At 44.1% G+C, this 132,500-nt stretch overlaps 1 protein-coding gene across 6 annotated transcripts; it reads right to left on the bottom strand.

The window, feature by feature from the left end:
- Positions 1–55,157: 55,157 nt before the first annotated feature.
- eya1 (EYA transcriptional coactivator and phosphatase 1) lies at positions 55,158–111,941 on the bottom strand (the record flags this gene model as incomplete). Of its 6 annotated transcripts, none has more annotated exons than XM_080751549.1 (17): positions 55,158–55,249; positions 60,218–60,318; positions 62,756–62,877; positions 64,264–64,378; positions 64,732–64,892; positions 65,055–65,113; positions 83,521–83,610; positions 90,210–90,293; positions 91,286–91,428; positions 95,301–95,496; positions 97,092–97,174; positions 104,173–104,310; positions 106,367–106,512; positions 106,866–106,932; positions 109,245–109,322; positions 110,913–110,978; positions 111,814–111,941. In XM_080751549.1, the coding sequence occupies 17 exons, from the start codon at positions 111,935–111,937 to the stop codon at positions 55,169–55,171; spliced, it is 1,854 nt and encodes a 617-aa protein (XP_080607675.1). In that variant the 3' UTR covers positions 55,158–55,168. The 6 variants fall into 6 exon arrangements, with proteins under 6 accessions (XP_080607675.1, XP_080607676.1, XP_080607677.1 ...); XM_080751550.1 differs by having other exon boundaries at positions 104,173–104,295; positions 111,814–111,937; XM_080751551.1 differs by lacking the exon at positions 110,913–110,978 and having other exon boundaries at positions 111,814–111,937.
- Between the last annotated feature and the right edge of the window lie 20,559 nt (positions 111,942–132,500).

The following is a 132,500-nucleotide window of genomic DNA, read 5'->3' as shown; positions in this document are numbered from 1 at the left end:
ACACACACACACACACACACACACACACACACACACACACACACACACACACACACACACACACACACACACACACACACACACACACACACACACACACACACACACACACACGTCTATGCAACCGCATTATGACAAATTGTTATTTGTTATGATTATATTATGACCTTAATGCATCCTAAATACCAGGTATTTGTGGATTTGACTAAATAAAAGAAGATAGGATATGATAAACCAAAACCACAAGGCTATCTGACTGCAATCTGGCTAGCCATTGTCAAAGAAAAGGGAATGCCCACTCGGTTTGTCCCTCTTCCTGCTATCTCGAGAGAATGATCTGACTGAAACTCTTCTCTTAAAGGAGCTATAATCAACTTTTTCTTGAAAAACGGACGCTAAAATAAAAATAATGTTTTGAAAATATTTTATAAAAAATGGCTAGTCACATGACATTTTTGGCTAATGAGACTTTCAGACAGACTGACCATGTGCAGCATAGCCTGTTCTCATTTCAAGTGAAATCCAAAAATCATGAAATTTGCAGATAGGAGGTTTTGCGCTTTGGCCATCCGTGTAAAAGAATAGAAGAGGGATATAAACAAAGTCAGCCTGACAATGGCCAAAATGATATTTGATCATTATTTTACGCTTTTTGTGGTCATTTTTTAATTAAAACACATATTAAGCTTAATCTTTTTCATAAAATATTTGACAATTTTTATTTTAGCGTCCGTCTTTCAAGAAGAAATTGACTAAAGCTCCTTTAAAGCAAGCAACTAAAGAGAAGAGCGAGAACTAGAAGAGCACAACTTTGTTCAAGGGCACCATCTATTTATCCCCAGTAGAATCTTAAGCACAGGATGAGACTGTCCTTCCTTAAGTTCAGGCTCGACTATGAAATGTCTGTCTTATAGTGTAATCATTTCAGCTGGGGTCAAGTACTGATGGGTTTTGGGAAGAGCTCTCTTAATGCAACCCTAAGTCCTCTGGCTCTTCCACTACATTTGTCTGGCAGACGGACGTAAATGACAGCCTGTGGAGGAAATGCTTTATAGGATGACGTGGGGATGTCGTTCGGGCACTCTCATGCAGGGGGCCCCAAAGTGGGTGACACACGCCATGATTGCCAGGGGACATTTGCCTAGCCTGGGCCTGGACCTGCTATACATTATTCTGGGTTCATATACAGTTTATCAGAATGTTTTGGGCACCGGTGCATTCCACTTTGGCTCGCCTGCCTTTTTGGCTCTGCACATCCGGCGGTTTTTAAGCTCGCTGATTTTCAGGAAAAAGAAGAGAAAAAAGAAACTATTTACTAACCAGTAAGACTCCCTAATCGGGAGATAAGCGACCGTAGGTCGCTTATCTCCACAAATAGGGCAAAAATGTGTTTTTCCAAAATCTTCCTGATCCATGTTGATGACATGAGTGTACACATGCTGTGTAGTGATTTTCGTGATTTTAGGGCAAAATCTGTAGGAGCAGTGTCCAAAAATGTGTTTTTAAAAATCGGCCTGAAGGTGGCGCTATATGGGACAGATTCATGTTGATGGGATGAGTGTAGACATACTGTGTAGCGATTTGCGTGATTTTAGGGCAAAAACTGTAGGAGCAGTGTCCATAAATGTGTTTTAAAAATCGGCCTGAAGGTGGCGCCATGTGAGAAATGAGGGGTGGGGTCTCCGCGTTGCCTTGGCGGACGAATAGGTACCGGCCCCGGCTCTCCCGGACGCTCCTAGCCCGAGTTACGGCATTTTATGTGAGCTGCAGTGGAGGGGGTCCTCCACTGGGGGCGCCACCACTTTTGCATCCGTTCTGGAGCACCAGGAGTGGGTGGTCCCCAGGAATTCCCCGTGAGCAGCCCCGTTGGGGTGGTCATTTGGTCATTTTTGCACATTTGGTCATTTTTTACACCTGGGGGTCCCCCAGGGACCTGGGGGTCCCTGAAGCTCCGGGGGTCCTTGGAGGTTGTAGTTTGGCAGGTAAGGAGTGTGTGTGCAAAATCTGGCATGGATGGGGGCAACGGTTGTGGAGATATGAGCAGGGCAAAAGTGTGACGTGTGACGTGTGACGGAGAGACAGACAGACAGACAGACAGACAGCCGGTGGAGGTTTTGGTAGTAAATGCGACCTACGGTCGCAATTATTAAGAAAAGTGTTATTTTCCAGTGTTCAATAATGGTTTGAAGAGGAATTTTCTGCAATAAGAATTAATCCATGTAGCTGTCTCTAAAAACGACTGGGCACCGGTGGCAGTGTTGGGGGGCGAAAACAGCCGATCTACAAGCTCACAAAGTGTTGCACTTGCGATGCGTTGTGAGCTTGTAGGTCTGCTGTTTTCAGCCATATTGTGTGACGTCATTCGCAAGTGCCGGAAGTGCGCCGAAAAAGCACCCCGAGTGGAAAAGGTACTGACACCGTCGCAATCAGCTCCCCTCTATGTGTCATCCATTGTTATAATTTTTTTAAAGATTTGCTTTTGTGCTTTTTTGCCTTAACAGCAGACCGACAGGAAACGGGGGGAGAGACAGGGAGTGACACGCGTCAAATGTTGTCCGGGTCGGGAATCGAACCGGCAACGCCACCAGGCATCCATGCCTATGTTGCAATGCCTAACTGGTATGCGCCTGAACCAGTAGGCCAGCGGGCGCCCGTATGTGTCATCCATTCTAAGAGGTAAAGGTGTGTATAATGTGACTGAGTGGCTGAGAACGAGGTGCGTGCAATAAGGACAAATACAACATTTGAATAAGTGAGTCAGTGATAATTAGCAAGAGAGCCCAAAACAGGAAAAGAGCATGACAAGGGCCGGGGGAAGGAGAGCAGGGAATTAAATCAGGAGGAGAAAAAAATGACCTTGCAAGTTGGAACTGACTTGGTCTGAGAGACCCGTATTGTGCGGGTGTTGTTTACGCCACGCAGGAGTTGATGCTAGCAGTACCATCAGCTAGCAGAATGCTGCTACCTAATGCTGGGTGGCAGCTCTGTGAGGCCTGCCCCCCCCTGGCCGGCCCAGCTGTCATCTTTCTAATGATTTCTTTATTTTGCAGGAAGAGCTTGTCGCCAGGGGAAACGCGCCACTTCCGGCTCTGGGAAACCTGACGCTGGGTCAGACTGACGCTGGAACCCGCTACGTCTGCAGCCACATCGCTAGGGACCCGCGCGCCCTTTCATCCTGCCTGTGTTTCTTTGCTTTCTTTCTCCCTCTATCCACACAGTCATCAGTATCACACTCCCTTTTTAGAGCTCCTATACTCGTCCTCAGGGGGGGCAGACTTTTCCTCTCAATAGAAAAAGATTTTCTTTTAACGTTTAAATGATTATTTATTCAATTCTTTTAGTAGCACATGTTCGTGACGGCACGCGGAAAAGGCCCTTTGATGCGGAAGAGATTATAGAAAGTGTTCTGATTGTCTGCACTTTGGGGAGGTATTCTGAGTAGCCTACTGTGCCAGAGAAGAAGTAACATTTGATTACTTAAAGCTTTTAATAGTTTGAATTGCACTCCATCAATCATCACACTGCAAGGTCAGCATGTCTTTAGGTGACCATTATGACTTCCTATGGGAGAAATGTAATTTATCTGATTAAAAATATATATTTAAAAACCATTTCTTTGTTGGGCACCTTCTGCCATAGTGTAATACTGTAAAGGGATATCTCAAACTTAAACAAACTCAAACACAAATTCCAATACGTGAAAAATAGTTTCTGGTCACTAATTGACCCCCCCCTTTTCCTCGCATGTAAGGGTATTTGTAAACCATTTCTATCGTAATCGATTACATTAAGACGTCAATATTGTATTGACCACGTTTGAACTGCACAATTGATTCTGTAACGTATCCGAGAGCCATTAATGAGTCCAGTCAGATGGAGGTGAGAGGGGTTACAGGCCCTGCATTGACTGATCCCACCCTGGAGGAACACCTCTCTCAGGGGTACCCTGGCCTGGACAGCCCCCTCCCTCCCGGAGTACCCGCTCTCCCGCATTAGAAACACACTGGCAGTGGTGGAAGAAAAAGTACTCAAATTTTTTAGACTTAAGTAAGAGTATCGATACTGCAATATAAAAATACTCTGTTACAAGTAAAAGCCTGGAATTCAAAATGTACTTGAGTATAAGTATGAAAGTGTTTGCATCGAAAGACCGAAATGTACTTAAAGTACCAAAAGTAAAATGTTTGAAAATGTGAAAAACAATAAAAAATGTTATGATAAAAAAAAAAAAAAAAAAAAAGCAGATCTACAAGCTCACATGCAAAATATTTGTAGTGTGGTAAAAGTACAATTTAGATCTGTGATGTAGTGGAGTAGAAGTAAAAGTTTTGTAAAGTGTAAAATACCTCAACATTGTACTTAAAGGAGTTGTTCACCCCAAAATGACTTTTTTTCTATTGATTACTCATGCCATAGAGACTTGAGTTCAATAATAATATTTTGTATTTGTCGCATTCCTAAGACAAAAATGTGATTATAGTAAATTTACCCCCATTGATTCTGGATGGGGACCCAAATGCATGTCACTGGAAGGGGAAACCGTCAGGGTAAGTTTACTATAGTCAAATTATTGTCTTAGGAATGTGACCAAAACAATATATATATTATTGAACTCAAGTCTCCATGGCATCAGTTATCAATAGGAAAAAAAAGTCATTTGGGGGGTGAACAAGTACATTATTTAAGTAAATGTACTTAGTTACTTTACACCACTGGAAATACTCTGGGTCTTGAAGAAAAGAAAATCAACCACCCACTCCTCCTCCTCCTCTCATCTCCTCTCCTCTCCTCCCTGCTCCTTGCTAAGCATAATCAGCCCCAGCCTCCCAATCATGAAACCCAAGTTGAGCGCGTCTTACGGCCGGTCCCCCATCCACCCCCGGCCCCTGCTAGCTCGCTGCTGATTGTTCCAGAAACAACAGATGGAAATTGTGAACGTAAACATGTAAATATTGCAGGAGTCATGGCTGAGAGCAGGGGCGTCACAAGGGGGGGGGGAAAGTGGGACTGAGTTACCAGGGCCCAAGGTGGAGGGGCCTTAATTATTTTATACTTTATCTATTGAAAAATAGCAGATATACAAGCTCACAGTGCGGCACCGACTGCCGTGCTGTGAGCTTGTATCTGCTATTTTTGAAAAGTCATGAAAATGGGTGCAAATCTTTGTATTTTTTAAGCAAACATTTGTAACTCAAAATTTTTCTTCTGGGTGTCCCTGGAACTAATTATTTTGAGATGGGGGTCCGTGGCCAAATACATATCAATTTTGGGGTCCTTCACATGAAAAGGTTTGAGCATCACTGACACAGAAACAGGTTTAAAAAAAAAAAAAAACGAAAAGGATTTGAAATATTCAAAGACTTGCAAACATTTTCAAGATTTTTCAAAAATAGCAGATCTATACAAGCTCGCAGCGTGGCACTCGGTGCCGTGCTGTGAGCTTGTATCTGCTATTTTTCAAGAGTTAAAGCACAAAATAATGTGTTCCCAGTCTAAATGGGTTAAACCCCCTCTCCTATGAAGAACATTCATGGGGGGGCCCGCAGTGAATCCTTGTACCCAGGGCCCAGAATTTGGTGTGACACCCCTGGCACTGGGCACTAGATCTCCTCCCCCTTGCATGATGGCGGAGCTATTATTATTACAACATGAAAAGCCGCTATAAAGCCTTCGAAAAATCAACCACTTCACATCAGATATGATAGCTGTCAGAAACTGCAACACAGAAGCATAAACAAACACACGTGCGCGTAGAATGCACGCACAATGCGCCGTCAAACCGACATGAAAGAGAGAAAGATGGAAATCAAGCCTATGGTCGTGCATGAGTCAATGTTTGGTGGTTGATTGACTGTGATGAACTCACATCTACTGTATGACTGTATGGCAGAGGTACGCGCACTAAACAATGATGCACTTCAGAAATGATCAAAGGGGTTGCTATGGGGTTGCACACTGCAAAACTGGCAGAAAACAGCCTGGTATTCATATTTCAAAATGAAAAACATTTTCATAGCAAATAGAAAACAGGGCCCTTTTAATAGTGCGTCTTAGAACAATTCATTAGAATATGTCAAAACCTGAACTCGGTCCACAGAAAAACAATGATAAAAGCGAAAACACAAAGGGAAAATATCTAAATGCTGATATTGATTAGCATGTGTGTGTGTGTGTGTGTGTGTGTGTGTGTGTGTGTGTGTGTGTGTGTGTGTGTGTGTGTGTGTGTGTGTGTGTGTGTGTGTGTGTGTGTGTGTGTGTGTGTTTGTCGGCATTATGATGGGACTTAATTGTGGTATAACAATCTATATAAGAGCACCTGAAAGTCAAAGCATGTGGTGCAGTGGAAATGTAAACATTTTCTGAGACTGATTGGTATCCAAACCGCAGGACCGTTACCCGTCAAGACCAAGTAATGTCTCCTAACTTGATGGGATGAGTGTGTACGTGTGTGTGTGTGTGTGTGTGTGTGTGTGTGTGTGTGTGTGTGTGTGTGTGTGTGTGTGTGTGTGTGTGTGTGTGTGTGTGTGTGTGTGTGTGTGTGTGTGTGTGTGCGCGACTGCTCGTGCATGCATGCGTGCGACCAGTGCGTGTGTATGTGTCTGTGTATGTGTCTATGCCGTGTATGTGTGTCGGTATTTGTGTGCATGTAAATGATTATGTATGATTGAAACAGAGGCCTGCTCAAGACACTGAAAAGGCTCTGGTTAAAATCAGGGAGTGTGCATTGCAGCAGACTGACAATACCATCATACAATCTAAACTCTCCTTGATTTGATTTCTGGCCCCCCCAAAAAAAGAAAAAGAAAAAAAAAGAAGCCAACCCAAAACAGAGAAACGGCAACGTTGCAGTCACAGGGAGTAAGCCTCGATGAACCAGACAAATGTTTTTTCAATTTCATGAATTGGTAAAAACTTGGCAGTTGACACTTGAAACCTGAAACTAGACATTTTGAAAGAAGGAGGGAAAGAAAAAAAAAAGCAGATAAACAACAAAGATTTCTGGTCAGTGAAATATCCACACATGAATATATTGCTTAAACAAGCTACATCTGCAATGTATAAGATATTTGATCATACAGTTGTACACGTGATTTTATAGATTCCTCCCTTGTTATTGTTGTGCTGAATCGGTGCATCTCCAAGCCAGATGTCCAAGGCTACTGTGCACGGAGGGTTGGAGAGCTGTCTCCCACATTGGCACCAAGACGCCCATAGCAAAAAAAACATACTATTTTGCAGTGTAAACCGAAATGTAATCGAGGGTTTGATGCCAACGTCAGCAACACTCCTATGCAGATTCCGAATCTCTGTAATGTCACCAGGGGGGCAGCTTGCCAAAACATGCCCAGCGAACGTCTCTTCCTGTCTCTTGGTTAAGGTTGTGATCTGTTCCTGTAGTAATGGAGCTTGTTGGCCAGACTGCAGGGCCATTGTGTGGACCGTGAGCTGCTGTGACTTAGCTCCGCCATTAAAGTGCAGTGATTGACAGCTGAGACCGGCCTGGTAACTCTGCTGGGGGCTCAACACTACGGGGAGGCTGCCATTGATATCCGTTGTGTAATTTTCTATTGGCAGGTGGGTGATGGCTGTGATTAAATCTGGGCTTTAGCTCCTGCCATCAGCATTATTGTGTCGGGATTCCCCGAGTCCCAGCTCTCAGTATCCTCTGTCACATTCTGTCATGCCAGCTTTGGGCCCTGCCAGCTGGCCCTGTGGCATGGCATAACACAGACTTAGCTAGCCCCCCGAAGGGCCCCTGGCAATGCTATTCTCTCTCTCTCTCTTCCTCTCTTCCTCTCTCTTCCCCCATCCTCTCACTTTCCCACCCCCATTCAGAGCCCCACGCTGTCATCCGGCAACACAGCGTAGTTTATTTTTGCTTCCTTACCATTCCTCTGTGCCCGTGGATCTGTCCATCACGTCTCCCTAGATCAGCTGGGTACAGCCAGCGCTGGTGGAGGAGGGTCAGGCCAGGTTCACCGTGTAATGTATGTGTGGGTGTCAGTGATTACGGCTGGGACACGCAGGCCAGGCCTGGTGGAGGCAACGTTATGGGCATAGATTGCGACACGGAGTAAAGGTCAGGCGCGCTGGAGCAGAGAGGTTTCCTATTGGTATGTTTGTTTAAGAGCTCTTAGACAGAAGAGCAATGGCTGCTCTCATTGGCTTTGGCTGAGGCCACTTTACCTCACACACATAATTGGGAGGTTTCAGTGTGAGTTGAAATCTTCCCTGGGCTGCCAACATATTAATTGCCCTATTTGCCCACCTGATAATTCACAAGTTATTCTGAAGTTATGTCACCTACTTTGAAAGTGCAAACAAGGTCAATGTGATGAATATTCTAAAGAGCATAAAAAAGAATGCCAAATAATCCAGCCATGACAATCTGGATTCTCTAAATAATAAATGTGACCTGAAATAGGATACATTGGTCACCTAACTTGTTAGTAACGCTGTTGACATTACAGAGCTATTACATAGGCCTACTGACAACAAGTAAAACACCCTAATGGCGATTAGTCAGGTCAGCTTCTAAATACGGGACAAACTTGTTGTCGTCCGGGCCACCGGTGGGGTGTTCCGGGTACCCTTGGCTGCAATGCCGATCCTGACGAACTTTGCTGGGTGTCACTCCCCATCCCTCTCTACTGTCTACTGTCCTATCAATAAACGCATACAAAAGTCCATAAATAAATCTTATGTACATTTTTCATATGAATGTACATCATAAACATTAATTTGATAAATACACAAAGAATATACTAACTAAAAATACAACTTTCAATTCAATGATGAAACAGAGCGTACTGTTTCATCCCCCTAGAAACAAAAATATTCAGCATATAAAATGTAGTTCAGAAATTATCACTGGAAAAAAATAAGTTTTTTTTTTTACTTTAGCACAACCCCCAGGGTGGAGTAAGTTGATCATGAGTTTGTCAAAAATAAAGAAAAACAAAGCTTATCTCTTTCTTCATACAGTAATTAATGATTCACTCAACTCACGATGTGATTCGAATCGCGATACTAGGTTCACAATCGGGATACGTTTTTTCAAGATTTTCTTTAACATAAAATAAAAAGAAATCCAGACATTTCTCTTACACAAAAGTACTTTCTTCCCCCCTTTTTTTTCTTTTTTTTTTCTTTTTTTTTTACAATACTGAGTTTTCTCTTATTCTCTTTTCAATATAGCCAATGGATGAAAACTTTTTTAATCAATTCTCTTACAAAGATCCTGTATTTTCTTTTTCTTTTTTTTGTTCTTGTTGTCTTGTCTCGATTGTTCCCTCTGCTGTTTGCATTGCGATAATTATTTTAATTAAATTGATTTAAATTGTCACCAGTTTGTGAGCTGGTCAATTGGCTTCACAATACATTCTTTAAATAATCGTTCATTTCATTGTAATCGAGGCAAAAGTTTGAAATAATCATGATATTGATTTGAAGTAATATCACACTCAATATCAAGAATTCAATCAAATCCCTTCACATATAGAAACAAAGCCCACAAGATTTAGGCCCTAGTTAATTCAATGATCCAAACCATCACATGGCTGCTGCAATGTTAAGATCACTCTATAATTAGTACAGCATACTGCATATTGTTTTTGGATTCCTTGAAACATGTGGTGGGTCATCTTACCCGATGGCTCGACTTACAGGTATGTATGGCTTTTTACATTTAGTTTTAACTTCAGTACATTATATTTATATTGGGTGCAGCTTTATTTGAATCTTGTCTCCAATGATGGTTAGTTCAGCACAGCAAAACTAGTTTCTGGCAGACGCCAGCAGGTTGCATCCAGTATATCATCAGCACAATGAACTCTTGAATAACACGCCTTGTGCTGTGAATGTGTCAATATTTTGAAGTGGTGTCATCCGATCTAATGGGGTGCAAGTCAGGGGACAAATTGGGACCCATAAATACAGAGAGGGAGAGAGCCTATGTCACCCTGTCTATTATTGACTATTGTTTTAGCCAGAGTTGGATTTTCTGGGGCAATGGGGGTGGGGTTGGGGGATTTGCTCTGACATCAAGTTCTGGCTTCACTGTGATGTCACACTAACAGAATCCCTTTTATGCCCATATATGGAGTTCCCTGATGTCATCAATATCAAGCCCATATCTAACATGACTTCATATGGGAATGCCCATATATGGAGGCCACATCGGCCACATACGTACCACACTAATGGCTGGTTCTACAGACAGGGATCTCCATGTATGGGCATAAAAGGGTATGATGTCAGATGTCATAGACATCATTGGACTTTCACATAATGAATAACTGAGTAAGCTTGTTTGGGCTAATGGGCTCTCACAGCATAACTCCATATACAGTACATGGATCTCTATATATGGGTACCAGGGGTCACCATATATGGGTAACTGGTCCGATATACATCACTGGCCAGATGGCCAAGAATTGGCGCGACCTCGCATATCGCCCTTTAGGGCGAGGTCGCATGTCGCCCTGAGGCGTCTTAGTTATTAGTAGTAGTAGTAGTAGTAGTAGTAGTAGTAGTAGTAGTAGTAGTAGTAGTAGGTTTTATCCCTGTTTCTTGTCAGACTGAATTATGTAAAAATTATGTTAACCACATTAACCCTGGTGTGTTAACATTTTATCTTGTTATTTTATTTTTTGCAATGCATTGTGAGCATGTACAGTAGATTGGCTACTTTTGTTTTTTCGAAAGAAGTATATAGCGCTTATAGCAATTTGTCCAACGCCTTATTTGTAGCTATAGATATATCGAATTACAGTGGTCCTTCTAGGAACATGGCTCCTCGATATAATAATCTATGTAATCGTTATCCTTAACACTGTATATTTTTGTCTCCACCAGCCGAAGGCTGAGGGAGAGTATGTTTTCCCCTCCGTCCGTCCGTCCGTCCGTGCGTCCGTCCGTCCGTCCGTCCGTCCGTTTGTCCGTTACCAGCTAATCTCCGGCGCCGTTGGCCCGGTCGCTGCCAAACTGTGCACACACACTCCCTCGACACCAATTCAGAACCTCTGCCCCAAATATTTGACATGGGCCTGTTCTAGCGCCACCAGGAGGCCGACTTTTGCAAAACTAACTTTTGCCAGTACTCCTACAGATTTTGTCCAAAAATCACGTAAATCAGTAGACAGTATCTCTACAGTCATGTGATCGACATGGATGTGTCAGATTTTCCATATTCCATCCTGATTGGCTAAAACTGGCTTTCAAAGTTTGCAGGATTGGTCAGTTTTGAATAAAATGCCTGAAATCCTGAACGCAGTGTGCGCTTTTGGTGAAATTGTGCATGCACATTCCCAATAGGCAGAGGAATATATGCCACTTAAGAAAAATCAAATCAGCCTCATGGTGGCGCTATAACAGGCCGATTCATGTTTTCACCTATAACTCCACCGATTAGTGTCAAACTTTGTATGCGCACTCCTTAGAGGCCAAGGTAAAACCTTTTCCCTGCATTTTTTACATCAGCCTTTTATAGCGCCATCAGGAGGCCAACTTATGTAAAACACATTACATGCCTGACCTGGTGGAGACCTGTGCTCGGAAGAGCACTGCTTCTAGTTGCTACTGCTTTTGTTTATGTTGTGCAACGAGACAAAGAGGTATTCCGTTAACTCCAGAGTTAAAACCAGAGAGAGTCAAATGCACTGCGGTTCCATGATCCATCCTGTCTTTCATCGTATTCTGTGCAACATGCAATGCAATGAATGGCCTTGACTGCTACAGTGTAGCCTACACATCTAGTACCATCTGTCTGTCTGGCCTGCCTGCTTTTCAAAGATACACAATTTCTTGGAGCTTTTGGGAATATCGGTCTACCACCAAAAAATGGTGTGCTTCTGTGTCTGCGTGTGTGTGTGCGTGCGTGTGTGCATGCGTGTGTGTGTGCGTGCGTGCGTGTGTGTGTGCGTGTGCATTTGTACTTGTGGCTGCACATGGCATATGTGTACATGTGTATGCACACCGCTTTGATGCCTGCAAAGAGCGACAAATGCCAAAACACACAGCGGACCTTGGATGTGTGCTGGGAGAGGGCCGGCCTTCCCTAATTTCAGCACCGCTGCTTTTTCCAAAGGCTTGGAAAAATAGTCGTTGAAAATCATCATTATTACAGCAGTGTTTTTATTTCATCTGCTGAAGTACAGTATCTACCATTGATGCTGCCTTACATCTGACTTTCTTTATTATTTACCTTCGGTATCTATATCTGTTTACCTTGGGCGTGGGCGCGTCCTTTGGGTGCTTAAAATGATTTAGCCGATGACCTCATCCAGTGTACGCGGCTTGTCATCCGAACTCGGCAGTATAAGCACGCAATTGGTTTTTAGAGTGCACTTTGCTAGACGTTTCTCGTTTAAGTGGATGTAAATGATATATTTTCACACGTAGCTGAATAGCCTCCGAGCCAGCAGAGTTGTCACACAGAGCTGGCCAGCTCAGCAGTTTGCCCGGCCGGTAGACGTACACATTGGCACATCACGGAAGGTAATATTTGTCACGTGGAGCGATCGAGCGGCCCGTGCACAGCCGAAAGAGCATACCGATGCTGTGACACACGCTCCAGCTGTGATCCCCGCCGCAAAAGACTGTAATCCAGAGGGCATCAAACAATCAGATTCACGATTTATTTTAACTCATGAAATAGCCCCTTTCCAATTCCCCTCCATGTGCGATTTGTGGTACACCAGCACGCACGCATGCACGCAGGACACTCACACACACACACATTGTCTGGGACTCAATGTATCCATATGGTATTAGCCACATTAGGGGTGAGCAGCATTATTCTGCCTTTACTCCTGCTAGACTCATCAGTTATCCTCCGTGTCTGCCATCCCCTCCTCCTGTTTGTTTTAACAAAAATCCCACTCTCTCCGCGTGAGTAGGAGTACAGAGAAGCGGGTGCGACGGACCCCGAAAAAAAGGAAAAACACCATCTTTCATGTCTAAATAAATCTGACAAAAGAAATGCTTTATGAACTGCCACCTCAAGGTAGTCCTAAAACGCTGCAGAGAGCAAAGTGGCCGTAACGTTTAATCCAATTGGCTTCTTACCTCCGAAACCATCTTAGCAGATGGTAGGGCCGTAATATGAAAGTTATTCACCCACTCACTAACGTCTGTGCGTCTGTTATATCACCATGTCCTGTTATTCTTTATGGCTTCCATAGGCACTAAAGAGGAGAGAAGTTATTTTCTTTTCATTACCTCTCTCTCTTGGGGGACTGGGAGACTTTGGGCCAGCTCTTCCCCTTCGGTCCAGAAATTCTTTTCAATTAAAGGTCTATCCTACCAGATGGTAGAGACATTAGGGCAGTTTTGCTCTATGGATGTGCCGCCCCTGCATCCAGCGGACAGCCATTTCATTTACCAGGCAGTAAATCGTAAGGCACCTAATGCCCCCACAGCAAAGCCCTGCCAGCGCCACATTCAGACACACACACACACACACACACACACACACACACACACACACACACACACACACACACACACACACACACACACACACACACACACACACACACACACACACACACACACACACACACACACACACACACACACACACACACACACACACACGCCAAATCGCTAAGCGCTGCTGCGCTGCCACCGCGATGAACTTTTACCGTGCGCTCTCCGGATCACACATGTATTGTCTTCGCCACGGATGAGGCCGATCAATTAAAAGGATGAGGTCTAAAAAAAGGGCCATTTGTAAAATGGACGTCCTCTAGGAACCCGGGCCAAAACAGCAGCTCAGAGAGCATTGGAAGCGTGAATAATTTATCCCGAAACCCTATCACGGCGTTTGTATCAGTTTCCATCATAAAGCTTGGATGGTGGAGAGTGGGTGGAGGAGAATACATCAGCCTCTGTGACAGCCTCTGCAGGGAGGGTACAGTGGTGGGGTCTCCTGGGCAGCCCACATACACATAAATCCACTCTCTGTCATAAATAAGGGGGGGGGCACCATCAGGGTGTGGCATAGGGCCTCATTCTGTACCATGCCTGATCTAAACCTTAGATCTTCCAAACGTCAAGGCTTCAAAATGTGAGGAAAACAGAACTGTAGAGACAGTCTACTGTCCTATCAATAAAAGCATAAAAGCCCCAAAACGAATCTTAAAAAAAAAGGGGAAAAAAACGTATGTATTACCGCGATAACTAAAAATCCATACCACTCCAGCCCTAGGGATTAGTCAGGTAGATCACGTGACCTTAGGTCACGTCCTTAAATACAACTCAGAAGAAACTATATTGTCTTATCCAAGTTGAGAAGCTTTGTTCTGGGGTTTTAACACTTGTAAAAGACCATTTAAAATCTGCACATGGAAATAGAAATGATTATATGATTTTTACAAATTATGGTCCGTCTTTTATATTATAGTAGATACCTAGTATAATTCTAACAACCGGAATAAGTCCCCAGCCCTATTGTATAATGCAGAAAATAAGTACTCACGTGGCCACTTAGCACACAGCATCATTGAAAGGTGAAGTGCGATGCTTCTGGGGGTTGTGACTCATTCATTTCAGCCATAATCTCCTCTTTGTCGAGTAGTGGTGATGATGATACTTCAGCTGTATGAAAAACGTTGACACAGACACCACATACTTTCTCAGTTTGGAGAATTGGGGTGAACTTCAGTGTGGCGAGCTACATGTGAAAGTGTGTGTGTGTGTGTGTGTGTGTGTGTGTGTGTGTGTGTGTGTGTGTGTGTGTGTGTGTGTGTGTGTGTGTGTGTGTGTGTGTGTTAGGGATGGGACGATATGAACATTTCATATCACAATTATTGTGACAAAATAAATCGGGATTTACGATATTATCGCGATAATCCATTATCCTGGGGCGGAACATTTGCCAAAAAATAGCAGACCTACAAGCTCACAACGCGTCGCAATGCGACACGTTGTGAGTTTGTAGATCGGCTATTTTTTGGCAAAGACATTTGATAGAGAGTGAAAAAAGGACTGTATCAAGTACGTATAATATAAGTACTTTTTACCAATTATAGAGGGTTTAAGTGGTACCGGATATGCAATTGGCATAAATAAAAGGTGAATTGATCCCAGTGCATGATGGTGGACGATATCACGATAAATTAAATCTCCACGATACGATTATCACGGTCTTTTTGTGTATTCACTGACATGATGAAAAGATACATTTGCATTTGGGAACAAAACCGCTCTGGAGCAATGTCTGATTCCTTAATAATACATATATGAGACACTGATTGCTTATCAAAGTGAATTGCCCAGCATGTACAGTAAAATATCGCGTTATACTTTTCCTACTATTACTTTAGCTTGTTTGAAATACGAGTTTATGATGAGAACCAGAGATGCTCCACAAGGACCGGGAGGAAAACGAGAAAGGGAACTTGGCCTCCGGGAAGATGTGGATTTGTTCTTTTACAAAAAAACAAACAACACAACACACCAACACCTTTTCCCTTCTTTACCTGTCAAATACAGGACAAAAGGGGTGGGTGACAAAAGAGTCACGGAAAAGATAGCGTTTAGAAATATCGACCTGAAGCCTGAAGGAAAAGAATGATCTATTGTGTAGGGGGGGAAAAAAGGAGAAAAAAGATGGCAGGAGGGGGTTAGTGTTTCTTGTAGCGTGTACACCTGATTTTATGGTAATGTGTGTGAAGGCCTGCTATTGTGTAAATACTGTCTCCAGTGCTTCCTGTACATGGATGCAAATTGGACATGTGATATCTGATATCTGACAAATATAGATGGGCTCTTTTGTGCTGTTGAAATACATTAACAACAAGTCTCCCTGTGATTTCACCCTTACTTACACGCTACCAGCTGCGTGTCGTGTCCGTATTCTATAGCTTTTTAAAGATAGTGCGGAAATTCTAGTAATGCGATATGCCAACCGCTGGAAGAAAGACATCAGAATCTTTGTATTTATTTTTGATGAAAGCAATCATAGCCCGCACGTTTTTGCGAACCCGTTTTCCGGTCACGTTGCGAGAGGCTCTGTGAAAACAGTGCTCCAATAGTATATGTGAGTGAGTGAGTGAGAAGTGGCTCGGTTATGTCCCGGGCAGTAATCACAGCCCATAACTCCCTCTGTCAGGGGCGTCACACCAAATTCTGGGCCCTGGGTACAAGGATTCACTGCGGGCCCCCCATGAATGTTAACTATTGAAAAATAGCAGATATACAAGCTCACAGCGCGGCACCGAGTGCCGCGCTGCGAGCTTGTAGATCTGCTATTTTTTTTTTTATCGTGAAAATGTGTGCCAAGAAACCTATGTTTCCATGTCAGTGATGCTCAAACTTTTTCATGTGAAGGACCCCCCATCTCAAAATATTTAATTCCAGGGACCCCCCAGAAGCAAAATTTGAGTTACAAATGTTCACTTAAAAAATGCATATATTCAAAGATTTGCGCACATTTTCACGACTTTTCAAAAATAGCAGATCTACAAGCTCGTGAGCTTGTATATCTGCTATTTTTCAATAGCTAAAGTTACTAGGGCCCCTCCACCTTGGGCCCTGGTAACTCAGTCCCACTTTCCGACCCCTTGTGACGCCCCTGTCCTCTGTTCCCAGCTGAAAGCGAAGAGGAGATGGGGGGGGTGGGGGGTTCTGACTGACTGTCTGCTACCGCTGACAAGCTGCACTGCTCACCACGTTCTGCTTCTATGAACTTCTGGCCAAAACCTCCCCCCTGTCCCAGTGGAAGGTGCCATTTTCTGCAAGAGTGAGTAAATGTCTAGATTTTTTTTTTTTAATATACTTTTTTTTTCTTTTTTTCTTTTTGCCGTGAGACGGCGTCTCGTTAGGCTGTTCTGTTCTCCCCCCTCGTAGACGATCCAACGTTTCCCCCGTCCCAAATGGAACTCTGGGATATCGGAGGATATCCTGCTGGGTTGAAACGAGACTCAGTCAAAACAAGGGGCTGCTGTCAAGGCCTGCGTCCAACACTGTTTTTACATAGCGGTCTACCTGGTCCCGGGTGGTCCTCACTCAGTCAGTTATTATTTAGCAAATAAGGTTGGATTAAAAGAAAAAAAAAAGAACAAAAAACATAATTACAGTCAAATCCAATGTGAGACTTAAAAAAATGGAAGGACCATTTATATTTAAATGCTGAAAAGACACACAATAACACTTTTTTGTTTTGTTGCTGAACTTGACACTCTCTGGAGCGCTTTACGGTACTGTACGGTATTGATCCACCGACAGCAGAGGCAAGGCACTAACTAAACTGCTCATCAGGAGCAGGTAGGGCAGGGTTCCCCAATTTGTTTCCCCCAAGGGCCACAACATTGCAGGGGGCGACGGTGGCGTTCCCACTACTCCATCGACAGTTTTCGTCGTTGTCGGGTGAAAATCTTGTAAATTTATCATTTTAAAAATGATTTAAACTAGTGAAAACAGTCGATCTACAAGCACTTGTAGATCTGCTGTTTTCACTACTTTTGTGCGACGGCCTTGTATGATTTGCTAAAGAACGTACAAATTTGGAGATACGAGATTTCCACCCGACAACGATGATATACTAGTGTTGTTGCTGCTCTTATACCATCATTATTACTGGGGTTGGTGTGGGCCAGACAGTAGCCCCCCGTGGGCCACAAATGGCCCGCGGGCCGCCTATTGGGGAACCCTGAGCTAGGGGTTCAGTCTTCAGTGCCTTGCTCAGGAACAGTTCGAGCCAGGGGGAGCCGGGGATCGAACCGGGAACCTTTCCGATTTCAAAAACTGCCACTCTACCTCCTGTGCCGCCCACCACACTGTGTAGTATGGTTCCTGCTGTGCTTATCATTCACTCTATCCTGGTCTACATTAACATATGACAATTTTCTTTTTTTTCCCCCTCCTTTCAGACGGAGGGGTTTTTAGGGTGAAGTGTCACCTTACTCAGCATCCATAAATAGAACGTGCAAAGCATATCCCCCTGTGGAGGTGAACTCATATCATGTTAGCCAAGTTGAGTAGGTGCTAACCTGCTGCTGGCGACCTGCACACCAAACAATACTTGTCACAGAGAAACACAGAAATCGGATCACTGTTGTGTGAAAAGTGAACTAATGTTATGTGGAGTAAAACACTAGAAAGTGTAACGCAATCTAACTGTATTGTTGTTAAGTGCTGGTTCCCTTGACAGAATTACATTTCAAGTGATTGAGTAACAGAAGGATCGCTAAGATGTCTTCAATATATACAGGCTATGATACAAATCTATAGATGCTTGAAAATTAGGAAAATAACGACTGAATAATGGTTTAAAGGAATATGGAATAAAAAAAAGATCCTTAGTGGATTCAAATTCCTTCAAGGTTTTTGAACATCGATTCAATATTAAATGAAAAGAATATGTTGAAGACTTCTTTCCTGCATTTTTCATCAGTGTGGGAAAGTTGCCAAGCAGCTCTCCAGTAAATCTTCAGTAGAGTTTCAGCGTGCCTCTCACTAACAGGGGTGTCGCACCAAATTCTGGGCCCTGCAGTGTACAAGGATTCACCGTGTTATTTTTGTGCTTTAACTATTGAAAAATAGCAGATATACAAGCTCACAGCGTGGCACCGAGTGCCGCGCTGCAAGCTTGTAGATCTGCTATTTTTTGAAAAATATTGAAAATGTCTTCTAAGGTTTTTTGAAAAACCTATGTTTCTGTGTCAGTGGTGCTCAAACTTCTTCATGTGAAGGACCCCCAAAATGATATGTGTTTGGACACGGACCCCAATCTCAAAATATTTAGTTCCAGGACCCACCACCAGAAGCAAAAAGTTACAAATGTTCGCTTAAAAAATACATATATTCAAAAACGTGCACACATTTTCACGACTTTTCAAAATAGCAGATCTACATATATCTGCTATTTTTCAATAGCTAATGTATAACATAACCTTGGGCCCTAGTAACTCAGTCCCACTCCCCCCCCTTGTGACGCCCCTGAGTGTGCCTCTCACAAAGAGGACACACATCACGCAGGCGAGATTAGCTTCATCTTTTGATGCCGTATCAGCTGCAGTTATACGTTCAAAACTTTAATGCCGGGCAACGTTTTGCCATGGCATGTGACAGCCTCTCTGGGAGATCAGGGCTTAATAGAGCCATGTTGGTTTAGAGAGAATCAAAGGGGTAAAACAAAAAAAAAGCCCTTGTGGTAACATTATCTTACGATTGCACAAAAGCAGCACAGAGGCTTCGGCAAATCTGTTACAAATTATCTGGTGTGGTTTTTAACAGGCTTAATCATCAGACCCTCAATTAGAGAGCGGGCGTTGCGGTGACATGTTTTACAGTGTGCAACAATAGGTCGCATTAAAAGCATGTCAATTACACAGAGCCTCAACAGCGCAATCAACACAAGCTGACAGACAGATAGACCACACCGCCATTTTAAGGTCTGACACTGTGCTTGCCCTGAGATTTACCTGCACAGGTTTTGTGGAAAACCTGTGTGCAAAACCAAAAAAATATCCCGGGGCATCGAACGACCCGCCTGAGAAACCACAAAACAAGCCTTAGCTTCCTTCCGAAATGCCCTCCTCCACCCAGGAGAAGTCTACGAGCCGTGCCAGCAAAAAGAAGACATGATAACTAATATAGGCTACCTCGGCGATGCCCTGCAGGCACAGGGCCATTGTTGCCGTGGTCTTTTGAAGCATGGGAATCATATCAAAGTGTTACAGACTGACAGAGCTTCGACAGAGCTTTGAACACTTAGATTCTGGCGCACTGACAACAGAACCTTAGACACAAGAGAGATGGAGGGGGAGAGTGTGTGCGTGCGTGTGTGTGTGTGTGTGTGTGTGTGTGTGTGTGTGTGTGTGTGTGTGTGTGTGTGTGTGTGTGTGTGTGTGTGTGTGTGTGTGTGTGTGTGTGTGTGTGTGTGTGCGCTGTGGGATTTGGGGGGTTTCCAGCATCCTACTGCCACAAACCTTGATCCAGTTTCGGATCCAAACATTGTGTGTTATGCGAAATGCATTTGCTCTTCAACTTCAATTGCATGAAGGGGAGAGACATGGCCACAGACTGTAGGCCCCCAGGTATATTACTGTCCTGGAACATGACATCTTGACAAGACAGCTTCCATTTAGAGGGAGGAGTTGGGGAGCTCACAAGTCCTGGCACATGAGTGCACTGTCAGGCAGATCATGGACACACACACACACACACACACACACACACACACACACACACACACACACACACACACACACACACACACACACACACACACACACACACACACACACACACACACACACACACACACACACACACACACACACACACACACACACACACACACACACACACACACACACACACACACACACACACACACACACACACACACACACGAAAGATGCACGATTATCAGGAATGTGTGTCTGAAATACACAGCATTAGAAGGCGGCCTTGGCCTCTGTAGACAGTACAACCGAACAGGCAGGCCGAGGGTGGAATGCCAAATACTTCCAATCATCCTATTTCCACAAGGAATGAGCCTGTCAAACTGGTATCCTCTCTCTGATGGACAGAGAGAGAGAGAGAGAGAGAGAGAGAGAGAGAGAGAGAGAGAGAGAGAGAGAGAGATGTCTGGCCAGTTGCAGTCTGTAGTGCTGCCCTGCTCTCTCAGCCAACGCAGGAAATGAAGAAATAGGATCACATCAAAATATGCAAGCCCCTATCATCCTCAGCACACCTTTCCAAAGCCCAGAGACAAGCCAACCCAGGATTTGGGAGATTAACCTCTTTCCAGCTAGATGAAACACTTCTATAGGGTTTTGTCAATGTGTTTCCAGGACGAGCCAAATTTTTTTACCGATGATTAAAGCAAAACAAACCATATTTGTGGAAAAGTATGTCTGGAAGACTTGCCAACCAAGACAAAAGTCCTCGGCAAAGGAATTCGACCATGACAGTCTGACTAAGCATGCCAAATATGAGCTAGCATTGGTTTATATATTATTTCAAAGCGAAGAAAACAAACAATTGTGTATCTTCTCACAAGGAATGGGAGAATTATAGCCTTATACAGAAGTTGTGTGCTGGTGTACAGTACCTACAGTAAACAGCAGTTCTACGAGTTCAAGATGCTTGCTGTGATGCGTTGTGAGCTTGAGCATTGTGAACTTGTAGATCTGTTATTTTAGGTGCACAATAAGTCAAATCAGGCATTAAGGTGCATATCATCTCATAGCTATTCAGTTTTCTACATCAGCATAGCAACACATTCTATGTTTTCTAAGTTACTGGTATTTTCAAAGGAGTGACATTTTATATCATTTGCTGATTTAATTTCTGTAGGCTAGTATTGTTAGCCCATGCATATTTATCAATGAAACGGTACTCTGCTGGATGTTTTCAACCCAATCACAGGGAAGAAACGTTACCTTTGAACGTTTCTGCATTGACACACGATGTCAATGTTCAGTGATGCATCCACAGTTTGGTTAGTTATTATGTACTTATAAAATAGGGTTTAGTCAACATGACATGTCAATCTCGGCACATTGACAGGTAACGTTTGGCGTCTTTGCAGAGACAAAGTGAGCAGTGATGTTTTCTCTGGCGACCAGTACAGGCTGAGCGATTACTACTGATGGACAGGCCTGGAGTTGAACTGGCGGTTCCAGCGGTCTTGATGGCACAGTTCAGACCCATGTCGGTTGGGTTCCATCAAGAACTTTGTAAATGTATTTTTCTTAGTTTTCGTCTTCATTTTCATTCGCACACAAAATAAAACAGCAACCTGTGTCACTGGAAGCATGTGGATTCAATGTCATGCTTAATTGAAACTATGGGGATCAGCACTGAAGCTACCAGGGTAGATACATGATCGACAGATCTCGAGGGCACTACGTTGCAACCAACTGAGCTAAACCGTGACAGCTTCTGTTCATACATGTATCATTAACATTTTGGAGATTCATCAGTATGTCCAACTTGTCCGTACATCGACAAAAGTGTCCATCTAATATATAGATTTTCTGTTTTACGCACACCATTATGTTCTTATTTTGAGATCCAATTACTTAGTGTCAGTCTCCAGGTTTTCTTGGGGCGGCATAGCTCAGGGGTAGAGAAACCGTTATTAGAGCACGAAGGGTTCCCAGTTCGAATCCGGGTTCCCCCTGAGTTAATGTCGAAGGGTCCTTGGGCAAGACTCTGAACCCCTAATTGCTCCCGGTGAGTAGGTTGGTGCCTTGCATGGTTTCCTCCGCCACCGGTGTATGAATGTGTGCGTGAATGGGTGAATGTAATGCACAATCTATGTAAAGCGCTTTGGATAAAGGCGCTATATAAATGCACCATTTACCATTTATTTACCATTCTTCAGAATATGTATGACACTGATTTACTTTGACACTTTGGCACATTATGAGTCCACTAGTATGGTGGTTCTCGAACGTTTTATTTGCAAGGACCACCATAACTCTGAGAGCTGTACAAATGTAACCAAATTTGTACACTCTCAGAGTTACAGACCTGTTATGGTCTCTTTATGCGTTTCTGGTAATATTATTTTCCACTCATTCTGTACGTCCAATATTTTGACAAAAATGTCCACCACAAGCCAACATGGCGATGACCCCTGGGCCAGCAGTTGTATTGTAAATTCACACTTCCACCTGGACTGGATCGACTGTATGAATAATAAATAGCTGGGATACAGTATTGCATACTGCCATGTATTTCACAATTTATTTTAGCATTAGCCCAAAGTACTGAAGGCACCAAGCAAGGGTTAACCAATTTATCTTATCAGGAGCGATAAACTTCATAACTGTGTGCCATGACAAAAGCATAATAGACTGCATACACATCTGATGATCTGCATCAAAGCGGCTCTAAAAATATTATACATTTCTGGAATAATAATACTACTATAAATAATTAGCTGGCTATGATCATGGGGATGTGGTAAAAGAAATAGTGAAAAACGGACACAGACAGCAGACAATAGAGCGAAAGTTGAGAAGCACTGTGTTGGGAGAGATGGAGCAGAGCAACCATGCAAGCACAGAGTAAAGTTCAAGTTCAAAGTCAAGTGAAACTATCAGTCCTTATCTGCTCAGTCATAAGAGAAGACATAAATGCTGTATTCATAAGTTAGGATTTGTCTGTAAGCTAGTCCTGTGCATCCACACAGAGCATAGCCTCGCGTAGCCAGGCTTACTCATCTGCGAAGAGAAAAGCCTGGTGACAATATCAGGCAGAGACTGTTCAACTTCCGCCGTGAGAATTTCAACAGAAGACTACAACGCATGACGTAACTTCCGTTAAACACAGCACTTCCGCCACTTCCGCTAGAAACCAACCGGAAGTCATATTGTGGCCAGGGTACACAGAGCATAGTTAAAGGGGAAGACCAACATTGAAATATGTCATTAATATACCTAGAGGAGTTGTGTGGAAATAGAAAAAAAAGTTCCCCCCCTTCTGTGTTGCCTAGAACTGGAGGATTGATTTTGGGGTTTGTATTGTAAAGTACAATGTGTGATGTCATCAAGTTGTACTTTACAATACAAACCCCAAAATCAATCCTCCAGTTCTAGGCAACACAGAAGAGGGGGAACTTTTTTTCTATTTCCACACAACTCCTCTAAGGTATATCAATGACACAGTTCAATATTGAAAATGGGTGGTTTTCCCCTTTAATATATAAAAGCATTACTTTTTTAAAATGTTTGTCTTTTGAAAGGGAATTGGATGACAGATGAACATGTGAGTAAAAGTGCAAAGAAATAAACCATCCTATCCACCTGTTTCCGTGAGAATTTACTGTAGCATTATTTGCGGGACACTTCCAGTTAACAGCAGACATACAAGCTCACGTCGCGTCGCAGATGCAACCATTGTGAGCTTGTAGATCACTCTCGGCTGCGGCGCCGGAAGCTGCCTGCACATTCTGCGCAATGCACGATGGGATGTTGGAAAGTTGTGGATACACCTGAGAAATACTGCCACCCGTGACCAGAGGTTACAGCAGGGGTCTTCAACAGGGGGTCCGGGACCCCTAGGGGGTCCTCAGAGTTACTACAGGGGGTCCTCCAAATCTTTGTGTGATAGAAAGTTTTCTTCTCCTTTTTTATATTAATAAAGCCCTTTGCACACAGGACAGTTGCGTTTTTTTCGTTTGCGGCATGAATAAAACGCATTGGATTTGGTGTGCAAGGCTGTGCGGAATCGGCGCTGCGGATCCAAAAAGGAGTCATAAAAGGAGTGATGAGTTTTTTACCGCATGCGACAAGACGCACGAATCGAACTGGGTTCGATCGAGAAAAAGACGCACGGCGGCAGCCACTCGTCGCACGGCTAATTCGGAGCCGGTGTGCATGAGGTCATAGAGAATCATTGTTTTCTTTTCAAAAAATTATATTGTCCGTTTTATCCGTGCGGTTAAACGCGCCTGTGTGCAAAAGGGCTTAACTTGAACCCTAGTGTCCATATTCGGAGAACTTTAGCCAAATCTACAAGCTCACAACGCCTTGCAGCCAAAGAGCTTTGGCGAGAAGGGGAAAAAGAGCAGACTAAGTATAGAGTGTGTTTTCAGATATTTAACCACTTGAACCGTCAATACTTAATAAACTTGACCTTTCAAATTGATATGAATCCCAAATTACACTGATGATTGTGCTGTCAAAATAGTCTAGTACCGTATTAGCCCGAATATAGTACGACTCTATAAGACGACCCCTATTTTTCAAATGTCATTTTTGGAAAAAAATATAAATATTATATATTATATATTAGGTTATTTATAAAGAAAAACGTTTTTATTGGTAAATCATCATAGAAAAGCTCATACAAAGATAACATTCTGCTGTATTGTATTGCATTAACCAATTCATACTGAAAATCAGCTCCTCATAATGTGTATCAGAATAGAATACAGTCCACACAGCATACTGCTGGGGAATAAAAAACACTACATTTCCCATCAAGCTCAGCGGCTCGTTTCGTCATTCAGATGCGACTCTCCACTGTAAACAGGAACTAAAGGCTACCAGGCAGCCACCATTAGCTTCATTGGGCTTCATTTACTGTTTGGATTAAACTTCCACGCTAAAGATCTCATGTGCGGCCGTCATCCACGCCGATGTTCGCGAGGACAACGCACACGCACGCGCCTCGGTAAGTTCAATGCCAAAGTCATCCGACTTGCCAAACGGAACGTGAAATGAGCCGGGTCCAAATTTCGCTGCGCAGTTTGTAGACAGTGTACGGTAAATCGCCCAAGCGAGCTGTTACGGTGATTTACCGTACACTGTCTACAAACTGCGCAGCGAAATCTGGACGCGGCATACATAACGTATCTCCCCGGTGAAAAGTCTAACGCCCAATTATAGTACGACTCTCTATTTTGAGGATATGTTTATTAGAATAAAATATCGTCCTATATTCGGGCCAATACGGTAATTCTAGGAAAAAAATCAACTCAGGTTGGAAAAAATTGTGTTATTTAGTTTCTCAACTGATTCTGACCTTGGGCTAAAAATGGCCCCAGAAAATGATGGTTTAGTGATGAAAAGTGATGAGTCATCACTTTTCATCAGTTTTGTGGGCGTTTTCTGGGGCCAATGAATGTTTTTTGTGTAAAACAAATGCTTGCAATGGATTCAGCATCATGACAAACCCCTAGTTAGACCCCTCACATCCTACTTAAAGCAGATTATTTTTCTGGGTATTTTCCTCCTGTATAGAAAGTCGATGGGAGCCCAACTTGATTTGGCCACTGTGGGTATTTGCAGTGAGCAGATTATGGTAGATTTTTTATCCTGGCTAGTAGACCTAATTTCCTGTCAGAATCAGTTGAGAAACTAAATAACACAATTTTTTCCAACCTCGGATTTATTTTTACTGGACTAAAAGATGAAACTATATGGAATCTATGAAAAGGTTGTGGGGGTCCCTGCTTCATCTCTCTCTCAACTAACCTTGGCCTGAAAACGTTGAAGGGGGACATGTTTCCATTCCGACATGTCTCCATTCCAACATTGACTTCTTATTGTCGGAGTGGCAACACTTCCATAGAGGTTAAGGTTAGGGTTAGGGTACGAGATACTGTAGGGTTAGTGTCGGAATGGAGACATGTCGGAAGACCCCTGGGTTACATTATTCTCAACCAATTTAGACATGTCATAGCATGGCAACCAAACAGCTGCAGGCTGCAGCTGATACAACTAATACTGGGAGTCCAAGTGCACAGCAGATATGATGCAATTTACATTTGGAATGTATTCATGTAGACTTGTTATTTCACTTACAAACTCTGCAGACTTGGCACTTCCTTGTTGACTCCACATTGCTGCCAACCAGGACTGACACAAATGACGTTTAAATGACATCAGCTGATTCAGCGCCGACATTTTGACGAACAGTATTGGAACCAGATTAATTTCTGCATATCCCTTTTGTTGACCTGCCTGTGTTTATTCACACATCAAATCAAAGGTAGAAGGAGCCTGGGGCCAGCCTAGATACTAATGTATCTAGCTAACTAACTGCAGTATCTACCTTGTTTTAACATGGCTGGGATGTTCTAGCTGAGCTAGGCTAAGAAGGAGCAGCACATGTGATTAAACTGGGAACAAGAACAGCTGGGTCCAATATCAACTCGTTAAGAAGTTAGCTCCACCTAGACTAGGGATGTAGGGTGCTGCTTGCCAGTGATAAAGGCATCAGGCATGATATAAAAGGACTTTGTCTCAAATCATAATAGACTTGCCATTGCAGTGGGAGCTGGCCTATGAGCAGAGGGAATGTTTTTTTTTTTTTTCTTTCTTTCTTTCTTTTTTTGACAAATGGACCATTTGCAGGGCATGAAGTCATCCAGTTTCAAGAACATAACATTTAATTTAAAAAGTACGTACAGTATATATTTATATAATGTATGTGAGCTGATTGCGGACACTAATCTGTGTTAAGTGGACTAAATAAAGATGTCCGGATGGGAGAAATATAAATAGATGTGAAAAGAGATATGAGGGCAGAGAAAGTTGGTGTGGGTGGCTGGGTGGGAGGGAGGGAGAGAGGGAACTCGGGGAAGGAGAATGAGTGGCTACAAGAGAGATAGAGTATAACAAGAGAGAGGGAAAATTGCAAGAGGAGGAAAGTTGCATGGTGGTTTTGGAGCAGGTGGGGCTGCATGTCTCCTAGTGGGCAGTGATTACTCTTGGCTGAGGTCCACCCTCCCTGCAGCTAGCAAAACATTATCTGTGGCTCCGTAAATTCCCTTTTATTTGATTTTTTCTCTCTCTCTCTCTCTCTCCTTCAGGCAAGAGGGTTGCTGCGGTTCCGTGACTGCAGCTCTGCTGTGTGTGCACACACTTCCTGGCCTCAACAGTTTAGAACATGTCTTCATAAATCCTCCTGTGGTTTATAAGGCCCGATGCGTTGTGTGATGTTAAGGAAGGGAAAATACATTTCCGTGGTGTAAACATATGTGTGATGCTGTCGCTCAGCCGTGTTATAATCAGGGTTGTAATAAACTCAGGCCTCTGATTGATTCGCCCCTCAATAACAAACACACCGGTGAAAATTATACTAGACACACCCAGACACACACGCACGCACGCACGCACGCACGCACCCACGAATGCACACACACACACACACACACACACACACACACACACACACACACACACACACACACACACACACAATTGCACTCACGCAAACACAGCAGCATCATTACGCAAACTGTCTTTCTGCAACTTGGATTACAGACCGTGTCACAAACATTTTAAAAACATGTAATCATAGACATAAATTATATACTATTTTTTTACTCTAACTATTTACAAAAGACCTATACCGAATAACTCCCATTTTCAAAGAAACAAAAAAGAAAAAAAAGAAAACACAGATATTTATACCAGACCAGCTTGGGTGGATTTCTCTCCTCTCGGTTCCTTTCTTCATAGAGACGTGGAGAGCTCATAAAGAGGCCGGGGAGAGAGGATTGGGGTGATGTAATTTGCTCTTAGCGTCAGTGAGGAGAAGTCCGGTGATTTAGCAGGAGAGCGGTGAAGACATGACAGAGACTAATTGCTTTCATTAATCACGTTTCACAGGGCCCATTCCCGAGGTAAACTAATTGAAATCCTCTTACCTGTCAGGGCGCCAACCATTGTGCACGGGCAGGAGTCATGCGGGGAGGGGAGCGGAGGGGAGGGGGGCGGTAAAGGTGCAGAGGGGGGTGCAGGAGAAGGAACAGGCAGGAAATGAAGCTTTAACTACAAATAAACCATGTCTTTGTCTAGACAAATCTCTTTTCAAGCCGTAATGCTCTCTGAAATGTGTTAATGTCATGTAAAGTCTTTCAGGGGGCTGCGGAGCGGCGGAGAAGCCAAGCGCAAATGTGGCTCGGGAAGAAAGGCTCTTTTCCGGCATAAAATACCAAATCAAATTATTCCCCTTGGCCCAGCTGCCAGTGGCGTCGAGGAGAGAGGGGCTTTAGGCCTAATGCCCCTGTGTGTGACAGGGGCCATTACTGGGGCCCCTTTATGGTAGAACACAACTGAGACATCAGAACAGCCCAGGCTACACAGAGAGATAGACACAGAGGGAAGACTGGAGGACAGCGAGACAAACACACATACAGACAGACAGACAGACAGACAGACAGACAGACAGACAGACAGACAGACAGACAGACAGCCCAAAGGCAGTTGACATACTCCAGGCATTGGAATGCAGACAAAAGAGTGTTCATTTACAGTTACACTCTTGAGAGTGTAAAGAATTACCTGTATTTTTTAACATTCAGCATTTAGAAAATCTGCGTTGAACAATTTCACTATAATGTGCACATTATAGGTAGCACTTAAATAGTAAATGGACTGCATTTACTGTATGTAGCCTTTTCTATAGTAGCCTGTTTAGAACCACTCAAATGCTCTTTACAATGTACTTCACAACCACACACACACACACACACCCACCCACCCACACACCCACCCACACACACACACACACACACACACACACACACACACACACACACACACACACACACACACACACACACACACACACACACACACACACACACACACGGCCGAACACCATTATACATTGTGTGTTACATCACGGTGGAGTCTCCAGGTCGTCCTCAGAAAAGCCCTCCATCGTCGCTTCCAGTCATCCCGGTTCTCCATACATCTGGCCAGGAGTCGTACTACCAACCTGCCAACCTGCTGTTGGCTTCAGTGTCTTGGTCAAGGACACTTCAACATACAGCCAACAGGAGCCGGGAATCGAACAGAGATACTCTTTATGAATTGCACGAACAGCCAGTAGTATTTGAGTTCAGCACTTCTTTGTTAATACATTTTTGTTACGTTTAGGCACTGTTAGTACTCTGTTAGGCTTAGCCATGGATATGGTGTGGTTAAGGTTAAGGTAATATTAATGGTGAGATTGCACTTTGTTCGGCATCATTCCTCACACAATACATACTGTATGCACTATCCTACCTTTCCATACATATACTAGTAAGACGTCTCAGGGCGACAAGCAACCTCGCCCTAAAGGCTGAGGTTTCGCCATGTCTTGGCTATCTGGCCAGTGATGTATATCGTTATTCATTATGTGAAAGTCCTATGACATCTAACATCTAGGCCTTGAGCCAAGGGGGTTGGTCGGTACCATCTGAGGGCAATAATTCTCATAGTGATTTTTGTCAATATATACATGTCTAGAGTTAGAAAATATGTGATAGCATTGCACCAGTGGTAGCTTTATAGGTGCTATCATGCAATTTATTTATATAACCGAGTAAGCATGTCTGGGGTCTCACAGAACACGGTTGGTTCCACAGACTTCAACTTTTGCGCACGGATAGCTCAGATTTTTGCCTATATTATTAGCTGCTTCCCCTGCCGTTACTGTACTTGCACAATGTACAGTTGTATGAAACTTTTTTTTTGTAGAACCGCCGATCAAAGCTAATTGATGTACAGGTTTCTTTATCTGATGCCTTTTATCGATCCACTTTGAACTGCACATGTTGAATTCACTGTGTTCACAATACTATGTGAGCCATTTGTGATTAGTGTGTTGCCTTCCTTATACAAACAAGATCTGCATTGAGCGACACCATCATTTACTTCACACATACCATTCCTCTCGCATAAGAAAAGAGAATTCAGATTTTATTTCAGACTTTTCTTTTACACACCTGTGTAACACACCTACAGTACACACAAACTCAGACAAAAACACCTGCATGCATGCATGCATGCACACGCACGTACGCACACGCACGCGCACACACACTGCTGTATGCCAGAGTGGTATTCAGGCCTCGCATGGGGGACAAATCCAAAAGTGATTGCCGTGTGAAAGGCCCTCCTCCTGCCTGGAGAGTGCGTCTCCAGTTACGAGGTCACAGACAATTAGAGAGAGAGAGAGAGAGAGAGAGGATCAGACGGCCTCACCGTTGTCATGGTGCTGTAGAGGCTCTCTCTCTCTCTCTCTCTGTCTGTCTGTCTCTCTCTCTCTCTCTGCACACACACACACACACACTGACACATGCATACGTACATGTGCCAACACACACCTTGATGCAGTACAGTCAACATTTAGCCTACTATCCATTCACATGTTATTTGAATTCGACATAAAGTACACTAGCACAATACACACGTACACAAAAACTCAGACAAAGACACCTGCAAAGACGCACATACCGGTATACACATGAGAGCGCACACACACGTCCACACACACGCATGCACACGCACATACTCGCACGCACGCACGCACGCCGCACGTTAGACTTGCTATCAGCTAACACCTCACACTACCCCCCCACCCCCCAATCTCTCTCTCCTCTTCCTCCAGTCAGACAAACACCGCCTTGGGCCTCGAGAGCAGACCTTTCTTTTCATGGGAGGGGAGGGGGGGGGGGGGGGGGGGGGGGCACAAAAAAGAAGTAATTTAAGGTTCAGGAATGAATTTATTTGCCAGAAAAATATTATCCGCCCATCTGCGTGGTGCATTTCCTGAGCAGCGCTTGTCACCGCAGCGTGTTCGCAGCGTGTCGGCAGGGGCGTCACAAGGGGGGGGAAGTGGGACTGAGTTACTAGGGCCCAAGGTGGAGGGGCCTGCAATTATTTTATACTTTAGCTATTGAATTGAATTTTGAAAAGTCGTGAAAATGTGTGCAAATCTTTGAATATATGTATTTTTTTTAAGCGAACATTTGTAACTCAAATTTTGCTTCTGGGGGGATCCCTGGAACTAAATATTTTGAGATGGGGGTCCGTGGCCAAATACATATCATTTTGGGGGTCATTCACATGAAAAGGTTTGAGCACCACTGACATAGAAACATTTTTTTTCAAAAAACCTTAGAAGGATTTGAAATATTCAAAGACTTGCACAAGGTGCCTTGCTGTGAGCTTGTATATCTGCTATTTTTTAAGAGTTAAAGCACAAAATAACGCGTAATAATGCGTTCCCAGTCTAAATGGGTTAAACCCCTTCCCCCCCATGAAGAACATTGATGGGGGGCCCGCAGTGAATCCTTGTCCCCAGGGCCCAGAATTTGGTGCGACACCCCTGCGTGTCGGCGGAGTGAAGAGCAGAGAGGGGCCTGCAGGGACGCAGACCGACTCCAAGATTCTTATCTCCTCCCGCTACCCATCCCAGATTGGGTTTCCTTCCACCATTTTTTAATTTCACATAGTGGGGAGACAAGTCTGCGTTCACAATGAGCCTTTTATGATCCGTGTCAACTCTGTGCCAGAAGACGGGTAACATCGCCTCCTCCTTCGCCCGCATCATCCTGCGCTTCTTTAACCAAAGAAGTTTCAACGTATAAGGCCCGAGTTTGACCGCTCGTTCGGGCTGGATCAATGCCGGTGACATTTGAAGTCAGCCAATTATCTTGACCACCAGGCATAGGGATTAAAAGTGACTGTTTCTGATGGCAAGGCGTACAAACGCAACAACGTCTCTGGGGTTATTATGATTTCTTTGGCTCCTCGCGTCGGTTGAACGTGGGCCAGCGGCTCATTTATCCCGTCATGACTTCAGCCAGAATAAAAAATGTCAATCAGTGGGGTTCTGTGCTGTGACAGGTTGGCATTGGTCTGTGTGTGTGCGCGTGTGTGCATGTGTGTGCGACACTGTGCGTGCGTGTGCGTGCGTGTGCGTGTGTGTGCGTGTGCGTGTGTGTGTGTGTGTGTGCGTGTGTATGCGCGTGTGTGTGTGTGTGTGTGTGTGTGTGTGTGTGTGTGTACCTGCTGATTATATAATTAGAGCTTTAGAAGCAGAGGAGACCACTTTAGTTATATGAGATACTGTGTAAATAAGCAAGCCGCAGGGCTTTCTAGGGTCTCCTTTTAGTTGACCTTGTACCAGTGATTTGTGCTGTCATGAAACTGTACTTTTCTCTATTGCAAACTGCTAATAAACTCTTCAATCAATCAAAAAACCTCTGTGTTGACTGAAATGGAGTGAAATGAACGACTAGACCAGGGGTCTTCAACGTTTTCATGCCAGAGAAATTAAGCAGGGACCTCCACAACCACTTGAATTGTCAACACTTAATAAACTTGACCTTTCACTCTGTACTCTTTTTCCCCTCTTCACCAAACCCTTGGCAAAAATAGCAGATCTACAAGCTCACAACGCCTCGTGTTGCGAGGCACGCGAGGCGTTGTAGATCTGCTGTTTAAAAAAAAATCCCACGATTTTCCAACCCATTTTCACCCAGTGCCAATTGCCTATGTAATCCTGGGCTCTGCTCTCCCTCTGCTGTGCCTGGGGAGACAACGGACTGACCTCATGCTTCCTTCAATGCATGAGTAGTCCAAGTTGTTTCTGTTCACCTACAGGGTGGGATTTCCCCGGGATGGACGTAGCGCGTGGAAGGAACATGTTATTCCAACCAGTTCCTTTCCCCTCCATCAAGCGCCCCGGCTGGCCAGGGGGAGGCATTTACTGCATGTTTTTGTGAGGGTATCAACCCTAGGAGACACAGGGAGAACATGCAAACTCCACACAGAAAGGCCCAATAGGCCTTGCAAGGCTGATGTCATACTAGGATGCCCCTCCGCCGGCATCCATTTTGAGAGGGTCGGGGGATATATATTAGCTATAGTAGCAGAGCTTGACATTAACTTGAGGCACATTGTGATCTGGACAAGTACATTTCCCATTCACTTGTCCAGGCACAAGTCACTGGCCAATTTGCCATTTCAGTCTTTTTTTTTTGTACAAATAAATAAGACCTCTTTGGCCCCCTCCACTCCACAGTACATAGTCTGCATACAGCACAACGCTGCTAAGAGCATCACAGAAAAAGTGAAACCAAAAGCCACAAATATATTTAATTATTTTTGGGGGTCCAGGGGAAAAATCCGCCTAAAATGTATGCCCAAATTGGAACAGTTGTGGACACAAAACTACAATGATTGTGGCTAATCTTGTCCCACCAAATGTCAGCTAACCCCTGAAAATTCACAAATGCAGTGTAAAACATCACATTTCTCTTACAAAATTGTCCTGCTGTGATCATTTAGCTAGGAAAAGATGATTGAAAAAGACCTCCGCCTATGGAAAATTTTCCTTCTGAATAGTGAATGAGCCTCAAGACCTCATTGAAAACATATATAGTGAATAGAGAAATTGTTCACCAAGGTGTCATCTATTGATAGGCAATATTGTATGAATATATTCCAAACTATGTAAACTCTACAGATGTTTTAGTGAGAGTAGTGCTGTAATATTAGTAATGTTAAAGTATAGGGTGAAAAATGATAAAAACGAGTAACAATAAGTAGTAATAATACTGTAATATGAGTAATGTATGGATGAAAAGTACAATGGCAGCTGATTACTATGCTGTAGGACCACTGTAACAATAATCACCAATGAAATTGTAGTTTGATTTGGTCTCTATTGATTTATTTGACATTAATTGACAGCTGTTCAGAGGTCAACACCTTTTGCCCCCGCCGGCGGGGGCAATGGGGTTCAAGAGGTTAAATCTTTATCCCACGATTTTGTAACCCATTTTTCACCCAGGGTCAAGTACATTTTTAATTAACTTGTTCATAAGGATTTTTGAGCGGTGCTAACCGCTCCTATAGACCGCTTAAAAAAAATGATGTCACAAATGATGTCACAAATGATGATGACATGAGTCCGCTAGACCAATGAAACACTTCGATTCTGTTGATCTGTCCATGATGTCATAGTCACATAGGCACCCGATTGGTTAACTCTGATTTAGAACGCGTTTAGGCCGCCTAAATTACGTCATAAAAAATTATTGAGCGGTGCTAACATTGAATTTCAAAATAGTTCATTTGAATTTCTCAATTGTATGAGTCATGTATTATTATCTATAATACATGAAAACAAACCACACTTTTAGACAGAGCGCTTTAATCACAGGGCCCTGTCTAAAAGTGTGGTTTGTTTTCATGTATTATAGAGATATCCAGCTCAAGACAATTTTGAAATTCAAAGAATATAAATAAACAGCTTATCACAAATGATGATGACATGAGTCCACTAGACCAATGAAACACTTCGATTCTGTTGATCTGTCCATGATGTCATAGTCACATAGGCACCCGATTGGTTAACTCTGATTTAGAACGCGTTTAGGCCGCCTAAATTACGTCATAAAAAATTATTGAGAGGTGCTAACCTTGAATTTCAAAATAGTTCATTTGAATTTCTCAATTGTATGAGTCATGTATTATTATCTATAATACATGAAAACAAACCACACTTTTAGACAGAACGCTTTAATCACAGGGCCCTGTCTAAAAGTGTGGTTTGTTTTCATGTATTATAGAGATATCCAGCTCAAGACAATTTTGAAATTCAAAGAATATAAATATTCTTGTACTTCAAGAAAGCTTGTACTTCATGTAGATCGAAGTACAAGCTTTACCACGCCTAACCAACTCCATATCCTGGACACTTCATGGGAGCGAAAATACAGTATAACCTCCTTCTCCTCTTTGGATCTGCAACTACTGTTGAATTTTGTACAATCGGTCTCTCATCTTGCCGGCCTTCTGGCTAAACTGGGACAGTGATCATGAAGGTGATACCTATAATAATGTCATGTTTGGCAGATCCTTGCGGATGTCAGCACTGAGTGACAGAGAGAATGTTTGCAAGATGTCTAGAATGTCTAGAACCACTCCACAGCAGATGTTGGAAAGTCTCGACCAAACAAGTCCAGTATCTGTCTGCAACTCTACAGATCCTTTTGTCATTGTGGTTAAAGTAAAGCAATAGAAACTGTGCATGACATTCCAGCTGCTCTTCATGCTCTTTGGTCTTAGGCTTCTCAACCATCATTTGCAAGAAGACATCAAATATCGTCCCAACAGAAATAACACATGCCAGACTTGTCTTTTCGAATGACTTTGTCTTCAAAGTATCTTAACATGACCTTTCAGGGTCATTAGAATGCACTATCCTCATGTATTCTAATATTTAGGTACCGGTATGTAGACATGGCAAAGTCCAGCTTATGGTCCTTATAGTACCAGTACTCATCCAGACACCACAGCTCCACACAGAACACCTGGAACACAAAGAAGGGGGCGGTGGCTCTCTCCCTGAAGAGCTCCAGGAAATCAGGCACCATCAACAGTTGGGTCTCTCCTTAGGTCCTCTGTACAGGTGGGTCTCTCCTTAGGTCCTCTTCCTCAGGTGGGTCTCTCCTTAGGTCCTTAGGTCCCACTTCTCCAGGTATTCTTTGTCTTTCTTCAGGTGATGAATAACACCGGTAGGTTTCCCCCGCACAGTCCTTTCCAAAGTTTCCTCTGCCTTCTGGATGCCGAGTCTGAAGTCGGCCACATTTGGACGCAGCTTCCGTCCCCTATGGTAAACAGCCAGTGCAGACTCAAAATCCCCCATGGTGCACAGTGCCTCTGCCTTACAGTACTGTTTAAGAGATGCCTCAGCGTCCTTTAAAGCATTTTCTGGATCCCCCATCTTCAGGAAACCTTTAGATCGCTCAGCGAGGCAGTCCTTGTCTTCCACCTTGAGCATTAATCCCATGGAATAGCTTTCTATAGCTTTGATATAGTGCCCCTTTTGGTACAACTGATCTCCCATTGCCAAATAACTTTGAAATGTCGGGAAGAAGGGGATGACCTTTGGTGGGATGACCTTTGGCGCTGGGGCTCCTTCCGTGTCAATCATGGTGGCGGCCATTTCAGCCTTTTTTGTGGTGCTCGCTGCTCGTGCAATACCAGACAATTGTGATCCGCTTTTGGAGAAATTACCTGTGTTGGTTTGACTGCTGCTTTTATATCCGTTACGCTGACGACAGATCTACCCATGACGTCATCCATTGCTTTGTGGAGTTCAGTTTTGAAGCCTTGATTTCGGCAAATTGGATGTACTGTAGCCTACATGTAGGATGCTGTCATCATGCCATAACTTGTGACCATATACTGTAGGCCTATTTGTTGTTGTTGGGTGGGAGAGGAACTGGGGAGACACATCTTTGCGATCCCCCATCTTCAAGAAACATTTATTTTAGATCATCCGACATAATGTTCAAGTGCCACGTTCCTTTCCCTACAGAGAGAAAGACAGCGAGAGGGACATGGAGTAAATAAATGTCCCTCCGTGAGTGACACGTCACACGTCACACTTTTGCCTTGCTCATATCTCCACAACCGTTGACCCCATCCATGCCACATTTTGCACACACACTCCTTACCTGGCAAACTACAACCTCCAAGGACCCCTGGTGTAAAAAATGACCACATGTGCAAAAATGACCAAATGACCACCCCAACGGGGCTGCTCACGGGGAATTCCTGGGGACCACCCACTCCTGGTGCTCCAGAACGGATGCAAAAGTGGTGGCGCCCCCAGTGGAGGACCCCCTCCACTGCAGCTCACATAAAATGCCGTAACTCGGGCTAGGAGCGTCCGGGAGAGCCGGGGCCGGTACCTATTCGTCCGCCAAGGCAACGCGGAGACCCCACCCCTCATTTCTCACATGGCCCTCTTCTAGCGCCACCTGCAGGCCGATTTTTAAAACACATTTTTGGACACTGCTCCTACAGTTTTTGCCCTAAAATCACGCAAATCGCTACACAGTATGTCTACACTCATCCCATCCACATTAATCTGTCCCATATAGCGCCACCTTCAGGCCGATTTTTAAAAAACACATTTTTGGACACTGCTCCTACAGATTTTGCCCTAAAATCACGGAAATCACTACATAGCATGTCTACACTCATGTCATCAACATGGATCAGGAAGATTTTGGAAAAACCCATTTTTGCCCTATTTGTGGAGATAAGCGACCATCTCCCGATTAGGGAGTCTTACTGGTACTCCCTAAATATTTCTGCACCGCTCACTTCGCACGGGTGCGATTTCAGGTTCAGATTTCAGATTGTGAATACTAAACTGCTCATGTTGAATTCGGCTAATTCATGGTTAGAACAGTTATTGATCGATCACGGCCATTTGATTGAAGACACACAAAGCATTATTATTATTATTATTATTATAGATTATTTAAAGAAAAACAAGGCTTGAAAATTGTCCACAATGTATCTCCCTAAATATATTTGCACCGCTCACTTCGCACGGGTGAAGCTTAGTGTCTATGAGCCTTTCTGCAGTGCAAACAAATCAAATAAAAAATAATGTTGAGCTTCAATGCATGCATGATGCAGCATACTAGCTCTAAGGAACATTTTTAAATGTACTTGTGGTTTTTGGGTTCACTTTTTTCTGTGATGCTCAGAGCAGCTTTGTGCTGTATAGACTATGGACTGTTGAGTGGAGGGGCCCGAGGGGGCCAAGGGGGTCTTATTTATTTGTCCAAAGAAATAAAACAAAAAGAATGGGAAATGGCAAATTAACAAAGTGACTTTTGTGCCTATACAAGTGAAAAGGAAATGTACTTGTCCAGAGGACACTCTGCCTCAAAAGGTTAATGTCAAGCCCTGCTACTATAGCTGTGGCTTTTGGTTTCACTTTTTCTGTGATGCTCTTAGCAACATTGTGCTGTATGAAAACTATGGACTGTGGAGTGGAGGGGGCCTAGGGGTCTTATTTATGTGTACAAAAAAAGAGGAAAAAAGACTGTCCAGACGACACTGTGCCTCAAAAAGTTAATGTCAAGCCCTGCTACTATAGCTAGTGTATATCCCCCGACCCTCTCAAAATGGCTGCCGGGGGAGGGGCATCCCAGTATGACACCAGCTTTGCAAGGCCTATTGCCGACCCCACCAAGGGTGTGGGCGGTGATAATGCGGAGGGAGGAACACACCTCCAGTACCCACAGCGTCCCCCGGCGGGAATAGAACCCAGGACCTTCTAACTGTGAGGCGAAGCGCTAACCACTGCGCCACCGTGCCCCCTAGATCTGCTGTTTTTGGCTGAAGTTCTCAGAATATGGACAGTGGTTATAAAAAAAGGAGAAAAAAGGATTCTATCAAACAAAGATTTGGAGGACCCCCTGCAGTAACTCTGAGGACCCCCCTAGGGGTCCCGGACCCCCTGTTGAAGACCCTTGGACTAGACTGACTGCCTGACTGCCCTCTCTCTTACCTGTATTGTTTGTCCTCCATATGACCAACACGTCTATGTTAGCACTGTACAAACACGTTCAGCATGACTGCATTATTTGCATTTGATGATATACCATTTAGTTGAATTAAAGGACAACTTTGTTTTTTTACAACAAGGGTTCATATTTTAGATTGTAATTAGAGAAAAGAAACGATGAGTGTTAAAATGTTTTCATGTACTGCTTTCTGTCGTTTTAGAGATTTTAGCGATTTAGATTTCAATGGTTGGGGGCATGCGTACACGTGGCTAAATATGTCTTTTTAACACAATTACTATTTACAGTAACACTACTAGCCCCCATAAGTCAAATCTGCCCATGAAAGATTGCAGTGCATCTTGGGAATGGACCTTTTGTGTCTAACAATACATATTTAGCCACTTGTACGCATGCCCCCCAAACACTGAAATCAGCATAATTAAAATGGCTAAAACAATAGAAAGCAGTACATGAAAATATTTTAACACTCATCTTTTATTTTCTCTAATTACAATCCAAAATATGAACCCTTGTTGTAAAAAATCTAAGTTGTCCTTTAAAGGTCATAGGAAGTGTCAATCTCATATTGGTAATCTGTCTGCACTGCAGTAGCCTGGATCCAGCCTGTTTGCCCCGTTCCACATTTTGTATTGTCTCTACGCATCACAGTCTGGAAAATAGTCAGTTGACTCGTATTTCAGGAAGTAAGTTGTGACATAGGCGGCGTCGTTGTTGTTCCAACGAATCAGAGTAGGGTTATCGTAGCCACGTGATCAGCGTCATCAGCCAGTGCCACTCTAGCCATGCTTTTCTCTCTGTTGACAAAATAGCATCGCTCTTTCGAGACTCGTGTTGAGACTTTATAGTAAAACAAACCCTATTGTAAACGAAACGAAACACTTTGATATGTCAGAGTTAGTAGTACAAAAAACCTGCCGGCTGTGTGCGGTGAGTTTAGTGAACGATGCGGGGAAGTTGCATTCCATGCATTCTCTTTTTGGAGGAAAAAAGAACAAGACCAAACTCCTGTGGGAGAGATTCGCCGACGTCGGGGTGTTGTTAGTGGACCAGCCTGATATGTCACCGCGCATAGAGACAATACAAAATGTGGAACGGAGCAAACAGGCTGGATCCAGGCTAGCACTGCAGAGGGATTCTTTTGAAGTCAAAATCACAGCATCATTATTATTCGTTCAAGTTCATTTTAACATGATGCACATACTCTCTCTCTCTCTCTCTCTCTCTCTCTCTCTCTCCCTCGGCCTAAACCTCATACAGTAACAGTAATAGGCCTAGTAGCTTTTTGTCAGGAATAATATCCCTGTGGTAGGCTAAGTGCTGATGTAAATTGGCAGGAGGTGCATGTAGTTAAGTCCTGAACAGCTCGTGCAGCTAACTGAAACAATTAACATGGTGAACTCTGTCACTGCTCTAATTCTCCGGGCCGGTCAGTCAGGGGAAAGAATCATGAATTATGGATCGGGTCTGTATTTCTTCTCCCCGGCCCCTGTTCTCCTTATTGCACACAGGCATTGGCTTTTATGCAGAGCTGGCTTTGCACATGAAACATTTGGGCTAAACCACAGCCCGGGGCATAACTTGACGCATTCCCTTTTATTTGAAAAGAGGATTGTAAAACAACACAGTTCCCCCATATCAGTGGCCAATGTTATCGACCTTACCCCTTGACCCGGCGATGAACGCACTCTGTGGTTCATTTGCGTGTGTGTGTGTGTGCGCGCGCGCGCGTGTGTGTGCATGTGTGTGTGTGCGTGTGTGTGTGTGCGTGTGTGTCACACCGTATTTTAGAATGGCTTGCTGTACAGCTGGTTTCCAAACTTGTTAGCTCGAGACCAAAAAAGATGAAATGAAACGTTTGCCCGGGACCCAAACACGAAAAAACAGCAAATCTACAAGCTCACAACGCGTCACTTAAATTGTTTTCGAATTTAGGGAATGTATTTGGTTTTTGGTATTTATTCGTGAAGTGTCAGCGTTATTAGTTTATGCAGGACATGGGAGTCGCCCCGCCCAGCTGTAGTCAGCTGTAAGTCAGCTCTGTTCTCATTCCTCATTCTCATATCTATAAAACTGCTGGGTCAAAAACAACTCAACTTGGGTTATTTTTGATCCAACTCACGGGTCAAATAGGGACCGATGCCCAGTTTGGTTATTTTAACGCAAGAAATTTGGTTATGAATGTTGACCCATAATTTGGGTCAAATAAATAACCAAATTATTTGTTTAAAATGACCCAAGATTGTAGTCAATATAACCCAAGTTTTGGGTTGAGTGGGCTAAATGAATACAACCTACAGATGCATGGTCTGGAGAATGACAATGCCAATATTATCTGACATTAACATAAAATCAGAAATGTTTCAGGGTTTCTTCTCAGTTTCTTCTCAGATGATTTGTTCAAAGTTTAGTGATATCAACATAAAAGTGCATAATTAAATATATATGCAACAATGTTGATAATACTATAATCAGAATAGTTTAGAGAAGACAAACAAAATAATCTCAAAATCACCATGAGTTCTTCTCTTTCAGACCAGCTGGGGGAGGGAGCTCAACCCTAAGCTAGCAGCCAAGCACTTACGGTTAGGGTTTAGGCTCAAATACTGACAAATCAAATTCAGACATATGACAGTCAGCTTGCCGAGACAGACACATGGATATGACATATTTAGCATGTTTAGCTCCCAACAGCTTAGAAAATGTCTCTGGAAACCTAGACAAATGCTTTTCCCAGCATGCTTTGCAAACAGGTTCATGGTGCCTGTCCCCTGATTGGCCCAAAGCTAGACCACTGACCCAAGTATATGGGTTACCAGTTACCACTAACCCCAAAAACGGGTCACCCCCAGATAAATATTACCTAACTCGAACAACCCTGGAATTGGGTCAAAATAATATCCCAATAACTCAAGGAAGGGTTGTGGCTCTGAGAAATAACCCCGAAATTTGACCTAACACAAATGACCCATGATTTGGGTCAAGAAATGACCCATGAGTTTTTAGTGTCATTACGTCACACTGGCTGGTTTCCGAAGCTATGGAACATTCGCTGCTAGCTGCCTCCTCCATCATTCTGGCTAAGCTCAAATACTTGTGATTGTCTGACTAAGTTACATGGCGATGTATTGTTAAGCTCAAATACTGATTTTGACTGACGAAGTTACATGTCGATGTATTGCTATTGTTCTGCTATTGTATTCCTATGGGGGGTATTGCTTAGCGTTCCCTGGTTTTGCTTAATTAGCATGCTCAAAGAGCATGCACAGAATTCAGGGAACATCTCCGAACGCGGAGCCCATTAAAGCCAAGATTAACTGTATTCCATTTATGCAATAAATGGTTAAATCTACTTTGACGTGAGTGTTCCTGACTAAAATGCAATTATTTAGAAAAATACTATATGAATTTGTTTTTAATTCATGAAAACTGCATATTATTATTTAATTATTTATTTTGGGGGGGGGGGGGATTTTAAAATCTCCTGAAATAATTAAAAACAAAACGTAGGAAATAAAGGGAATATTTGCTCGCGACCCATATAGAAATCGACCCAAGTGACCCACAAATGGTTCGCGACCCCACTGTTTGGGGGAAACAGTGCTGTATAGTGTACAGCATGCCTATTCAGATGAGGTATAGGTATAGGGCGGGGGTACGGTACGGTACGGGCGAGCGCGCGAGCGAGGGGCAACAGTGTGAACGGGGGGAGGTGGGGGGGGGGGGGGGGACAAGGGAAGAGGGGAGACGGTGGGAGGTGAGGGAAGGGGGAGGAGGGGGTGGGGGTGGGGGGGGGGGGAAGCCAGGGTTTCCTGTTCGGTCCCCCAAATTCCCAGCTCCTGTCTGCGGAGCAGGTACACAAAGCCTCCCTTGAAGGGTTTCTGGAGAGAGAGAGAGAGAGAGAGAGAGAGAGAGAGAGAGAGAGAGAGAGAGAGAGAGAGAGAGGGGCGGCAGGATGAAACGCAGCCACTGATGGTTAACAGATCTGTCCCCCCGGACGGACCCCCACCTCTCCTGCCCTCCCTCCCATCCAGGGGCGTCACAAGGGGGTGGGGGGCAAGTGGGACTGAGGGCCCATGGAGGAGGGGGCCTTAATTATTTTATACTTTATAGCTATTGAAAAATAGCAGATATACAAGCTCACAGCGCGGCACCGAGTGCCGCGCTGCGAGCTTGTAGATCTGCTATTTTTGAAAAGTGTTGTGAAAATGTGTGCAAAATCTTTGAATGTATGTATTTTTTTAAGCGGACATTTGTAGCTCAAATTTTGCTTCTGGGGGGGTACCTGGGGCTAAATATTTTGAGTTGGGGGTCCGTGGCCAAATACATATCATTTTGGGGGTCAGCCACACATGAAAAAGTTTGAGCACCACTGACATAGAAACATAAAAAAGAAAAACCTTAGAAGGAAAATATAACATTATTTAAAGACTTTTCACGATTTTTCAAAAATAGATCTACAAGCTCGCTGTGAGCTTGTATATCTGCTGTTTTTCACTAGTTAAAGCACAAAATAATGCGTAATAATGCGTTAAACCCCCTCCCCCTGAATGAAGAACATTCATGGGGGGCCCGCAGTGAATCCTTGTACCCAGGGCCCAGAATTTGGTGCGACACCCCTGCCCCAATCTCTCCCTCCCCTCTCGCAGCGCTATAGCCCAGCCAGCACCGGCGTTTGTTTACACTCTCCCAAGCCTCCTTTTTAGCATTTTCTGGGCCCGGCCCACATGGACTTGGCGGGGTTCCACGCTGCTGATTGCCATATTCCCAGACCAGAAATGTCACTTACCACTTTGCTTTCCTTCATCCGCCAGTTAAACCCTTTGTAATCCCCCCAGAAAGAGTGGAGGCACCCAGGATATAGAATATTTTGTCCTGTCCATGTGGCTCCTCGCCTTGTCCCCCCCCCCCCCCCCCCCACCCCCTCCCCCAGACACTGGGAGAGCAAAGGAGCCATTTCAGCCAACTGGAACAGGACATTAACATTCCTACCGGGGCAGGGTTGTGCGGTAGGAGAGACAGAGAGACCATAGGAGAGACCAAGAGAGAGAGAGAGAGAGAGAGAGAGAGAGAGAGAGAGAGGGGAGGGGGGAGGAGAGATGTCGCGAAAACAACCGTCTGCTTGTGTTGTTGCGTATGTGTCTAATAACTGAAGACAGTGTCTGTATACCTGGAGTGACTGACCACGCATGGTCAATCCGCAGGTAGCCTATATACTGTTGACCAGGAGTTCTCAAACTTTTTTAGGCTGTGACCCCCAAAATAAACATATTTGAACTGGGGACCCCCACCCCGACAAGCACTTGGAATTGTAGGTATTTACATTTAATGTGACTCGGTTCCACAGATAAATATTGTGAACGCGAGGCGTTGTGAGCATGTAGATCAGCTAATTTCACAATGTTCGCCTCTTGTTTACTTAATATTTGACAGTTTGGCAGGTTTGGTATTAAAATGGTATGGAAAGTCCTTAAATTGTCACTTTAGAAATGTGCAGATACCCTGTATACACTTGTACTGTGTGTTGGTTTGTTTACCGTTGAGTGAGAAAAAAATGACATTAAGCTAATCATGGGGACCCCACAACATAATTTGGCGACCCCACTGTGTGTACATGGAGCGTTTGTCTAATACTGTACCTTGAGTGTCTGTCTATGTACCTGGAATTCTGTGCCGTGTTGTTGTAAGTACAGCAGCATGTCTAAGAACCAGTAAGACTCCCTAATCGGGAGATAAGCGACCGTAGGTCACTTATCTCCACAAATAGGGCAAAAATGTGTTTTGCCAAAATCTTCCTGATCCATGTTGATGACATGAGTGTAGACATACTGTGTAGTGATTTTCGTGATTTTAGGGCAAAATCTGTAGGAGCAGTGTCCAAAAATGTGTTTTTAAAAATCGGCCTGGAGGTGGCGCTATATGGGAGAGATTCATGTTGATGGGATGAGTGTAGACATACTGTGTACCGATTTGCGTGATTTTAGGGCAAAAATTGTAGGAGCAGTGTCCAAAAATGTGTTTTGCAAGAATCGGCCTCATGGTGGCGCTAGAAGAGGGCCATGTGAGAAATGAGGGGTGGGGTCTCCGCGCCGGCAAGGCGGACGAATAGGTACCGGCCCCGGCTGTCCCGGTCGCTCCTAGCCGGAGTTACGGCATTTTATGTGAGCTGCAGTGTAGGGGGTCCTCCACTGGGGGCGCCACCACTTTTGCATCCGTTCTGGAGCACCAGGAGTGGGTGGTCCCCGGGAATTCCCCGTGAGCAGCCCCGTTGGGGTGGTCATTTGGTCAGTTTAGCACATTTGGTCATTTTTTACATCTGGGGGTCCCCCAGGGACCTGGGGGTCCCTGGAGCTCTGGGGGTCCTTGGAGGTTGTAGTTTGGCAGGTAAGGAAGGTGTGTGCAAAATTTGGCATGGATCGGGGCAACGGTTGCGGAGATATGAGCAGGGCAAGAGTGTGACGTGTGAGGTGTGACAGACAGACTGACTGACTGACTGACTGACTGACTGACTGACTGACTGACTGACTGACTGACTGACTGACTGACTGACGGACTTACACTTTGTGCAGGGTTTGATAGTAAATGCGACCTACGGTCGCAATCAGTTGTTCTCTTTTATACAGTTGTACTGTATAAAACTGTATACGTTTTACTGACTCTGAAATCTAAGTCCTTTTCCAGGGAGGGTTCTTGTGGCATCTTGCTGTGTCACCCTTTCTTGCTTTTTTATTCTTGATTTATTTGCACTGACTATGGTCACTTATTGTTTGGCCCTGCACTATTGGGTTGTGTTGGTAGTATTGAGTACTATTGCTATGTTGACATGGTGGTGAGATACTTGTGTTGCACTGACTAGCATTGACTGTTATGATCACTTTTGTTTTGCACTGCCTTGTTAAGTTGTGCTTTAAGTATTGCTATTTGTGTGTGACGTGACACTTATGAGCGTTGAATGTTCTTCTTTTATTGTGACAGCTTTTTGACACTATATGTATATATTCTTCTTTTTATTGTGCCTTGCTTTTTTTGACTGTACACAACAGTACTTTTTTTTTCTTTTTCTTACTCCTTTGTAACCTTAAACTGCTGTGCTGTTTCTGGGCAACTGATTTCCCCCCTCGGGATAATAAAGATATTTATCTCTCTATCTATCTATCTATACAGCAACACTTTACCTATACATTCTACACACTTTAAGAACATTCTACATAACTGAAAGCTGCCCGGTGCCACCTCCACCACAGTTACTTATTTGACACAGTTGAGAGTGAACTCTACAGTAGTTGTTAAGGGAAAGGAGAGTTTCTCCTTCATTGCCCTACCTATATTTCCCCCTAAAGTGATATACTGTAGATGTGAATCACAAAATAATTGGGAAAACGGGTCAACTAAATCCTCCTTGAATGACAATGTTTTCAGTGAGACCCAAAATTCTGCCCTCATAAATGTGTGCTGATGATCATATTCAGGTTTTGCTCACCATCTTTCATTTTCAGCTCTTGCTGGTTTGCAGATTGTCAGCGATGGATATATTTTAGAGCTGGATACTGGTATTGTAGGTGGTCTTTTCCTTTTGGCCATTAAATGGAATCTCTCTTGCGAACCTGAAATTGCTTCAAAGTTATTTTGAGAAAGAAAAAATGAAGATTAATCTCCTCTGGAGTATATTTCAGCACAAGAACAAAGTACTGTACAAAACCTTCAAGGACCGGCAGCCGACGGGGGGAAAATCAAGTAGGTAAAAAAGTGTGTTTTGCTTTAGCTAAAACGTATAGCCCACCAACGACACACAGTTCTGACATTTCTACCAAAAATTGGAGAGGAGAGAAAAAGAAAAAACACTAACCCATGACTTATCGAGGGAAAACAAGCCAAGGTGGGACGCGGGGCTGTTTTATTAACCGGACGACATTGAGTTTAATAAACTGGCCGAGGGGCTCCTTGTGCGTGGTGCCAGCAGAGAGGCAGCTTGGCCGCGCTCCGAGACCTAACGGGAGAGAGCTGGCCCAATTAACACCAGAGAGGGAGGTCCTTGGTGCTTACACACACACACACGCACGCACGCACGTACGCACGCACGCGCGCGCACACACACACACACACACACACACACACACACACACACACACACACACACACACAACACACACACACATGCACGCGCGCACAAGCACATGCACACAAACATGTGTGCATGAATACAGACATGTACACATGTGTACACACTCACACACCCATGCGGACACTCACACGTGCGAATGCAGGGAGGTCTGAAGGGGCCACAGCAGTCAAATGAACCCGTTGGGATCCAATAGCTCACAACTCGAAGCAAGGTAAGGCTAAGTCATGCTTGCGGCTGCACACACACACACACACACACACACACGCACACGCACACGCGCGCGCACGCACACACACACACACACACACACACACACACACACACACACACACACACACACACACACATACACATGCTAAACAAGGTCTCAGCCAGCCATATAAATCTCTGCCACTCACCTTCGCATGAAGTGGTGCGGTGGGCCCAGTAAATAATGAATGTGTGTGTGTGTGTGTGTGTGTGTGTGTGTGTGTGTGTGTGTGTGTGTGTGTGTGTGTGTGTGTGTGTGTGTGTGTGTGTGTGTGTGTGTGTGTGTGTGTGTGTGTGTGTGAGACCACAGACGCAGGTGGAGCGTCAGTGGTGGGGATGGAGTCAGAGACAATAAGAGGCAGCATGGATGTCAGCCTCACCTCCAGAGAGTTGGCCAGGGCCATGGCTGCTCACTTTAATGATGACTCAGTCAGTGTGAACTTGGGACAAGGGTTGTCAGATTTTGCAAAAACTATCCCAAAATAAGCAACTATGGCAGCTGCTTAGTTGTTTATTTTGGCCTTGTTTTTATACAATTTGTGTTGTTAAAATATTTCACAAATATTCAAAAGAATCAGTGAATCTTTTTTTTTAATGGCAGATTTACAAGCTCACAAAGGGTTGCAATGCAACTAGCAACATTTACAAGGAAAACAAGACCAAATTCGCTCATAATAAGCGGTACATCCTTTCTTTTTTCGAGTAATCAAATATTTAAGAAGTATGTTTAAAAAAATTAAATTGATTTTTTCACATTTTGACTAAATCAAATTATTCTCATTAATCGATTGTCTCATTATTGGTTTTGTTTTGCTCCTATTGTTCTGTTTCCTGCTCATCTGCATTCCTGAAGAAATGTCAAAAACACAATCTGATCTGGAAAACATTTGATTGAGTGACGTGAGTCTTAAAATGACAAATGTGCTTCTGCTTTTGCAGCCTCTGTGGTTGGGCTTTACAACAGTGACACGATGAAAGACATCTACAGTACCACAGCTACCACTGTTCCTTCTGCTTACATGCTCCATTAAAACAGCATGTTGTTTGTCATTTGTGATGAATGCAACTAAAACTGGTCTCATTAAACACAGCTTACGATGCTCCATTAGTACAGTATAGCACATAAAAGACATTGCGGAACCAATAATGTTCCCTTGTGTGTGCATCAGAGACGTGCAGAGAACGTTAGAGGGGCAGGGGCTGACATTTCTAAAAGGGCCTTTTGGTAGAAATATCGAAAATATCGGAGGTCGGCTATTTTCGGTGCGTGATACCACACTGAACATATCGATAGCATAATCAAGTCAATTCTGGAGATGTGGCGTAGAGGCATGGAATTCTACACAGAGAAGGCAATTCTTTCAACATAAGATGCTGAATTCCAGTTCAGGAGAGTTTGGACAAGGCAATTCTCTTGAATGCTGCCTTCAGGTACAGATGGCATGGAAAGGGAGGGCATTTGCATTTCTTTTATCATAGTAAAAACTGCATTATGGTCTGGAGATGGCACTTTTTACAGACGGGTAACGGGGCAGGGACTCAAGCCCCCTTTGATGTCTATGTGTGCACGACTGCACGTGCCTGTTGTGCATGTTTTTGTGAGTGAGTGAGTGAGTGAGTGAGTGAGTGAGTGAGTGAGTGAGAGTGAGTGAGTGAGAGTGTATGAACGCGGATGTGTGTGTGTGTGTGTGTGTGTGTGTGTGTGTGTGTGTGTGTGTGTGTGTGTGTGTGTGTGTGTGTGTGTGTGTGTCTGCGAATGCACGCAAACCCTCAGTAACCTTTACTAAGTCGCACCCAACCGACACACTACTGCACTGTATTAACCAAATGGCTGGGCTCAGGAAATAACCTTTTGGGACCAATTATGACATAAACAGCAACGACACGTGATGACCTCACACGGTCACAGTCTAAGCCCACCTGGGGGATGCTGTGCCCACGTGGGACAGACATAGCTCTGGTCGGCTCTGCCACTCTGACGTGCCACTCCTGATTCCTGGCTTACGTCCGTGGTCTTCTCCACGGGCGTCACAAGGGGGGGGGGGGGGGGGGGGGGGGAGAAAGTGGTACTGAGTTACTAGGGCCCAAGGTGGAGGAGGGGCCTTAATTATTTTATACTTTAGCTGTTGAAAAATAGCAGATCTACAAGATCTACAAGGGGGGGGGGGGGGGGTCCCTGGTAACTAAATGTTTTGAGATGGGGGTAACTGGCCAAATACATATCAATTTGGGGTCCTTCACATGAAAAGTTTGAGCACCACTGACATAGAAAACCTTTTTTTTTTTTACTTTCGAAAAACCTTGAAATATTCAAAGACTTGCACACATTTTCAAGATTTTTCAAAAATAGCAGATCTACAAGCTTTTATAGCTATTTTTCAATAGTTAAAGCACAAAATAACACGTAATAATGCGTTCCCAGTTTAAATGGGTTGAACCCCCTCCCCTTATGAAGAACATTCATGGGGGGGGGGTCAGTGAATCCTTGTACCCAGGGCCCAGAATTTGGTGCTACTCCCCTGGTCCTATATCCACGGTTTCCTGATGCTCAGCTGTCCCTGCCCCCTTTCTGCCCGTCAAATCCCAGTAACTGAGAAATAAACAAACGGTAAACAAAGGGCCCAGTTTAGCATCAGCGCCCGCCACAGCGTGACAACAGATCTCTGGTTGACCCGCTTCCCCTTGCCAGGGGTAAATGAGTACGCGGGGAGGAGGGCAGACCCGACGCGCACCGGAGGAGAAGAGAAGCACTCCTTCGTCTTCAGAAAACCACTAAGAAAGGAGGAGCTGCAATCACTGACAATGGGGTTTGTCTATCCCGCCCCGAGACAAACAGCATTATCAAAGCCAGGAATAAGGGAAAAGACAGACAGGGCTGTAATAAACCTACAGAGTTTCGTTCTGGCTCTGAGATTGGGCAATGAGTCCTCGCCGCTCAGCTCGGAGCCAGAGGGCAGCTTTCTCCCAATGCCTCGCGTCTCATTCTCCCTTTATGTTCCTCTACTGTCTCGATTTGTGGACATCTGCTCGCTACAGAGACAAATTCCCCTAACTTGAGACACATTAGCCATCTAGAAGGGAACACAGGCCTATTAATAGGCTTCCTGCTCGTAAAAAGAGCTGTGGCAGATCAGGTTTTTTGGGGGGGGTGGGGGGGTTTGATACGTATGTAATACAATATTAGTTCAATTGTGATGCACCGTCAGAGGCCCCCTCTATGTAAATCTGCATGAAATCACTGTCTGGGCAAGGTCGTAAATCACCGGCGGCGTTGTTTATTATCGCAGGACACTTTTATGGGTAGCGGGGTGCTTTGCTGGGACGTCCCGGGGAGGAATGCCCCAACAGGAGACCGGCTAGGTAATGTCCCCATTTATTTTTAGGGGAGGTGGTGGGAGTTCACAGGGGATCAGGACACAAGAGAATCAACACAGTCACTGTAAAGCTCTGATTAAAGCCCAGGAATGATTACATCTCCCAAAGGCAGTCACACAACATAGGCCTATGCTGCTGACCAGCCAATGGATCTACAAAACATATCAATAAACAGGACACAGAAAATATAGCATGTAACGTGGAAAATTAAATAAAAAGAACGAAACTGAAAGGTGCGAGTAGATGTTTTTGAGGCAGGTGAACAACAGCCCGCTTGTGCGTCTCCGTGCAGTTTAAAGCCAAAGCAAAGCAGACAGAATCTCGCTCTTATTTTCATTTCCTTCTTGTCTCAGGAGTCAGTCAGAGATGGAGTGGCTTGCCTACAAGCCCTGACACCCACTTTCTCTTTCACAAACTGAGGAATACGTCTGGTCTGGTCTGGTCTGGTCTGGTCGTGTCTGAGCCCAGAGTCGGACGCTCATGCCAAGTCTCAGAGCGCATAGGGAAAACTTATCAAAGAGAACAAACCTCCATTCTCTTGCCTCGGGAGTGGGTTCACTCCTCCTGGGGAGAGACAGCCAGTCAGAACCTCAGACACTCTTTAGTCTTTCAGCTGTTCGGAAGTGGGAAAAGTACATTAGAGGTCACTGCGCTGTTACATTCCGGTGGTAGCAGCCCAATGGCTTTGTCCAGAGGCCCTGGCAGACACGCAAATCTCTCCTTGGCCATCACTCCGACTCCATCTGAAAACATAATTGATTTGGATATTAAATAGGCCGCGCGGCTCTAAATAAAATTCCATGCATGCTTAATTCTCCTACGTGGTTTTGGACGTTGGGCCTGTTCCTCTCCCGTCCAGGCTAGTGTTACACGCTGGACTGTCTTAGCTCTGACCGCCCCATAAAACCAACCTCATAAATATTTTTCATGTGTTATTTAAACTAACTCTGCTCACAATGACTTGAGGTAGTTTGATGCTGTCAGCCTGTCAGAGTATTCTCTGAGGGCTCACGCAGACATCGACTATGTCGACCAAGACAATAAGGGCTATTTTAAGTGTTGTTCTGGCCTGGAATTTGCTTCATTAACTGCAAGAATGAACGATTAATAACATTTTCTGGCAGGGACAACTCACCATTGTCTCACCAAATGACCAAAAGTCATCATATCTACATGACACACTGTTAACAGAAAATATATAGCTTATAATGGAGACACAGCCATATGATAAAAAGCCTTTGGCTTATTTAAAACCATATCATATTGAGTCCCTCAAGTTGTCCATTATTTTGAAATTGCGATTTAAGCATGTCTGCAATTCAGGAATAGCGATTATCGCACAAGTACCGGTATTTTACAGCAGCAATAGTGTGGATTTATGATGTGTGATTATAGTGTGTGGGTGTGTGGAGTTGTTTGGTCTAGACTTATGCCAGCTCTAGTTTCTAGTTGCTTCCTGGACAGGATTAGTGGCTGGTAACTTCCACATCACTGCTGGACAGATGACCAACTGGGAGTAGAAAAAAAACAACACACACACACACACACACACACACACACACACACACACACACACACACACACACACACACACACACAGCGGCTTGACCAATAGATCTGAACTTGCACACGGCCCATAAACCATTTGCATGTGAAGAGAGTGACGAAGCTAATCTTTCACGTTCCCCAAATTTAAGCTGTTTATTATTAGCGGTTTGGTGAACGGTCCTTGCAGGCTATGGGATCTGTAGTCGTAGTTATGTTCCCATAGCCCAGATGGATAGCGGGTGGAAAGTATGGTAAATGGCGGTATGAACTAGTGTGTATGTGCAAAAGTATAGCGTATTATAGTGAATTGAGAAACTGTCCCAATACAGTAGGCAGTAGCAGGCACGTGCACACATATAGATATCAAAGGGGGCTTGAGCCCCTGCCCTTTTATCCTGTAAAAAGTGCCGTGTCCAGACCATGAATGCAGTTTTTACTATGGTGAAAGAAATGCAAATGACCTCTTTGGAACCAGGAGCGACTACCGTCCATACATAAATATATATTTGTTCGAACTAAAGTAGTGCACTTTCACCACATCTCTGCCCCACAGTGACAGCATGTAGTTTCACAAAGTGTGGTTTTAATACATAAACAGAGACATCACATCAATCTGTAACATTAGAGATATTTTTGTGTTCGGGACACATTAATCTTTCTTCCACAAATAACCAATGAGACATAAACCGCATATGGAAATGCTATCAGGGTTTCTATATCTCCACATTACAATAAATAGGATTTTGAAGAAGTCATTACATGGTCCCGAGTCTTTATGCAAGGCAATTTCAAACAACAGAGCAGAAAACCAACGTGTAACAGTTCACAAATCAATTTTTATTAATTTAAACACAATCAAATAATAATGTCAAAAACATCTGTACACAACCTTTTGCAGACACAACAATCTTTTCTTTTACTTTTTTTTTTTTTTTTTTTTGCATTTCACAATGAGGCCCACGTAGTGTAAAGTATTTCCAGTTTGCATTTATGATTGCAACATAATAAAAAAAGCGTGCGGTATGAATCTATAAAACATTTCCTCTATTTACCTACCATTACCTTGACCTAGCAGCAATAATGTAGACCCCTCCCCCCCAGAGTAAGGGGGAAGAGAAGTTGTTTTGAGAAGAGCAAGATCACAAAATGTGGTTGAGAGGACGTCTGTCTGCCAGGGGAGAGAGAGAGAGGGATTCTAATGGACATGTACATCAGGGCAACAGTGAACATGTGCAGAGGAGGGGAAAGATTAGAAACACAATGAGCTCGGTTTCCGTTTTAAGAAAATTCACAGTCGAAAGCACATGTACTGTCGTCTTCTCGAACCCTTTTTAAGTTAGTGGCTTTCCTCTCGGGATTCAAGAGCTACGTAAGTACGGTTTCCCCATCCACAGTTCCAGAAGCACTATGAAAGGGCTTCACAGGTTTCAACTGCAGCCATTTTTCATTTTCATCAAGTGGGACAAAGAACACATTTTTTTCAAAGTCAAAATAAAAACACTACTTCATACAAAATTATGTTTGCTGTACAAGAGTTTCATTATAGCGCTTGTATAAAAGATAATAAACCTATGTAAGCCTGTTTTTTTCTTTTCTTCTTGAAAACTGAACTTCCTAAATTTATCCAAATTGACATTAAAATGGCTCTAAGGAGGCATGAGAAAGTGAATCCAATGCCACGTCAGAAACCCTTATCAAGTTATATGGTATAACGATTATGTTTGCTTCCAAATACATGGGGTTAGGGCTGCAAGCTGGTGAAATGCCATAGGGACACAAGTACCTTTCCAAATAAGTAAAAACTAAAACCAACACTTATTCCCCTTTGAAATATGAACCTAAACAAGAAGTTGCAGTGCAGGACACCCGCTGCCTCATACTGTATACTGTAAAAGTAAGTTAAATCATCCATTTTGCTGTGAGGAAGTGTCTGAAGGAGAAACGGTGAAGAAAATGAAATGATCATTGACACTTGACATCCATGCGATTGGTCTTGACAAAACGATTTATCACAAAAAAAAAATCCCCATTATCTACACGTGTTTCTTTAATGAACAAAACCTTGAACATGTCAATGCTTTCAGTTGTCGCACAAGACTTGTGTGCTATGGGATGCCTTTATTTTTCTCTCTCTCTCGTTTTTACTTCAATGAAAAAGCATTGCCACCTTTCAAGAGCATGTACCTAAATGAATATAGGAAGGAATAGTCCAGTGATTACAAATGTACACACACAAAAAGATTTCCTCTGTACACGATTGTCTCAGCATTGTAAATAAAGTTTCTTAATTTCTTAAATTATTCGAAAAAAAAAAAAAAAAAAAAAAAAAAACCTTTTTTTTCTTGTTTCTTCCATAAACGTCTTCCTCTCTGCGCAGTGGAAATCAAAAGTACTTTTGTTAAACGTGGAAAAAAAGGCACAAGTCTTTTCGTCGTCATGAGGTACCTTCTCTGTGACACAGCGCGCCACTCGCAAAGTCTCCGTTCATAAATAACAAAGGTACAGGACTCCCCGGGGCCAACGGCCCCCCCCCCCCCCCCTCTCTGTCCTTCTGTCTGTCCCACGACAGAGGGGACATCAAGAAAGACTGACCGAAAAACAGGCAGCAGGGAGAAGCAACAAAAATACACGGGCAGAGGAGGGGAAAAAAGGAAAGGTACTCAGAGTGGGAGAGAGAGAAAGAGATAGAGGAGAGAGAGAAGACAGAGAAATGTCACCACCAGTAGTTGTGGGCCAGCAGGTTTTAGCGCAGCTGAATTGCGAGGCAAGGCGACGTGAGTCGAGGCGAGGCCGTCAGTAGCTTCGCTCTCCTCTCCTCACAGGTGTGAACCTTGACAAAGTCCCAGGCGGGCGCACATGTGGGGGGGGGGGTGGGTGGCTGGAGGGGACGGGGACGGGGTGGGGGGTCCGTAAAACACTTTTGACGGCTTCAGAAAAGCAGCCAATTCACAGTAACCAGGGCAGGGCAGCTGCAGAGCCGTAAATTTACTTCTCCGTTCGCCTCCACGAAAAAAAAAAAAAAAAAGGTTTAGGGTTAAGACGAATTGTGACCGTGTGTCAGCAAGTTGACCGTGTCACTCAGCCTCTCTCCTTCACCCCCCCCCCCCCCCCCCCCCCCCCTCCTCCATTCTTCTCTTCTTTTCTTCCTGTGTAGTGGAACCCAGACAGGAGGTGACACAGGGGTCTGCTGCGGGCGTGGGATGGAGCCAGAGGTTGCAGGGTGTGCTGGAGCGGAGAGTAGGGTGGTGGTGGTGGTGGTGGTGGTTGGTGCAGTGCTACAAGTACTCTAGGTCTAGGGCATGGTGCAGGGCCATGAGGTCTGAATGGCTGGAGATCCTCCAGAAGGGCATGTTGTGCTAAAAGGAGGAGAACAGGACTTAGCACCTCTATAAAGTCAACATGATAGTAGTATAATCATAGTCATTAGTCAAATACTATAATTATGAAAAAAAAGAAAGTGGAAAGAAATCTATTTACGGTTTGCTTTTCTGACAGTTTAGTTTGCACATGGGTGACACTACTAAGAAGATTTAACATTTTCCATGGAAATGAATATTGAAGGTATATTTTATCATTGTACATTGCAAAATCCTGAGTGTCAATAACAACTTAAACCCTATAGTATAGTTGACCATGTTCGCCCAGGGCTCTACACTAGAATGGAGTGTAGAGCCCGTGGGAACATACAGTACTAGTGACTTTGCCGGATGTCCTCCCCAGAACAGGAACACTAGAACACAAGTGGCTAAATGAAGAGTAAAGATTTCACAGTGTATATGTACTCTTCAGTATTTACTGCTCTTTTCCTGCAAATTTCCTGCAAATGAATTTTTTCCACAGGTTTCTTTCCCTGTTTTGCCTTTCAAATTTTTATGGCGAACGGAGCGTATTTTTTCAGAAACTCGCAAATGACAGTCAAGAAACCACTCCATTCCCATTGAAAAGCAGAATCCAACTTCATAGGTAGATTTAAAGTCAGAGAAGGTCATGAGAATAGCAAAAATAGATCTACAAGCTCAATGTTCTGCAAATCCCCTGAAAATCTACTGTCTTGCCAATGGCAGGACACGTGAAGCTTTGAAATGGCACATCTGTACAACCATGAGAGCTTACTTATCTAACAGCCAAGCACACTGTGTCAAACAGTCACACATTCAGTACAGTTCTAGCTAGCTAACTAATTGTCTCCCGCAGCAAAATAGCTGTCCTCAACCCCCTGAAAGAGGCCTGAAGCAGCAGCCTGTCCAACAGAGTCTTCTGAGTGAACTGTTTGGGACGTGAGCTGTTGTTCCCAAGCAGAGGCAGGGAGAGAAACCTGAGTCGTGGAGAATGAAAGGGGCTTGTCAGGTAGAGAGTCCTCAGCCTCTCAGTGTGTGTGTGTGTGTGTGTGTGTGTGTGTGTGTGTGTGTGTGTGTGTGTGTGTGTGTGTGTGTGTGTGTGTGTGTGTGTGTGTGTGTGTGTGTGTGTGTGTGTGTGTGTGTGTGTGTGTGTGTGTGTGGGGAGACCCATTACCCTCCCCTTATCAAAGGCATGGCCTCTCCCAGGCATATGTTCCGCTTAGGAGAGCCTGCACTGACCCTTAAAAAGCTCTTTGCTTTTTGTTTTGTAAATTGTCTTTGCTTTTAAGTTTAAAAGCTAGAGATGTTATCTCTACCTCTGCCTCTTCTCTTGTCTCCTCTCCCTGGCAGCGGTAATAACTGGAGGGAGAATTGTTTCAGGAATTGCAGATTTCTTTTTTTCCTTTACTGTCGGTGTGTGTGTGTGTTCTGGATAAGGGTGGAGGATCGAAAAGCTGGGGGACTTTTTAGGTTGTTGTAGGGGTGGGCGATATGGAAAAATAACATTTTCCAAGCTGTATCACAATACACAATCTTTTTTTTTTTTTTTTATCCCACGATTTCGTAACCCATTTTCACCCAGTAATCCTGGGCTCTGCTCTCCCTCTGCCACGCCTGGGGAGACAACGGACTGACCTCATGCTTCCTTCTATGCATGAGAAGTCCAAGTTGCTTCTTTTCACCTGACAGTGGGGATTTCCCTGGTTTGGACGTAGCGCGTGGAAGGAACACTTATTCCAACCAGTTCCTTTCCCCTCCAGCAGGCGCCCCGGCTGGCCAGGGGGAGGCATTATTGAGACCAGGATTACTGCATGTTTTTGTGAGAGTATCAACCCTAGGAGATACAGGGAGAACATGTAAACTCCACACAGAAAGGCCCTATCGCAAACCCCATCTAGGGTGTGGGCGCTGATGACGCGGAGGGAGGAACACGCCCCCAGTTCCCACAGTGTCCCCCGGCGGGAATCGAACCCAGGACCTTCTAGCTGTGTATCGCGATTCTTTTTCATGTTGGTTTTTATGGTTATTTTTTCAAGTTACTTAACACTACAACCACCTACAGTATAAGGTAACGAAAACTAAAGGAAAAAGGAGTAACAGACCATTTAGACCAGTGGTCTTTAAAGTGGGGTCCAGGGACTCTCTGGGTTCCTTTTGGGAGGCAGGCAATTGACCCTTGCAAGTATACTCTGACAGTATACAAATGGACCCATTTGGTTTCATTTGTATACTGTCAGAGTTAAGGGGAGACCTTGACATTTTAAAGTGTGAGAACTACTGATTTAGACCAAAATGGAGGTTTAAATGAATTCTGCAATGAATCTCTGTCCTAACAATTCAACAGGATCTTTTCATAAGGCTCCCTCATGAGTCATTGTATCACGATATTATACGATATCTCTGAAAAGGCATATCGTGGAGACATTGTATCGTCTCAACGATATTTTATCACCATATCGCCCACCCCTAGCTTGTTGTTTTTGTAGTTCCATGCGGTGTCACGCATCTTGATACGTGCCTTCTGACAGCTGAAATGTGTGTGTTCTTTCTGGTCCTCCGTGTGATGTTGACACAGAAACCTTTTACCTCCCGCCGTGACACGGGACTCACACCGCTCAGGTGGGGAAGAAAAACCCCCAAACCAAACAAAATCCTCCCATCAATGTCACACTCCAGCAAGTACAGACTGTGAGCAAAAATATTAGCATCTTTTATATTTATTTTAACCACTTAAAGCAAGAGTCTTCAACAGGGGGTCCGGGACCCATAGAGGGTCCTCAGAGTTACAACAGGGGGTCCTCCAAATCTTTGTGGGATAGAAACCTTTTGTCAAAAATAGTAAAAAATGGCAAAAGAGTTTAGGGGTAAGGGGTAAGGCATGGACGAAGATAGGGCCCCAAATCTCGTCACCCAAATTACTGATGAACAAGCTCACAACTGAGCTTGTAGATCTGCTATTATCACCAAACGCTCACCTGTTATTATGACATGCCTAAAATAGAGTTCATGTGGTTAAAGATTCATGATAAAAGAACGAGCTATTTGGCTATACACGACTACACCACTCCTGATTATTCCCCCATCTCTTCCCTGCGCATCTACGCCCTGTGTTTACTGAGCAACAGGTGGAGGCAGCGCTGGCGTGCGTTTCAAAGGGGAAACTCCGCGTCTTGGCCCTGACAGCGCGGTTCACCCCAGCCGTCAGTGAAATATGCTCAGACACCACTGATTAATTAGCTAATGAATATTTCTTTGCTGCGTGTGGCTTTGGGCACACGGTGTTTGGTTTACATCCACAGTTTGGCAGAAAGGTTGAATACAAATTTTTTGGCAGGAGGCAACAAGGTAACAGAAATCATCGTAGAAGGTAAGGGGAGGGAGGGGTGTGTGTGTGTTTGTGTGTGTGTGTGTGTGTGTGTGTGTGTGTGTGTGTGTGTGTGTGTGTGTGTGTGTGTGTGTGTGTGTGTGTGTGTGTGTGTGTGTGTCAGGATCGAGATTGCAAGTTCCCCTGTCGTCTTTCTGAAAAAGACCCTAAAAAAGACATCACTGCCATTCAGCCTTTCTTTGCGTTCCAATCTCTCGCTAACAAGCTCGACACTGCAGTAAAAATATTCTAATTTCATCAACAAGGATTTTAAGCCCTCTTCAATGCGTGCTCTATTATTTACGGCGTGCCTGGAACATGCCTGAAAGGGGCCAGTCTAGCGTTACACATACAGTACTCACGCTGGCCCAGGGCAGCAGGCAGGAATATGTAATTATGCCATCTCTCCCCTCCCCTGCTCTGTGAATCTGAGCTGCTTGGAGGAGGAGGCGGGCTGATTACATACTGCAGGCTTTCTCCCTTGTACTGGGACGGCCCATAAGAGGATAAACGGACGAAAGTACAGAAAGAAAGGAGGAGGAGGAGGAGGAGGAGGAGAGCTGGAGCGGCCCACTCCTTTCCTTTTTGCAAAGGTATGGCAGGTATGTTTTGTGTTCCGGGCATTCAAACAATGAACTGCTGACCTCACGGAAACCCCAATCAACGGTCCATACTTCCTGCTTGGACTAATATCTCTACAACATGAAAGTCTTAAGTGTAAATTTGACTCAAAGAGTGAAAAACTGACATAAAATCCAGAGTGTAAAGTTAAAACGTTAAAACGTAAAAAATGATTTGTTTTGCACTAAAAACACTCCTTTCCACAAAACGGCCCCAACAAAACTGTGAAAAGTGATGACTCATCACTCAACCATAGTTTTTGGGGGCCATTTTTAGCCCAAGGAATGTTTTTCCTGCAAAATAAATGCTTGCATTGCAGTGCCAAATGTCATGCTTTTATCATAAAGTGCACGATTCCATCAAAATATTGCCCGAAACGCCCGGAATATAATTATCCTTGATTCGAAATGTGGCTGAAAAAATGCGTTCAAAGTGCAATCAATCACAGCCATTCTTGGCTGTTTACACACAGTAGCAATGACCCCCAGGGCCGTCACAATGGGTAGGAAAGTGGGACTGAGTTACTAGGGCCCAAAGTGGAGGGGCCCTAATAACTTTTATCTATTGAAAAATAGCAGATATACAAGCTCACAGCGCGGCACCGAGTGCCGCGCTGCGAGCTTGTAGATCTGCTATTTTTGAAAAGTTGTGAAAATGTGTGAAAGTCTTTGAATATTATGTATTTTTTAAGCGAACATTTCTAACTCAAATTTTGCTTCTGGGGGTCCCTGGAACTAAATATTTTGAGATCGGGGTCCGTGGCCAAATACATATCATCTTGGAGGTCCTTGACATAGGTTTCTTGCACACATTTTCACGATTTTTCAAAAATAGCAGGTCTACAAGCTCGCAGCGCGGCACTCGGTGCCGCGCTGTGAGCTTGTATATCTGCTATTTTTCAACAGTTAACATTCATGGGGGGGCCCGCAGTGAATCCTTGTACCCAAGGCCCAGAATTTTGTGTGACGCCCCTGATAACCCCACGTCTAAACGCCTCTTACCTTTTTGGAGCCTTGCTCCTCCTCCACGCCGTCTCCCACCACCACGTAAACAACTTTCCTCCCGAACCTCTGAATTACTCTCTCAAAACAGCTCTCCTTGCCTGCGGAGGGGACGACACATGCAGGGGGGCATTAGCAGAGTTTAGCGCACATGTAAACAACACACACACACGCGCACATTCACGAACACAAAGCAAGTACAGCAAGCAGAGGCACATGGAAAACGGGAGAGCCCCTTTAAAAACACCACACGCTACAAAATAGGCCAAAGTGTAAACACAGTTTGTGCTCGGCGAGGGGGACCGCGATAAGATCAGCCTCCAGATAAAGGCAGCCTGAAAAGCATTAAGCGAGTCCTCCTCTTCGAAACCGGGGACAAAATGGACTTAAAGCGGCTAAATCAGCCTGGCATGCTACAGAGGGCCCGCACAGAGGGACCAGGAGGCTTAGCGCTCCCAAGGTTTACCCCTAAGCTACGCTCCCCTCCAAACCCGCGGTGTCCCCCCAACCCCAACCCCGCCGCCCCCTTCAAAATGGTGCAGGGGCGGCGAAGCTCCGTGTTTATTTTGCATTCGAAACAGTGAAAAGGGGGTCTAGGATTGGAGGGGAGTGAGGGTGGTGTGTGTGTGTGTGTGTGTGTGTGTGTGTGTGTGTGTGTGTGTGTGTGTGTGTGTGTGTGTGTGTGTGTGTATGGGGTGGGGGGGCTATGGAATGACATAAATGTGCAGAAGTGGTTTCATATGCAGAGAGAGAGAGGGAGGGAGGGAGGGAGAAAGAAAGAGAGAGAGAGAGAGAGAGAGAGAGAGAGAGAGAGAGAGAGAGAGAGAAAGAGAGAAAGCGAGCGACAGAGGCCAGGGAGGGAGGCCCAGCGCTCAGGCCCGGATCCAGGAAAATAATCCCAGGCTGATTAGGCCTCTTCCTCAGCAGGAGAACATCAACCCTCTCCAGTGTCCCCATGTTTCTGCCCCCATCACACTGTGACAGCATGGCACAGTATCACTGTTTACACACATGATGCATGTCCTATCCTATGCCCCCATCACACTGTGACAGCATGGCACAGTATCACTGTTTACACACATGATGCATGTCCTATCCTATGCCCCCATCACACTGTGACAGCATGGCACAGTATCACTGTTTACACACATGATGCATGTCCTATCCTATGCCCCATCACACTGTGACAGCATGGCACAGTATCACTGTTTACACACATGATGCATGTCCTATCCTATGCCCCCATCACACTGTGACAGCATGGCACAGTATCACTGTTTACACACATGATGCATGTCCTATCCTATGCCCCCATCACACTGTGACAGCATGGCACAGTATCACTGTTTACACACATGACGCCACAGCGTCATCGACACACTGTCCCACTGTACCGTGATATGACACCAGCCCGGGCACACGGAGAACAAACATGTAAACACAGACATAATCCCAAAACGGGCGACGGGCAAATCTGATATTGTGGAAAGGGGAGAGTGTTTTTGCAGGTATTTCAGTCCGAGTGTATCAAAAAGGCAACTGCGTTAAGGCAGCTGAAGCTTGTGATTGGCTGCGTGGAGGTGATTTTAGGGTTAAAGGGTTATAGGGGCGGAGGTGACGAAAGTCTGGGGACGGGAGATAACTAACGCTGGTGAATGCTAACCTGCCTACGCTGGTGAATATACCTGGTGAATGTTAAACTGGTCAGACCAACGGTGCTTAACCCAGTTGCTTTTTTGATACACTCGGACCGAAAGACCTGCAAAAACACTCTCCCGCGAAGAAAGGGGTATACAGTCAGTGGAGGAAAAAGTAGGTACTTTTTGTGCCAACACATTTGGTGCCAGCTATTTTGAATTACTTTCATTGTTTTTAGCGTGTTTCCCAGCGGCGATCACGAGCGCACATGTGGGTGCGTGTGCTCACTGCTCCTCCCCCAGACTGAAGCCATGTTTCCATAAACTTATTCGAATTAGGGAAGCGAATTATCAGAAATGCGTATTAAGACAAAGTGAATTTAGCCCGTTTCCATTTGCGGGTGTCATTCGAATTAGCGACGGTCCCATGGATTGACAGAGTGCTCATCCTGCAAGTTTCAGCGTCCTCTGGAAGGTGGCCGATCTGCAAGCTCACAGCGCGGCGCAGAGACACGGATGCGAGCTGCTGTGAGCTTGTAGATCGGCCACTTTTGGCACGCAACACTGTGTGATGAGGAAGGGTTAGCAACGGACGGATGGCTTGACTCCGGGAGGTGAAAACGGGAGGAATTTACACACGGTCCGTATATTCAAAATATACTTGGGTAAAAGTCTGAAAGTATTGGCATCAAAATGTAGGCTAAGTAACAAAAGTACAAAATGTTTGAAAATAGCAGATCTACAAGCTCACTACGCATCGAGCTTGTAGAGTAAAAGTACAATATTTGGATCCAAGATATAATGGAATAGAAGTACAAATAACTCAAACTTGTAATTGTACTTGTACAAGTACAATACTTGAGTAAATTAGTTATTTTACACCACTGTATACAGTACGTACCTATTTTGGTTGCACTATAAATATTCTCAATGGGAAAGACTATGCCCAGGCCGTAGAGTAGAACCTTAGCCAGGGCAGGGATGAGCTGCGTGGTGGTCACCAAGATATTCACACAGTTTGACCTGCAGGGAGGGGAGGGGAGGGGAGGAGAGGAGAGGAGAGGAGAGGAGAGGAGAGGAGAGGAGAGGAGAGGAGAGGAGAGGAGAGGAGAGGAGAGGAGAGGAGAGGAGAGGTTGACATCACGATTCAAGTAAAATCTAATTTCTTTTCCTACATTTAAAAAAATATATATATATATTTTATATAAACAAAACAAACAAACAAATCTAAGACATTCCATAAATAAAAAATAATGACTAAGTAAGAAGTGAAAATGGCCGATCTGCAAGCTCGCCATGAGGCACGAAGCGACACGTTGTGTGCTTGTAGATGTGCTATTTTCAACAGGGCAAAACGTCTAATCTCTCTTTGGGGTCTTGACCTGAAGAGTTTGGGAACCACTGCTCTAGTCTAAATCACTCCCAGGGAGGATCCAAAGAAAAACACAGAATGCAACACATTAGTGACGCTGCTATTTATCATTAAATGGATCATGAAGCAGCCATGAGGGATGGGATCTTAAATGTCAGGCTCTCTTCTCCCGCTTATCTTTCAAAATCAGAGACAAATATTGCGTTTCGTCACTGTCGGGCAGAAACCTCGTATCTCCAAGTTTCAAATTTGAATGTTTTTTTCGTAAAGCAAAAGCCCTGCTTCATCACATAAGACTGTCGCACAGGACTAGTGAAAATAGCAGATCTACAAGCACACAACGCCTCACACCGCGAGGCGTTGTGTGCTTGTAGATCTGCTATTTTCACTGGTTTAGATCATATTTAAAATGATAAATACAAAAAGTTTTTGGACATACAAGGTTTTCACCCGACGACGACGATTTGCTTGAGTGCATTTTCTTTGAATGGCTCCGGAGCACAGAGTTGACATATTTACACCACACGCTGTTTATATGCACAGTAAAATCCAGATCCCTTACAGCAGCGTTTCTTAAATGGGGGTATGTGTACCTCCAGGGGTACGCGGGGGTACTACAGGGGGTACGGGAGAGGAACTAGAAAATGGGAATGTGTATTTTTGTGTTGGTTAATGATAAAACATTGACAAACTTTGTGTGAACCTGCTCATTTGTAAATTGTTAAACCAAATTACATCAATACCTTGACTAGTACAACTGTTATTGAATAGAAAGTAATATTTATTTGCCATTATGCGGTTTTATTTTTGAACATATTGGCATTGAAACTGGACTTTTGATGTCAATGTTTCTAAGCAAAATGATGCATGGGGAAGGGGGCACTTGGCTTCAGGAATCAGTATAAGGTCAAAAAGGTTTGAGAACCACTGCCTTACAGGTCCGTTTTTACACTACTCAGAGTTCAACGAACACTCCAGATTTCACTGTGCGCGTGCGGTATGGGACTGGGTACAATTTTCCTCTGCGAAAGTCCTACCTTGAGTGGATTAATGTTAGTGCTTTCAATGCCAGTGTTAACCAGGAGTCCGTCAAGGCTTCAATTTCTGCTCGTAATTGCAGCCAGGCTTCTCTTTTGGCCGGGCCCAGCAGACCTGAAATGCAGGGCAACGTTGTTTGGTTTGGACCAGCCCTCCAAATACCATCGAAAATTTCCAAAATTTACCCTGACCAAGTGCTGTGGCATGTGTGCTTTTGAAATCACGCACACGTGTGCACACACACACACTCAAGCATACTCTCTCGCGCACGCACACACACACACACACACACACACACACACACACACACACACACACACACACACACACACACACACACACACACACACACACACACACACACACAATGCGGGCATGTACTGTAGTAATCTCTGCACCCGCTTTTCCACTCAGCATGGTTGAGCGGGACGGTTTACTGGGGTGGGCGGGGGGTTTGGGGGGATTACCTCCGACGTTATTTTTGTAGGTGGTGTAGATTTCTTTTACTCGTCTGTAGCGGAAGGCCAGCTTTCTCATCCAGTCCACGCCTCCCCTCACGCCCGTGGCCAGGCACAGGTTGGCGCTGGTCGCCGCCGCATGGAAGCCGTCGGATCCAAAGTTATACGTACTGGTGGTGGGGGAGGGAGAGAGAGAGAGAGAGAGAGAGAGAGAGAGAGATATCCGGTTAGCATAAACATATAGCACAAGCCACCTCAAACGCTGACGCCAGCAAAACAAGCGTGCAGCGTTCTCCGATGTTCCCAGAATCGATGAGGAGCTGAGTTTGTACCTTAGATCCTGGCCGTTGTCATCCGAGGACACGTCGTCGATATGGACCTGGTCACATTCCTGGAAAACACACGCACACACAAACACACACACAGAAACGTTACAAATGATGTCTCTTTACAGCAAGGGTCTTCAACAGGGGGTCCTCAGAGTCACTACAGGGGGGCCACCACATCTGTGAGTGATAGGATCATTATTTTCAATGAACTACTTGAACCCTCGCATCCTTATTCTGAGGAGAACTTTAGCCACAAATAGCCAATCTACAAGCTCTCAACGACTCGCGCTGCGAGACGTTGAGAGCTTGTAGATCGGCTATTTTTGGCAAATGGGTTTGGTGTGGAGAGTGAAAAGGTCAAATTGACTGAATTGAAAAAACACAAATCCAACATAGACTGATGACAGTGCCTTCATGAAATCTATGAAAATCTGCAACACAATCGTATACAGTACTGTATGTACTGGGGGTCCCTGCTATATCTCCCTCTCAGTTAAGGGGTCCTTGGCCTCAAAACGTTGAGGACCCCTACTTTACAGCATTATTAAATATGGGCTAACAGTTATTACTGGGGAGATACGATACATTCCCCTCTTCCTCTTTTAAACACGCGTAGAGAAAAAAAAACTAATTTGCTGAGGAAATTGTGCCCTGGCTGGACACCTCAATCTTCCCCCCCCACCCTCCACCCCCCTCTCTCTCTCTCTCTCTCTCTCTCTCTCTCTCTCTCTCTCCTTCCCTCCATCTTTTAAATCAACCCTCCACCCGTTTCCTCCCCTGAGCCCCCACCTGCTTCTATCCTAACAAAAATAAACCTCATGGTTGCTGTGGTTCTTGGACCTGCAGCCCGACTTGAGCTTCCACCACTAGGGGGGTCTCAAGACATGAGCTTCCACCACTAGGGGGGTCTCAAGACTTGAGCTTCCACCACTAGGGGGCTCTCAAGACATGCACATCTCCAGACACCACCAATTATGCCCCGATTCCACAGGCTTGAGACCAGGGGTCTTCAACTGGGGGTCCGGGACCCCTAGGGGGTCCTCAGAGTTACTACAGGGGGTCCTCCGAATCTTCCAATCCTTTTTATATTAACAACTTGAACACTAAAGTCCATATTCCGAGGAACTGTAGCCAGAAATAGCCGATCTACAAGCTCACAACGCCTCGGAGGTTTCGGCAAAGAGGTTTGGTGTAGAGGGGAAAAAGAGCAGACTAAGTACAGAGTAAAAGGTCAAGTTTATTAGGTAATGACGGCTCAAGTGGTTAAATGTCTGAAAACACAAATTGACATGAATCCAAAATGCACTGATGATTGTGCTGTCAAACGATGAAACTACAGTATATGGTATATGGGTTGTGGGGGGTCCCTGCTTCATCTCTCTCTCAACTAAGGGGTCCTTGGCCTGAAAACGTTGAAGACCCCTGCACTAGACATTCAAAGGGTTGGCATTTGATTAGCTATGTGTCTAGTGTACTTGAGTAGAGTTATATAAATAATGTACAGTATATGTGGAGACGATTTGAACAAAGAGATCGCCTTGGCATTCTTGGCTTATGTGCGTGCATGTGTGTGCGACTGAGTGCATGTATGTGCGCATGGACATGTGTTTGCACATGGACATGTGTGTGTGCACACACACACACACACACACACACACAAACGCACATGCGCGCGCGCGCACGCACACACAAACACACACACACACACACACACACACACACACACACACACACACACACACACACACACACACACACACACACACACACACACACACACACACACACACACACGTGCGCGGACACACACACGTGTACTGGCATGCTTTTGGAGAGGTAGATGGCTTCTGCAGTTCTGCACTGATTCCACCGGTACACAGTAACACAATCCAGACTTTCTGGTAAATGTAACCTACTAGAAAAATTGAACCTGATGCTAACCGCCAATGAAATTATGACCTCTGATTGCTGCTGCGCCACACACCAACACAGCCCCGGGGCCAGCCAGCCAGAGAGAGGGAGAGAGAGAGAGAGGGAGAGAGAGAGAGAGAGAGAGAGAGAGAGAGAGAGAGAGAGAGAGAGAGAGAGAGAGAGAGAGAGAGAGAGAGAGAGAGAGAGTGTGCAGAGAAAGCAGACTGAAAATCTGTTATTAGTTTTCCATTTATAGGAGAGGTCTAGTACCTCCCCCTTCCTCGCTTCTCTCCACCCCCTCTCAGCCAGTACTTGTGAGGGAGGGAGCCCTACATCTGCATTCAGATCAACACATTTCACATTGGGCCAGGGGAGTCGTGGGCTAGGCTAGCTTACAGCCAGTTGGATAGCATATGATGGCCAACAGTACATTTCACAATAATGGACCAGGGGAGACGCGGGCAAGCTCACAGCAAGTTGGATAGCATGATGGCCTACATGTGGCGAAACGCAGGATTGAGAGTATCCCTGTAAAGAGTCAAGGTGTTCCTAATGAATATGAAGTCAACTCTCAAGTTGTTTTTTATTAGCCTCAATCTAAAAAAGGATAGCAGCACTTTCTTTTTGATCATTACCCAGAAACTGCTCCTTTAGAGGGTTGTTCAGTATGGCCGTAAGAGTTGAATAACTGGGAGTTACTATATTAAACAATTTCAGATGGAAGATGAAACTTGAGCGAAACCTGAGCGAAAGAATTCCGGAATGAAACAGCATGAAAAAGCCCTCTTTTGCTTTTTAGGCTTTTTAATTAACTTTTATCCGGCTGTTAAGACACCCAAACACAGAAAGGACTTCCTTGTTTTAAGTCAATCTCTCTCCGGCCAAATGCTGACGTTATTGCATTCCTCCCTAATGCTAGAGCAGGGGTAAGGGTAAGGGCTTTAGACTGTAAACCTTTTTTATTTTACTGGTTCCCCTCTGAACAAATTTTTCATCTCCCTGGATTTGTGGGGAAAGGGGAAGGGGTGGGGGAGGCGACGCGAGGAGAAACTCAAACCAGCTGTTCTTTAACAGAATTAAAATCTTGACCCCCAACCCCTGTTCTAATGCAGCCATTCTCTCGCCAAGCCTCTCCCAGCAAGCTCCGAGATCCAAAGAGGAAAAGACTTTGACCTCCTGACCCGCCTCCCCTCCCCTCCTCTCCCCCAGCTCCAGCACACCGATAAGGGGAGGGGGTGGAGAGGTGGATATGGGGGGTGGGAGAGAGGGGGGAGTCCAAATGTGACCTCACATGGAGTAAGCTCTGAGCCCCTGCGTTCCAGGAGATAGACTGCCAATTGGAGACATGGCGCAGGCGGGGCCTCCCAACTCTGTTTGGCTAATCTCTTTCCAAACGGTTCTTTAATAGTCCATCAGACCACCAATTTGACCCAAACCACTGAATCCAAGGATTTGCGGCCACCAAATAAGAGATCTTAAGTGAAATTATACTGTTGTGTCGCAGAAACCTTATATAAGAAGAAGAAAACAAAACGTGAAACAACGCAGATCAAACGCATCTTGCCTCAAAGCGAAAATACGGCACGCACAAAATAAGGGTGTGTTTAATTCCTTAATTAGTGGAGGCACGTCTGTTTGTTGAAGAAAACAGAAAAACAGCGCCCTGGGTTCAGTACCCAATAAAGCCTCCATTCAGGGACACATTCTGGTGTAAGTGAGTGGAATGCATCTATTATCTACCAATTACCTGCCGATGTATTAGACACAATCAGCCAACTGCAAAAGCCCCTGGCACCCCTTGACTATGGCGCAGTCCTATTAGGCTCCACTCAATTGGTACGTTGCTGCCTAATTGTATGCTGTCCTTCAGTACCTTGTTAGACAACAATGGCCCCGTCGTCTTTGCGCTAGCCGCCGCGATGTGTGCTTCTTTCACCGCTTGACAGCCAGGTTGGACTAAAACAGATATCTGAGAACAATATTATTCAGAATGTTAATTAGGGAGCTATTTTGAATGCCAGACCCGAAACTCAAACATGACCCGACACGCATAAAAGTGTCTCAGTGATTAAGTCTAATTGACGTTATTATCATAACTGCTGCCTGAGCATGAATGATTTTTCATGGCCTTGCCCGAATCCACAAAGCTAATAAACAATACAAACCTCAATGAATGTACAATGAGTTTGAAACACACAAAGCCCTCTCACAGGGGTAAAAACACAAGGGGCTTTAGGTTCAAATCACCCAGCTGCTGTTTTCTACAATGAATGTGTGTGTGTGTGTGTGTGTGTGTGTGTGTGTGTGTGTGTGTGTGTGTGTGTGTGTGTGTGTGTGTGAGCGCATGCGTGCGTGCGCGTCTTTCTCAGCCTCTTACCCTGTCATCTGCGCTGTGTTTACATAGCCTTTTAATTCGGAGGATATTACGACACTCAATTAACAGTTGTGTTTTGGGGCCCCGGACCCCCAGGAAGAGGTTTTGGGGGGTTGGAGGAATGTGCAGCCCTCTGACAATTACTGCTCCCAGCTGGGGCTGGCATAAACCTCTGCACTGGCTCACTGGGAGGACTGGGATAAAGCTAATGGAGGAGGTGGCTGTGGGCTAATGTCTTACAGTAACCCTCACACAAACTTGTTAGGAGCTGCTTCTGAAGGCCTCGTAAACACTGTGGAAGCTAACGACTACGGATGCCGCAGCTTAAGGCCAATTAAGTACAGTAGCGTAGTCCAGACAGTACCGAACGTAAAGAAAGGGAACGTAGCTAACGTTGTACTGTGGACCAAGTGGTTTACCAAACGCTGGGTCCTGAGACAAGTCCAGGTGTGCCTGGGGATTTTTCTTTGACAACCACAGATTATTTTTGCAATATTTTACAACTACAAGTTCAGAAATTACTTATCGGTATTTTCATTACATAAAACAAAACTCATTACAGAGGAAAATTAAATACCCTAAAACATATTTTAACCACTTTTAAAACTGGCATCCCTCCTATTCTGGCCATCGGGTTAGTGGACAAAAACAACAGTGTGGCGGGAATTTAAATTTTTTTTCTTCACAAATTCTCGGCAATAACAAAAAATAAGACGATTGACGGTTTGTGAGCTCGTAGGACGGCTCTGTTTGCTATGAACACAGGTCTGTCTTGAGATTTTGACTTAACGCCCGTTGGTGTGTGTTGGGAACAAAACGTTTGAGAACCACTGGTGTAGGACAGTGGTTTTCAAACTTTTCAGGCCACGACCCCCAAAATAATCATATTTTAACTGGGGACCCCCCTACCCTGAAGGGCACTAAGAGTTGAGGCTTCACATTTTGTTTAACATGGTTCTATTGTGAAATTAGCAGATCTACATGCTCACAACGCCTGGCGTTGAGAGGCGTTGTGAGCATGTAGATCGGCTATTTTCACAATTTCTGCCAATTTCTGCTATTTGACAATTTGACCAATGTCATTTTAGAGGTATTAAAAAGTCCTTAAATTGTCACTTTAGAAATGTGCATATACCCTCTATACACTTACACTTTATGTTGGTGTATTTACTGTTGAGTGAGAAAACAATGTTGCACATTAATTTAATCATCTGGGGACCTGGGGACCTGGGGGTCCCGACCCACAGGTTGAGAACCATTGGTGTAGAACAATGGGAGACTCACTGGGAGAAAGTAGTGGATACAAAAGATGGAAAATGCTGTTAAAGATACTGAGTGTGCAGTTATGTAAAGACTGGACGGAAAGAGAGGCCGCTGGGAGGGAATGCCACTCACTGACTCACTGGAAGACTCACATAACAGACAGGCATGTTCTCTAGATTTAATAACAGGGTGGGGCCATTTAAATGCTCCGACACCTTTTTTTTCCCTGCTACAGTTATGATGGATGGTAGAGTAACTGCGTAGAGAGCGCAGCCAAAAGACGGGATACAAAGAATCGGGTGACGGATTTGGACAGGTTTTTTGTTAGCGACCAGACCCATTTGGTGAAAAAGAAAATGGGAATCACGGCGGAACCGGAACATGAGAAATGACGTCATCGAAAAGCCCGCTCTCCATCCTCTGCTTCCTGATTATATTTTTCACAGTATCTGCTTTTTCTGTGCTTCCGTGTTCTCGCTCGCTCTCGGTCAAAACAGTGCATGTTTCAATCTGCGATAACTATGGATTGCAAGGTTCAAACGAGTCGCGTTTTCTTCCCGCTGAAGCACAGAAAGCGTGTCCGTGAACAGAAAAAAGTAGAAAGATATTTTGTGACTTCTTGAAAAGGTAAGGGAAAACGAAAGATAGCTGACAGTGGTTAGTACTTTGGTTAAGTATTCTTGGCAGTGAATGAGAAGAATAAAGTTACTGACTGGCAGGCGATCTTCAAAGAGATTTGCAATGAGAATTAACATCTCATTGTTGGTTCCTACCGCGTCGCCTTCGAGAGATTAACGCTTCATGAATAGCACATCATTCCTTTTATACACCCATGACAGTTGAATGACAAGCTCCCAACTTGGTGGCACATTGTGGGGCAATTTGAGAAATTCCAGGAACTTTTTGAACTTCTCTTTTCCATTGAATCCCCCGGCTCTCCCCTCACCAAGCAAACAGTGGTCTCCGTAAAAAACCTACAATCACCACTAACTCACACCAGATGTTCCTACTGTACGCAGGAGTGAAGACCCTCCACCAGAATCCATTGCAATTACTCCTTATGCAAACACTTTGTCTTTCTGTTAAATTCATCAGTGACCCCCCCACCCCCCGCCCACACACACCCCCACCCTCTTTTTTCTGAGTTCATTAAACCGTCAAACAGTCGTTATCCTCAATGAGAGAGAAGAGAAACAAAGCAGCGCAATGAAAGACAGGAGGCTACTGTGCGCAACGAACAGACCCAACTTGAAGAGGAAAACCCGACAAACAGAAAATAAACATTTCAATTCACCCCGGATCTTTCTCTACCATTCTTTCTCTCTCTCTCTCTCTCTTGCGCGCACACTCTCTGTTCATCTTTCCCCCATGTCCGCTGAAACCTTTTCATTTGAGGGGAAGCTATCAGAGCATTCTTTGTTCGCTCCGGCATCTGTCGTTAAGCAATCAGCGATGACGGCCTGAGTCTTCCTGTAGCCCTGGGAAGGGAAGGGCTCAGAGTGGTGACTTCAACACTCAGAGAGACAGAGGGAGGGAGGGAGGGCGTGTGTAAAAGGGCTTGCTTGCTCAGCAACGTGTATTACCAAAACACACTACGAAATGACTTTGCAACAGGATAGATGAACCTTGAGCCCTGCCGCTGCCACAGGAGTCCAACAGACAGTCATTCATCATAGCGTGTTCCGCACTACGTCTCACCTCTTTCACTCTGCCCCTCTCTCATCTTCTCCACAGGTGAGTTGAGCTGTGTGTGTGTGTGTGTGTGTGTGTGTGTGTGTGTGTGTGTGTGTGTGTGTGTGTGTGTGTGTGTGTGTGTGTGTGTGTGAACGTGTGTGTGTGTGTGTGTGTGTGCGCGTATGGTGGTGGTGGTGGGGGAGGGGGGTGGACAAAAACCGCAGTGTGAGCGATAACAGCCATCATCAGAGCATTCCTTGTGGCCCTACAAGCTAATTCCATGTGAAAAAGACTCATCCATGGTTCGCAGGTTCTCAATGCTGCCCCCTCCTCCGCTGGCAGAGCCTCCTGTCACCCTCCCGCCCCGACCGACCCCCGTGGTCTGTGACCCCCAGCAAACTTCTTTCCCTCCCCGTTCCCACCGCAGGTACGCCTGCCTCGGAGAGGGGGCAGGCGGGGGCTGGGGGCGAGGAGGAGAGGTGGGTGATTACCTGGGTCAGCCACAGGATGTGGTGAACAAAGGGGGAGTCTCTTCGAACCCACTTCATTCCAATCCACAGATCTGTGCTTGAACAGTCACGGAATTCAAACAGCTAGCGCTAAACAAAGCACAGGTATAGCGGAGCCCATGCTGGCCTTGCACAAATTCACACGATGGGGTTGGGCAGGGGCGTCACAAGCGGGGGAAAAGTGGGACTGAGTTACTAGGGCCCAAGGGGGAGGTGCCTTAATTATTTTATACTTTATAGCTATTGAAAATAGCAGATATACAAGCTCACAGTGCGGCACCGAGTGCCGCGTTGCAAGCTTGTAGATCTGCTATTTTTGAAAAGACGTGAGAGTGTGTGCAAATCTTTGAATACATGTATTTTTTAAGCAAACATTTGTAACTCAAATCTTGCTTCTGGGGGGTCCCTGGAACTAAATATTTTGAGATAGGTTTTTCAAAAAACCTTAGAAGGATTTGAAATATTCAAAGACTTGCACAAAATGTTCACGGTTTTTCAAAAATAGCAGATCTACCAGCTCGCGAGTGCCATGCTGTGTGCTTGTATATCTGCTATTTTTCAATAGTTAAACACAAAATAATGCGTAATAATTCGTTCCCAGTCTAAATGGGTTAAACCCCCTCCCCTATGAAGAACTTTCATGGGAGGCCCGCAATGAATCCTTGTACCCCAGGACCCAGATTTGGTGCGATGGAGGGAGGGATATACAGTATGTAGCATGGGAGAGAAAGTGTTCCGATTCAGACATTTGCAGAGGTCTACATGACAGAGGGCTTTGTAGAGCGTTTTGGATATAACTGAGAAGGCTCAATGTGCTGTTGGTAGTCGGTGAAAAAGTATGAATTGCTTATAAATGATGGATGAACTGCCTCTAGCTGAAAACTATTTAGAAAACTATTTTCTGGCACTACTGCACCCCCAAACCAAACCTCAAGGAGAGCAGCATTAAGTACGATATCAAATCTCGAACATTTCAGCATTTTCCCCCACTCAACAAACCTAGAGCCGTACACTAACTATTTCTGCCGAGCGAGTCATTTTGTCTAGACAAATCCCACAAGTGTCTGGTGGTCTTTCCCCTCTCTGCAACGAGCAGCCACACACCGCACAGGTGCCGTGTCTAGTGTTTAGGGCTGTCACGATTATGACATTTTAAATGACGATTAATTGTCACTCAAATAATTGCGATTAACGTTTTGATTGTGTTTTTGTCGTTGACAGTTACATTTCTGTTTGGCTTTTAGGCTTTGAAGTTGCACATGATAGATATGACACATAACCTAAATATACAAAGAAATTACTGACATATTTGACCACCTTATACTTAAAAAAGAACATTGATAGTGGAAATAGCAGATCTACAAGCTCACAACGCGTCTCATCGCGAAGTGTTGTGAGCTTGTAGATCTGCTATTTCCACTATTTTTTTACTTAAAAAATATATATGAACATTTTTCAACATGGAAACGATTATGACGATTATGAAAAAATAATCGCGATTAGATGATTATGTAATGACTGTGACAGCCCTACTAGTGTTTACCTCTTTGAAACAAGACAAGAAATCTGTTCCGAAAAATGGCATCGTTTGTCATCGTGCAATTAGAAAGGTTATATTTTCCAACTACCCTCTCAACCCCCATTGGTGCTGGGATCTGCTGTACTAGGCTGGGGCAGTGGTGGAAAAAGTACTCATATTTAAGTAAAAGTATCAATACTGTAATTTAGAAATACTTGTAAAAGTCTGGAATTCAAAATCTACAAAAGTATTGGTATGAAAATGTACTTAAGTACCAAAAGTAAAAGTACAAAAATGTTTGAACCTTTTCATGTCAAGGACCCCCAAAATTATATGTATTTGGCCACGGACCCCCATCTCAAAATATTGAGATGCGACGCGTTGTGAGCTTGTAGATCTGCTATTTTCAAATAACCAAGGTATAAATTAGGGCTAAAGTAGTTAATGTATGTTTTATAAGATTATAATTTATATCTGCAAAGTAACTATTAACTAAAGTGTTAAAATAAATGTAGTGGAGTAAAAGTACAATATTTGGATCTGAGATGTAGTGGAGTAGAAGTAAAAGTACTGGACATTGGAAATACTCAAGTAAAGTACAAATACCTCAAAATTGTACATGTACATGTACTTAGTTACTTTACACCACTGGCTGGGGGTTAGTACTGGTGAAGGACAGGGAGGGGGCTGTTGAGAGAGGACAGACAGGCAGGCTTTTGAAAACCTCCACTTTCTCTCTTTAGTCTTTCCAAAAACACATCAGTGCCACCTCCTCAGGGACTTGACGGGCTAACGTCAAGCAGCATGGCAGAACCGCTGCACCACCGGGCCAGGCCGGACCAATGAAACATGACAAATAGAACCGCTGCACCACCGGGCCAGGCCAGACCAATGAAACATGACAAATAGCCACAACATCAACCCATGCAGATTAACAGTAACCCTGTGACAGAAATACAACAAATATTCTCTATGATGTCTTCCTGGAGCCGTCCCCCCCCCCCCCCCCCTTTTCTTCTTTTGCTACAGTAACTAAAGATAACAATGCTGAACTCAAGACAGTAAATGGCAGATATTGCAAGAAATCTCAGTGGTGCTTTTGTCATTTTATAGAAATAATAAAAAGTATACGTGTATGTATATACACACACACACACACACACGCACACGCACACGCACTCGCACACGCACACGCACACGCACACGCACACGCACACGCACACACACACACACACACACACACAGGCCATGTGCATTGATGAATTGAAGGCCAGAGTTACGTGTGAGAGCAAAGTGTGACACTAAAGTGTGAGAGCTGCTACGTGCGTTTAGTAGACAGAGGGGGCGGGGCTTCAACAATTACAGCTCGTCCCTATTGGCGGAAAAAAGGCCCAAGTCATGTGAGCGTTTTAAAGTTGAAATCACGTTGCTAGGCAAAAGTATGGCAGAGTTACGTATGAGAGCAAAGTGTCACAGCGTGTGACGCACGTTTCTATACTAAGTTGCTCCCTGACGGTCGCAATAATATTCAACAACCACCTAACTGGCACCATGTCACACATAACAAAAAACAAAAAAAACACCAACACAACACTAGAAATGCTAAATAAAGCTTAACAAGCTTATTGGGCGGCAGGGGCTGCAGCTTGACATTCTGTGGCGGCCGGGGCGTAAAAACAACAGAACGCCTCCACGCTAAGGGACTCTAGAGGGCCGTTCCAGCAGCGAGCTAAACGTAACTGCGCGTTTCATAGCATCTCTCATTAACAGGCAGCCCCTGGGTGAGAGTGACAGAGGAGGTTTCAACCCCAGGACTGCAGGCTGGGGCCCATAAAAGCCAGCCAGTTTGCAGTGTCACAGGGTTGCTCCTGTGACATTGTATATGTGCATGCCGTGTGCATTATATGTGCACACGTGTGTGTGTGTGTGTGTGTGTGTGTGTGTGTGTGCGTGAGTGAGGGAGAGAAAGCAAGAAAAGAGTTGAAGAGAGTTGATAGAGAATATCTGTGTATGAAGGGAATGTAGCTAAACATACTGTACTGGGAGCATGTGTGCATCGCACAGGCGGTATCGCTGGACTAATTTGAAATGTTCCCACCTTCTGAGACCTCTTTCTCTCTCTCTCTCTCAGTCCTCTCTCTCGCTCTCACTCCTTCAATCTACTCTCTCTCTCTCTCTCTCTCTCTCTACGAGTGGTTTGCCCCCTTGCCCTTTATCCTCCAGACAGGGAGGGAGGGTTGTTTTCTCACCCAGGGACGGGGGAGGTGTGTGCGTTGGGGTGCAGGGGGCAGAGGAATAGCCCCCGTACCCCACTGAGAGGGGAGCACGGGGTGGGGGTGGGGGGGGGGGGGGGGGGGGCTCAGCCAGTTCAAGAAGGGGGCCTCCGGTTCCCACATAGCGCTTGGCGCGGGCGGGGCAGCGCACCTACAGTAAACTTACACCCCGTGTCACAGCGGCGCTGTCAGGCTGCACGGTGAGCTACGCTCTCACAGGGCTTCATTATGCACATCACGCCCAACCGTCAATTAGCTCCACCTTCAACCCCTGTGTCACTTCAAATAAATAGGCCCCGCAGAGAAACATAAATGATAGCCGACGAACAACAATAAAAATGCACCGCAATAAATCCGCTACGTTTCCAACAGACGGACCAGTATGGACAGGGGCGTCACAGCGGGACTGAGTAACCAGGGCCCAAGGTGGAGGGGCCTTCATTATGTTATACTTTACCTATTAAAAAATAGCAGATATACAAGCTAAGGGGTCCCCAGATGATTAACTTAATGTGTGCAACATTGTTTTCTCACTCAACAGTAAACAAACCAAGTTTATAGAGGGTATCTGCACATTTCTAAAGTGACAATTTAAGGACTTTTTAATACCTCTAAAATGACAAATTAAACATTGGCCAAATTGTCAAATATTAGAGGTTGAAATTGTGAAAATAGGCGATCTACATGCTCACAATGCCTCACAATGCCTCGCATTGCGAGGTGTTGTGAGCATGTAGATCTGCTATTTTCACAAAAGAACCGTGTTATAAAAAATGTAATGCCTCAACTCTTAGTGCTCGTCAGGGTGTGGGGGTCCCAGGTTAAAATATGATTATTTTGGGGGTCGCGGCCTGAAAAGGTTGAGAACCACAAAGCTATGCGAGCACATGCATGTGGCCAATTCAAAAGGTTATCAAGATTTGGGAATTTATATAACGTATTTGATTATGTATTTCCTATACAAAGACAAAGAAATGTAACTTCTTCTATCAGGGCAAAATTAATACAGTGGACGTTGAATCGATGCGGATCATATTGCCCTCAATTACTTTCGTAATACATCCTTCTGCGGGGGAGCATTTTTTGATGATAAAAACAGATTGTACTGTACATACAATACTACACCTCTCCTGTACAGTCTTATCTGAGACACTGAGTGCCAAATGGGTTGCGTGGGAGCGATCGATCAATAGCCTGGCTTCTGCTTTCCCGTGCACTGTGAGGCTGTGAGGGGGGCAGGGAGAGGAAGCAGTCTATTGGGGCGGTGCTTCCACCATGGCCCACCTTCACCAAGTATCTAACGTTTAACGAGGAGTGGAGGAAGAAAGAGAGAGGTGATATGAAAAGGGAGAGCGCAAGAGAGAGAGAGAGAGGGGTAGACAGTAGGGATGGGACGATATGAGAATTGTCATATCATGATTATTGTGACAAAAGAAATCGCGATTTACGATATTATATCGGCTATTATAAAAATAAAATAGACGATCTACAAACTTACAACGCGTCGCAACGTTGTGAGCTTGTAGATCGGCTATTTTTTGGCAAAGAAGTTTGATAGAGACTGAAAAAAAAGACTGTATCAAGTACGTATATTAAAGTACCTTTTACAAATATAGAGGGTCTCTATAATTGGTAAAAGGTACTTTAATAAAAATCAATTCACTTTTTATTTGCCGAGCTGCATATCCGGTATCATTTAAACTTTAAATGATACCGGATATGCAGTTCGGCAAATAAAAGGTGAATTGATCCCAGTGCATGACGGAGCACGATATCACGATAAATTAAATCTCCACGATACGATTATCGTGAGTGTTTTTTATCACGATAAACGATAATATCACGTATCGTCCCATCCCTAGTAGACAGTGCATGTGAGAGACAGAGAGGTAGACAGCGATAAAGAGAGTAAAAGAGAGAGCGAGAGAGAAGGGTGAAACTGATCCCTGTTGACCCCTTCGGCATGCCCTCTTTCTTTTTATGACTTTCCTCTGAATCGTCACTCACCAGCTCTATCAACACGGTCCGACCTCCATTCACTCACACATTCGCGAGCCAACCCCAGTATTACTAGCATTCTAGCGTTCTTTCCGTGCATAGCATTAGCCAGGCGTGTATGGAACACAATCAATATATCCGGCTGATTGTGATGTTTAGAGACCCTGTAAACAGCAGTAACAGCAGCGTGATTCAATTTGTTTGGTCCGGATCAATTTAACCAGAAAATCACCCGGTCACCATAGAAGTAGCCTCGGAAACCCAGGCTTTTATTTTGGCGATAGGAAGAAAAATAAAAGCAAATGAGTCAAGGATACCTCCTCCTCCACCACCACCACCACCACCACCAAAACCAAAATAACAGAGAACCGGGTGCTCAAGGGAGATAAAAGTGTCTTAAAAAGTATATGGTGCTGCCAGGATCAGTGGGAAAAACACTGTTAAAAAAAGACGAGGGGATAGCCACTATTCTGTACTGTATGTTTGTTGCTCCAGTTCTTGTACGGATGAAGACCGTAAGGTCGAAACATGTCGGTGTTATAGAATAAACTTTGTTTTACCTTTAAGCTCCTCTCCTCCTAATTCTGAGTGCTCGCATCCCCTCGTCCTTTTTTTACCACCATAACCAAGTTGTAAAGAAGTAAAGTGCCTGTATTTTTTATGCACTTTTTTTTATACTTCTGCCACGGTTGGTGGAACAACAGAGTGCTAAGACCTCCATGGCAATATTCACACAGCGCTAGGCCACTAACACTGCACCTGTGTTTCTGCACAGCCTCTGGGGTGTCCCTTTATGGCTTTAGACTAAATTAGATGGACCATATGCATTTCTGCACATGCTTAAATACATAACTGCTGCTGGCCCCGGTATTTATAGTTTGGACTCTATTTAGCCCTATCTGAGATGGAGGACTGTAAATCAGGCCAAAAGGAAACACAACTGGTCAGGCTTCGCTGAGAAGTAACACTTAACACTCACACACTAGGCAGTGGTGTAAAGTAGCTAAGTACATTTACTGAAGTACTGTACTTAAGTACAACTTTGAGCTACCTGTACTTTACCTGAGTATTTCCAATACTTTTACTTCTACTCCACTACATTTCGGATCCAAATGTTGTACTTTTACTCCACTACAATTATTTGAAAACTTTAGTTAATAGTTAATTTGCAGATATACATTATTATCAAACATATAATTTTCTGGGGGTCGGTTGTCTGGCCCTGTTACAGATTTTGTCCAAAAATCATGCAGATCGGTACACAGTATCTCTGTAGCCATTAAACGAAACGGGTATTTCTTACATTGATGCTCGTACATATTATCATGCAAGCACCAGTTAAAGTTACTTTCCATCCCTCATATACTGTGTGCACAGTGCACATCCCATAACCCACCCACTGCACATCATTTCGGAGCTCATATCTTTGAACGGGTAAGGGCTAGTATTATTAAACATACATTAATGCACTTTAGCCCTATTCTATACCTTGGCTATTTGAAAATAGCCGATCTACAAGCTCAAGCTTGTGAGCTTGTAGATCTGCTATTTTCAAACATTTTGTACTTTTACTTTTGGTACTTTTAGTACATTTTGATGCCAATACTTTCGTAATTTTACTCAAGTACATTTTGAATTCGGTACTTTTCCTTGTAAGGGTGCCCTCACACCAAAATACCTATGAGATTGGAATCCGCGTTCCGCCAATGCATTTCAATGATAAGGGAGCGTTTTTTGCAGAAATCCTCTGCTGGCATGAAACCGCTTCACTCTCATTGAAATGCATTGGCGGAACGCGGATTCCACTTTCATAGGTACTTTGGTGTGAGGGCACCCTAACGGAGTATTTTTACATTGCAGTATTGATACTTTTACTCAAGTAAAAAAAATGTAGTACTTTATCCACCACTTCTTTCGTGTATCATCGTCCTTGATGATTGGTTGACAACATTGTATTTCACAAGATTTCACAAGATTTCACAAGATTTCTTGTTACCACTGAGCACAGCTAAATAGGTGGGATCAATATGGCGGCGTAGAGCCTGTCCCCCTCATCCTATGCACACAGCGATTTCATGACAATCGCGGTGACATTTGCAGAAGGATCTTTACGTTGGACATTATGAAAGCATTCTTACTGCAGACCGCAGATATGCTATTTTAGTCGGCGAGCTATTCTAGTTCAGGCTGGAGGAGAGAGAAAAAAAGAATTGCCCAGGCTTTTAAGTGTCAAAACGAAATGTAATGATTCCGTTACTGAGATAGAGCAGAAGAAGAAAAATATGCATCACACGTTCAAATAATTTTATAAGCAGCCCGAGCTGCCAATTCATCTGCGAACGGTTTCATCACACATGAAAAGAAATCAAAACACGGGACAGATGTTGAGGCAAAACCACATTTAAGCGTTGTCACAAACTGCCATTTTTTCAAATGATTGGGGCACGTCTATTAAATAAAGTGCAGCCACACTGGATTCAACATGGCCCTATAGCATAAGGAAATATTTAACCAGCCAATTGCAGCCAATTAACTTTGATCACGATGACTGCGCTTGGAATCCCTCAGTCACTCGTCTGTCTGCGGCAGCACAAACATTTTCTTTCTCTTTCTCCCTTCCACTCTCTCTCTCTCTCTCTCCCTCTCGTAATTTTTTTTCTTTCTCAGTTTCTCCTCCTCCTTGGCGGCTCTGCCTCAAGTGAAGCAGCAGCAACATGGTGGTGACTAATGAGACTTGGCAGACCGGCCGCGGCTCTCTTCACACTTAAGTATCAAACAAAACATTTCCTCTCCTGCGAGGTCACTCTAACGCAGGACACAGAGGGAAAGCATTGGGTCAGTGGGATCACATTCACCCAGAGACGGAGAGATAGAGAGAGAGAGAGAGAGAGAGAGAAAGAGAGAGAGAGGAGGAGGGAGGAGGGAGAGATGGGGAGTCAGGACAGAGGGGCAGGGGTAGAGGAGAAAGAGAGAGAGTGTGAGAGGGAGATTGAGCGGAAGAGGGAGGGGGGGAATTGAGAGGTAGACCGAAAGAGAGAGAGAGAGAGAGTGACAGTGACAGTGAGTGACAGAAAGAGAGAGAAGTTAAATGGAGTGAAAGCCGGGAGTGTTAATGGTTTGCTTATTGTTTCAATGTGTAAGCATCCAGCAACGTAATGTGTGTATGAGTTCACGGGCACACGCATGTGACATCCGCTGCACGTCTGTACAGTACAGTACATAGATATATCAGGGGTCTTCAACAGGGGGTCCGGGACCCCTAGGGGGTCCTCAGAGTTACTACAGGGGGGCCGCCAAATCTTTGTGTGATACGACCATGTTTTTTACATTAACCACTTGAACCCTAGTCTATTCTGAGTTGAACATTAGCCAAAAACACCAGATCTACAAGCTTACAACGCCTCGCGCTGCGAGGCGTTGTAAGCTTGTAGATCTGCTATTTTTGGCAAAGAGGTTTGTAGAGGGAAAAGAAGAGCAGACTAAAGTATTTGACGGTTCAAGTGGTTAAATGTCTGAAAATGTACATTACTCAACAAGTAAGCTACTGTTTGTACTCAAACAAGTCTGAGCTGTCGAGGAAATCTATGAAGAATTTTAATCTGCAACACAATTACCGGTATATACAATATGTAGTGGGGGTCCCTGCGTAATTTCTCTCAGCTAAGGGGTCCCTGGCCTGAAAACATTGAAGACCCCTGATATATATACTGTATAAGGCACAGCCTCTAGACGCCTCAGGACCCCTACTGGTTTGGCCCCCAGCCCCCAACCCCCCATGTGGGGCAGACACTCATCCAGACACAGAGGCCTCCAACTACCTTGCCCCCCCCACCCCTCTCTACAGTACCTCCACTTTAACCCCTCCGATCTCTCTATTCCCCAGTCAGTCCCCGGGGGCAGATTTTACACTAACTGTACATGAATCAGGGCTTCAGAGAGGCTCGGTGGTGGGTGATTTCATGCCGTGACTGAAGAGTCTGCTGCGGCGAAGTCGGACAGACAACGACACTATAAGAGCACACAGCACGACACACAGACAGACGGGACGGGCGCAGAAACACTAGAGCCTGACAAATTGCACGCTAGCCGCTATGGGAGCGAGTGGGGGGGGGGGGGGGGGGGGGCTGGGCTGGCGACCCTGACAGCACATGTAAAATTCATAGTATCCCTTGGGCTCCGAGGTAATACTTCACCACTATGGGACTGGTAACTGAGAAATGGGCTCCCCGCTATGAAACGGTTGTTGCCGCTTAGAGCTAAAACTTTAATGGGGGTGGGGGTGGGGGTGTGGGGGTCATCCTTATGTAATGTATACAGTGCTGTTTTGACTTAATCTACTGGCCCGGGACCGGGGGGCCTTAAATATTACAGGAAAAGAAAACCTCTCTGACCAGGAAAATCATCGCAGGTTGTTGGGAACTGTACTAGTCCAGTGGTTCTCAACATCTGGGTCGGGACCCCCAGGGGGGTCCCCAAATTATGATTAACTTAAGGTGCAACATTGTTTTCTCACTCAACAGTAAACAAAACAACATACTGTAGAGTTTAAGTGTTTAGAGGGTATCTGCGCATTTCTCAAGTGACAATTTACTTTTTTAGGAGTTTTTAATACCTCTAAAATTACAAATTAAACATTGGCCAAAATGTTAAATAATAAGAGACAGAAATAATGAAAATAGACAAACTACATACATCAACTCTTAGTGCTCGTCAGGGTTAGATATGTTTATTTTGGGGGGTCGCGGCCTGAAAAGGTTGAGAACCACTCTACTAGTCCACAAGTAAAGAAAATAAATGGCGCTTTGGTGAGCTCAGGAAAACATGAAGAAAAGGTGCGCGCAACCACCCAAACACACACAAACACTCACACACACACACACACACACAAACACACACACACACACACGCACGCACACACACACGCATATGAAAATAGTCACGCACGCACCTCTAGGTCATTGAAGAATAAATGTGTGTCCGCCAAGTTGAAGATCATCTCCTCCATCCTCAGTCCTAATGACACCGACGTGGGCGGATCCTGAAAACACAGAGGAAACTATGGTTATCACGGGAATGAACAGAATGTCCTTCTTACATAATGCTCAAACTGACATTTCTAAACAAATACATACAAATAAAATATGCTGTGTTGTTGTTTTTATATTCACCAAACACTGTTTTTCAGAGATAATAAACAGTACAGTACAGTATGCCGATGGCCTGATTTTTACTTAAAGGGGCCCCACCATGCTTTTCAAAATATATATTTTATATAAATATTGGTCCATAATCCGGCTTTATACAGGTTTTAGCCTAAACAACCACTCGGATATTTAAATTTCAAGTTCTGTCTGTCCTATCCTAACCCTTTAATTCCAAGCCGTTTCAGATGCAATACCAAAATGCCCTTTGTTGGCAACGGGGCGCTGTCTTTGGGCTAAAATTGGAACGATACAGAGAAGATTAGCATGGTACCCCGATGAGAACAATGTAGAGTCAATCCATTCAAGCCAATTTTAGTACGACTTTACCTCATGGTTCCACCTCATATATATAGTCTCAATAGATATAGCCTCCCAAAAAGTATCGCCCCCTTCTCTAGGGGGCCCGACACGCTGCATTCAGAAAAATCACTTAAATGAAAGGCAAGGCTTAGAGTTAATGAATTGGGTTTTTTGGGGCTGGAAGAGACACTGGGAAGACCAAAAAAAATGAAAAATGTGAAATTCATGGTGGGGCCCGCCAGTGTCTTCCACCAAAAATATCAGCTCTAAAAGCTCACAATGTGTTGCAGCGCGACATGCTGTGAGCTTGTAGATCTGACATTTCTAGTGCAAGACATTGATGCACAGCTTAAGTATAAATCAGGCGTACGTGCCCATAGTCACAGTGATGTCACTCAATTAACAACACTGTTACACTTTGGGAATTCTCTTAAATTCCTCGGCGCGCTGCTGCCATAAAAGAAGACATTAGGGAGACTTGAAAGTTAAGTTGTTTATGACGACCAAACGGGGCCAGAATAGTCATCAGAAATGCCCCCAGACTTTAATGAATGCAGTAAAAGCGTGACTCTTCCAAAGCGGGTTGATCAATTTAGAAGAGTGCAGGGTCACGGCGTAATCGTAAATAGCCTGTTCTCCGCATACTTGTGTTGATGCATCATCCAACTGCTCCCTAGGTGAGGTTGAGAGAAACTAATTCACCCCCATCCACTCATCACTAACCCTTTAAAGTTTCCCAAGATCATCAGCAGCCACTTTGAGGCATTCCCCTAATATGATTTGGTAAGTAATTTCAACACCCCTGAAATTTCCAAACGCAATTTATTCACAGCCTAAATGAATATTGATGATGTCCTGCATTCAGGCATAGTTTTTTTCTTCTTCTTCTTCTTTTTAATCCAGATTTTTTTCTCTGTCTGACTGTAATGTGATATGTACTGTAATGCTGATATGGCCGGGCTGGTCTGTAAGATAATATGTGGAGAAGAGTGAACTACACTTTAAATAGTTAATGAACCTGTGACAATGTGTACTTTTTCTCTTTAAAAAGAAAAAGAAGAAAAAAAGTCAGTGAGTATGCACATCCCCAGACAGATACGCTACACTAGCACTTCTTCATTTGTGAAGAAATAGACATTATGTCATGCAGTAAATAACAACAAATTTACACTGATTCTGTTCTATAAAACTAGAAAAAAAGTTAAAACAAGTACAATTTCAAAACCTTCCACACAAAAAACGATTTTCCTCCACTTTTATGTTTCAAATCAGAAGATTTGTGTTCAGCAGGCAGGATGGAGGATGGGAGAGAGGATATCTTGGGCTATGGGAGAGGATTGTGAAGGCGCATTAAAGGCAAAGCGCGCAGCAGGACCACCGGGATTAAAGGGTTAAACCAGCCAAAGACACACCTGAGCTATTTACTGATTAGCTGTCACACTCCACAATGCTTATGTCTTCACTAAAATGACAGAGGACAAACCACACAAGTAGAACTCCATCTCCACTCTTGGCAGCTGTCTTTCTCACACAGACACACACACACACAGGCGTGTGCGCGCACGCACGCACACACGCACACAAACACACACGCACTATACCCCTTTTTTCCCTCTCTCCTTCCCATAACCTCCCAGTTCAAATCAATCTTTCACTCAGAATTCATCAGAAATAATTACCCCACCCATTCCCCTCCCCCTCGTTCATCAACGGGGCCACCAACACAAGTCCCTCGTCCAAACCTCTGGCGAGGTTCATTTAGTCATTTAGCTAACGGTTACGGTGTGGTTTGGTGGGTAGGAGGTGGTGGGGGGCAGCGTAAAGTGCACTCGCTCTGTGGAGCGAGTGAATCCTTTCCAATTAAATCTAAACAATCAGTCAGTGAGGGAGTTAAGAATACAAGCAGGCCAGAAGGCCAAAGGGCTGGCTGCTGTCACTGCTCCACTCCAGCACCACCTGTCTCTGGATGTCAGTGCCATCCACAGGGGCGCCAAGTCACACCCCCGCACCCCCCCACCCCCCTTCGAGCTCCAGCTCTAGCCAGCCCAATAGTAGCACAGCTGGCCCTGGCCATCAGCTTTATGGGGGAGAGCTGCCTTGATGCCAATTAGGAGAACTGATAAGCACAGCAATGTGGGAGCGCGTGTGTGTGCGTGTGTGAGGGAGAGAGAGAGAATGAGAGAGAAAGCATGTGTGTGTGTGTGTGTGTGTGTGTGTGTGTGTGTGTGTGTGTGTGTGTGTGTGCGTGCGTGCGTGCGTGATATAAACCTATTTATAGCAAGTTCCGAGCAAACAAGGAAGGGATAAACACAGTGTTTTGTAACATGTTGTTTCCCCCTGCTGGGGTACGGGTGACATATACTGTAGGACAGACGTCAGGGATTGAGTGTGTGTGGAGGAGGGGGTTGTCTGAGCTATAGTTTATAGATTGTTGTTTTCAATAAGCTAAGGAGCAGCACTGTGGTCAGCGAGAATGTTTACTTTTCCCTCTTGTAAGTTGGCCAGTTCTAATACTAATACTATTAATATTAATATTAATATTAATATTACTCAGTGGTGGTAAAAGTACTGAAATGTTTTACTTCAGTAAAAGTATCAACACTGCAGTGTAGAAATACTCTGTTACAAGTAAAAGTCCAGAATTCAAAATGTACTTGAGTAAAAGTATGAAAGTATTGGCATAAAAATTTACTTAAAGTACCAAAAGTAAAACTACAAAATGTTTGAAAATAGCTCACAACGCTTACAGTACTTAAGTACATTTACTTAGTTACTATACACCACTGCTAGTATTACTATTACTAATACTAATAATAACAATGAAACTAATCCTCATAATAATAATAGTGTAACTTTGGAGGGCTAGCGTAGGTATATGGGTTTGATCGCGACAGAAAAAGAAAACAAGACAGAAAATACCGATGGGGGTGGGGTGGGGTGGGGGTGGGGGGTCGAGACAGATGGAGGGAAAGAAAACCAGGGAATGTTGAGGAAAAGGGAGAGAGTGAGAGAGAGCCTTTAGCGGCTGTCACGTCCTATATGAGCCCTGACAGAGCGAGCCCTTATGGAGTCAGGAGTGTTTCCTGTTTCGGAGGGGCACGTCAGAGAGTCCCCTGTGTGTGTGTGCGTGTGTGTGTGTGTGTGTGTGTGTGTGTGTGTGTGTGTGTGTGTGTGGTGTGTGTGCGCAGGGGCGTCACACCAAATTCTGGGCCCTGGGTACAAGGATTCACTGTGGGCCCCCCATGAATGTTAACTATTGAAAAATAGCAGATATACAAGCTCACAGCGCGGCACCGTGTGTCGCGCTGCGAGCTTGTAGATCTGCTATTTTTGAAAAATCGTGAAAATGTGTGCCAAGAAACCTATGTTTTCACGTCAGTGATGCTCAAACTTTTTCATGTGAAGGACCCCTCATCTCAAAATATTTAGTTCCAGGGACCCCCCAGAAGCAAAATTTGAGTTACAAATGTTCACTTAAATAATACATATATTCAAAGATTTGCACACATTTTCACGACTTTTCAAAAATAGCAGATCTACAAGCTCGCAGCGCGGCACTCGGTGCCGCGCTGTGAGCTTGTATATCTGCTATTTTTCAATAGCTAAAGTTACTAGGGCCCCTCCACCTTGGGCCCCAGTAACTCAGTCCCACTTTCCTACCCCTTGTGACGCCCCTGTGTGTGCGTGTGTATGTGTGTGTGTGTGTGTGTGTGGCTGGAGAGGCCCTCATCTCTGAGCCGCAGCTCCCTAAGCCGCTCTCTCTTTACCCAGCATGCAGGGCTAAGGATAAAGTAAATAAACAGTGGAGGGTCGCGGGGCAGCCCTCTTTCACCCCAAAAACAAAACACTGCCCCCATCAAACACCCCCTCATACCAGAACAAAGGCACGGAGCACGGGCCACAGACGCTAAGCTCTCTGACACATGAGACGCAATATGTCATTTTCCAACATCAAAAAACCTGAAAAAAGGCCCATGCTCCAGAACAGAGAAAGAGGGGAGTTCAGTTCCTCAAGACAAAATAATAACACAGATCTGATCGTGTCAAAATAAAAAAACAAAATAGATTGGAGATTACATTTCATTATTATATTTGACACATTTAATGTTTCATATTATATGCCGCCTCAATTCTCATTGACTTCAAGCCGATGCAAGTCCATTTCTTAATGGGAAAAGCTAAGCGTTGTATAGATCAGTGGTTCTCAACCTGTGGGTTGGGATCCCCAGGGGGGTCCCCAAATTATTTTGGGGGGTCCCCAGATGATTAACTTAATGTGGAACGTTGTTTTTAAGTGTATAGAGGGTATCTGCACATTTCTAAAGTCACAAGTTGAGGACTTTTTAATACCTCTAAAATGACAGATTAAACATTGTCAAATATTAGAGGCAGACATTGTGAAAATAGCAGATCTACATGCTCACAACGCCTCGCATTGCGAGGCATTGTGAGTAGATCTGCGTGTTATACAAAATGTAACTCTTATAGTGCTCATCGGGGTGGGGGGGGGGTCCCCAGTTAAAACATGATTATTTTGGGGGTCACGGCCTGAAAAGGTTGAGAACCACTGGTATAGATCCCATGACCGCACAGCAACCATGAGAAGAGGAGACAGCCTTATTTCCCAAATTGTTTGTTTTGAAAGTTTAAATTTAGAGAGTGTAATTTATACGAAATAACAAATAGCAAAGCCTGGAAAAGTAAACTCTTCTTCATGAAATGAGCCATGTACACTGACATGGGGCGCACAGCAAATGACTTCCCAGATACCTCAACAACCTTCAAAGTACAAACTCGCATTTAGCGGATATGGTCTAAGTTATCCACAAAATGCATATCAAACACAAACTGTTTTCTATAGCATTACCATCTGTAACAATGGAAAAAAGATACAAAAAGTCATTTAATTGAATCTTTATCAAGATAACAAGACGTTAAGTGGAGAATGCCTCACTAGTTTTGAGTTTTGGCAAATTACGTTCGGTGGTCTCAGTCTACCCGCTGCGTTCTCCTGGGAAATCCAAGCCTGAATGGGCCGGATTGAGCAGCACTTAATTAAACTAACAATGTGGGCATTTCTAAAGGAGAAAGGAACACTTAAGATGTGTCAATAGACATCCCGAGTGCAACTGTTGTGTGAGCCCCTGCAGCCGAGCCCCGAGCAGCTCTGCATAGCAGCACCAACAGCTGCAACGAGCAGGCAAATAGTTTGCCGGGCCTCGTTGGGCCTATTAAAAAAAGAAACAATTATCTGTACATTGAGTTCCGCTCCATCTCCTCACAATGGTCTCAAGGCACAGCGAAAACCTGCCCTCTCCAAACCTACCCTCTCCTACAGGGGTGTCGCACCAAATTCTGGGCCCTGGGTACAAGGATTCACTGCGGGGCCCCCATGAATGTTCTTCACAGGGGGAGGGGGTTTAACCCATTTAGAATGGGAACGCATTATTTTGTGCTTTAACTATTGAACTAGACCAGGTCAACCTGGTTGTGCCAGACCTGGTTGTGCCAACCCCCTGTCTGTCATCATCATTTATGACATCATGCCTTTTGTAGGCATGTCATCATCATGTCATCATCATATATACCCTTTATATAGAAAAGGGACAGACCGACATTTGCTTATGTAGGCCTACCCATTTCATGGGTCTGGCAAAAATAGCAGATATACAAGCTCACAGCGTGGCACTGAGTGCCGCAGTGCGAGCTTGTACTGTAGATCTGCCATTTAAAAAAAATCGTGGACATTGGTGCAAGTCTTTCTTTTAGGTTTTCTGGACTTTTTTTTTTAATGTTTCTATGTCAGTGGTGCTTTTTCATGTGAAGGACCGCCAAAATGATATGTCAAAATATTTAGTTCCAGGGACCCCCCCCCCCAGAAGCAAAATTTGTATATCTGCTATTTTTCAATAGCTAAAGTATAATATAATTAGGCCCCTCCCTCCATCTTGGGCCCTAGTAACTCAGTCCCACTGCCCCCCCCCCCCCCCCCCCCCCCTGTGACGCCCCTGCTCTCCTATAATTCTCTGGCCCATTTCCCCTCGCTCCCTCTCTGTTTTGGTTTTTGGTTTAATATTCAAGTGTTTTGATGATAACGTGCACTGCTACTGCCACAGTCTGATGTCACACTCACCCGTCCGTATCTGTTGGCGTAAGACCCCGTGAGCAAAGAATGGAACACGATGATTGTCTCATCCAGGTCCCAGATGAAAACTCGCTGGAGAGAGAGAGATGGAAGCGGGCGATACGATGGGGAAAGGGAGGGGGGGGGGGGGGAGCGAGAGGGAGAAAGAAAGAAACAAAGAAAAATTAGAGAGAAAAAGAGGCAAAATCAATGGCCCACTCTGTACGCTTGCAAGGCGATCCTCCTGGTCAATAAGGCCAGGAGCGTGTATTCGTGTGCCACAGGGACCAGGATCCATTTGCTTGGGTTGGTCACCGCAACAGTTCCTCTCCCGACGCGTCCCGCCCCCCCACCCCTCACCGCACCCCGTCCATCCCATGCCCTTTACATTAGAGCAATCAATAGTGACAAACTAATTAACTAGATATGTTAACATGCAGTGATGTCAGCGCCATAATGGCTGCTATTAACCTCTTTGGAATTCGTATCGTTTTAATGAAGAGCCCCCCGGAATAATTAAGGAGTTTATTTTGACATATGGCCCACTAGTTAAACATTCACACACATTGCCAGCATGTTTTATAGCACCTGTGTTGTCTGTGTGAGTGGGATGTGTGTGTGTGTGTGTGTGTGTGTGTGTGTGTGTGTGTGTGTGTGTGTGTGCGTGCGTGCGTGCGTGCGTGCGTGCGTGCGTGCGTGCGTGCGTGCGTGCGTGCGTGCGTGCGTGCGTGGTAGGGCTCAGTGGACATTGTTCACCAAATCAGTCTGATCATGTTGTTTCGCCATATCACAAACTGTTATATAAATTATTGATATGAGGGCTTTTACTCATTTGATTTTGTTTCCAGCGTCACGTAATCCAGACTGCACTCATTCATAGTGTTCAAATCTTTAAAAATGCATGTGCATCAGGAGTTAGCACCCACTGTGGCAGCCATAGAGTAAAGTGGATTAGCGCTGGTGTGTGTGTGTGTGTGTGTGTGTGTGTGTGTGTGTGTGTGTGTGTGTGTGTGTGTGTGTGTGTGTGTGCGTGCCTCAGACAGGGCGAGGCCGTCTGTCGCCAAGGTAGCGCTAGCTCACCCTACCTCAAGGTCGGAGTCGGGCGGGGGTGATGGGTTGTTGTTTCTCCTGCCCCGGCCACGTGACTTTCCATCCGAGGCTCGGCGCAATCGATCCGACTCTGAATCTTTAATGGGGGTTGATGGACTGTGGATGGTACTGTACTCTACTGGAAGGAAGGAAAGAAAAAGAAAAAAGACTATCAAAGATAGGCTATTATTTTTGTTTGCTTTTAGCAAAGGAGTTTTCGCCTTGTGTGCAATTGAGTCTGTTGAGTTCACTGGTATTTACTTTTGGTATTGGATGTGCTACACTGAAGCCAAAGGCACATTTCCACACACGGACAATAACGTTTACATGCTGTTCTAGTCTAGGTTAGTGTTTTTACAGACAGGCAATCATCTGGGATGTTATTTGGTGATAGTGAACGACTATGAGTCATAATCAAATGAATGGCATACTGCTGGCAGAGCTGTTTCTGAAAGCTATGGCGTTCGGTCACAGGCTGATTTAAAAAACACACAGCGGGGGAAAATCCCTGTGTGCATCATGGAGCGATAACGTAGATTTCATCTGAGTCTAAATTGAATGACTGCATCTTAAGATTGTTTATTTAGAACCAGATATATTTGACTGCTGATTGATGACAAGTTCAAATGCAGCCATTAAGTTATAAATGATATCATCGTCACACCACTGCCAGATGATGCATTAACGTCACATACAATTATGGGGCAAGTTGTCCTTCTGTGCTTCCCACACTTTTAGTGTATACTACATCTGATGGCTCAAATGATTTCCCTGAGACCACATTTGCACCAAACAAAGCCACCTGCGCTCCTGAGAACTGTGAGTATGCATTTGAAACTTTTGACTTGATATTAGGGCTGTGAAAATGTGCCAAAAATAGCATTCGAATATTCGGCCGAAAATCCACCGTTGATTCGAATAAATTCGAATATTCGAAAATATCGAATAATTCGAAGCATTCGCAATTCGAAGCTGTTTATTCTAATCTTTTTTTTTTTCTTTTTTTTTTAAGAAACCTTTTTCTTTAATTATTTATTTTATTTGCATTGTTATATTGCTGTTGGTGTACTGACATATTAACGTGTTTATTATTGTGATGTGTTATCTGCTTATTGTAAATCGCTTTGGATTAAAAGCATCTGCTAAAATGCCTAAACTGTAAACTGTAGAGACAGTCGCGGTCGTGCAGCCAGGTCCGCGTTGGTCAGGGACGTGCCGTGCAAAGAATGTTAAGAGAGGCAGGGGCTGACATTTCTAAAAGGGCATTTTGGCGGACAATTCTCTCTTAAAAGGGCAGGGGCTCAAGCCCCGTTTGATGTCTGTGTGCACGCAGCTGCCAGCATAGCATTGTCGTTGCGAAGCGTCACACTCACAGCAGCAGCCTGTGATGGAGTCAAGTAGTAACGGCTGCAGGAGTTGGAACAGCCACGACATGAAACGAGCAATAATCACACCAATGGAGTATGTTTTGGTTTGAACCAAATTAGGTAGTCTACAACTTCTACAAGAGTGTGACGGAGGGAGTTTTACCGTGGCTGCGTGCGGGGAGAATAACTCGTGAGAGAAGAAATCCATGCTTTGTGTTTTTCGGTGGAGAAGTCTCGTTGTCCGGCTTCCCGTCACTACCAAATGCGTCGCCCGTTTCAGATAGACTCGTTAATCATTCTGAATCAAGTTTAAAAGCACTGCAAGGCGAGTGCATCTCTCCACCGTCGGAATGGAGAGAGCTCCCCTCCCCTGCGCGGAGCGGACGACGGCCATGCAGTGACAGTGTGAATGGAAAGTTAAGCAGCTGGAGGTTTATTCTTCGCCGTATGACGGTGTTGCTAAATAGGCACCCTTAATGTACAAGCCCACAGCGTATTGGATCAGCGACGCATTGTGGACTTGTAGATCAGCCCACTTTTGCAGCAGCTAATGGAGACTTCTGCCTTGCGAGACCAGGGACCTTTTAACGTTCCATGCGCCCAGAATCTCGCGAGAAGTGCGGTAGATTTTTTTTAATTAAATATAAATTAATTCGAAGCTCAAGATTTTACTTTCGAATATTCTTTTATTGTTAACATTCGAACGAATATTCGAATAAAGAATATTCTTTCACACCCCTACTTGATATACGATTAATGAACAATATATTTTCACTATTTTTGTATGCCATCATTGTACAACAAAGTGCAGTACAGGGATATTTCACTTTCAAACATGTTTGGGGTCATTTTAACGTCTTCTCAGGCTTTTGTGAGTGCCCCAGACAAGTTGCTTGATTCAGTATTAGACATGTGATATTAATTTTATCAGACACGCCCCCTTCCTATACAAACCCACTTCAAAATCTATTTTAACCATGATAGATTAATCAAAAACACCTGAGGGGGCTGTGTTTTTTCAACTAATTCTTTCATTTATTTTGCTGTATTTTTATTTATTTATGTTTCCCCCCAAAATACAAAAGAATTAATGAATGAAAAAACACGGCTCCCTCATGCATTAGAAGGCCGAATTAATCTATCATGGTTAAAATGGAGTTTGAAGTTAAAATGGTTTGTATAGGAAGGGGGCGTGTCTGATAGCATTTATATCACATATCTAAGTAAATACTGAATCAAGACAATTAAAAACTGTCTGGGGCGCTCACAAAAGCCAGGGTAGAGATGTTAAAATGACCCCACACATGTTTGAAAGTGAAATATCCCTTTAACACATTCCCCGCCATTTAACAATACCTTCGTACTCTCCCCTGCCCCTGTCTCCATAGACTTCCATGTAATTCATAGTGCACGGATCATGCACACCCATGCCTAGATAATGCACCACGTGTGTCCACATTGCTCACAGCTTTCAAACAAAAAAATCCGAATGGAAATCCGTTCAGGCATTCATGAGATAGCAGCCATTATGTTTTCCTAAAATGTAAACAAAGATGGCTGCCATGTTTGAAAGATGGGGTTGCTATGGGGGTTAAACATGCAATTTCGCGATTGCTATCATGCCTACTACATTTTTTGGGGTCCAAAAACTTTTTTGAAAAAAAAAATGTTTGATTTTTTTTTTCTTTTTTTTTTCTCTGGATTATCGGGCCTGGCGGGGAAAGACATTGAAATAATCTCGGGACTATCAGGCCTGGCATGCAATGAGTTAAGTGGTTAATCAGACTAATCCAGCTGATTATAAACAATCTATTTGAATTTCTTTTGATTCGTTGATACATAGACATAAATGTCAAAACCTTGCTTCTCGATTATTCAGTTATGAGTTGGTTATTGGATCCAAGTTGGTTATTGGATCCAAGTACCAAAAGTAAAAGTACAAAATGTTTGAAATTAGCACATATACAAGCTCATAGAGCTTGTAGATTCAAATCAAAGCCCTACTCCTAGGTATAACATAGGGCTAAAGTGCATATCTGCAAAGTAACTATTAACTTAAGTTTTCAAATAAATGTAGTGGAGTAAAAGTACAATATTTGGATCCGAGATGTAGTGGAGTAGAGGTAGAAGTATTGGAAATTGGAAATACTCAAGTACCTCAAAATTCTACTTAAGTTAAGTACTTAAAGGGGAGACCACCCATTTTCAATATTGAACTATGTCATTAATATAGGCTACCTTAGAGTAGTTGTGTGGAAATTAAAAAAAGGTTCCCCCTCTTGTGTGTTGCCTAGAACTGGAGGATTGATTTGGGGGTTTGTATTGTAAAGTACAATGTGTGATGTCATCAAGTTGTACTTTACAATACAAACCCTAAAATCAATCCTCCAGTTCTAGGCAACACAGAAGAGGGGGAACTTTTTTTCTATTTCCACACAACTCCTCTAAGGTATATTAATGACATAGTTCAATATTGAAAATGGGTGGCCTTTCCCTTTAAGTAAAGTACAAATACCTCAAAAGTTAATTAAATGTACTTAGTTACTTTACACCACTGATATAACGCATGCGTGTTCGTGTGGAACGTTCTGTCTCGCGCGTGCATGCACTGACTGTGTCCATGAATGAACGTGTTCCTCCTAACCTGCAGGGGGGGTCTCTGTGACTGTGAGGGCCTGACTGGTGATGCCGGAGGGGGGCTCCTGCAGCGTGTACGTGGCCGTGGTGGAGGGCGTGCTGGGGCTGGTGTTGTTACTGGTCATGTAGGGCGAGGTGTAGGGCGAGCTGTTGTAATACTGAGCATACTGGCCCTGGCCGAAGGCAGGGTAGCCGGGGTAGTCCTGTAAGGGAGAGAGAAGGGTAGGGACAGAGAGAGAGAGAGGAAGGACAACGGGGAGGTAAGGCGGGATTGGGGGTGAGAGGAAAGAGGTAAAATAAATATTTGGTTGTCAGAGAGGGGTGTACAACAGGCAGGGGCGTCACAAGGGGTAGGAAAGTGGGACTGAGTTACTGGGGCCCAAGGTGGAGGGGCCCTAATAACTTTATCTATTGAAAAATAGCAGATATACAAGCTCACAGCGCGGCACCGAGTGCCGCGCTGCGAGCTTGTAGATCTCCTATTTTTGAAAAGTTGTGAAAATGTGTGAAAATCTTTGGATATATGTATTTTTTAAGCGAACATTTCCAACTAAAGTTTTGCTTCTGGGGGTCCCTGGAACTAAATATTTTGAGATCGGGGTCTGTGGCCAAATACATATCATCTTGGGGGTCCTTTATAGGTTTCTTGCACACATTTTCACGATGTTTAAAAAATAGCAGATATGCAAGCTCGCAGCGCGGCACTCGGTGCCGCGCTGTGAGCTTGTATATCTGCTATTTTTCAATAGTTAACATTCATGGGGGGCCCGCAGTGAATCCTTGTACCCAGGGCCCAGAATTTGGTGTGACGCCCCTGACAACAGGGTCGTGCAGAGAACGTTAGAGAGGCAGGGGCTGACATTTCGAAAAAGGGGCTTTTCGAAATGTGAAAATATCGAAAATAGCAGACCTCCAAGCTCAGCGTTGTGAGATTGGAGGTCGGCTATTTTCGGTGCTTGATACCACACTGAACTAAGCATAATCCATTTCTTTGACCGTAGTTCAAAACTGCATTCATGGTCTGGAGAGGGCACTTTTTTACAGACGGATAAAAGGGCAGGGGCTCAAGCACCCTTTGATGTCTAAGTGTGCACGTGCCTGCCTGGTGTACAATAAGGGCAAACATGTGGGTAACTTGGACAGTATAGTCAGAGTGTGAAGAGAGAAGGAAGCAGAAATGCAATAAACAGACATGTAGATTTAGAGTGCAAAGGTAAGGATAGAGAGAGAGAGAGAGAGAGAGAGAGAGAGAGAGAGAGAGAGTGAGAGAGAAGGTAGTGGTGTGAAAAGCAAGAGAAGAAGGAGGCAGGGCAGAGTAATGTGAGATATGCCCTACACCAGTGTTGCTACTTTACAGTGCAGATTCCAAAATATAAATGCAAACACATGTCTCTTCTGTCCTCCATCTGGACAACGATCGGTCTTGGTCTGGGTGTGTGTGTGTGTGTGTGTGTGTGTGTGTGTGTGTGTGTGTGTGTGTGTGTGTGTGTGTGTGTGTGTGTGTGTGTGTGTGTGTGTGTGTGTGTTTTCTTCTTTCCTCTGTGGCATAATACATATGTGCTGGGGGAGAGGCAAGATAATCCCCGTCTACAGCACTTCTGACACACTGAGTGATTCATGTTGGAATATGTCACGGGTGAAATGCAACATATAGAGAATGTGTGTTCCGTAAAGATTTCCAGCTTGGGAAAGAAGTTTTACATTTTAATCTAATATGAGCTGCTGATAGGCTTGCGGAGCAAGCCCAGGATGAGAAAGCAGTGAAACCAGCATGGGGGTGCGGGGGGCACAGCTATACCTGTTGTGTGCTGTTAAATCCAGTCGAGTTCGTCAGGGAGTTGTTTCCCGCGTACAATCCCGATGTTGTCGTGAAAGTGCCACCTGCATGGAAGAAACGAGACATTTTTGGACGTTACGGCAAAAGAGATAATGTTCTTCTGTGTCAGCGGAAATACTTGCAAGGTCATATGGTTTTGCAGGTGAAACAGTGCACTCTGTTTGAGGGAGGGAAGCTGTGGGACTATTTGGGGGTGGCGAACAGAGAAGGGGGGGGGGGGGGGGGGCATTGGGGGAACAGAGCCTTCAACAGTAGCCCTATCTTCCTGCTCTTCCTACGTTATCAGTGATTGAATCTGCACTGATGAATGAAGAGGAGGGTGGGTGGGGGCTCTCCAAGCGGTCCAAGCCCTCACAATGTGAGGAAGACAAGAGGCTGTTGTGTGTTGAGTCACTGAAGGGTGGAACGAGTGGCGGGTGGTGGAGGGAGAGCCGAGGAGGTGGTGGGGTGTGGGGTAGTGGTTTGCAGTAGTGGCTTTTTTTAGGTGGGGGGTGCATTGTCATCCCAGCCCCCCAATGAATATGTATGCTTTCCTTTTCTCCCTGCGTTCAAAAGCACCACCTCGGAGGGAATTGAATCATCCAGAGGGCTGATAGCATCTAATGGCTTAATAATATACATGAGACATGAGTTATAGAGACTTGGACAGGGGTGGGGAGAGGAGCCCTTCAGCAGGCCTCCACCTGCACTCTCATGTCAGGGTGGGTGAACTGCAGGGGGGCTCAAAGGCAGGGCTCAAAGAGGGATCATAGAAAACAAATGGGGGGTGTGTAGAGCAGTGGTTCTCAACCTGTGGGTCGGGACCACCAGGAGGGTCGCCAAATTATTTTTTTTTGGGGGGGGGGGTCCCCAGATGATTAACTTAATGTGCAACAAGAAAAAGGCCTGAAAAGGTTGAGAACCACTGGTGTAGATGGTATGCGCGTGACATCATCGTCATACCCGGAAGTTATGCAGGAACGCCTACTGAGTGGCACAAAAAAGACTTTCTGGCCATGACAGCCCATACATCCACAAAAAGTCCTTTCTGATTCCATTAAACGATGTTAAACAACGTTAAACTCACTTTGCCACTCGATTTGCCATTCACTTTATGCATGCGCAATTGCGCATACCCTCTATTGTCACTCTTTGTGTGTGTGTGCGTGTGTGTGTGTGTGTGTGTGCGTAGGTGCGTGCACGCTCACGCGCGTGTGTGTGTGTTCTCGCTTGCATGCTTACACTTAAACACCTATCAAGTTCTCAATGGGCTGCATGACAATACGTGGCACTATGGTAACCTAGTACCATATTCACACTGCAGCCATTTTGCTCTTACTCCATTCTCGGAGAGCATTAGTATGTCAAAGCCGGGCTTACTTAAAAGAAAACCATACCCAGTGTGTAGTGAGCGGTGCTATTTGTGAGTTCATTTCATTAAGCGTCCCGCGAAGCTTGTCCAATGTGGAATGGGGTCGGGACATACGTACAAACAGACAAAGCCGGATGTACGAGCGGTTAGCACCGCTGAAAAATACATACAGTATACACCACAGGTCTTCAACTGGGGGTCCGGGACCCATAGGGGGTCCTCAGAGTTACTACAGGGGGGCCTCCAAATATTTGAGTGATAGGATAATTATTTTAGATGAACAACTTGAACCCTCACATCCCTATTCTGAGGAAAACTTTGGCCTAAAATAGCAGATCTACAAGCTCTCAACGCCTTGCAGCAGCAAATAGGTTGGGCGTGGAGGTAAAAAAAAGAGCAGACCAAGTACCGAGTGATAGGTCAAGTTTACAAAGCATCAACAATTTAAGTGATTAAATGTCTGACAAAACACATTAACACGAATCCAACATCGACTGATGACAGTGCTGTCAAACAAGTCTATGAATCTATCTATGATGAAATCGATGAAAATCTGCAACACCGTTTTATACAACATGTAGAGGGGGTCCCTGCTTCACCTGTCTCTCGGCTAAGGGGTCCTTGGCCTGAAAAAGGTTGAAGACCCCTAATATACAACTGTGTCTATAGCGACATGAGTCATGACTGACCAATCCACTAAGGGCTAGTTCCTGTACCTCCTTTACAAATATGACCCTCAACTCTCCAATTCAAAGATAATTTCTCTGTGCATTCACAAGGGACATTAACCCATTTAGGCCTAGGATTATTGACTGCTTTAACTATTAAAAAATAGCAGATATACAAGCTCACAGCGCGGCACCGAGTGCCGCGCTGCGAGCTTGTAGATCTGCTATTTTTGAAAAAGTCGTGAAAATGTGTGCAAATCTTTGAATATATGTATTTTTAGACGTTTGTAACTCAAATTTTGCTTCTGAGGGGGTCCCTGGAACTAAATATTTTGAGATGGGGGTCCGTGGCCAAATTCATATCATTTTGGGGGTCCTTCACATGAGAAGGTTTGAGAACCACTGACACAGTAGTCTCTCAAGAACTGCCTTTTCACTTCATCCTCACGACCACTTTCTCCCACAGCCGTAGAGCATATCCCGTAGCGTCAGTGAAAACGAAGGGGGGGCAGATTAATTTACTGTTCCTAAATGGGGGCGTAATTACACCTTTGTTCCCAGAGATAAACATGGGGAGTTCTTTTCATCCTCTGGTCATTGGCCCCATAAGGAGGGCCCTCCCACACCATGACAAACGCAAAGCAGCTTTTAGAATAGGGAGGTGTGTGTGTGTGTGTGTGTGTGTGTGTGTGTGTGTGTGTGTGTGTGTGTGTGTGTGTGTGTGTGTGTGTGTGTGTGTGTGTGTGTGTGTAGGGAGGCCAAGGGAGGTAGAGAGGGGCGGATGGCAGGAGAGAGAGAGAGAAAGAGAGAGAAAGAAAGAAAAAAAGAAAGAAAGAAAGAAAGAAAGAAAGAAAGAAAGAAAGAAAGAAAGAAAGAAAGAAAGAAAGAGTCTTAGTCCAATGAACCCTTTCATCCCTATTCCGGGCATGTCATAATAGGTGAACATTTGGCAAAATTGGACGAACGTGTGGTGAAAATATGCAAAAAATGTTGTAGAAAATAGCAATCCACAATCTCACAACACGTTGCCATGTGTTTTGAGCTTGTAGATCAGTTATGTTCGCTATTTGACGTTAAGTACTGTACAACTATATACTGTAGGCAGGGCTTGGCCTTGTCAGTCAGCCAAGTAGCCACTGCTTGGGCTAAAAATCTTTAGGGAAATAAAATACCTCCAGATTACCAAGACGGACAATTTATTTGTCTAGCTTCTTCCCTCTCCCAGCGATCACACGTGTAAACGGAAGATTATTTTCCACCTTCTTTTCCAACCGAGTCTCTCTACTTTTGTCATTTTGTTTGACATTTTAAGATCTTTTTCAACAGAGAGAGAGAGAGACAGACAGACAGAGAGAGAGAGAGAGACAGAGAGAGAGAGAAACGTCTGTTTTCAGAAAGTTTCACATCCAGTGAAAGTCCAACAAAACAAAACAACGAGACAGAGAATAAAAGGAGAAGCCCGGGTGGAAAAGAAAGGCTTTGAACGACAACAAATTAGCCTAATGCACAGTTCAAAAAGTCATAAAAGCTCTCACTGGTGGGGTTAGAGGGTTACTCTGTGGAGAACAAGGACCCACATAAAAGCCAAGGGGACCCCTGCAAGCCCACTGAGAATGGGGAGGGTGTAGTAGTGGTTGCGGTGGTAGTGGTGGTGGGGGAAATGGGGGGCCCTTGCGCTTCCCCGGGGGGCATGTTTTCTCTCTCTCTCCCTCCCCCTGTCCTGCTCCAGTTAGCTCACTCACTCAAGACTAGACACCATCCCTCACTTCTTCCCTCCCTCCCTCCCTCCCTCCCATCCTGCCTTCTGGCCCTGCAATTGGGAGTCCATTTGCTTTGCTTGATCAGTCCTCTTGCCACGGGCTAAGTCTATCATCAGTGCACAATATTTGTAGCAGAAGTTTGTATGCCCCACTTGGGAATAGGCTATCAAGTCCAGATGGGGCTCTCCTTTTAAAAGGCAAACCGGGGCCTCGACTCCTTCCACTCATACTGCCACTGAGAGACTGCCTAGAACCCAATTATTCACCTAATTAACATCTGCTTGGTCCTACCGTCGGCATAGGTTCTCTGTCTCTTTAACCACTTTCAACTAGGCATCCCTATTTTGGCCTTGTCCTTATAGCCAAAAACATTCCCAAGCTACATGCTCACAACGCATCGTACTGTGACACGCTGTGAGCTTGTAGGTCGGCTATTTTCGCTGCGTGACACAACAGCGCCGTGTAGGAGCAAATCCAAAAGGATGCACTCAATAAACCATGATGAGGGTCTGTAACGTCAGGGTGCACAGGCATGCCTTTGTTCCCCCGCGCAGTTTGGTATCGCAACTTTAGCACCCACACAAAGCTCCATGGCATCAGACATGAAAGCCCAGCGCAGAAAAACATTAATGTAATCGTCCTTTCCCCTTGACAGCTGGCCACGGGCTGGTGGCAGGGACACGGGGGTGGGGGGGTGGGGGTGGGCTGTATCACATTGTAGACCCTGAGTATATATATATGGTCAGACTCAGGACACCCAGGCCTGCAGCCCGCCTCTCCCAGGCAGATCAATACAGAGTAATGATGATGCTGTGGCCAAGGGCCAGAGCCAGGGTTAGAGAACACAAGGGCCACACAATAGTGGTCAATCTGTCATGTAACAGGGCTGTCAATTACTAACGCACTTAACGCCGTGTGGGGCATCCGATAGCTAGAGATAGCAGCAGGAAAGAGGGAGAGGGAGAGGGAGTGAGAAGGAGAAAGACAGAGGGAGAGGGAGACAGAGAGAAAGCATAATACTCAGAAGATGAATGGGCACATAACACTGTCATCGTGAGTTAAACCACTGAGGCCAGCCAAGCAGCTTGTACATTCTGCCTCGCATGCTCTCTGTCTCTCTTTTTCTTACCCCTTCTCTATCTCTCTCTCTGTGTGTGTGTGTGTGTGTGTGTGTGTGTGTGTGTGTGTGTGTGTGTGTGTGTGTGTGTGTGTGTGTGTGTGTGTGTGTCTCGGCTCGCAGCTACCATGCAGCAGGCTGAAGAGCGCTGCAGATCTCTAGCTGCGGCCGACTGTATTTGGTTAAGAGGCGTAGAAAAGAGGCTTCCCTGTGCCACATCTGTTGCTGGGCGAGTGTTATTTATTGTAAGATGCTCTGGAGGCTTTTCAACAACATGTGGAGATGTTCCTAGTACAGTCACACGTTCAGACGTTCAGACAGGAGAGGAGAGCAACAAGAAAGAGAGAGCTAGCTTAGGCTGGCGCAGGTGTTGCCAAAGTAAAGGGCTGTTTGACAGAGAGAGAGAGAGAGAGAGAGAGAGAGAGAGAGAGAGAGAGAGAGAGAGAGAGAGAGAGAGAGAGAGAGCGACAACTTGTATTTATCGACTTCAAGGCCATAAATCTCCACAGTCTCAGCTCTTAAACAAATACAAATACGATCACAGGGAGAGAAAAAACTAAAGGCTGTGGCGCTGAGGGGAGAGGATAGGCATGGCTGGTGCCTCTTAAGTGCCTGCCATTTTTCCATCTGTGTTGATTCGTTTTAAGAGGAGAGGGAGCAGTCGGGGAGGCAGCTCATAACGACTGCCCGGACACAGCATCTGCCTGGGATATGGCGAGGGCCTCACGCATGCCGTTGAATCGTTAAATCAAGGACAGAGAATCTTTTCTCTAATCTCCTTTAAAGAGAATAAATAAAAAGTAGCTTGGTACGGTTGACCGGAGGGGAGAGGAAACAGGGCTGAAATGTTTGCTGTACAGAGAAATGCAAAAATGCGTGCAAATGAAAATAATAAAGTATGTTATAAAGCAGGATTAGCTTTAAACAACTGTAAAGAGGACCTTTGTGCTTTGGGATAATAGATATTGAGGATCAAAGGGGAAAGATACAGTAGGTTCGTCAAAAATAGAGCGAGGACAACAGAAAAGGACTTGTACTAGGGCAGGGGTTCCCAAACCTTTTTATCTCAGGGCACCCCATGAATATTGTTTTAATCCGAGGCATCCCTACATTATAATTTTCACTCCCAGCACCTTATATTTATAGCATATCGTCGTTGTCGAGTGGAAACCTTGTATGTCCAAAACCATTCGTTTTGTATTTATCATCTATAAAATGTACTAAACTAGTGAAAACAGCAGATCTACAAGCACACAGTGCTTGTAGATCGGCTGTTTTCACTAGTTTTGTGCGACAGTCTTGTATGATGAAGCAGGGCCTTGCTTTACCAAAAGACGTACACATTTGAAACTTGGAGATACGAGGTTTCTGCCCGACAGTGACGATATTTTAGTGATTGTGTTGCGAGGAAAGCGTTGAGATAATAGCCATTTTGGTTAGAACTGACTGAAAATAACTTTGTGCTTCAAGTTTAAAATGATACAAAATATTTTTTCAGTGTCCAAATATATTCCAAATATTATCAAATTATCTTGCGGCACCCCTGGACTGCCGTCGCGGCACCCCAGGGTGCCCTGTCACCCACTTTGAAAACCCCTGTACTAGGGAACTATTCTACCAGTGCTAGATTCCCATCCAGTTGATGTATTTGTTACATTTTCTTGACGAATGAGTGCAGCATAGTTTGAATAAAAAGCATGAAAAGGCATATGGGAGACTAATAACATTCAACAGCTATTCCTAAGAGGTATGCAGTTGTACTGTCTGAGAGAAGAAATAGTAGAGGCAAAGTGGTAGAGAAGTTGTTGATTGAGGAAGTAGAGAAGTTGGTTAATGAGGAAGTAGAGATGTTGGGGTGGAAGATGAGTTGAGGATTGAGGAAGAAACAAACATTGGGGATTGAGGAAGTAGAGAAGTTGGTTATTGGCAAAGTGGACAGGTTGGGGTGGAAGAAATAGAGGAGTTATGGGGGTTGAGGTTTGAGCCGTAGAATGGTTGGTTATTGGGGAGGTAGAAAGGCAGAGGGTGGAATAAGTCGATAAGTTGGGTTTGAAGAGGTATATAATGTTGGCGGTTGAGGAAGTAAATACAATTGGGATTGAGGAAATAGAGAAGTTGGGTATTGAGGAGGCAAGTAGGTCCTCACCTTGCATCTGGTAGCTGTATGGGGCTTGTCCCGTCTGTGGTGTGGTGAATTGGGAGCTGTAGCTAAGGAAGCCCGTCTGTCCCGGGGACTGGGCTTGACTCAGGCCCCCCTCCGTCTTTATGCCTGCCCACAATGGACCTAAATCAGTTAGTGACACCAGATCGGTTTGATGCACAAGCAACAGTCAACACACAGGTTTCAATTTCACTGCATGGACACAGCAAAGGGGCACAGAGGCGTTCGCTTGTGTGTGTGTGTGTTATCGCCGAATGGATGATCACTGATTATCACTATTATCAGTCGTTTAGAAATATTAGATTGCACAGGGTTCAATCTCGCTGCAAAGCAGTTGTCTGCGGGACAACTAGTACTTGGCTGTCAAACCGGGTATGGCCCTTAACAGTGGTTCTCAACTCCGGTCCTCAGGGACCACTGGTTCGGCTGGTTTTCCATTCTACCAGATCGTTAATTACATTCAACTGATGTGACGATGTCCTTGTCACTCTAGATATCTAATCAGTGAGTAGTTATACCCGGAACGACGGGTGATTGCAATTAACCGTAAGATAGAAAACTAGCTGTACTAGTGGTCCCAGAGGACTGGAGTTGAAAAACACACACTATTTTTGAATTAGTGATTTCTAACATAAGTATTATTATTTAAGATAGACCATCTGTGAGAGACCATCTGTGAGAAGTTCCAAAAATAATTATAGGTTACACTTGCTAGTGTTTGTTAGTTAAACTGGCAAAGAGTTAGATTGAATCAGTCCCAATGTAAATGTCTATGTTACAGCAGGTTTTGCTGCCACCACTCAAACAAACAGCATAAATTCCTCTACATTATTGGAAAGGCATTTTCGGGTCAAAGTACTACGAAAGACTTTGGACAAATAAAGCACACTGTTAGCTATGTTCTCCCTTGTTTCGCTCTTGCGATGCCAGAGGAAACCAGTTCTTGTTTTGAAATTTATATCAGCAATCTTTCAGATCTGTCGGAACAGCTTAATAAGCGAATTGTTGTGTGTGGCATTAGAGGAACACGTGCAGGCACTAAACAATGACTCAGCGTTGCCCGTGGTCTTTCTTTATTTTGAGAAAAATCTTGGTACTAAGCTAAGATTCGTCCTGATATCTACCATGGGGAGCAAATATTATTTCTGTGCTGTGACTTCGATGCATATCATTGTAATGCAGCACAAAGAGGATCCAACCATGAGGAAATTAAAGGGGGTCTTTCAAGCTTGTCAAGGACTGGATACGATGTATGTCAGCAATGGTGTAGTAACTAAGTACATTTAAGTGCTGTACTTAAGAAATGTTGAGGAATTTGTACTTTACTTGAGTATTTCCAATTTCCAATACTTTTACTTCTACTCCACTACTTCTCGGATCCAAATATTGTACTTTTAAGCTGGATGCACACTGCACTGCGTTTTTTCGTTGCGTTTTGGAAATCCGAAATCCTCGAAAGCATTTTTCAGGCCAAGGAGAGAGAGAGAAGAGAGAGAGAGCAAGGGACCCAGTTGTGACAGTTGTGAAAATCTGAAAAAAATCAACCCTGGTCCGAAAATAAATACGAAACGGGCGTAGTTACTAGTTACTTTGTAGATTGACTATTATTACAAAACATACATTAACTACTTCAACCTTACAGTATATACATTTCAGCCATTTAAAAATAGAAGAATTACAAGCTCACGATGAGTCGCATTGCAACACATTGTGAGCTTGTAGATCTGCGATTTTCAAAAGATCTTTATAGATTTGAAAAGTGAAATAGGACGTTCTGCATAACAAGTACTTTCGACTTTTGGTACTTTAAGTACATTTTGATGCCAATACTTGTGTACTTTTACTCAAGTAAATTTTTAATTCCGGGCTCTTACTTGTAACAGAGTATTTCTACGTAGCAGTATTGATACTTTTACTATTTGATTATTATTTTTTTGCTATTTGTTATATCCATGAGTTGAATACCAAGGACTTCCGACGAAAAAAAAAAGTAAAAGGACTTATTTGGGATGCTCCTTTTAGGCAGGGTGTTTAACTGTACTTGTACTGTACTACATTCTTTTAATGTATTGGCTATACTTGTTCTGTTCTCCACTTTTGTCTAATAAAATACTCAATCAATCAAACTCAAGAAACAAAAGTGAATACTTTCCCCACCACTATGTCAGTGAGATCTTACCATAGGCTGGGATGCCGTATGGCTGGCCGGGCTGGGGGTAGCTAGCATAGGCTGCGGCCTGCTGCATTCCTGTGGTGTACTGCGTCTGCCCATACGCAGCCATATTCTGGGATGAAGGGGTCGGGAGAATATGTGGATATGTTCTGCTATTTGAGAAAAGAAACAAAAGGGAAAAGTGAGAGAGGGAAGCAGGAAAGACAAGAGGACTGTATTTTACCCCAAAAACCATAACACAAACTTTGCTCACTGACAAATTCTGAGCCAAAGCTGTAAGGGAGATAGCCATCACGTGGCTGGTATACATGGCGAAAGAATAATAAATGGCAAAGGAAATTTTTGCAAGATAATAATTACAACAGATTTGGGAGTGCACAAGCTGCAGACATCCAGGCAAACAAAGCCAGGCAGAAAAGCCAATCTAGCAGAAGGATCTAATTAAAGTTCTAAATGAAGTTGGATGCTGCTTATTTTTTTAAAGAAAACTAAAAAGAAGCCTTACTTGGAAGGGTAAATCTGCGGAGAGAACTGGTGAGTTTGTCTTGGGCTGAAGCCACTGGTTCCAATAGCTGAGGAGAGTTAAAAAGAAAAGAGGCAAGCACATATTTAAACATTAAGAAATAAGGTAAATATTATCTTTTGCCAACAGAACTTCTGGATTCCAAGGAAACAGTAATTACATTGCATTACACTATTTATTTCAGTAACCTTATTTAAGGTTGAAAACCGGAGAGCAATAATGAAGTAAAATAATCAGGTAAGAAAGTCAGATTTTTCTGCTGACCCGCAGTATCTGTGAGATACTTGCGGGGCTGCCATGACGACCGCTGGTGTAAACACACACAGGATGGTCTGAATCAGTGTGGGGCCCGTGGCTCTGCATGGGTGCCTCAGGCCTTTAAACCCACGACCACACTACATTGGAAGTGACATCACTGATTGCAGGTAACGAGCGCTACTGCATAATCACTCCTTCATTAAACATGCTACCCGTCGGTGTGGTTCCACACAGCCCTGTTGAACTTGGGGAAATCCCCCTCTGAGCATATGAATCACATATAGAGTTTTGCTTGTTTTGAAGCCGTAGTAAGAATCACGTTGCACACGTGTTGCAATTCCAACCCCCCGAGTTATTACTGTTTGTAAGAACCAAGTGTAAATCAAATTCAGCCACAAGTATAACAGAAATATGTTGTACTTGTGGCTGATTTTGATTTATACTTGGTTGACAGTGTGTCGCTAAAATAGCCGAATATACAAACCCACCATGCATCGTCGTGTGGTGAGTTGTGATTTTGTAGATCAGCTATTTTCGATGTGCGTCACCGGTGCAACGAAGTATACATTAAAAAAATAAAGGCCTAGTAGAACCAAATAATTTGAGACGAAAATACACTAAATATTACATTTTCTAGTTATTGGAAAGAAAGATGTGTGATAAATTTGCTAACTGAAATTCCAATATTTACTTCTTTCTTTTTTTTCCCCCAAATGGTGCACACCTCATTTTGGCACAATTAAGCTTCCCATTGCACGTGAAACACAGTTAAGAGCGTGTCACGCTCACTACCATTGTTAAATACAGTTGAGTAGCACAATTCTGAGACATTTGTGTAATTGGTTGTGACATGTAAAATAAGGGATTCGGTTGCGGGGGAGTACTAACTGTATGTAACTGTATGCTGTAAGCCCTCACACACATTATTAATATTGAACACGTTTCCCACATCAGCAGCACCTGTCCTCTGGAAGAAACCTTGCTCTTTCTGAGCGGAGCTTAGGGTTTCCCCACGGAGGATGAGGGGGTGTACGATTACAAAATTTCATTAATATTGTCAAAAGACAAAAGTCGGCGCAGTGATTTATGTGCTTCGAGCGTTAAGGTATCAAGTGCTTGGTTAAACAGTTGCGGAAATGGGGGAAAATTAGCGGCAAGCTAACGCCATATGCAGTTGTTTCAGGGAGAGTGGTTCGATGGACGCAGAGCTGATAATGCATTGTTCATAGAAACATGAACTACTACAAAGAAAATCTATGTACAATCACATTTTGACATAAAATTAAATACATTACAGATACATTGTTTTTAATTTCTAATATTTGTTTTTTTAGGCCTGCGTATTATATAACACACAATGCCCCTGAACGTGTGTGTGTGTGTGTGTGTGTGTGTGTGTGTGTGTGTGTGTGTGTGTGTGTGTGTGTGTGTGTGTGTGTGTGCCTGCGCATACGCGTGTATATCTGAGAGAGCGATAGTATAACAGCCCATGGAGAGAGGTAGGGCCACAGAGACCCCATGTCACTCCACTGGACAGACAAGCACAGTGCAGTACAGGTCATAACTCAGTGTGAACACACACACTTGCACTCGCAATCGCACACACTTGCACTCGCACACACTTGCACTTGCGCACGCACGCACGCACGCACGCACACGCACACACACACACACACACACACACACACACACACACACACACACACACACACACACACACACACACAGACAAAGATACAGACACAGACACGCACACACGCACACACACACACACACACACACACACACACACACAATATACTGTATACTATATAGGTGTTTTAGCTGCAGGGACAATTCCTGGGGGCCAGCTTATCGGTCACCCATCTTTGGGCTCATCTCTCACTTATCAGTTCTGCTGTTGTGTGTGGGAAGCAGCCACACACACACAGGCACACGCACACAAGCACACAAGCACACGCACACACACATACACACACACACACACACACACACACACACACACACACACACACACACACACACACACACACACACACACACACACACACACACACACACACACACACACACACCCACACCCACACCCACACCCACACTCACCTGATCCTGAGAAGCTGTCTAAAGAGGCGTCCGCTACCGAGGTGGTGATATCGCTGCTGCTCATTGGCTCTGATTTAACTGCGAACAAAGAGGCCACACTGTCACCACAGGCACCCAATCACAGTCTGCAAAGGAAAGAAGAAGTCAAACTACTCCAAACTGTACTAAAGTCTGACTCTCACAGTCACTAAAATAAAGGTTTGTTTTGAAAATACGGTAAAAGTTACTTCAAGGTGGAATAAAAACAGAGGCAGCAGGGAGGAGTCAAACAACCTTTCACTACAATCTTCATCCAAAACTATTGGTCAAATGGAATTCATTCTTAAATAGCAATTCTTATTAGTTGTATAAAGGCCTAGCAACTGTAAACAAACAAATCCTTTGGCTTAGGGATTCATAAGAAGATTAGACTAAGACTTACTCAACAATGACTGAGATGGTATCATTTCCCACAGTAAAGCTTATTCATGCACTTATTTGAACAATTCTACAACAGCAATATAAGCCAAACTTTATAGTGTTTGATAGCACATTTAGCCAAACATTCAATTAGAACAGTCAATTAAACTCATAATGGATTTATATTTAATGGATTTATAATTTAACTATTACTTAATGGCTTACCCGTGTTTAAAATGTAGCGTAGGGGAGAAATAAGCAAACATAAGTCAGAATCATTGGTTAAAAAAGAAGAAGAAGAAATAAAAAATAAAAGATCCCGTATGGACGTGCAAGCATGATTGAAATGTCAAGACAATGTACGGTGTATAAAATCTTTTTAAGAGTGTAGCGAACGCTGTTTGACCTTGGCTCCCTTAAACAGCTACAGCGACAGCTCTGCACAGACAATTTCACAGCTATCTGACAGCTCAGGAATCTTTGAAATCAATCCATTTCACTTCAGGCAGGCTGGGGGAATTTTTTTCTCTCTTTTTTTCTTTTTTTTCTCCTTTCTTTTTTTTGGCAAAACAAATTCACTATGTGGGCAAGGGAGTCATGCTCAGTGGATTCCCTCATGGTTGAAGAAGCCATTTGCTGTCATGTTTTACATGTTTCCGCTATGCTCTTTCTGCGCGGAAACATATGTTGACGGGGAGCGTCTTTTTTTTTTTTTTTTTGGAACAACACAACAATGAAAGAAATGATAGTGATGTGCATGCACAAACTGTCACTCACTCAGCTCACACAAGGCACACAATAAACACTGTATTTAGGCAACGGCACAGGACACAACGTAAAAGGTAAAAAATAATTATGCACATCACTGTATGGTAAGTCTCACAGGCTAACTACTCATCAGCAGTGGACTCCAAGTCCATCCAATCTCAAACCATGCTTTCAAAATAATAACACAGCTGCTTTCAAAATAATAACACAGCAATGAAATGCCAACAAGTCTCCGAATGAAAGGAACAATAGTTGAAGCAACTTCTCCTTTTTCTCTCTGTTTTGCGACAGACATATTTTGTGTGACTGGGAGATTTGTTTGTGATTTCTTTTACACAAATTTAATGTGTGAGCATTCAAATCTCATTCACTGAAGTGAGCCAGGGGGAAAACTAAAGTGGTGCTTTTACTTTCGTGATCGCTCTCTTTCTCTGTCTTTGAGTCCAGTTGAAACCAACACCAAGTATTGTCCTTTCATTGTATCACCGGTAGAAGACAAACCTGCAGCGGACTGTGAGTTAGAACCTAACAACCAGTCTGCAGTGGTAAGCATTGTGATGTTATCACCTATGGGAAAGAAAGAATGGCAAAGGACACATGACAGTGTGCACCAAGTCTACGGGTCCCCTGTCAAGCACAGCCTAATAGAGCCTATGTAAGGAAACCAGTAGCCAGTACTATCCACAACTGCACAGCTTATTTAATTCTAAAAGTACAAAGGAGGGTCCATTTATACACTTTCAGAGTTAAATTCAATAAACATTTAATCATTTTACTGTGTATAAACTAAAGTTCCTTAAATAATTCCACGATAGTCGTAGGGACTTTATTTTTTCTACTGACTTTAGCCGCTCAGTAATATGGGCATGACTGCTTGACTAAACAAGGTCTGAGCTTTGAACGTACAGGCCCATCACCTGAGTAAATAGGTGTGTACAGTACAACCCACATGCAAAACACCATCGTGTTCATGCTATGGGTTTTTGAATAATTACATGGTAACTTAAACAAACTGCTACAGTGATAGTCTCTGTAAAGAGAAATCACTCTCAGTGTCAGAAAATAAACTGAAAAGGGTACAGTGTAGAAGAGAATGAAGAGACATGTCTATATTATAATGCTCCTAAAAGCATTTCCTAACCTCGCCCCACAGTTCCATATTTCAAACATATACAGTAGAATTGCTCCTTTTCTGACAAAGCCTCACATGTTAAAAGCCGTACACCGCCCTGCATAAATTCTGTGGCAACCGAAGACTTCACACCAGAAAGTCCTACTACTCCGTTTTCACATTGAGAGCCACAATGTCACATCAGCCAGCCCTCCCTAAGTTAACCTGCCTTCGGTGTTTTAGGATAGCGCAAGAGAGCACGTTAAGAGGAGCAGCCCTGTGCACACATACCTTCAGCGCCATTGGGGGTCATGGAATTGTTATTGATATGGGAGTTGTCGAGGTTGGGACCATTAGGCGATTCGCTGCTTCCACTTACTCGGCTGTGAGGACTGGCTAGATCCTGCATTTCCATAGACCTGACGAGAGACAGACACGCACGGGCACGCACACACACATGTACGTGGACATACACACACAGACGTGCATGTACACGGACGCAGGCGCACACGATCACGCGGACAATCTTTCACACGCACGCGTACACACGTGTGCATATCCGAGGACATCAAAACACAGACACACACACACACACACACACACACACATGTGCACACACACATGTTCACACACACACACACACACACACACACACACACACACACACACACACACACACACACACACACACACACACACACACACACACGAGGACATCAAAACACAGACACACGCACGCACACACACACACGCACACACACACACACACACACAGTACACAAACACACACACACACACACACACACACACACACACACACACACACACACACACACACACACACACACACACATTAAATTAAATTATAAATACCACTCCGGATCCAGAAAAGACATACAGCTCTAGTATGCACATAATGTGGTATTATGGATTTCTTTTGGGACTCAAGTAAAATGGTAATGTTGGTATGAAGTGAAATAAAAAAGAATATTATTTAGACCACTGATAAGGTACAGAACAATGATTAAATAATATTAAAACAAAATCGAAGCACAATTTTAGGGAAAACTACACTGTACAGTATATTAGGTAATGAATCAATCAAATGCAGATGATAAAATCATTGCTTAAATTCTAGTAAACAATGTACAAATTAATAGGAATTATCAAATTAATAGGAAATCATAGGACAAAATACAGCTATATATATTTGCAGAAATTGAACAGAAACTTTACAATTTCATTGATTCAATGATCATAAAAGCAATTCAATGCTTTACACGATTTAAACCAAAATGTCATATTTCAATTTACTCTGATGCATGTCAAAAAGCAGAAACGGCCTGAAGTGTGCGTCTTGCATTGCATGTCATTGTAGACTGTTAACAGATGTTCCTTGGTTTGAGGCTATGGTTAATGTGCTTGTTAAAAGTACAGCACTCAGCTTGATTATAAGGGCCCATGCCTCAGTGATGGGAGATGAGAAGTTCACCAGGCATTTTGTTTGCTCTGGCAAGCTCCTTAATTGTTGCTGTGTTTATACTGAGGACCACACCACTAAAAACATTATTCTATCTTCTCATTTGTGTGCACAGAGGATTTGATCAAGCGTAGACAATGGAGTAGAAAGCAGGCACGAGTGATTTGAAAAGCACGGCCACAAATCCAAAGCCTCTTATTTGTCTTTGCCGCTCTGCCCAATGCAATAGTGAGTTAATGAAATTACCAGAAAATGTTTTCTACATTATACTGTCATTCACAATTAGATTTAAAAGGCTCTGAGTATCTCTGCTATCGATAAACACTGGGCTTTAATATAGGGCCACAAAGATAAATGCAAAAGTTCTATATTGATGCTATCAGATCAGGCATCAATATGCCTGACATGAGAAATAGAAAGATTGAGTTATGATATAGTATATAAATGCATGATATTTAAGATTATAGTACGATATAATTATTCAATAATGCTGGGGTAAAATTTTCAAAACGTTTTTTTTTTCAGGTAGCATGTTACAGCAAATACTAAATAATAGCTACAACTAAAAAAGAATAACCAGGAGCATAAAAGGCCAGGCCAATCGTCTTCACACAAACTCCACTATGACACATACTGTCCTTTCCCCACAGGTATATTAGTTTACTCATCCCTTAAGAATCTCACGCCTCAAATATACAACAATACGAATACAAGCACTCCAGTAACTTTCATACTAAATTGCCACAAAATTACCTGGATATTCCCATCTAATCATTATTTCCCCATCACACACTCCCTCGAACTAATCCCATTTTCCTGTCCCCCTGCCCCAAACTTCTTTGCCACAGGCTAACAGCTATAAAGGCTCCAGTGCATCTCCAATCAGACAAACACACATTGAGCAGAGAACGTCTGACAACTACTCAGCGTCTGAGGCCATCCCACTGCGCCGGGAACGCAGGGAGCCTGTTTTGGCCCCCATTCAACTCTGCTCTTACCTGGACCTGGATGGTTTAGGGTCCTCACAAGCCACAAACTCTTTCCCTCTCTCTCTCTCTCTCTCTCCCTCTCTCTCTGTCCCTCTCTCCTTTTCTCTCTCCACCTGCCCAGGCAGAAACAATGTCCCTCCTTGTTATTGCAGCTCGATGTCACAGTCCAGAGCCATCCGTGACACAAAAGTGGTTGTCTGAGAAAACATTATTGTTATTCTGCAGCTAGAATGGGAAGAGCAGGCTATGCCGGGGGAAACAGAGGCGCACATTGTGTTTTCCGAGCCGCAGCCTCTCGCTGCACTGTTGTTTCCTCCTCCAGGGCCCTCCCTCCTCCCTCCTCCCCCAGCGAGGGGAGCACGGCCAAATGACGGAAAGGTGATTCATCATTGGTCTACGACAGCTGCAAACTGGATTAGCCCTCCCCCAATCAACATGCAAAAAGGCTTAGCCAAGGTAAGCAGGAAGGGGAGGGGTGGAGTGGGGATGGGATGGGATGGGAGTGGGGGCGGGGGTGGGGGGGTAGGTAGGTGAGGGGGTTGGGGGTGGTGGTAGTGGTGGTCAGGGGTGTCGCATCAAATTCTGGGCCCTGGGTACTTTTACTATTGAAGAATAGCAGATAAACAAGCTCTGCTAGAGATCTGCTATTTTTTTTAAATCGTGAACATTTTTGCAAGTCTTTGAATATTTCAAATCCGGTTTTGAACGTTTTTTGAAGTAAAAAAAAAGAAGAAGAAAAAAACGTGTTTCTATGTCAGTATTGCTCAAACTTTTTCATGTGAAGGACCCCCAAAATGATATGTATTTGGCTACGGACCCCCATCTCAAAATATTTAGTTCCAGGGACCCCCCATGAAGCAAAATGTGATTTTTTTTTTTTGCTTAAAAAACACATAATATTCAAAGATTTGCACACGTTTTCACAACTTTTCAAGAATGCTGCGCTGCGAGCTCGTATATCTGCTATTTTTCAATAGCTAAAGTATCAAATAATTCCAGGCCCCACCACCTTGGGCCCTAGTAACTCAGTCCCACTCCCCCCCACCCCTTGTGACGCCCCTGGTGGTGGTGGTGGTGGTGGTGGTTGGGAGTGGGAGGTGGGGGGGTGTTCTGCCTGGCTTGCCTGCCTGAGGTAGCCCGCTGCCTGGGAAGGGGAGATGGGACTTGTTGAGCGGAGGTGAGTGGAGCGTGACATCCCCTGCATCCTTCAGCAGATCTTTCATCCGCAATTGACACTATCTGAAATTTATCAGCACTCCCCGCTCTCCCCCGGCACACTGACAGCTCCTAATGACCGGCAGGGCCGCTTCCCGCGGGGGCCTGCCTGCCCGCAATGCCTGGGGCCACGGCAACAACATAACACAAGCTCCACCACAGCCACTCACAAAGGAGACAGCGATATACAGGTATAAATATATATATATACTGTGTATATATATATATATCGTCACTGTCGGGTGGAAACCTCGTATCTCCAAGTTTCACATTTGTATGCTCTTCTCATAAAGCAAAGCCCTGATTCACCATACAAGACTGTCGCCGGAAAACTAGTGAAAATAGCTGATCTATAGATCTTTTTAGATCTTTTAGATCGGCTATTTTCACTAGTTTTGATCATTTAAAAAAGGATAAATACAAAACTAACGGTTTTGGACATACAAGGTTTCCACCCGACAACGACGATATAATACACACACACACACACACACACACACACACACACACACACACACACACACACACACACACACACACACACACACACACACACAGATACAGATACAGATATATATATAGTATATAGTTCACACATGCACTATATGTCTCTTTCTCGTTCTAATGCTCAAAGTTTTTTTCACATCTGCATGTGCACGCCCACACACACACACACACACACACACACACACACACACACACACACACACACACACACACACACACACACACACAGACACACACACACACACACACACACACACACACAGGGGCCCTTCGGAGGCCCCTGGATCAGTGATGCATCTCAGACAATGAAGCCGACTGGAAATAAGAACGCGGAGAGAGAGCGCATATGGAGGCACATATGTTTCCTATGACGCTACGAATGCCTCTATTACTCTCTTTTAGCTGACAGTTACATTTTGCTGTCCACTCCTGCCCTGCTCGCCTCTCCGCAACATCAAGCGCAGCCATATACCTGCGCTGGCTATAACACTATATCAGACCTGACTCTGGCCCACCGCGGGAACGCAGGGTCCAACAGAGGTCAAAGGTACTCAACTGGTCAGGAAGAAGAAGGGGAGGGGATGATCGGAGGAGAAAAAAAAAAGAACGAGAGAAAAGACACATACAGTCATTTTCAAAAATCCTGGCATGAATTTTTAATGGCTGACTGTTTACATGAACCAGGGTAACCTGAGCTGCGTGGTCTTACGGTTCTTCTTTTTTTTTCTCTCTTTCTTTTTTCGACAGGCTTTGCTCTTCGCACCAGGGCGAAGCCTTTCATGAATACCATTCCAGCTTTTACAGTTTGTCTACTTTCCATGTCGCATGTTTCCGTGGTATCGGCCAGCTTGGCAAAAAAAATAAAACGTTTTATTTTATCGTCACTCTGTAGGCAACAGACAACAACAGCCGCGCGTCAGTCCGTCCGCGCACGGGCTGCCGACCGAGGTATGAAGGAGAGAAATGCAAAGATGTCGACGGAGGGGAAGGAAGGGGGGTAGAGGTAAAAGCTATAAAGAAGAAAGAGAAACACATTTTGCCACAGCACATTAACAACGATCAGAGAAGGGGAAGTGTGTGGGAGCAAGAGCGAGAGGGATGTGTGAGAGGTAGGGATGGGACAATATGAAAATGTCATTTCACGATTATTGAGACAAAAGAAATCGCGATTTACGATATTATCGCAATAATCAAAATCCATTATGCTGGGGTGTAACATTTGCCCAAAAAAATGCGACGCGTTGTGAGCTTGCAGATCGGCTATTTTTTGGCAAAGACATTTGATAGAGTGGAAAAAAAGACGTATATTATAAGTACCTTTTACTAAGTCGCTTTGGATTAAAAGCGTCTGCTAAATGCCTAAACTGTAACTGTAAACTGTACCAATTATAGAGGGTTTAAGTGGTAAGGGTTAGGGTTAGGGTATGGCGCAGCTCGGCAAATAAAAGGTGAATTGATTCCAGTGCATGACGGAGGACGATATTGCGATAAATTAAATCTCCAAGATACGATTATTGTGAGTGTTTATTATCACGATAAGCGATAATATCGCGTATCGTCCCATCCCTAGTGAGAGGGGGAGAGAGAGAGAGAGAGAGAGAGAGAGAGAGAGAGAGAGAGAGAGAGAGAGAGAGAGAGAGATGCTGAGGGCCTATAAGGTCATCCCCATGCTGGTGTCTTAGCTGCAAGCCAGCTCCAGACAGCCAGCCAGCAGGTGATGCAGGCCAGGTGAACGTGTGGGGGTGAAGGGGTGGGGGGGGGGGCAAAAGAAGAACCACTGCTTTTAAAAGTAAAAAAACAAGCCCTGCTTCTGCACTGCTAAATATTTATTGTTTAAAAAAAGACAGCATTCAGCATCTTTTGATGTGCCTCTCAGTTCAACCTGAACCGCCAGGTCTTTGAAGCTAGCAGAACAAAGCCAGGCTAGATGAAGCGTTGGAGGTGTCATCAGGCTAGAGAGAGAGGGAGGGGGGGGAGGAGAGAGAGAGAGAGAGAGAGGGGAGAGAGAGAGAGAGAGAGAGAGAGAGAGAGAGAGAGAGAGAGAGAGAGAGAGAGAGAGAGAGAGAGAGAGAGAGAGAGAGAGAGAGAGAGAAAACACGCTTTGCTCGCGGTTGTTTGCAAGACCTTTAGTTTCGGTTTACTTGTTTCAAGACCTGCATCTCCAGTGTCAAAAGACAGCCACAGCTAAGCTGTTAGCAAAGATCATCTTCTTTGTCACAAAATGTATACATGCCTAGGTTTTGTGGTATCTACGCCTACAGTACACAATAAAAAGCATTACTACACTGCAAAGACTTGCTTATAAACCTCTGCCATTTTAGCGTAAAATGGAAGGTGTTCGTTTTCTTTATAATCACACTATGCAGTATATTTGGTGTTTAAAAGAATTTGACAGGTTAGGTAAAAGGATTGCCGTGCAAAGGACTCTATTTGAGTCCTCTGTGTGATTTAAGCACTATTTGACATGGAAACGGTCAGACGGAAGATGACCCTGCGAGAGAAATGTGAGACATTTAAGGAATTGTCTTGGATGCGTTATTTATTGCCCTTCCTCACTCCACGCACCACGGATAATAATTTTATAGGGCAGTGAGTACAATATTCCTTTGAATTTTACAGACTACGTAAGCCATGTGTTGTGAGTTACACGTTTTGAAAAACAATGCTTTAATCAAAATAACTTTAAAACAACTAATCCCCACTTAAGCTGGTCAGCTGAATCCACATGGTGGCCCAGGAAAAATAAATCCACTCGCAAAGAATGTAGATGCGGACAACAATTGGACACAGATGTGTGTGGAATTAGGCACAGTTTACAAAATGCTACACTTCACTTGTATCTCTAAATGTGGCCGAAGAAATGAGGGCTTCCAACAAATGCAATACAGATTAATTCAACTTGTCTTTTTCTTTTTCATTTGGATAAAAATGGCCATTTGAGAAAATACAGTACATTTTTTTTTTCAGAACATTTTTAACTAACACACAGGCTCCAAAAAAAAGGAATACATCCTGGTAAATTACAGATTAATGTAATTTTAAACAATAACATTTTAGTTTATGATTATTTTTTCTTTTTCTTGGTTAATTTATAAAATGTGTTTGTTTGTTTGTTTAACTATTTATTACTGCAATAATAATCAAACTGATATTTAAAGGGGAAATGAATAGAAATATTTGTCAGATTTCTGATTAATGTAATCTGTATTTTTGTCCATAATCTGAGCATATCAAAGTGCAGAACACAAATAAAGAGTTGTGACACCTTTAATCTGTGGACACATCATTTGAAATGTTGTATGTAATTAAAACTCTTAACAGATTTTGGTGTTTTGTTGGATGTGCAATTTGTCTCTCTCATTTTGTTAAATCTGACATGGTGCTCGAGCAATCCACTGAGTAGCAACATTAAATCTGTTAATACTGTGCTCTTCAACCCTCCAAATTATTTCCAGAAGGCCAGTTCGCCTTTGAGGGCCCATCGAGACAGATTTAAGGTAGACGTTTTATCACACGCCGCCTACCACTGTGACCACCACAGAAAGAGAGGCTTGTCAGTTGTCACCATTGAAGGGTAAAGCCAGTGACTTTCTCTTAATAAGATATAGCACCTATGTTGATTATACTAATGGTTGTTACAGTTCTCAAAACATTAAATAATGACTTAAATAAATCTTAAATAAATGTGTAACAGGAGCAAATTAAGTGGACATTTTACATAATTTACAGAAGCTGACTGTTAGGATGCTACTGTCTTTTTTTATATATATATATTTTATTTCTATCATTTGAAAACAATAACACTGACAATAATCTGTGTGATGGTGCATAATAGGAACAGAACAATGGACGAAAGATTATTTTAAATACAATTTCAATTTCGATTGAAACCAGTGGCTTCCTTTTTACATTCTTTAACGCAAACATAATTGCCATTTACAAACAAACACACAAGTGAGCTTCAGTGAGAAAGGACTTGCGATGGCAATCAACAGAGATCCTCAAACTCATTTCCTGCTCTTTCAGCCACATATTCCAGATCCAAACAGTGGCGTGTTCACAAAATAACACCCCACAGTATTTAGTAAACAACCTCAGCCCACTAATCGCCTACTATGGCTACTTAGGAGGAGGTCCTCGATTTCCTCCCTCTCTCTCTCTCTCTCTCTCTCTCTCTCTCTCTCTCTCTCTCTCTCTCTCTCTCTCTCTCTTCTCCCTCACTCTTCCTCACCAACAGCCCGAGTGAGGCTGTGTCAATTAGCCCTCTATGTCTTTCAGCATCTTCAATCTCCAGTGCGGGAGAGACGAGAGCTCGGCCCGGCTAGACGCGTCCATACGGAAGGCATCAGGCCGTAGGCAAACAATGCCTCCGTCAGCGCCAATCACTCCAGCTTCCACATGCAAACGCACGCAGTTCCACAGAGCCGGCGCGAAAAAGAAGGGCGTGCAATCTCTCCCTGTGCACGCCTTACTAAAGCAAATACACAGGGCAAACAGCCCCAAATCAGGCTGCTCATTATCTGTTAATTGGATAAATAGGGTTATTGTGTGAGTGAATGGCTGCAGCAGGCGGTGCACGCTGTTGTGTTTGTCTACACAGGGAGGAGGCCTCACTGCAAGCAGCGCCGGCTCATTTATTGCATCCTAACCACTCTTATTTTACTCTCTTTCATCTTCTAACATACACACACACACACACACACACACACACACACACACACACACACACACACACACACACACACACACACACACACACACACACACACACACACACACACACACACACACACACACACACACACACACACCTTTTTCTGAAGACAGAAAGAGGCGCCATTTGCACATGACAGGAATCGGATAATAAAAAGGACCGGGGGAAATAGAAACACAATTTCAGAGACAAAAACCCCTCTCTCTCTCTCTCTCACACACACACACACACACACACACACACACACACACACACACACACCACACCACACCACACCACACCACACCACACCACACACACACACACACACACACACACACACACACACACACACACACACACACACACACACACACACACACACACACACACAGACCCAAGTGGTGATCTCTGAGTCTGTGATGATCACACACAGTACATTAAACCAGAACATCCTTCAATTACACTGACTGGTAATTACAGCGAGCCAATCATCTTCACTACATTTACAGAAGGGCCTGACCATAGAGAAGAGAGAGAGAGAGAGGGAGAGCACAGACAGCGGTCAAGCCTTGGGCCTGTTGTCTTGAGAGACGCTGAGGCCGAGAGCTGAGCCTCACACAGGTCTCCTAACAGCATTCCATGGCCTCAGCAGATGGCATTAGATGTCAGCTGCTTTAACTGTGCTGGTTTTGTTTGTTCTGCCAGTCGAAAAGGGTCTCCTGCGGGGACCGGCATGATCGGCGGGGATCTAATATGTACGCTGGGCCGGGCGTTGGGTGGACGCTATATAACACTGCACATCATGTGGGGTTTTTATTTCCTAATCGGGACATTATCTCAGATTGCGCTTCCCCTTTTTATATTGTGACGGTTTGTGATTTTAATGTGGAAGTGGGGTATTATTTTCCTTCAGCAGAAGTTATAGAATTATTTTGTATTTACGAAGACTCAATTTGTAATATTAGAAGTAGGAATTTCTAGACAGACTGCTTTTGAACGGCAAATCTATGAAATAGAAAAATATATTTATGTTTGTAATCATAAAATAATTATGCAAAGGGTTGCTACAATGCTTAGAATTTTCGGCAATTCTTAAATGCTGTATTTTGTTGTGACATATTCGGCTGATTAATTTGAGTAGTTAAATTTATTCAACAGAACGGCATATTTTTTCAGAGCTTATATTTGTGTCCATGTTTTATTACATCAACAAAAATATTATTAGGGTAATAATGATAGAATTAAGTTAAAATCCCCCTTAATACATCTTATTAATTTCTTCACAGAAAACTGCACTGTGACAATTGTATTTGTATTATATATAAATATAGCAAGTAAGAATAATAACCAGTTATTAATACTGACCTGTTGTCATTAATGCTTTAATTTGCTTTCTTGCCTTAATTGAATTTCTAACATGCTGACATGAAACTAATGCCACAACATTAACATTTTGATGCCTAAGATAATTCTCTCCTCACATATCATCATATTCAGACACTTATTTTGGCAAAATCCTACAAAACGTTTGGTAATTAGACAAAGTAGGACCAGGGCAATTAGCACACAAACATGCCAGACATCATGCAGAATGCAAATTCATACTCACTACAATTATGGACGAATCCCTTGTACTTTTGCGTGTATCCCTTGCTTGATTTTTCTCTTTAAAAAAAAAAGAAAGAAAGGAAGAAAGCAATCTTCTACGAGGCAGTTGGTCAGTCAGTCCAGCAGAGAAAGTTTCTCTGAAAGGAGATCTTGGGGTGTCGGTGGAAAAACTGGCAACAAATGATGACCCCTACCAGACAACTTTTTTCTTTTTCATTTTAAGTGTTGGAAGCCATGGAGCCGCCGCGCCGTATCTCAGGAGACCCGAGAGTCCTATAGCGAGAACGAGAGTTGTCCGATAACTGCTTCAGGCAGTGCCTAGCGAGTGTCTGTGGAAGAGAGAGGGGAAAAAAACAGAGAGAGAGAAAGAGAGAGAGAGGAGGGAGAGAGAGAGAGAGAGGGAGGGAGGGATAAAGGCAGTGAGTGAGTGAGCATGGGGTTGGGAGAGCGAGGGGTTTGGTGCTGCTGCCACTGCTGTTTTAAAAAGCAGAAAAGTTGCTCTCACTCTCGTTGTGTGCTCTGTGTGTGTGTGTGTGTGTGTGTGTGTGTGTGTGTGTGTGTGTGTGTGTGTGTGTGTGTGTGTGTGTCTCTCTCACACACACACACACACACACACACACACACAGGAAGACTTTGGCCACGAAGGAGGCACGGGGGAGTCTCGCCTCACACCAGGTCCCCATATGTCATTCACTCACAAGCTTTAAGCAACAGAGCCCCTCTCCAGATTGTATCAGTGGGGACTAAGACAATGAAATGGCAGATCCCCCCTCCCCCCCCCGCCTGTCCTCTGGATCACCAGGCTCAGCTCACACACACCCCGAGGGCCGGAGGACTTTTCTTCTTATTCTTCTTTTCCCCTTCCCTCTTTGTTTTTGTTATGTTTTTCCTTTCACCACAAACCACTTTTTTTGGGTTGTGCACTCTCTCTCTCTCTCTGTCTTGTGTCTTTAGGTCAATGCAGGATCTCTGTCCACCATAAATAGACTAACATGGGGCTTAGGTCATTAGCTTTAGGTGATGGGGAGCGGGGGCTTTTCTCAGTCAGCGGCCAGAGCGTCCGTCCCCCACTGTAGACATAGTGGAAGTCCTCCGTCAACACGTATGCACCGCGACTGTGTGCGAGGTAATGACTGCCTTCTGTCCACCCCACGTTATTATGTCAACTGTTCAATACTGCCACACAAGGCCATGCTACTACTACTACTACTACTACTACTACTGATGAGCTTAGACCATCGTCCACATCCATCCGTTACTGGAGCAGACATATCCAGGCTTTTCGCTTTAATGTACCGTGCCATTCTTAACTTTATTTTGCACCCACACACACCCGCCCTCTCCAGACCGACAAAGACATCCGTGCTGCGTTATGAATGGTTTCAAGTGCAATGACCCATTCCTTCAAATTTGCTTAATTACAGGTAATAAAACAGCGGGCGAAATGCTAACTGTAACAATGAAAAATGAAAAGCTAGAAAGAGGAAATCATGCATTAGCTACAGTAAAGAGGTGGTGAGAGAAAAAGAACACCCACGCCCAGAAGAATGGAACAGTGTGTTTGCAGCAGTTAGCCTACGCATCCACTGCATGCACGGCATGTTGTCTCCATTACCCACCAGTCGGTGGGTGATTTAAAAATGTGAATAACGTTAATGAGTATTATTTTAAACAGACATTCAGATACACTCTTAATACTTCATCGCTGCGTTGCAGAACATTTCGTGTCACCCAAACAACAAAATCCCCATCAATTAGATAGTTATTCAATGAAGACATTTTCTTTGGAATGTCGAAAGCGGTAGCACATATCGACTCTGTCAGGTGGAAACCTTATATGTCCAAAACTGTTACTTTTCAGGATTGTAATTCAAAAGCCGCAGATCTACAAGCTCTAACTCTGCTACTTTTGATGATTGTATGTGACACTGCACTGTAGTATGATCAAGAAAGGCGACAAAAAGTTAGAATATGGAGATAGGAGGTTTCTACCCGACAGCAACGATATTATGTGGGACGTGGAAAGCGGCGGTGTTATCTCAATCCACTGAGAGAGCAAGCAGGTCCACAGCGACCAACCAACCGCTGAAGCAGCAGTCGACAAGGAGCTGACCAAAATAGACCCAGGCAGCAGCAGTGCTGCTGATTTAAATACACTGTGGTATTGATGTGGACCCACTGTGATTTCAAATGCTACCTCCTGTTTTCCAAAGCGGGTGCCTATACAGTACAGGTAGATCCACGGGCTCATATTTCAAAAATCGGAGCATGAAAATATATTGCATATCGAGGAGGTTCCTGATAACTCAATTGACTAATAGATGCTCAGGGACTCTCGAGTGACTATTTCTAATAGCTGAGAGGTACACATGCCAATTGAGTTATTGCGTTTACGCTCTCGCTCTCTATTTTTCAATGAGCAGCTGTGTAAAATTAGCTTGCGATGTAATTTTGCAAGTGAGTTATTTTCAAATTGCACAGTATAATTACCAGAGTTGTTTATGTCTCCACGACTAAACTCATATTTTCCCCGTGCTCATCTACGGCATGCCCTGCTGAATGGTATGGTTTGAATCAAGGCTCCAATCAACCTCGTCGTTTTACTAGATATGTTGGGACTCACCTATATTTTCATGTTCCACAGTATAAAACAAGGGGTTGTTAAATTCAAGCGTTTTTATGTAAAAATGTGGGTTGAAGCGGAAGGCAACGCTGAGAGGCCACTTGAGTTTTAAAATGATAAATTTGGGTTTAATTGGTGGTTTCCATGGGTATGGCTTTTAAAATGCAGAACATGCACTAAGCTACTTTTCATTGACCCACAATGAAGAATATTCATACACACTAGCACAGCATAAGTAGTGGTAGAAAGCTGGTGGATAAAAGTAACTATATATAACTAAGTGGATACATGAAGTAGAACAATAAAGCAATCGATAAAAAATAAGCCTGAAAAGGGCCTTCAACCTCTGCCAAATGGAAGCTTAACAAAAGATGCACTGATACTATTCAACTGACATCAGTGCTAAAAAGCCACTTGCCAAAAACCATATCAAGCAAGAAATTTGAGAAGTGAGCTAAGATTAAATGTGAAGCCGTTCTTTATTAAGGATTATCTTGATGGGACTAAATGGTCTTCATGTAGGGCTGCAGGGATGCCTGCCCGCAATTTAGAGTGAAGAGAGATCTGTACTGTCCTCCACTGCCAACAGGTTATCCACTCAGCTTCTCATAAACATGAAAATAGACCCGCAGCCGCACTCAAATGGTTGAATGTTGCTGAATCTCTTCAAGACAATCTCTTCTCTTCAACTATTTAATCTACAACCAAGTCTGGAATCCCTGCTCTTGGAATGGCGTTTCTACAAAACCAGAGGTGGGCAGTGATTCATCTTTCACTTTTTCTACAAAGGAGAACATCTAGGTAGGTGGGTTTACATAGCTTGACAAAGAATATACAAACAGTGCGAAGGGAGCAGGAATAGTGTGACAGGGGATCAAATGGTGCAGATGAAACAACATGCTAACACCCTGGTGACACACTTGTAATATTTTCATATGCATATGCAGCAAATTTGTTTGGTTAGAACTACTACAGTGTTTACACAATGTCACACTTTGGGGGAGATCAAGTTCCTTTTCTGACATAAGTCTCGGTAGACCGTTACACCCAAAACCTTCCCCCCAAGAAGGGAAAAGAGGGGAAATCTGAACTTGGGATAACTTTGGATAAAAAACACAGCGTTTATATATTTATACAGGCATTACCAGGTGAAGTGGTTGGCTATTGACTAAGGAGAAAATAAAACCCCTTAACCACACAACTTTCTCCCCAGTCCTGGCACATGTGGGACCCTTAAGGTATCTCAATGGTGATTTCTGCGGCTGGATTCTGTGGCTGGTGGACACTGTCTATTCTTGTGCGCCTAGTACTACCCGCTCTCATTCACTGTGCACAGTTTCCTGTTCAAAATAACTGCAGCTGCAGTGGGTGACATAGTCTGGGATAAAACAAAACACCAGGGGAAATGCAAGAGGATTTTATAATAGCTGGTCCACTTGCTTTTCCTAGGAGTTCTGTAATACTAGAAAACTTAAATACAAAGCAATGACTAAAGTTGAAAAAACAAATGAAGGCATAGAAATCAACAAAAAGGGTTTTTTGAGGATCAAGAAGACATGTGTAAGTAGACTTTAGGAGACTATCTCTATGAAGCAGCCTAGGCATCTGAAATATAACATTAACCCATCCATCTACAGAGGCTTTCATCAAACTCTAAAGAAAATCTTTGATGATGACAAGTTGTCACCACAAAAAAAGATTCAGACAGCGCAGACAGATAATTTTGAAGTCCCTCAAGGTAAATTAGTAGCAAGTCAAGAGCTTTCAAGTGGTGAATGAAAGTTACGAGTGAAGCCCAGATTCCTCATAAACAAACAAACAGGTTTTCCGGCGTGCTGGAGGAACAGTGATAAAAGTAAACAGAACACATACCTCTACATGGAAACACACCGGTTTTCCTCCACAGAAAGTATGGAACAATGGCGATGGTTAACCTCAATGGATGCTACAAACTCAAATTAACCATGTGACCGTACTGTTGCAGCCATGTTGGTTTTGAGCGAAACAATGGGAATGCATGTTTTGAATTAAGTGGAAACCCCATTTGTCCCAGTGAATCAAATAAAACATGGCCAAACATACAGCTTTTCACCGAGGAATACAGAATACGCAAAATTAATTTATACGTTGTCTCGGTTGCTGAAAGGACAGTGAGATGCAGTGTGTGTGTGTGTGTGTGTGTGTGTGTGTGTGTGTGTGTGTGTGTGTGTGTGTGTGTGTGTGTGTGCGTGCGTGCGTGCGTGTGTGTGTGTGTCTGTGTGTGTGTGTGTGTGTGTGTGTGTGTGTGTGCGTGCGTACGTGCGTGCGTGTGTGCGTGTGTGTGTGCGTGCGTGTGTGTGTGTGCTTTTGTTAAAGGTAGCCTGCACTCTGTGGACACATTTATCCATGTTTTTACCATGACTGAAAACCTTCTACTTTATGAGTAGCGAGGCACACCTGGGGAGGGCCTATGAGGACCCTGAAATCCTCGGATGGACACTTTACTGCCTGCTCTTGGCCCCAAAACAGCAAAACAAGTACACTTCAGAGACCCATTACTCAGAATAAGACATCACTATTGGCTGGGAGTATCAGGGAGGGCATTACGCTCGTAAATATAGCCTGTTTAAAGATGTGCAAGATCAATACATAAAATATGGGAAAAGTCAATAAGTCAACAAGATTTGTACCTAACAGATCATCACATTTTGTGGACGTCAGTATATATATATGTCATAGTATATTAGAGAAACAGCACATTCGAGACGCGGAGCACTCGTGGTGCGGCACGGGGCGGAGCAAGCGGTCGCCACAACAACGTACTCCAGGCGGTGCGCCGCTCTATTGTCCACGACACTGCGAGCGGCTACCGAAGCCCCCCTGTATCCACGAAGCCCAAACGAGTTACGAGGCCCCCCTGGGTCCACGAAGCCCCAAGCGGCGCGAAGGCCAGCGGACCTTGGTCCTGCTCTTCGCCCCCGAGCGCCGCAGGCGCGAGTGGCCGCGAAGAGCGGGCCAGGGCCGCGCGGCCGGCGGAGCGCCGCGCGAGTTACGAAGCCGTGGTGAATGCAATCGTTATATTTATGCCCAGGCCGTAAGGCCTGGGCAAGCGCACGTTAAACGCCCTGTCCAAGTGACTACAATGGAGCTAATGGCTAGGCTAGGCTAGGCTAGGCTAGGCTAGTAAATAAAGAGTAAACACTTCCGGTCTGCGGCGAGTTCAAAGCGTGACGTAACTCTCTTATATACACTCTGGTGAATGGCAGAGCAGTGGCTGACGTCGCCATCTGGTGGTGATTAGTGTGTGGTGAACGTCAAAACGAGTGCTCCTTGACAACTTTTACTGGTTTCTTGAACATACTGTAACATATATATATATATATATATATATATATATATATATATATATATATATATATATATATATACTAGGCACAATATCTGATTACCTACTGCGAAGTGTCAGTAGACTCGGGGCATGTGTGTGGGTGTGCATGCCTGTAGGAACAAATGACCATGCATGCGTGCATGCATGTAAGAACTACTACTGTACATATACATTTCTATATTGTTTCTGCAGCTTCACAGTGACCTACTTGTGTAGACGCTGACTGCAGTGGCCTAGTTCACATTTAAAAAACACAAGTTTTAAAGCTGAGCCTTGCATTATTTTGTCCAGAGTTATCATCTCAGGTTTTTATATATATATATACTAGAAAAAAAGCCCCTTGCGGGGGCTTCTCCCATGCTTCTCCCCACCGGGGGAAATGGATGTGCTGTGGCAGCGCGCCGCATCCAGTTGGGGTTACCGTGCGGCACTTCACGTGCGTCGATACCGCGATGGGACGCTGCGCAGCTGCCCGCGTTCAGTGTGTGCTCCACTTTATGTCCCTAGTGCCCAGTTGTCTAGGTGGCCGCCTCTCCAAGTGCCCACATATCCCTATTGGCCAGTTAAAGGGAATGGCCTCAGCAAGGCATTTTTGTATTATGTTTTTTACACAATTGAACAACGGACAGTCGGACGCAGAGTTAGCAGAAATGCGGACAGACTGGCTGGTACGTATTTCTGATTAAGGTAGTGAGAGAATATCCAAGATTTATCATGAACAAAAAGGCACACATGGACACAAATGGTAAAATACGCCAACACAACCTCCTCCAGTCCCTTAAGCGGCCGTGGCCCCATTAGGCTTATTTCCTGTGGAAATAATAAGCCTCGGCTTTCTAGGATCTCCTTTTAGTTGACCTTGTAGCAGTGATTTGTACTGTCATGAAACTGTACTTTTTTCTATTGCAAACTTCTAATAGATTTTTCAACCACCTCCCCACCCGGTCTGGGGTGTCTGAAAGTGAGTTAGTCTTTTTTAGCACCAATATAATAGGAGTCAGGAGAAATCAAATGGCGAAAGTAGGCACGTTCTGAGACATGTCGACCCGTTGATTGTTGTTAATATTTGGGGTTTTTGATGTTGGAAATTACATAAATGCCTCGCTGGTATGTTTTTTGTGTATTCCACTATTCCTCATCCTACCCCTGCTCTCCATTGCAGAAAGCAACATAACGATTGAAGCTTGCACGTTAGAGTAGCGTCCCTCCGTCAACACAATGTTACATGCGTAGGCTATTTAGTTACACCATAGCATTTGCACGTTCGCGAATGTGTCACTGTGTGCGTTCGGCGTGCTTGCTCTATTAACGCATTATTATGATACACGATCCAGTGGTTATGAAGTGAGGCAGGGGCGTAACTACCGCTGACGCAGCCGACGCATGCGCATTAGGGCCCGTGACGTCCAGGGGCACACGCAGGTGGAGGAGAAAAAATAAATAATCTAATAATAACAATGTATACAGACGGAGCCGCTTCTGTCCTGATCTGTTACATCTATTTCCTGTAGTAGGCTGCTACCATTTCAAAATAAAACATGTGTTGAATGATCACTTTACAAATATCCAATACAATGACTCTTGTTTTGAAATGTCCACTGGTATGACAGGAAGCTATGACAGGGCCCCTTAGTGCTGCTGACGGAACACAGGCTGAAGAGACGTTCTGAACTTCTGAAGTAAAAACAACACTCTCGGGCATTATGGAATATAAAGTTTCAACACACGACTTTGGGGAACAGTTAATATTTGCCATGCTCTCTAAAACCAAGACACTGTGGAATATGGAACAAAACGTGCCCAACTGGTCTTGTTGTTGTCATCCTCCTTACTTTAGCAGGTGAGTTAAGTAATTAATATAAATAATGCTGGTTTGCAGTGATGCATATCTGTCAATTAAACTGTGTGCTGTCATTAATGTAGGCCTAGTTGTCTTAATGGATGATATTTATAATGCTGTTTTGGAAAAACGGCGTGGTGATGTTTGTAGTGTGAAGACTAATGTCAGAGTTGTTGTGTTGGAGTGCCATAGGGAAGAGTTCATTAGCACCAGAGAGAGATGGAGACAGTGAGACACTACTTGGTTGGGCTACATATTGTCATGAATTAGATGGCGAGTGTGTAGATGTCTTCTGTTGGAGCCTGGTGTCCCGCATTTGCGCTGTCTGCATTTGCGCTGTAGAAAAAAGGTGGTTGTTGTTGTTGTTGTTGTTGTTGTTGTTGTGGGGCACTTGGTGAAAATCTCGCATCGGGGCACACCGGGGGCTAGTTTCGCCACTGAAGTGAGGCAATGTTTTTTGTGAACATGGATCGGAGAGACAGAGAAACAGACAGGTTTTCACTGCAGCGCACGCACGCACACACACACACACACACACACACACACACACACACACACACACACACACACACACAGGACGGAGGACGGTGTATCTTTCTCTGTCTGTATCCGATCCGAGGCATTTTAACGGTCCGGTCGCGCCCCCCGCCGCCGCCGAAAACCGAAAGAGAAAAAGTGTTTCTAAAAGCTGTTTATGTGTTTGCAGCGTGTGTGCAGCTTGTGCATTAACAATACTATCCGTGTCCGTGTTGTGTCCAAAAATGCCATACGATTGTCTGCCTGCTGCTGCTGCTGCTACTGTGTGAGATATGGGACGTTCGCGAACGAATCAAGTCTTGTGAACGGCTCTTTGAAATGAACGATGGGATCCGGTTCGTAGTAGGGAGCCGTTCCTTTTGTAAATGAAGAGTGGTGGGAAAAGTACTCAAATTCTTTACTTAAGTCAAAAAAATATCAATACTGCAATCCATGTGGAAATACTCTGCCACAAGTAGAAACCTGGAATGTTAAGTAAAAGTACAAAAGTATTGGTATCAAAATGTACTGTAAGAATGTCCTGTTTCACAGGTTTTACAATGAATAAAATGTAAAAAAAGAAAAGAAATAAAAAAATAATTTGTGAGCTTGTAGATGGGCTATTTTCAAATAGCAGGTATGTAGGCTACATATGTATGTCAGAAATACATTTATATAGGGTTGAAGTTATTTGTAATCATAATCAAAATCTACATAGTAACTCAAATGAGTCAGTCTTTTGAACGGCTCTTTGAAAGGAACGGATCCCAGAGATCCGGCTCACTTCAGAGAGCCATAAATCCCATCTCTACTTGTGTGCACTGCAGTCGCACATGCGCAGTAGGGTGGGAGGGGGGTCCTAGCGAGAGGTGGCTAAAATATATGCCTGTATAAAAAATAACGTTTTATATTAATTGTTTGACATTTAAGTACAATCATGGCGGCAAACATAGCTTAGGCCCTTTCCAGAGTATTGAGCAGTGTACATGCCGAGCGGGGAACCGTGACGTTCACTGGTTTGCTGGGAATAGGCCTTCATGGCGTACATGACCTAGCTCTCCAATTATAATATTAAGATATATATATATATATATCAGTCGTCCTATAGGGAATAGATAAAACAGACAAATTGTCTGTGTTTAGTCAAAGTAAAATCCAAGTGATAATGTATTCATTTGTAAGTGTGTAGATTTGCACAAACTCAGAGTTAAATTAACACTACCGTACATTAAAGGGCCTACACCATGCTTTTAAAACTATATTTTTTGTATAAATATATGCTCAAAATTGAGTCTTAGACAGGTTTAACCCTCAACAAACACCCTGACCATTCTTTTTGTTTGTTCTAGCTCTACTATAATGAGGCTCTCCAGCTGCAATACCAAAACGGCCTCTGTTTGCTCAGGGGCGCATCTAGTGGGGTTTTTCCACCCCTCCCCCCTCCCCTCCTCTTCACTCCTCCCCGGACCCCACGTTGACAACAAATAATGTTAATATTGGGCCAATACAAAAATAGGATAATGTTGCAGCTCTGATTATAGCCTACTGTAGGCCTATGTTGTATGTTATAGGCCTACTGTCAAATGACACAGGGCGACCGTTGCTAGACCAGACATTACAGAAAGTCTACATTAGACAATCAACCCCACCTGCATTGTATTTATGTATAAAAAAAAAGTAAAAAAAAAAAAAAAAATGTTTTGAAAAAAAATGTTTGAGAAAAAAAAGAAAAGTTTTTTGAAAAAAAAAGTTTTTTGAAAAAGAAAGTTTTTGAAAAAAAAAGTTTTTTGAAAAAAAAAGTTTTTGAAAAAAGTTAGTTTTTTGAAAAAAAGTTTTTGAAAAAAAAAGTTTTTTGAAAAAAAAGGTTTTTGAAAAAAAAAGTTTTTTGAAAAAAAAGTTTTAAAAATTATTATTATTATTATTTATTTTTTACTCTGAAAAAAAAAACAGGAATCCGTGTGACGTCACACGGATCAACTCTCAGAACAGCACTGTTCTGAGAACCCGTGGAAAGCTTTTCATCTCTGTCTTCCCAAAACCAGAGAAAGACACAATGTTCAGAAATAGGACTTTGTGAGGATAGAAGGTGCCAGTGGGTCCCCAAAAAAAGGTTTTAAAATAGAAAAAGTGAAAATTC

The sequence above is a fragment of the Nannobrachium achirus genome, assembly GCF_963921795.1.
Source record: "Nannobrachium achirus genome assembly, chromosome: 21".
Classification (NCBI taxonomy): domain Eukaryota; kingdom Metazoa; phylum Chordata; class Actinopteri; order Myctophiformes; family Myctophidae; genus Nannobrachium; species Nannobrachium achirus.
The sequence above is the reverse complement of the archived record's forward strand: the minus strand, read 5'-3'. Positions and strand labels throughout refer to the sequence as shown.